Here is a 127189-nt window from a genome sequence, read left to right on the forward strand (position 1 = left end):
CCTGGATCAGCAGTCTAGCTTAGTGTGTGAATTCTCTGGAACTCAAACCCCCATTGAAGAAATGCTGTAGGTACGTGGAAAATGAACACAAGGAAAGCTAGGCCCTAGACTCTGGCCGTAGGGGACAGGTGGAGGGGGGTCAGATGATGCTACATTTGCCTGACTGCAGCAGGTTGAGAAACCTCCACTGGTAGACGGCAATTGCCAGGGCCTCCTTCTCCACCACAAACCCTTATACATTTCTTCTTTGCCATATGAGAGATACCAGTGAGCGATGGACACCAGTCACCCCCAGCCCCAAACTGGCATGCACAAAGTATGGTATGGCGAAAAACAGGTTTGTCTCAGATCTCACTGCTAGGCACAGAGCCCTGGAGTACTGCCGTTCACGTAGCAGCAAGCCTCCTGCTCAAACATCTCTCACCCAGGCGGGGTCAAGGCAGGGACCCTGGCTGCCCAGAAAGGCCTGGTCATGGCAGACAGTGTGTATGGCTCTTCTCTTATTGAAAGCAGCACTACTGCCTTCCCTGCCAAAAGTACCTCAAGCAAGCAGTAGTCAGCCAGAGGAAAATTTAGTGTGCTGTGATTTGGGGCACCATGTCTGCACTTATGCAGACTGAAGGCCCATGGGCCCTGCAGAGTCACCTCCAAATCCACAACCCCATGAAGGTTCACAACAGAAGTGATAACTGACCAAGGACTGCTCACACAGGTAGACCTCAGATGCCCCTCAAACTCCACGGGGGCCCATCTCCCCAGAGGGAGAGCACGTGTGCACACGTGTGCCTGTGGTACAGTGCGGTGCCCCAGCCTGGGCACGTGGGCCGTGGGGAAAGGGCCAGGCCTCCCCACTGCCCTTTGGCGAAACTCCCCTGACACCCAAGGAGGGTAACTCTCAGGAGACTTTAAGCCTCCACACCTGTGTAGTGCCAGGGAATTAGAGAGAGTAAGTCAGGCAAGGCAGGTATGGAACACCCCACAACCTCTGTCTCACCACCGACAACCACACTGCTTCTTGGCCACTCAAGGGAAGCAGACCTCAGCACTTCTGGCCTCTGACTGGGGACCAACAGGCACCATCACACTACATCCTCAGTCCTGCTGCGGTCCAGGGCTACCCCAAAATGCCAGTGCCCCTATGCTCTTTAACACTTAACTCTCAGCCCTCCCCGTGCCTACCCCCAGGCCTTGCAACAGAGAGTGGGGGCGAAAACAGGAAGTGGGCCCCAAGTCAGCAGAGCACAATGGGCAACAGTCAGACAGGGCCGGTCTTGAAGTTCAGGGGGTGAGGAGAAATGTAAGGGTGGCAGGATTAGAGCTGGTGACCAGAGAGCCAGTATAAGGGAGACAGCAGCAGGCAGCAGTAGCCACATGGATGGCAAAGCCCTGGGGGACTGCACCACACACCCCAAGAAGTGCTGAAGTCAACATGCTGGCGCTGCTGATTCTAAGTCACTTCAGTTGTATCTGACTCTTTGTGACCCCAGGGACTGTAGCCCACCAGGCTCCTCTGTCCATGGGATTTTCCAGGCAAGAATAATGGAGTAGGTTGCCATTTCCTCCTCCAGGGGATGTTCTCGACCCATGTATCAAACCTAGGTCTCTTAGGTCTCTTGCATTGCAAGCAGGTTCTTTACCACTAGCATCACCTAGGAAGCCCAAAGTCAACATGTGGGCAGTCAAAAATCAGGGGTGACCAGGCCAGAAACAAAGCTACAGGAGACACAGTCCCCAAACCCTCAACCCATCTCCCAGCAGGTGGGGTGACCTGGCAGAAGACATACTAAAGCCCTCATGGGCATGGTTGCCTGAACATCTAAGATGGAAATCCAAGAGGAACACTGAGGAAACCAGTAGGGAGAAGGCAAGAAGCCTCCCCCAACCAGTCCCTTCCCCACCACCCCATCTCTTCCTGCCCTTAACAACACCACCACAAAGGTGGAAGGACAGTCTCCACACAGTATTCCCTCCTTTCCATGCAACACTGGTGGAGGCGCCCCAGTGGTCCAAGATAGCACTGATACTGCTATGCTCTTCCTAATGATCCTTTCACAGGTTGACCTGTGGAAACAAGCTATGGAAACCTTGTTATTTTCACTTCTTTTAAAGTTCAACCATCACCAGCTGGCACTACACCAGGGCCATTGGCCAACCCGAGGAGCCACTTGGAGGGCCTCACCAAAACATTCTAATCAGTAGGAGTGATGGGTGGTAAGAACCAGAAAACGGACTCAACACAAGTTTAAAACCTGCACTTAAGAGAACTCCACGGAGCGGGCCTGGGAATTCCTCAATCATGAATACCTGCAATCTCCATCACAAAGAGGGTTCAGTGGGTTACCTCCACCTGATGATAGAGTGTAGGCACATGATAGAGTGTAACATGTGTGTAGCCCTAGAGATCTAAAACCATCACAGACCTGTTTTTCTTCAATTTGGGGTGGCTGAATACCACCTGTATCTCTAGGAACTTTAGAAGACACTGCGCAGGGGTAATATAATAAGTTGGCATACCAGAGTATCTTTCATTATTGGAGAATTAATAAAAGAAATCACTCAAACCAGTGGCCATGCAGCACCACCCACAAAATCGCCAAAGAGCTATCTGACAATCTTGTTCATGTCAGATTTCCTCTGTTGAGTCAAGTTAAGCCATTAACTCCAGAGCCACTCCACTCCTAGTGATGCCCTTCCACCAATTCTTTTAAGTTGCAGCTTTGCAACCATATCCCCCAAGAAACCAAAAACTTTCATTTCTCTTCAACTGTCCAGCAAGATACGGGAAGAACAACATGGCCACATTGTCAGTCACCATCATCTATGGTCAGAGTCATAATCGTGCCTGATCTTCTTTGAAACTCCATCTTTCATTCATGATTAATAAAAACATTCTTGATACATCTCTCTGGTCCATCTCGCACCAGTTCAAGAATTTCACCTACAGTGTGCAATAAGAATACTCCAGTGTCTCTTAATTGTGGCCTGTTTTGAAAATGAACAAAATAGGACCACAGTTGCATTCCATTATTCCTAGCTGTGATATCCCAGTGGCTCAGACCTGCTTCGAACATCCTAGCTTTTTCAATGCAAATGCTTCTGGACCCACAGACAATTTGGCTAACAGTTTGAGGAGTACCAAGAGGCAGGGATGGGCAAGGACTCTCTTTCATGATGGACTGGCCACCCACTCCCAAAATCATTCCAGACACGTTTTAACTGCAACATCTCTAATATGCCCTATTGTAGATAGAATTCCTGACTGCCCTTCAGTGGATTCCTGTGGAACAATTTATCTCTTTTTTTGTGGAATGCTTTAAAGCAGTCATTTATAGGACTTGGAAAATCAAAGAAGTCCTTTCATCACTACTTTTCTGGGCCAGGCATCTGTCACTTGCATACCTGCTGCCTTCCTTGAATGTGGGAGCCATTAATTAGGCTCCTGCTCCTGACTCAAACCCTGATTCCCCATCACTCATAAGTAGGAATGAGAACTACCATCAAAAGTTGATTAGGCAAACACTTGAGTGAATCACCACAGCCAATGGTACACATCCCCCAGTCATGGCCACAGGGAGAGTGTTGTTAGATCTGATAAATGCATGCATTACTCTGGTGTGAAAGTAATCATCACTCATTGGCATGTAGTCAACTCCAGCATTGCCTATTACCCAAGCAGGAGACAAGTGAGTGACCAAAAGAATCATAACTGATTTAGACAGCCATACACTGTTTTAGACCCATGCATACTTAAACATGCTTTCATCTTTGACACCAGTATACACTAACAGCAGAAACAACCAGGTCGTGTGCATTGCAAGGACCCAGAGAATCAGCTCAAAAACATGCCAGGCATATGGAACACAGACCATTGGGAATGCAGCAGTGGGTAGCAGCACTCACATCAAGGTGAAAGAGGGGAAGGGAAACATTGTGGCTTGACCAATGCCCAGGGCAAGGATGGCTAACCACCCAGAAGAAAAGAATCCCTTAGTGCCATCCCCAGGCTCAGCCCCTTTATGGCATGGCAGTGGGACTGGGGCACCAGGCCATCTCCTCAAGTCTAGCCAGCACATCACTGCTCTTGTGTGGAGAGTGGGCAGTGTGGCCAATCACAAACTGGCTGGAACCCATCATGAACTCACACACAGGAGAGCTCACCAGAGCCAGGCAAGTAAAGGGTGGGCAGTCCATCTCCCACACAATGCTTCCAGCAGTCTGGAGGCAGCAATGGACATGGAGGGGGGCCTTGGTGGGCCCAGGAAACAAGGCACCCAAGGGCATGGCACTGAAGTTAGCAGACCTGATGGATAGAGAGAGGTGATAAGGCTGGGAAAGAGGATAGGCACTGAAAAAGCAGTAGGGGAAATGGACTGAATGCTGCTACAAGGGGTGTGGGATTGTCAACAAAACATGGATCCAAGTCAGGTACCAGGGCACAACACCAGGTCTCACTGTCACATGTCTCTAGCAGAGGGATACTCCCACACATACTTGCTGCTGAACCTTCATTGGGTCCAAAAGCTCTCAATCTGAGGGACCCTCCACCCAGGACAGCTGGGGATGACACACAGGCTGAGGTTATTTCAATCCTATCAGTACTGTGAGCATCATCTGGGCAGAAGAGGGCCAGCATGCACACAGGTTGAGGGCCACTGAAGGGAAATTAAGTGGAAGCAATCTTGTTCAGTTTACAGAGACAAGAAAGCAGAGAAGGCCTCTAACCTTGCTTCTGACCTGCCTGGACACCGCCCTGACTATGTATAAGCTAGTGAGTACAAGCCAAGAGCCAAAATAGATAAGACAGGGAGTGGGTCTTGGGATTCCTGAGCCCTTGGAGGAGGTCTGGCCAGCCACCCTGGGATTTAATAAAATTCTTTGACTAGCAAGATAAACCATCAGTGTACAAAAGATTAATGTGAACTCCTGGGTTGAGTGGATGCAGCTCAAGGGCTCTAGAGTACAGGCTCAATAGTTGTGACTCATGGGCTTTTTGTTGCTCCACAGCATGTGGGGTCTTCCTGGATCATGGCTCAAACCCATCTCTTGCATTGGCAGTCAAATTCTTTTCCACGGAGACACCATAGAAGTCGCAAAGCAATTTTTACTTTTCTTTTCTTTCTTTAGCTTTTTCAATTAATTTTTTGAAGGATAATCGCTTTACAGAATTTTGCTGTTTTCTGTCAAACCTCAACATGAATCAACCATAGGTATACATATATCCCCTCCCTTTTGAAACTCCCTCCCATCTCCCTCCCTCAACCCACCCTCAAGGTTGATACAGAACCCCTGTTTGAGTTTGTTGAGCCATAGAGCAAATTCCCTTTGGCTATCTATTTTACATATGGTAATGTCAGTTTCCATGTTACTCTGTCTATATATCTCACCCTCTTCTCCCCTCTCCCCATGTCCATAAGTCTATTCTCTATGTCTGTTTCTCCATTGTTTCCCTGTAAATAAATTCTTCAGTACCATTTTTCTAGATTCCATATATATATGTTAGAATCTGGCATTTATCTTTCTCGTTCTTACTCATTTCACTCTGTATATATAGGTTCTAGATTCATCCACCTCATTAGAACTGACTCAAATGCATTCCTTTTATGCCTAAATAATATTCCATTGTGTCTATGTACCACAACTTCTTTACCATTCATCTATCAATGAACATATAGGTTGCTTCCATGTTCTAGCTATTGTAAATAGTGCTGCAATGAACAATGGGATACATGCGTCTCTCTCAATTTTGGTTTCCTCAGAGTATATGCCTAGTATTGGGATTGCTGGGTAATACAGTGGTTTTATTCCTAGTTTTTTAAGGAATCTCCATACCATCTTCCAAAGTGGCTGTATCAATTTACATTCCCACCAACAGTGCAAGAGTGTTCCCTTTTCTCCACACCCTCTCCAGCATTTATTGTTTGTAGACTTTTTGATGAGGGCCATTCTGACCTGTGTGAGGTGATATCTCATTGTAGTTTTGATTTTTAAAAAATGAGCAATGTTGAGCATCTTTTCATGTGCTTGTTAGCCATCTGTATGTCTTCTTTGGAGAAATGTCTGTTTACGTCTTTTTCCCACTTTTTGATTGGGTTGTTTGTTTTTCGGGCATTGAGTTGTATGAGCTGCTTGTATATTTTGGAAATTAATCCTTTGTCAGTTGTTTCATTTGCTATTATTTTATCCCACTCTGAGGGTTGTCTTTTCACCTTGCTTAGAGTTTTCTTTGCTGTGCAAAAGCTTTTAAGTTTAGTCAGGTCCCATTTGTCTACCTTTGTTTTTATTTCCATTACTCTAGGAGGTGGGTAATAGAGGATCTTGCTTTGATTTATGTCATCAAGTGTTCTGCCTATGTTTTCCTCTAAGAGTTTTATAGTTTCTGGCCTTACATTTAGGTCTTTAATCCATTTTGAGTTTATCTTTGTGTATGGTGTTAGGAAGTGTTCTAGTTTCATTCTTTTACATGTAGCTGTCCAGTTTTCCCAGCACCATTTACTGAAGAGGCTGTCTTTGCCCCATTGTATATTCTTGCCTACTTTTTCAAAAATAAGTTACCCATAGGTGCATGGGTTTATTTCTGGGCTTTTTATCTTGTTCCATTGGTCTATATTTCTGTTTTTGTGCCAGTACCATACTGTCTTGATGACTGTACCTTTGTAGTATAATGTGAAGTCAGGAAGCTTGATTCCTCCAGCTCCCTTCTTCTTTCTCAAGACTGCTTTGGCTATTCATGGTCTTTTGTGTTTCCATATGAATTGTGAAATTTTTTGTTCTAGTTCTGTGAAAAATGCCATTGGTAATTTGATAGGGATTGCATTAAATCTGTAGATTGCATTTGGTATTATAGTCATTTTCACAATATTGATTCTTCCTACCCAGGAACATGGAATATCTCTCCAATCGTTTATGTCATCTTTGATTTCCTTCATTAGTGTCTTATAATTTTCTGTGTACAGGTCTTTCATCTCCTTAAGTAAGTTTATTCCTAGATATTTAATTCTTTTTGTTGCAATGGTGAATGGGATTGAGTCCTTAATTTCTCTTTCTGATTTTTCATTGTTAGTATATAGGAATGCAAGTGTATTGATTTCTGTGCATTGATTTTGTATCCTGCAACTTTGCTAAATTCTCTGATTAGCTCTAGTAATTTTCTGATACTATCTTTAGGGTTCTCTATGTATAGTATCATGTAATCTGCAAACAGTGAGAGCTTTACTTCTTCTTTTCTGATGTGGATTCCTTTTATTTCTTTTTCTTCTCTGATTGCTCTAGCTAGGACTTCCAGAACTATGTTGAATAACAATGGTGAAAGTGGACACCCTTGTCTTCTTCCTGATCTTAGGGAGAATGCTTTCAGTTTTGCAGCATTGAGAATAATGTTTGCTGTGAACTTATTATATATGGCCTTTACTATGTTGAGATAGGTTCCTTCTATGCCCATTTTTTGAAGAGTTTTAATCATAAGTAGGTGAATTTTGTCAAAGGCTTTTTCTCCATCAACTTTAAATGAGATCCTCGCTGGGTAGAGTAATCTTGGTTGTAGATTTTTTCCCTTTCAGTACTTTAAATATATCCTGCCATTCCCTTCTGGCTGGCAGAGTTTCTGCTGAAAGATCAGCTGTTAAGCATATGGGGTTTCCCTTGTATGTTACTTGTTGCTTCTCCCTTGCTGCTTTTAATATTCTTTGTGTTTGGTCTTCTGATTAGTATGTGTCTTGGCATGTTTCTCCTTGGGTTTTTCCTGTAAGGGACTCTTTGCACTTGTTGGACTTGATTGGGTATTTCCTTTTCCATGTTGGGGAAATTTTCAACTATAGTCTCTTCAAAAATTTCTCATACCCTTTATTTTTCTCTTCTTCTTCTGGGAGACATGTAATTTTAATGTTGGTGCATTTGATACAGTTCCAGAGGTCTCTGAAACTATCCTCAGCTCTTTTCATTATTTTTACTTTATTCTGCTCTTCAGAAGTTATTTCCATCATTTTATCTTGCAGCTCACCGATTCGTTCTTCTGCTTTAGATATTCTGCTATTGATTCTTTCTAGAGTATTTTTAATTTCAGTAATTGTGTTGTTTGTCTCTGTATGCTTATTCTTTAATTCTTCTAGGTCTTTTTTAATTGATTCTTGCATTTCCTCCATTTTGTTTTAAAGGTTTTTGATCATCTTTACTATCATTATCCTGAATTCTTTTTCAGGTAATCTTCTTATTTCCTCTTCATCTATTTGGACTTCTGTGTTTCTAGTTTGTTCCTTCATTTTTGCAGTAATTCTCTGCCTTTTCTTTTTTTTTTTTTTTTAAGTTATTGTATTTGAGGTCACCTTTTCCCAGGCTTCAAGAAAAGTTTAATTCTTCCTTGAAGAATGTTGAATTCTTTCTTCATTTTGATTTCTGCCCTCCTAAGGTTGGTCCAGTGGTTTGTGATGAGCTTCATATAGGGTAAGATTTGTACTGAGCTTTTGTTTGTTTTTCCTCTGATGGGCAAGGCTGAGTGAGGTGGTACTCCTTTCTGCTGACGACTGGGTTTGTAATTTTGGTTTTTTTGTGTGTTTGTTTAGATGAGGCGTCCTGCACAGGGTGTTACTGGTGGTTGGGTGATGCCAGGTCTTGTATTCGAGTGGTTTCCTTTGCGTGAGTTCTCACTATCTGACACTCCCCAGGGTTAGTTCCCTGGTGTCCAGGGTCTTGGAGTCTGTGCTCCCACTCCAAAGGCTCAGGGCTTGATCCCTGGTCAGGAACCAAGATTCCACAAGCGGTTTGTTATGGCATTATGTGGGATTAAAACAAATATCCAAGAACAAGAAACCAAAGATGAACCCCAGACAAACGGCAGTTACAAAATCAGGCAAATAATAATTAAAATAATGGAATATACACTTATACATATACACCCATGAGCAAAGTAAAAACAGTCTAACAAAAATAAAGTACAGTAGATAGACCAGGCAAACAAAGGACCAAAAATTATATTTACCAGTTAAGAACAAAACTAACTTAAGCACAAACTGGAAAACAAAACTAAAGCAAGGTACCAAGTGGGGAATAAAGCAATGAAAACAAAACTAACAAATATGTTGAAAGGAAAGGAAAGAAAGAAAAGAAAGAATGAATGAATAGATATGCAAAGCTAAATAAAGGTAGTTGAAGAAGATTTATATACATTAAAGATTAACTGCAAGGGGAAAAGAACAGTAGGAAAGTCAAACAAAGGAATGAATGTAGAAAAAAAATAGCAGGTTTTAAAAAATTAAAATAATAAAAAAGGAAAAAGAGGAAAAAACAGAAGATGAAACAAAAAAGGAAAACTCCACAGAACTGCAAAAGCCCAATGTAGAGGCAGAGATTTATAATAACAATAGAAAGTGTGACTGGATATACACATATACATATACACCCAGAAGCAAAATCAAAACAGTCCAACAAAAATTAAGTACAATAGATTGACCCAGCAAACAAAGGAAACCAAAAATTATATCTACCAGAACAAAACTAATTAAAACACAAACTGGAATACAAAACTAAAGCAAGGTGCCAACTGGGGAATAAAGCAATGAAAATAAAACTACCAAATATATTGACAGGAAAGGAGATAAAGAAAAGAAAGAATAGATATGCAAAGTTAAATAGAGGTAGATAAAGAAAATTTATATACATTAAAGATTAACTGCAAGGGGAAAAGAACAGTAGGAAAAGCAAACAAAGGAATAGATGTAGAAAAAAATAATAGATTTTAAAAATTAAAATTATAAAGAGAAAAGAAAAAAGAAGAGGAAAACTCCACATAACTGCAAAAGTCCAACATAGAGGCAGAGGTTTATGACAACAATAAAAAATGTGACTGAGAAAAAAAAAGCTCAAAATCTTAACTGGATTTCTTAGTGCCAATAAGATCAACAAGGCGGGGGGGGGGGGTGGAGAAAAAGAAAAACAATCCAAGAGAATCTACAGAACAAGTCAAAAAATAATAATAATAAATGTTTTTCTTGAGTCACTGCTGTCAGAGTCCTTTCCCATGCTGGGACTCACAGTCCACCTCACCTCTCTAGGATGCCCTCCAACACTCTGCTGATCTTGGACCTGCTGTGGGGGCAGCTCAGATTCTAATCTGGTCCTACTCCTGTGTGCTCTTGCCTCCAATGTCCACAGCTATCAAAGCTAGTGCGTCGTCTTTTGTGTGAGCTCTCAATGGCCCTTTATATATTCCATAGACACAAAGTCTGCTTAGTTGATCATGTAGATTTAATCTGCAGCTTGTCAGCTGGTGGGAAGGTTTTGGGTCCTCTTCCTCAGCCACACTGCCCCTGGGATTCAATTGTGGTTTTATTTCCATCTCTACATGTGGGTCGTCCACTGTGGTTTAGCTCCTGAAGCTGCCCTGGAGGGCTTGGGTTTGCCCCTGTGAGGGCCAAGTGAGGAAGTGGTACAGCTGCTTGGGTTGCAGGGGTTCTGGCAGCACCAGGTACTCAGGAGGGTTGGTGGCTAGGGTAGTTGGAAATATAGTGTTCTAGAAGGGCATGACAACCAGTATTGGCCAATACACTCCAGTATTCTTGCCTGGAGAACCCCGTCTCTGACAGAGAGGCCTGGCAGGCCACAGTCTACAGGATCGCAAAGAGTCGAACAGGGCAGAAGCGACCCTGCACACATAAACACTTTTTTTTTTTTTTTGTCCTTTGGCAGCTCTGCCCCAGTGAGAGTTGAGCATGAAGGTGTCACAGCCGCTTGTCTTATGGGGACCCTGGTGGCGCCAAATGTGCAGGGACACAGACTGCCTCTGTGGCAGAAGTTATGGCCCTATCAGTCTTTTTTCGAGCCTCTCATAGTTGGCCATCAGAAGGCCTCTCTGGCCAGTCTTTCTCCATAGCTCTGCCTGTTCAGGCACTTGGAGGAATCCCTTCCCTGGGGTCCTGCTCTGTTGTCTGGCACATCAGGCACATAGAGGGACCCCCCCTAACTGGGGTCCTACTCTGTAGATCAGCGCATCAGGCACTTAAAGGGGCACCCTGGGTGGGGTCCTACTCTGTAGTTCAGCGCATCAGGCATTTGATGGGCCAGGCTCTCTATTGTTCAGCTGCTGATGCTGGCATGTGGAGAGAGGCGATGGTGATGGCTCTATCCTCTACGTGTGACTCAGGAGTATCACCTTGCTTCCATGGCTGCCTGGCTTTCCTCCTCAGGCATTTCCCACCACAATCACCTCCCTCCCATCCCCTCAATCTGTCTCTCTGCGGAAAACAGCGGCCCTCGACCTGGGATTACACCACAATCTCAAACTCCAGCTCCTAGCCACTGCCCCTTCCAGGAGACCTGTGTTCCTGCCATATGTATGGCTTTAGCAAGGATTGTCTGATTCTCATTCCATTTAGGCTGCCACAGATCAGCTGTCTCACTCTCAGCCTTAAACGTTTCTCCTCTGACTCAGACAACTACCCTGCTGTGGGGATCAGACCCCTGCTTCAGTTCCCCCACCCGCCAAGGGCAGGTCCAGTCCTACTAACACTCCTGTTTTTCTCCCTAGTTCCTTCATTCTACCGAGTTTTGCATGGTTCTATATATTCTTTTCCACTGGTCAGGTACTCCTGTCCACTCTCAGCTGGTATTCTGCATGTACTTCTGGGTTGAAGGTGTATTCCTGATGTATCCATGGAGAGAGATGTACCCCATGTCCACCTACTCCTCCGCCATCTTGTTCTAAATTTTACTTTTGCAACTGATGCAACACTGTTTCCAGGAACAATCTTACACATTTCCTTGTCCTCCTGTAGATGTGTGTGTGTCTGTGTGTGTATTAGTCACTCAGTCATGTCTGATTCTTTGCAACCTCATGAACTGTAGCCCTCCAGGCTACTGTGTCCATGGAATTCTCCAGGCAAGAATATGGCCTTCTCCAGCAATCTTCCTATCCAGGGATTGAACCCTGGTCTCCTGCATTGCAGGAAGGTTCTTTAACCATCTGAGCCACCAGGGAAGTCCACGGATGTGTATTCACCAGCAAAAAACCACCATAAGCAAAATGGAAAGACTAGCAACACACCAGAAGGAATTTACAATAATTACACAGAATTAGTATCCAGGGATATTAATATTAAATATATTAAATAAAGATGTATATTTACCAGCAATGGATAAGAGCTCCCATTAGTCCAATGTTCACATGTTCTGTGAAGAACTTTTGCTTATATGGTTATCTGACTTTTGCTTATAGGCTTACAGAAAGTCTTTATTTTTTTTTTTCAAAGAATATCATTTTATTTATTTTTTTTTCCATTTATTTTTATTAGTTGGAGGCTAATTACTTTACATCATTACAGTAGTTTTTGTCATACATTGAAATGAATTAGCCAAGAAAGTCTTTATTTAATGTTATTTATTTAATAGATATTTATGCAAGTACATAAAAGTGTCTATTGTGTACATATAAAATCACATGTGTATTGCCTGATCAATTTCTGTTCACATTTGAGGATTTAAAAATCAATATCCATGACAAAGACAAACTTGTAAAATTCTTTTTTTAAGGCCCATGTGTAGTATTTTTTATCATTAGACCATTTTTTACAGCAGTGTCAGTTTTATATAAAAATTGATTGTAAAGTACAAAGAGCTCCTTTATAACCCATCCCCCATCTTCAGTGTCCCCTATATTTACATTTTTATATTTTATATTACTTTTATATTATTTTTATATTATTTTACATTACTTTTATATTACTGAAATATAGGGCTTCCCTGGTGACTCAGAGGTAAGAATCTGCCTGCCAATGCAAGAGATGCGGGTTCAATCCCTGGGTAAAGAAGATCCCCTGGAGAAGGAAAGGCACCCGACTCCAGTATTCTTGCCTGGGAAATCCCATGGACAGAAAAGTCTGCCAGATTACAGTCAATGTGGTTGTTTAGAATCAGACACGCCTTAGTGACTAAACAACACACAACAACAGTCAACAATTACTGTGGTATATTTGCTACCTTTGATGCACTAACATTGATATATTTATTATTATTAAAGCCCACAGTTCCCTATTGCAAAATTCAGACTTAATTTTTTCTTTTTCTTTTTCCAGGCTTAAGTTGAAGACAGGAGGGAAAACCAGTAGGCCACTGAGGTTATGTCCTAGATCAAATCCCTTATACTTATGCAGTGGAGGTGACAAATAGATTCAATGGATTAAATCTGGTAGACATAGTACCTGGAAACCTATGGACAGAGGTTCGTAACACCGCACGGGAGGTGGTGACCAAAACTACCCCAAAGGGGGGAAAAATGCAAGAAGGTAAAGTAGTTATCTGAGGAGGCTTTACAAATAGCTGAGAAAAGAAGAGAAGCAAAAAGCAAGGGAGAAAGGGAAAGATATACCCAACTGAATGCAGAGTTCCAGACAATAGCAAGGAGAAATAAGACAGCCTTCTTAAGTGAATAATGCAAAGAAATAGAGGGAAAAAAACAGAATGGGAAAGACTAGAAATCTCTTCAAGAAAATTAGAGCTATCAAGGAAACATTTCATGTAAGAATGGGCATGATAAAGGGCAGAAACAGTAAGGACCTAACAGTAACAGAAGCAGAAGAGATTAAGAAGAGGTGGCAACAATACACAGAAAAACTATACAAAGAAAGTCTGAATGACCTGGATAACCATGATGGTGTGGTCACTCACCTAGAGCCAGACATCCAGGAGTGTGAAGTTAAGTGGGCCTCAGGAAGCATTACTATGAACAAAGCTAGTGGAGGTGATGGAATTCCAACTGAGCTATTTCAAATCCTAAAAGATGATGCTGTTAAAAGTGCTGCACTCAATATGCCAGCAAGTTTGGAAAACTTAGCAGTGGCCACAGGACTAGAAAAGGTCAGTTTTCATTCCAATCCCAAAGAAGGGCGATGCCAAACAATGTTCAAACCACCGTATAATTGCACTCATTTCACATACTAGCAAGACTATGCTCAAAATTCTCCAAGTAAGGCTTCAGCAGTAAATGAACTGAGAATTTCCAGATGTACAAGTTGGGTTCAGAAAACGCAGAGGAACCAGAGATCAAATTGTCAATATACACTGGATCACAGAGAAAGCAAGGGAATTTTAGAAAAACATCTGCTTCACTGACTACATGAAAGCCTTTGAATGTGTGGATCAAAACACACTGTGGAAAATTCTTAAAGAGACAGGAATACCAGACCACCTTACCTGTCTCCTAAGAAACCTGTACACAGGTCAAGAAGCAACAGTTAGAACTGGACATGGAACAACAGACTGGTTCAAATTTGGGAAAGGAGTATGACAATGCTGTATATTGTCACCCTGATTATTTAACTGCTACATAGAGTACACCATTCGAAATTCTGGGCCGGATGAATTACAAGCTGGAAGCAGGACTGCCTGAAGAAATATCAACAAAGATATGCAGATGATATCACTCTAATGGCAGAAGGTGAAGGGGAACTAAAGAGTCTCTTGATGAGGGTGAAAGACAAGGGTGAAAAAGCTGGCTTAAAACTCAACGTTCAAGAGCCTTCCCTGGTGGCTCAGCGGTAAAGAATCCACCTGCCAATGCAGGAGACAATGGTTCAATCCTTGATCCAGGAGGATGCCACGTGCCTCAGGGAAGCTAAGCTTATGCACCACAACTACTAAGCCTGTGCTCTAGAGCCCAGGAGCTTCAACCACTGAAGCCCATGTGCCCTAGAGCCTGTGTTCCACAACAAGAAAAGCCATCATAAAGAGAAGCCCATGCACCACAACTAGAAAGTAGTCCTCATTTGCCACAACTAAAGAAAAGCCCACACAGCAATAAAGACCCAGCACAGCCAAAAACTAAATAAATAAAAGCAGGGCCTGAAAGCAATATCTGTACAACCATGTTAACACTGACATCATTCACAACAGCTAAAATGGGTAAACAGCCCAAATGTCCATCAATGGATGAATGGATAAGCAATATGGGATGTATATATACAATTGAATATTATCCAGCCTTAAAAGAAAGGAAATTCTGACATTTGCTACAACATGGATAAACCTTGAGGACACTGTTCAGTGAAATAAGGCAGTCACATAAGGACAAATACTGTACCATTTCACTTGAATGTTACCTAATGTGGAAAGTAGAGGGGTGGTAACCAGAGGCTGGTGGAAAGGGACTTGGGACATTTAATGGGTACAGAAGTTTAGTTTTGCAAGATGATAAGAGCTATTGAGATGAATGGTGGTAATATATTCACAATATTATGAATATACTTAACACACTGGAATTATTGTTGTGGCATCACTATCCCATGGACGGAGGAGCCTGGTAGGCTACAGTCCATGGGTTTGCAAAGAGTCGGACACAACTGAGCGACTGAGCGACTTCACTTTCACTTTTCACTTTCATCACTTAAGTCATGTCCGACCCTTTGCAAATCCATGGACTGCAGCATGCAAGGCTTCCCTGTCCTCCACTATCTCCTGGAGTTTGCTCAAATTCATGTCTATTGAGTCAGAGATACTATCTAACCATCTCATCCTCTGTCACCCCTTCTCTTCCTGCCCTCAGTCTTTACCAGCATCAGCGTCTTTTCCAAGGAGTCGGCTCTTCGCATCAGATGACCAAAGTATTGGAGCTTCAGCATCAGTCTTTCCAATGAATATTCAGTATTGATTTCCTTTAGGATTGATTGATCTCCTTGCAGTACAAAAGACTCTCAAGGGTCTCCACCAGCATCACAACTTGAAAGCATCAATTCTTCCACACTCAGACTTAAAATAGTTAGGGTGGTACATTTTATATTATATGTATGTTAGCACAGTTTTTACACATAAAAAAGTAAGAGGTCTATGCACTATTTATTTTTTACCTCAGTCTTGTGAAGAATCTTGGAAATAGTGAAATGAGGTGTAGTACCTATTTTAGTCAAAACTCTCTTGATTTCAAGAGACAAAATGCAACTAAAGCAGAAAAGAAACTTAGGAAACAGAGAATTGGAGTGCAGCTACCTCAGGGAAACATGGGTCCAAACCTCAAATGACTGTAGGGACCTTCCCTCGAGTCACATCTCTGCTTCCTTCTTGTTAATAATTTTACTTGTTTATTTATTTGGCTTTGCTGGGTCTTCGTTCCTGCGTGGGCTTTTCTCTACCTGCGGTGAGTGGGGGCTACTCTCTAGTTTCAGTGTGTGGGCTTCTTACTGCAGTAGCTTCTCTTGTTGTGGCTCACAAGCTCTATGGCACAGGCTCAACAGTTGTGCCACATGGGCTTAGTTGCACCATGACAGGTGGGATCTCCCCGGATCAGGGATCTAACCCGTGTTTCCTGCACTGGCAGGCAGATTCTTTACCATTAAGACACCAGGGAAGCCCTCTGCTTCATTTTAAGTCTTAGAACTCTCCATCCTGACTGATGACTGGGATCCCCCTGCAAGGAGGGGGGATGGATAAGAGCAGCTCTGCCCTCAGAGAGAGAGGTCACTTCTCAGCACCTGTTTATATGGTTTTGGAAAATACACTTCTTGAGTCACCTGCCCAAAACCTGGGCAGTCATTGGCCACTGGGATAGAATACGGCTGCAGCCAGGCAAGCCAGAGTGCTGCCCAAAGTTAACTAGAGTGTACCAGGATTCCAGGCCCCAGAATAGGATGAATGGACTGGACACACACTGCAAGACTCCACAACCCCATTTTAATTTACAGAGAGGAAACTAAAGCTCAAAAAAGTTTAATTTGTCAAAAACTGACAAATTAACTGCAAAGAGCTGGACACGACTGAGCGACTGAACTGAACTGATGCAATAGTAAAATGGCTAATAATCCAAATGAGATATGCCTTTTGTGATCTTAATTTTTTCAGACCCTCAACCTTTCCAGCATTAGTTTGTGACAAATGCCAGTAAGGACTTTGAGGTATCTGAATAAATTAACTGACTTATACAGGGATGAAAACAGCATAATTAACAGTAGTATAACAGAGAACACTTCATGTCTAGGGAGATGGAGGAGTTCACACCCAATCCTGCCATCTGGTGGGACTGTGGTCTCAAAATAGCTTAGAGCGAGTGTGGAGCAGCATGCTAAATAGATAGACGTAGAAGACACAAGGAAGGCACCAGACACAGCTCACCTGTCACCAGCACAACACTGACTGTGCCAGAGTAGGTGGTTTCTCATTGCTTCCATCAGGAAAGCTCTCAACAAGGCAAACGAGTGACATATAACACCCATAATCAGGCATGACTCAAAGATGGGACCTAACTGATGTTCAGTTCAGTCCAGTCTCTTAGTCATGTCCTAGTCTTTGTGACCCCATGGACTGGAGCACACCAGTCTTCCCTGTCCATCGCCAACTCCTGGAGCTTGCTCAAACTCACGTCCATCGAGTCGGTGATGTCAACCAACCATCTCATCCTCTATCATCCCCTTTTCCTCCTGTCTTCAGTCTTTCCCAGTATCAGTCTCTTTTTCAATTAGTCAAGTTTTTCACATCAGGTGGCCAAAGTATTGGAGTTTCAGCTTCAGCATCAGTCCTTCCAGTGAATATTCAGGACTGATTTCCTTTAGGATGGACTGGGTTGATCTCCTTGCAGTCCAAGGGACTCTCAAGAATCTTCTCCAACACCATAGTTCAAAAGCATCAATTCTTCGGTGCTCAGCTTTCTTTATGGTCCAATTCTCACATCCATACAAGACTACTAGAAAAACAATAGCTTTGACTATATGGACCATTGTTGGCAAAGTAATGTTGCTGCTGCTGTTTTAATGTCTCTGCTGTCTAGGTTGGTCATAGCTTTTCTTCCAAGGAGCAAGCATCTTTTAATTTCATGGCTGCAGTCACCATCTGCAGTGATTTTGGAGCCCAAGAAAAGTCTGTCACTGTTTCCACTGTTTCCCCATCTATTTGCCATGAAGTGATGAGATCAGATGCCATGATGTTAGTTTTTTGAATGCTGAGTTTTAAGCCACCGAATTTTTCACTCTCCTCTTTCACTTTCATCAACAGGCTCTTTAGTTCCTCTACACTTTCTGCCATAAGGATGGTGTTATCTGCATATTTGAGTTTATTGATATTTACCCCAGCAATCTTGATTCCAGCTTGTGCTTCATCTAGCCTGGCATTTCACATGATATACTCCACATATAAGTTAAATAAGCAGGGTGACAATATACATCCTTGATGTATTCCTTTCCCAATCTGGAACCAGTCCACTGTTCCATGTCCAATTCTAACAGCTGCTTCTTGACCTGTGTACAGGTTTCACAGGAGGCAGGAAAGGTGGTCTAGTATTCCCATCTCTTTAAAATTTTCCACAGTTTGTCATGATCCACACAGTCAAAGGCTTTAGCATAGGCAATGAAGCAGATGTAGATGTTTTTCCAAAATTCTCTTGCTTTTTCTATGATCCAATGGATGTTGGCAATTTGATCTCTGGTTCCTCTGCCTTTTCTAAGTCCAGCTTGAACATCTGGAAGTTCACAGTTCATGTACTGTTGAAGCCCATCTTGGAGAATTTTGAGCATTACTTTGCTAGCATGTGAGATGAGTGCAATTGTGTGGTCGTTTGAACATTCTTTGGCATTGCTCTTCCTTGGTATTAGAATGAAAACTGACCCTTTCCAGTCCTGTGGCCACTGCTGAGTTTTCCAAATTTGCTGGCATATTGAGTGCAGCACTTTCACAGCATCATCTTTTAGGATTTGAAATAGCTCAGTTGGAATTCCATCACCTCCACTAGCTTTGTTCACAGTGATGCTTCCTAAGGCCCACTTAACTTCGCACTCCAGTATGTCTGGCTGTAGGTGAGTGATCACACCATCATGGTTCTCTGGGTCAAGGTCATTTTTTGTATAGTTCTGTGTGTTCTTGCCACCTCTTCTTAATATCTCCTGCTTTTGTTAGGTCCATACTGTTTCTGTCCTTTATTGTGCCCATCTTTGCATGAAATATTCCCTTGGTATCTCTAATTTTATTGAAGAGATCTCTAGTCATTCCCATTCTATTGTTTCCATTTCTTTGCATTGATCACTTGGGAAGGCTTTCTCATCTCTTCTTGCTATTTTTTGGAACTCTGCAATCAGATAGACACATCTTCCCTTTTCTCCTTTGCCTTTCACTTCTTTTCTCAACTATTTGTAAGGTCTCCTCAGACAACCATTTTGCCTTTTTGCATTTAGCAAGGAAATTAAGACAGGACAGCACCAGACGTGGGATGTGGGATCTGGGCCTAGCTATGACATCTCTGGCAAGACTACCCTATATTCAGTGGGGGTGTGGATTTGGCATCTGATGAGTTTCCAACCTGAATTTTCTATGGCCCTATCCAGACCGTCCTCTTCAGAAGGTGGAGGGTAGGTGTGGGTGAACCTTCTTATATATGTCTCATCTCTTTTTTTCTTGCAAGTCATGCTCTTGGAATAGCTAAGCTCTAAGCTTGTTTAAAAAATTATTTTTTATTTTTGGCTGTGCTGCATCTTTGTTGCTGCTTGGACTTTTCTCTAGTTGCAGCAAGTGGAGGCTACTCTCTAGCTGTGATGTGTGGGCTTCTCATTTCAGTGGCTTCTCTTGTGGTTCCCGGGCTCCTATAACACAGGCTCGATAGTTGTGGCACACAGGTTTTGCTCCATGGCAGGTGGAATCTTTCAGGATCAGGGATCAAACCCATGTTTCCTGCATTGGCAGGCAGATTCTTTACCACTAAGAAACCAGGGAAGCCCTATCCTTCTCTTTTAAAACTCAGGGGATTAGAGGAGTCCCCAGATTAGTTTGTAAAAGAAAGACTATTTTCCTCTGTACAGACCCCAGGTCCCAGGCAGGTGAGCTAAGCTCTGGGCAGAGTATGAACTCGTACCATCACTACCAACTGCTTTTTCTCTGTGACAAGTGTATCCGCATCATGACAGGTTTGAAAGTGGTGCAAGTGCAGACTGTTTGGAATACCTCATTGGCAAGGAAACTAGAGTTTACTGTTTCCAATGATCACACTCACACATATTAATTCATCAAACTGTTTACTCAGTATATATATGGGTACAGATGTTTTCCTTTCAAATGCAGCACAGAGGAAGTGTCAGCAGCAGGCATGATTTGACAAAGCCATGTGCCCTGATCTCTGGATGCCCCAAGTCAGGGCAGAGCCTGCTGCTCAACAAGGGGCAGCGGACTGGCTTCATCATCAACCACTGACCCCACCCTCGCACCAGAGCACACGGTCCTGACTGTAGACATCACCATCACTGGATGCACTCTGCTTTCTATTCATCTGCTATACCCAGGAGGACAAAAGTATACAGTTTGCTTTGGCACTCAGAACTGTCTGGTGATGTCATGGTTTGGGGACACATCCATACCACTTTGGATGGCTGCAGTGCCGGCATCTCTGGTTTCATTGTTCCCTTCACGTGGTCTCTAACAAGCATATGAAAGTTAATCCACTTTGCACATCTTTTTGTGAGTCTGAGCTTGATGTGTTTTTTAATGAACAATTTAAGTGACAGTAGTGCTTTAATTGGGACCTTCAATTTACAAACGTCACCTCACTTGTGTTTCTCTCTCCTTTTCATCTCACCAGTCACTGCTTCACAGTGACATTATCTTTGCCGGGCACCTTTAATGATTTGGGGACTTCCCAGGTGGCTCAGGGGTAAAGAATTCACCTGCCAATGCAGGAGATACGGGTTTTATCCCTGTGTCGGGAAGATGCCCTGGAGGAGGAAATGGTAAACCTATTCCAGTATTCTTGCCTGGATAATCCCATGAACAGAAGAGCCTGGAGAGCTACAGTCCATGGGGTCACAAAGAGTCAGACTCAACTGAGCAAGTGAGCACACATGCACAAATATCTAAATATAATGATGTAGGTATTCAGGCATTAAGTAAACTTGTTCCTAGTGTATTTAATCTTAGCATTTTAAAAGAGTCTTGATAACAAGATGTCAAGACTGCCTGGATGAATTGTGTAATAATTGTGAAAAAAGCTACAAAGAGCCCACAGAGAAAATAAAGAATAATCATATAGTATCACCAAATCTGCAGACTTGGCCCTGGAACAAATCCACTACTTACCAAGGTGACTTGATATGGAGATTGAGCTTGCAGTGTTGGGAGGAATCCATGCCATGTGGAAGAAAAGCATACTTTAACTTACATTTCATTCTTCTGAGCTACTCATGATATATCGAGGTCACACTGCCTGCTTCTAAGTTATAGACATCAGGAGACAGAATTTTCTAAGATAATCAGAGTGAGAATGGCTTTTCCCTTCACTATGTGGCCAATAAAGGGTCAGGGGAGAATCTCAATGGGGGAAACCATTTCACTATCATAAACAGATTACAGAGCACTATTACAGACAAGCCGTTTGTGAGCAGTAGGAGAGAATGACTGGGTGAAAAAGGATATCTGATAAATGACAGGGAGGGTGCTACATTGGGTCTATGCTGGCCTCTTTTAACAGTCTGCTTCAGCCTAACTTATCATGCTTCTGCTAGGGCTTACCAAGTGGCTCAGTGATAAAGAATCCATCGGCCTATGCAGTTCACTCCCTGGGTTGGTAAGATCCCCTGGAAAAGAAAATGGCAACCCACTCGTTTTCTTGCCTAGGAAATCCCATAGACAGAGGCGCCTGGGGAGGCTACAGTCCATGGGGTCACAAAGAGTCACACCTGAGCGTGCGCACACACACACATACACAGGAACACATGAATCTATACCTGAAGAACCTCTGTTTTAATCTTAGAAAAGTTGATTTTCAACTTGGCATGGTGTCTGTGATGGAATCTAGTATGGAGCCTTTGAAGAGGTTCTCTGGGGGTGATGATTCTGAATCCTGAAATGGGAAATCATGTGTATAGATGACAGACTATGTGAATTATACATAATAAAAAAAAAAGCCAAATATGGAATAAGAGTATTTTAATTGCACAGCACAAGTTTTTAAAATGAGTACAGGGAAGTATAGTACATCATTCCTTTCTTTCTTCACTCAGTAATGGGTTACCTTTTTCTTGTCCATACATATTTAACAAAAATAAAAATGCTTTCTTGTAAATTCAACCAACCCAGAGGTAGCACAAAGACCTCATGATGTTTCAGTCTATTGCTGCAAGACCACCAGCATATGGAGCAGATGGTAACAATCTCCAGAGTCATTTATGTTTGCAGCAAAACAAAACACATAAAGAATTTATAATTTTTGCTGATTTATTAAAACACAAAGAGAAAATACTGATCTTGAGTGTGAGACATCTCAACAGATGTCAGCCTATGCCCCATGGACCAGTAACTGATACTCAAAATGTGGTCAAACGTTCATCATTTGTAACAAATGTTATACTCAAAATTATTAACTCAAGAATATTTAATAAACAGACTATTTACAGAACTGTGTCCAGAATTAAGAAAATCAACCAAGGATGGTGAAGCCCCCAGAAGCAGTTAACACCCTTATGTCTGATGAGCAGGGCGAGGGTCTGTGGTGAACATGGGAGCTTCAGCCACATGGACAGACAGCCCCAGATGTGTGCCAGCAGGAGAGAGGCAGGGGTGACACAGACCTCGCCTGTCCAAACCTAAGCAGAAATCCTAGGAAGCAGTGCACTCCCTCTGGGCACACAGAGAAAGGAGGAAAATGGTGTGGACATGGAAAACACCCAGAACATGAGCACATGTACAGATCCATAATACAGACACTTTTCATCATGTAGCTGCTATAGATACAAGTCATCCCACATCTCTTGACTCAGACAACACAAGTCTCTTCAACTATCTTTATAGATTCGTACTTAAGTAATACTGTAGCACTTTACCTCTAAATAGATCTTAACCCAAAGTACGCTGTCATTACTTTGGTTTTTAAGCAGTTCATTACCTTTTTAAAGAATTTTAAAATAAAGAAAAAAATCTTTCATATTCATCCATGCATTCACCATTTCCAGAACCTTTCATTTCCAGAGTGTTCTCCTGCTGTCCCCAAACTTCCTTCAATGTTTCCTGACGGCAGGGACTCTCTCTGATTTTGCTTTTTTGAAGTCCTTTTTGTTTTCATTTTTGAAAGATATTTTTGACAAGCAATTGAACTCCAGGCTGTGGGGCAGGGGAAGTTCTTTATTTTCTTTTGTAATTTAACAGTGTCACTCTGCTGTCTATAGTTTGCATAGTTTCTGACCAGAAGTATATTGTTATTCTTTGCTCTGTGGGTGTGTCTTGTCCTTTTTTCTCCAGGCATTTTACAATTGTTCAATTTAAAAAAAAAAAATTTTTTTTTTTGACTGTGCCACACGTCACAGGGGATCTCAGTTTCCCGACAAGGGATCGAAACTTCACGCCCTGAATTGGAAGGCAGACTCCCGGCCACTGGGCCACCAGGGAATTCCCAACAATTCTTCTCTTTAACTCCAGTTTTCATCAACTGACTGTGATGTTCATTGGCATCTTTATGTTTCTTCTGTGTTGGGTTCTTTGAACTTCTTGAATATGTGCGTTTATACTTTTCATCATATGTGGGTATTTTTCAGCCATCATTTATTCAAATCCCTTTTCTGCCCCCTCTCACTTCTCTCCTCTAGACCTTCCATTACATGTATATTACACCACTTTAACTAATTTCCTGTGCTCCTTTTCCCCCCACAGTGTTATTCTCTGTGTATATCATTTGATAATTTTCATTCTTACTCTTCAAATCCATTGATTTCTTTCCTTCTTCTATGTCTAATAGGTTCTTAATTCCATTTGGGTTTTATTTATTTTTTATTTTTCAGAGTTGTTTTCAACCTGAGAAGTTCCATTTGAGCTTTTAAAAGTATATCTTACACTTCAGGTTTCATCAAATTCATGTTTTCTTCTACTTTATACTTACAATAGCTATTTGAACATACTTGTCTACTAATTCCCATCAATTCAGTCTTTCCTCTTTATATTAACTGATTTTTCTTGTAGTTACAAGTCATATGTTCCTGCCTCTTGGTGTGCCAGGGAAGTTTCTGAATGTCAGACACTGCGGGTCCAGAGTAGCTTTTAATCTAGGTTAAGTGACTCTCCACCCTCCCCAAGACAACACTGTTCTGGGAACTCCCCTTGATGACCCCGTGCAAAAAGCTGCCTGCAAGTGGCTGGTGGGAACACACACTGTCCCAGCCTATGCTAAGCCCCAGGGCTTGTTTAGCTCCCAGCTGCACAGCTGCTCTCAGAGTCTCAGTTCTCTTCCACACACAGGCTAATAAGGACTAAAGCCAAATACTCAAGAGAGACTCACTGAGGATTTATGCAGCCTCCTCTCTGGGAAGCTCCTTCTTACCCAGCACCCTTCATCTGCAAATTCTAGCTACCGAGGCTCCTCAAATGCCGACTCAGAAACCCTCTTCAGTTCAGCAAGACCATGTTCATTCAACTCCCTGACCTGCAGCCTTGACAATGCTCCCGGGGAGTAGGCTGGGCAGCCGTGGGGCTGTCCTCACTTTGTCCACCTCCTGCCAGGGATCATAAACTTGCACTTGACATACGTCTAAAAACCACTATTTCATAAATGGTAGTTTCTAGCTGTTTAAAGCAGGAGAGTTTATGTGGTTCTTATTTTACCACCCTAGCAGAAAGCAGAAGTCTTCACACTTCAAACACAGCTACCACTTTAAAATGCCTGTTTTCTTATAATAACTTATATACAGTAAACATAACCTCCTTAAAGAATTATTTCAACAGGGATCATGCTTATCAAATTCTTCAAAGTACTAGGACTACTCCTCTGCATGAGACCTCTAGCATATAATACTCAGTTATTTCCTTTGGGTATGTATTCTCTAGCATACTCTGAGCTACCATTTCCCAATGAAATTTTCACTCACTTGTTACAATTGAGTTTTTCTCCTGTTTCAGTCTTCTAAAATTTAATAGCCCAGCACTTTTGACTGAAAGGTCTATACTTATCACAATACTGATAAGAGTTTCACACTGAGGAGCCATTGATAAGTCACAAGTTGTGTTTCCTGGGAGGAGACTTTCCTATACCATCTACTTAACAAAAAAAAAGGTTCTCTTTCTAAATTCTATGTGGTGAGACAGTCACTGCAGTGACAGAGTTTCTCTCCCATACATGTCCTTGGAGTGTCAGGGGCCTGCCATCTGATGGCAGACTCCCCACACACCCCATGTCTACAGCACATGACTTCTCTGATGAATCAGGAGCTGCGCCTTTCTGTGGAAGACAGTCCCACATTCGCTGCATCCATAGTACTTATCCCCTGTATGGATCCTCTGATGCCTCATAAGGTGTGACTTCCTAGTGAAAGACTTCCCACATTCCTCACATTTATAGGGTCTCTCTCCTGTATGAATTCTCTGATGTATAATGAGCTGTGCCTTCTCAAAGAAAGCTTTTGCACAATCATTGCATCCATAGGTCTTCTCTCCTGTATGATTTCTCTGATGTTTAATGAGCTGTACTTTCTGAACAAATGCCTTTCCACATTCATTGCATTCATAGGGTTTCTCCCCTGTATGAATTCTCTGATGCCTAAGAAGCTGTGGCTTCCAGGCAAAAGCTTTCCTACATTCACCACATTCGAACGGTTTTTCTCCAGTATGGGTTCTCTGATGGTGAATGAGACTTGACTTCTCACTGAAGGTTTTCCCACATTCACTGCATTCATAAGGTTTCTCCCCTGTATGTGTCCTCTGATGGGACACCAGGCTGGACTTCTGGGTGAAGGCTTTCCCACAGGCACTACATTCGTAAGGTTTCTCTCCAGTGTGAGTTCTTTGATGTGTCAGGAGCTGTGACTTTCCAAAGAAGGTTTTGCCACATTCAACACATCCATAGGGTTTTTCTCCTAAATGAACTTTTTGATGTTTAATTAGTTCTGACTTCTTAAAGAAGGCTTCCTCACAATTACTGCACTGATAGTTCTTCTCTCCTGTATGAGTCATTTGATGTTTAACAAGTTGTGGTTTTCTGATGAAGGCTTCACCACATTCACTGCATTCATAGGGTTTCTCTCCTGTATGGATCCTCTGATGCCTAATGAGGAGTGAGTTCCTGCTGAAGGCTTTTTTACACTCACTACATGCATATGGCTTCTTCCCCGTATGAACCCTCTGATGAGTAATAAGCTGTGACTTCCAAAAGAAGGCTTTTCCACAATCACTACATCTGTAGGGCTTCTCTCCTGTGTGTGTCCTCTGATGTGTAATGAGCTTTAATTTCTGGGAGAAGACTTTCCCACACTCACTGCAGCCATAGGGTTTCTCTATCGTATGGGTTACCTGATGTCTTTTAAGCTGTGACTTCCTGCTGAAGGCTTTCCCACAGTCACCACAGCCATAGGGCTTCTCTCCTGTGTGAGTTCTCTGATGTAAAATGAGCAGTGACTTCCTACTGAAAGCTTTCTGACATTCCCCACACCCATATGGTTTTTCGCCTGAATGCGTCCTTTGATGAATAGTGAGCAATGACTTCTGGGAGAAAGCTTTCCCACAGTCCTGGCATCCATAGGGCTTCTCTCCTGTATGAGTTCTTTGATGTATAATGAGCTGTGACTTTTTATTAAAAACCTTGCCACATTCCATGCACAAACAGACTCCTGTGAGTGGTATATGGTTCATAATGACTCCTGGCTCTTTACTGATGACTGTTGTACATGTATTGCCATCAGAGTATTTTATTCCACCATAAATTCTGGGAGGTTTAATACAAAATAATAATTTCCTATTAAGCTCATCAAGTTTCTTTCTTTCACAGTTACTTTTTGGAATAAGAAAATCAAAAGGATGTTTCAAACTTTTTTCACCTGTGCCACATTTATGGGATCTCATTCCTAAATGATCAAAGTTAATGCCTAAATGAAACATTCTCTCAAAGATGTCATATTCATGGCCTCTCTCCAAACTTTTAAGCTTGTCTTGATTATCCTGGTGCCACATTTTGAGATCATTATCTAGCCAGACTTTTTCTAAAAAGGAAAAAATGAACCATACTGTGTAAATTTCCCTAATCATTAAGCTTATTGAACAAATCTTCGGAAATGGAGCCTAAGAGCCCAGTCCATTTAAAAAAAAAAAAAATTCTCCCAAATACAATATCTACTCATAAGGCATTGAACTTTTTAATAGAAATGAAAACAGATTCTGAAATTACAAATGTTTATAAACACAAACTTTAAAATAAAGGTGAAATATATTCAAGTGATCATGATGAGATAAAAAAGACAAGCAATTTCTAATCAAACACTGTACTCATTCCACAATAACCTGATTATCTTCTACATGCCCAGACATTATTAGCAGAAATCAGAAAAAGGCAAGTAGGTACTCCCATGAGAGAAGACTGAGTATCACAGGACAGAGAAAAGCAAGATTAGTACATAGTGCTGAATGTCACACAGGAAGAAACACTGAATACAATGACAGCAAACACAGGATATCAACTTTCATGTCTAAAAGGTGAGATATGTTAGTTTTCTGTACTATCAGCATGTTCAAAAAGCATCCTCATTCAAAATCATCACCCAAATCACTGATACCTGTTAATTTCACCATCATGAGAACTACTTTTTGGAATTATCTAAGAGTTCTCCAGAGCTCACCATCAACACCTTTATTAAGGTTTCTGATACTTTAAATGAATCATCATCTATATAATGAATCTGTATATGATGTAAATTACTTGAAACCACAAGTATGCTTTGCATAACATTAGGACAGTTTTCTTTTTTACCCTGTAAGTATAGTTATCTGTGATCTCCCTTAATGATCTTTTAAGCCTGTTTACTTTATGATATTCTTTACTAGGAATTGTGAGGTAATACTCTAAAGATGAAAAAAATATGGCAAGATCTCAAATATAAAGCAATCACTCCTTTTTTGTAGGATAATTTCTCTGGGGAGGGAAAAAGCCCCATCTAACAACTCTCAGATATATCAGAATTTCAGAGGAAGAGCTAACTAGAGCTGGAGGATATGGAGGAGAAAAAAAATATTCAACATTTTGAGCTTCAGTGAGTACAAGATGATAACACTGTTCATGGGCATTTTAAAGACTAGAGAGGGAAGTTAGATACCACTTGTATAAGTATCTCATATAAGTGTGAGACACTTATATGTCTCACAGACATCTAAGTGTGAGATACTCTTGAAGAGTTTATAAAAAATTGTTTCATGAAATGTAAGAGTAAAGAAAAATAAATTTTAATTCAAATCGAGAAATAAGATTAAGATATGTATCCAAATTAATAAGTTAAATGATATAAAACCATACTGAGGTTAAACTGTACCAAAAAAATATAAAAGAAATTTTTTAAAAATCTTGGCACTTTGGTAAACACATAGACATGTTTTACTAGTATCACCCTTGGTAGGGGTACAGGTCTGTTTCCCCACGTCTCTGTTTCCATTACACTCTGATCCATTCAGCCTTCATTTAATCCTGTTTTTCAGTTGATATTCCCACTTCCAGGCTCATGCCCTCCCAATTCTAGTCTCCACACAGCAATCTTTAGAAAATGTACTCTGACCTTTTGCTTAAACCTCTTGCTTAAAAACCTTTGATAAATCTGTGCTATTAACACAGCATACACACCCCTGCATGCCTGGCTCCTTCTAGCCCTCAACTTCCTCTCACAACACTGTTCCTCCCTGCCCCACTGACCCCAAAAGCCTCTCCCTGCCCAGCTTCCAGTATGCCTGTTTCATATCATTTTAAGGGCACACTAGCAAACACTCTGTTTGTTCTCTTCATAGCACTTATCAGATAGGTAATCACCTTACTTCTGCCTCTCCCACTGGAATGTAATGAAGGTAGGGAACAGGTTTGAGTTTTTCACTGATGTACTCCCACTACATAGTATATAACAAGCCCTCAATACAACCTTATTCACTTATTATTAAACTTCTAAAGCAATTCCTTTCTATATAGTTAATCCTGATAATTAACTTTGCGTTTTGACACAAATGCATCATGTTCAAACAATGAATTATTTTGTATTTTCTTCTAAATTAAAATTCCCTGGCCCTGCAATGTTATTTCATGACTTATACTTTATCTCAACTCCTCTCATTTCACAAAATAGCAGTGGTTCTAAATTAATGGAGGAACATAAAGTCTATCTTGATAGCTTTTCCAAACTGTGCATACCCAGTCCTAATCATCCATATGAATGGTACCCAGACATCTGTAATTTGAAGTATTTTCCCAAATAAGCTGAAACACTTACTTAGATGAAAACCTTTGTACTAAAGAAATTATTTGATAAATAAGTAGGATCCTGCTTTACCTGGCCTCACAACAACCAATTAATGAAATATTTAGTAATTACACAGCATAAATGTCATAGAGAACTGAGAATAATAAGTTAGTTACCATCTTTCTATGTAGGAAAAAACCTCAAGACCTAATTAGTTAAGAAATTATAGATAATGTGTGATCGGGCCCAGGTTCCTATAATACTGCTCAGTAGGTAGAGATTTCAGAAAAGGCTGGGAGTCAAGAAACACCGCGGAAGTGAAAAAAGAGAGCTTAAAGAGGGGGAGGGTGTCTAATTGAAAAAGTGCGTACAAAAGCCTACATTCAGAGAAACATATGTGAAAGACACAAGGAAGGAATTTCTTCAACTGGAGTCAACTGTGACCTCTGGGCACAGGAAAAAACTGCACAGATAAGATGCTGCCACACTGTGAGGGTCCTCAACTCAAATGGAGGCAAAATATCACACAGCAAGTCTTAAACCCCCACAGACTATTTGAAGGGATAAACAAGAAGCTTTAGAAGCTAAATACCAAAGGCACCAGAAAGACGCCCTGGACGCTGACCCTGAAGTTCTTATCTGCAAGGAGGCAAGAAGAATGCTTTTAGGCATTAGACTTCTATCCTCTGTCCATGGACTCACCGTCTACTCTATGTGGGTTTGAAACAGAAATTTGATAAATTAGGGAATGAAAAGAAAAATAATAAAGGAAATTCAAAAGTAACAGCATCACCTAAAACAGGAAAAAAATTATGAATTCTTAAATAGGAGAAAAGAAGCCTACCTCTGCAGGTGGGACTGGGGCAGGAGAGAAGAAAAAGTCAACTGGGGAAACTCAAAGAAAGGTCTGATCAAGAACGCAAGCACATTTCATGACCAGCTCCACCAAAGGGGACACATCCTGATGTGGAGACCAGGACACAGAGTCCTGAGTCAACTCCAAAGATGGAGAAGCTTTAACCTGAGAGCTCCACCAAAGGGGACACATCCTGATGTGGAGACCAGGACACAGAGTCCTGAGTCAACTCCAAAGATGGAGAAGCTTTAACCTGAGTTTTACAAATAACATTTCAAAAGTACCAATGTATCATCAAAAACCTGAGATTTAATTTTCTCTGTCAGCCACTAAGCTGATTATTTCTCACCTGAGAAGTTTTGACTTAGGATTTCTTCATCTAATAACCATGGCTTTTCTTGTTCCAGCTTGAAGATCATCTCAGGTTTGATAACTTGATAACCTGTCAATTGGAAACACAGAGAGTCCCAATCGCTTGGGCTGAGGGGACTCTTAAATATGAAGACTATTTCACCTCAGAGGCTATAAAACAAAGCAAGCAAATAAAAAACCTTTCACTTGGGTGTCAAAATCAAAGACTCTTTGACATCTGAAACTTAAATCCAAAGTCAGTAATATTTTAGAGGTATGCCCATATCCAGTTACCGGGTACACACTGTACTACATAAGAATGTTCTTACCCAATAAAACTAGATTGCTATAGTTCTCCAACATCACGTCTCTGTACAAGGTCTTCTGAGTAGGATTAAGCAGCTGCCACTCCTCCAATGTGAAATTCACAGCCACATCTTCAAACGATATCTAAAAAAGCATAATCCCTGTTAAATCTGAAGTCATCCTCTTTGCTGAATGTAGGCTTTCTTTTCTACAGCAACAGGTGGCCTGAAAGCTGGACCCATGATCTCCAGGTCCTGGAATTGTGCTTTTGTTTAATCCACACTGCCCCATGTCCTGAATACGGGCTGGATTTATCAACTCAATTCCACTGAATGGAATAGGGTGGAAGTAAGGGATCTCCCTTCCAAGAACAGGTTGTAAGAGAATGTGATTTCTACCTTGGGAACGCTCTCCTGCTCTCTTTGGGGGAAGTCCAGGGGCCACGTGGTGAGGCAGTTCTGTGGACAAGCCTACATGGCAAGGACCAGAGGTCTGCCAACACCCATGTGAGTGAGCTTGGAGGATGTTACCTTCATACCACAGCCCTTCTCAACATTTTGAAGACAGGGTCATGTGAGATTCTCCACTAGAACCAAATGGGTGAGCCACCGGCAGATTCCTAACTCACAGAAACTGAGATAAATGTTTAAACTTCAGCTACTGAGATTTGGGATAATTTTCTCTACACAGTAAAATGATATCCTAATCTTGCATTATTATACTTTGAGAGAAAACAAAAGAGTTACTAAAATATGCATCATTATGATTTCATAAACTTATCCACCCATCTACCCATAGGATAAGAAGTTGTAATAGGCTGTTTTTAAACAAGCAGTGTTTCTCAAAGAAGGTGCCACTGGGATTTGGGAACAATTCTTAGCTGAGCAAGGGCTCCCCAAAGAGCTCAGTGGGTAAAGAATTCGCCTGCAATGCAGGAGACACAGGAGATATGGGTTTGATCCCTGGGTCGAGAAGATTACCTGGAGAAGGAAATGGCAAACCACCACAGCGGACAGAGGAGCCTAGTGGGCTACAGTCCATGGGGTCACAAAGACTTGGACAAGACTGAGCAACTAAACCACTTAGCTGAGCACGTCTGCCCCATACGGTGCAAGGCCTTCACAATGTGCCAGCTCACTACCTGCTAAGTGACAGGAATGGTTCTCAGTCACTGTCAGAACCAAAATCACATCAACCTTTCTAGAACACTCTCCTCCCTTTGAGCAGTTCTGGTCTGAAGTTGGAACTAGCTATACTTTAGAATGCATGTTTTTTTCAGCAATTAAGGGGCCTGGAACTATGACAGGTGCTAGAAATATAAAGATAAGGAGAAAAACATCATATTCTCCTATACTTTTCAGTCTTTTCTGACCAGGGGCAATAAGACATTACAGAGGCCATGATACAAGTACATTCAGAGTATGGGGATAAAAGGCAAAGGAACCAGAATATCCAAAACAATTTGGAAACAGAACAGCAACATTGCAGGACTCACATTACCTGGTTTCAGGACTTCCTACAAATGCACACAATAACAAGGTGGTATCAGTGAGAGGTTACAGATGTAGGTGACCAGAAAAGAATGGAAATCCCAGAAGTGGACCCCCACAGGCAAGCTCCCTGGCTTTTGAGAGGTGCACATACAATTCCTCAGAGCAGGGAGTTTTCAGCACGTGAGCTAAAGTAAGTGGATACCCACAAGCAAAAGAACAAACCTTGATACACACTACACCTTATCAAAAAATCAACTCAAAAAGAATCACAGGGCTTCCCTAGTGGCTTAGTGATAAAGAATCTGCCTGCCAATGCAAGAGACACTGGTTCAATCCCTGATCCAGGAAGATTCCACATACCATGGGGCAGCCTAACCTGTGTGCCACAAATATAAAGCCTGTACTCTAGATCCCAGGAGCTGAAACTACTGAGCCCATGTGCTGAGGGTATAAAGCCTACAAGCCCTAGGGCTTGTGCTCAGTAATACGAGAAGCCACCGCAATGAGAGGTCCATGCACCATAACTACACAGTAGCCCCAACTCAACACAATTAGAAAAAAAGCCCACACAGCAACAAAGACCCAGCATAGCCCAAAACAAATTAATAGATTTTTTTTAAAAGGAACACAGTCCTAAAAATAAAACACAAAACAATGAAATTTCTAGGAGAAAACAACAGACAACCTGGGTGATTGGATTTGGCAATGAATTTTTAGATATAACACTGAATACACACAGTCCATTTAAGAAATAATTAATAAAACTGAACTGTTTCAAAATTAGTATTTTTTTTCTCTATGAAAGGCACCGTTAAGAAAAAGGAAAGATAAGGCGCACACTAGGTGAAAATGGTTGCAAATCACTTATCTGAAAAAGCATGTTAACGGGACTTAACAGCACTAAAACTGTAACATCATTTAAAAAATGGGCAAAAGATCTTATCACATGCTTCACCAAAAAAGATGTAAGGTGGAAAATATATGAAAAAATGTTCAATATCATCTGTCAATAGGGAAATGCAAATTAAAGTGACACTGAGTTGCTACGACATTCCTATCAGAATGGCTAAAATGAAAAAGTAACAGAACTGACAAATGACAGTGAGGACGCAGAGCTACAGCAACTCCCGCTCATGCTGTGGGAACACAGGGCAGGGACCCCGGCACTTTCACAGCTTCTCATAAAGCTGAACAAAGACCTACCACATAACCCAGCAAGACCATTCGTAGGTATTTACCCAAACTGAAAACTTACACTCACCCAAAAACTTATGTTCAAACCTATATGCAGATGAACACAGCCTATTAAGAACTGGAGGCAACCAGGACGTCGTGCACCAGTGAACAGAGCAGGAAACCAGTGTCTCCACACATGGGCCCTACTGTGTGAAGCCACTGAGCAATGAAAGGGGACAAACCAGGCTTCCCTGGTGGCTCAGTGGTAAGGAACCTGCCCGCTAATGCACGAGACACAGGTTCGATCCCTGATCCAGGAAGATCCCATATGCCAAGGAGCAATCAAATCCGTGCACCACAACTACAGAGCCTGTGCTCTAGAGCCTGGGAGCTGCCACTGCTGAAGCCTGTGCGCCTAGAGCCTGTGCTCTGAGCCACCACAGTGACAAGTCTTTGCCCTGCAACTAGAGAGTAGCCCCCACTTTCCACAACCAGAGAAAAGCCTGCAGCAACGAAGACCCAGCACAGCTAAAAGAAAAAGAAAGAACTTTTCCCTGAAATCCATCAGGGAGTTTGCATCTTTTGAAAAAGGGACAAACTACTGAAGAATGAGCAAAAAAGTCAGTATGAAAGATTATACACTCATAGTTACATCATCTAACATTCTGGCAAAGGCAAGACTATGGAGACAGAGAACAGATCAGTGATTGCCAGAGGTTAGGGATGCAGAAGGTGACACCCAGGACTCTTTCGGGAGAGAGAACTATTCTGAGTCCTGACTGTGAGGTTAATTACATGAATTTATACATGTTTTAAAACTCGTTTAAGAACTCCAGCTCAGAATTTTTCAGGCTTAACCACAAGCAATTACAAAGGCTCTACCTGACAGGTCATAGGGCGGAAGTTGCCCTCGCACCCCAAACCCAACACCCAGCCTTAAGGGTGCCACCAGCTCCAAAGACAACTATCCTGGGCCCCACTACCGAGTGTGCAACTGGCACTGATGCAGTGTCTGTGTGCCCCTGCTTGCTTCCACCCCCAGCCGTGACGGAGACTGTGGAGACTGCCACGGTCAGGGTTGGAACACAGAGGCATGCTGAGGACGCTTAGTCTCTCGCCTCATGAACTACAGTTGACCCCACAGCAAGCTTCAAACATATAAAACAAGCCCCCCGTGGGGGTGACACATTTGGACGGAACCAAGTTCTGTTCCTAATAAGACTGATGTCAGCTGTGTGGATGCTCACTAAAGAGTCTGGAACTGTCCCCATCCAAAGCAAGAGACATGCTCGACCCCTTCTGGATCCAGGACAGGATGCTGTGGAGACTGACACTATCCCAGGCTGGGCCCACATGCATGTGCTGCCATGTTGTCAGAAGGGGCTGAAATATTGAGGAAAGCTGTCCCGCTTTCCAGATGCTGGACAAGGTAGAAAACACTGCCCAGGACAGGCTCCTGTGCCAGGATGTACTCAACAGGTGGATCTCGCTGGGCTTCTCATCCCATCCAGAGGGCTTTACTGGACCCTAACACTTTCTTGGGCTCTGGTCTGGCCATCCTCATGGGTTCCCCCAATGCAAGTCACACTCTCAGGCTCCATCTTACCAAGTTTATTTCCTTTTTGGGTTTCAAATTCACTGCATCTGATGGTAGCCCCAGATTTGCTGCGGGGTTCAGTGAGTGTCTTAATAAACAGTTTAAGGAGAGACTTAAGGGGCTGATGGGAGAAGTCACGGTAACCCCAGTCTGGAGCACAGAGCTCAGAAGCGCAGCCTGGGACCCCGTGCAGCAGCTCCCATGAGGGCCCTTCTCACTGTGCCGGATGCCTGGAGAGGCCGTCTGCAATCACAGTCCTCCTTTCACAGTCACTGATACCTCAGGCTCTGTGGGAGCCACTGTGAGCGCCTTCCACTCCCTATCACGCCGTCCTGAAGACTCAACAAGTGGGAGATCATGTAACCCCATTTTATTCAAATTTTTTAAATTTATATTATTAAAAAAAATTTATGCCATGTTGTGCAGTATGGGAGATCCTAGCAGTCCCCTGACCAGGCATCAAACCTGTGCCCCCTACATTGGGAGCATGAAGTCTTAACCCCTGGACTGCCAGGTAAGTGCCCATGTAAAACCATTTTTAAATCTTTTAAAATCTCAGGAGTTTCTGCTAACCAATTCTTAAACATGATCACTCCAGTTAAATTATATAAAAATATCTGCCCCTCGGTGTAGGGACAAAGGGCCTTTCCAGACAGAGTCTAGATGAAAACAGAAGACGATTTCTTTTAAAGTTCTGATTATCAAATGGAATGCACTGATAACAGAGAAAAGAAAATAAAGCCCAGCACCAGGAGAGGCACAGGGGAGGGAGAAGGATATTAATGATCTTTGTTTTTCAGACCTGCTCCTAGAGCTTTTCCTTCCTCCTGGGGAAAAAAACAAAGAAACAACTCCTGTGTTGCTCTGTCTGGATGCAGACTGACACGTTCCTGGCCTTCCTTTCCTGATGGGGCGGCTGGCCAGCAGCACAGTGACCTTGGCCCCCGCACTTCCCAGACACCACAGCCTGGGCGCGGTTGGCACCCCAAGAGGTGGTGGGTCTGGGACAAACAGCTTGGAACTAAGCACCCCAGACAGTCCCTCACAAACCAAGGACTGAACTAAATTATTCAGACTAGGCTGATGTCCTGGGAGGCCCACAGAGAGGCCCTGTTTAACCTCACTGCCTGATGAAAATGTATCCTGCTTGGGGACTCTGGGATTGCACTCCTAGTGTGTACTCCCAGCCATGGGAAAGCCACTGTCTCAGCCCCAGCAGGCAGGCATTCCAGACAGCTTCCACCTGCTTCCCGGGCTTGTGCTAAGTGAACTGCTGTCCTGTGCCAGATCACAAAAGACTCACAAAGCAACTTGAGAAGCCTCCTGATGGACTGAGACAAGCCTTCCTGATTGAGAAACAGCTGAGACCACCCGGGAGGCAGTCCCGATCACCCTGCTCCAGGGTTTTCCTCAGGGCCCTGTCTGCTGCTGCCCCAAGTCAATTCCCTGGTTCTTGGCTCAGTCCTTCCAAATCTGACCTGTTCAGGTACATGATGGGGGAGCCTGTTTCTCACTCAGGTGGGAAAAATCAAGCAGTGGAACTGAGGAGTCTGGCTCCTGGTTAAAAACCTACATGTGAATGCTCAGGTCTCACCACAGGTCACAAGGGGTTATCCCCAGGCCTCCTGGGTGATGCTGCCCCCACCTCCACCTCCAGACCTGAAGCACAGCCTGTGCTCTCCCCACAGACTCGAGGGGTGAGGGGCGTCCTATGTCTCTACCTGGAGCCTTTGGCACAGGCCTTTCTTGGGTACCTCACTAAAATCCCCGTGTGGTGGCAGGGCAAAGTGGGATGGGGTAGGGCAGGGAACCTGAAGACACTGTCCCTACTCTGACCCAGGATCCTGTACTTTCCACTTCCACCTCCTCTTCCCCTCCTTCTAACCCCCAAGTCCATAAACCTGCCAGAAGCTTTTGTTCACGGCTCCCCGGGCAGTGAGGGCAAGACACCTCCACAACCGTGCTGAGCTGCCCACACATGGCCAAGGCACCATTCACTCCTCAGGAAAAGGTAACGGGAAGCTGGCACCTTCCTCAGCATCTGGTTCTCACCTGTGCCATCACAGTGATTAGAGGCTTTGGTACCATCACCCTGGTGCTGCGGTTATCAGCAGCTCACCCCTCTCAGCTCTGTTGAACTCCTGACTCAGAACACAGCAGGAACAGAGAAAAGCCTATAGTTGTTTAAACAACAGAATTTTTAAAAGAAAGGGAGGGAGGAAAAGAGCATGGAGGTTAGCTAGCTGGATAGGAATCGCTTTGAAGGTACACTGCAGTCCTGTTTCTTGAGTCAACAAAGTCAGGAAGAAGGGGTGGGGAGGGATGAAGTTAGAGTTTGGGATTAGCAAATGCAAGCTATTACATATATACATATATATATATATATATATATACACACACATACATACATAAGATAGATAAACCACAAGGCCCTACTGAATAGCACAGGGAACTATATTCAATATCCTGTGATAAACCATAATGGAAAAGAATATGAAAAACGTGTGTGCGTGTGTGTGCACACGTGCACTTCCCAGGAGTGCTGGTGGTAAAGTATCCACCTGCCAGTGCAGGAGATGTAAGAGACACAGTTTTGATCCCTGCACCAGGAAGATCCCCTGGAGATGGGCATGGCAACCTACTCCCATATTCTTGCCTAGAGAATCCCAGGGACAAAGGAGACTGGCAAGCCATAGTCCACAGGGTCACAGAGAGTCAGACACGACTGAAGCGACTTAGCACACATACATACACATATACACGCACACACACATATATAAATGTGTAACTGACTCACTTTGGTGTACAGAAGAACTAACACAACACTGTAAATCACATATACACAGATCAAAAAAAGCCAGGAAAAGGAGCTAAAACCAGACATCTTCCTGTCCAGCTTTTGCCAACAGAAGCCAAAAAACTCCTAGCTAAAATGTACTGAGGGCTTCCCTGGTGGCTCAGTGGTACAGAATCCGCCTGCCAATGCAAGAGACGTCGGTTCGATCCCTGATCCGGGAAAATCCCATGTGCTGCGGAGCAGCTAAGCCCATGTGCCCCAATTGTTGAGCCTGTGCTCTAGAGCCTGGGAACCACAACTCCTGAGTTCATGTGCCACAACAACTGAAGCCCGCACGCCCCAGACCTTTTTTTTGTTAACAACCAAATCTTTTCTAAAACTAAGTTTAACAACTCAAGAATGTCTTTCTTATAGACCTGGGAGGTGTCTCTGAAATCATCCAGGAAGACACATCTCTGTCTCCTGTTCTCTGGGAGAACAGCAGCCTGACTGGGGCACCCGGTTCCACGCTGGAAAATTACCTCCCATTATTAAGATATGAGAAGTGTGTTTTTTCTTTGGGTGAAGGCAAATACCTAACAGAGTAGCCACTCCACTTTTCCTCAACAAGAGAAGCTACTGCAATGAGAGACCTGTGCATCACAACTAGAGACTAGCCCCCGCTCTCCACAACTAGAGAAAAGCCTGTGTAGCAATAAAAACCCAGCACAGTCAAAAATAAATAAATAAGTAAATAATTTTTTTTCCAACCGAGAGAATATTTATGGAGGCCACTTGAAGGTTTAGTAACAACCAATTCTGCAAGATGATTCAGGTTTTCTTCCCTAAAAGCAGAACACAAGTAGGGTGTGTACCCAGGCCCGCTGCCCGCTCCCACGTCCTCCACCTACACTGAGGATCCCCACAAGGAATAGCCCTCGGAAATAAGTTCACCCATTCCAGGATGTCATTCACCACGCCATCTACATAAACAGTTATCCAAGCGTTTTCTTTACATGTAATCATCAGGAAACGTTTGCTTCTGCTAAGTCAATAATGGTCTGTTTTCTGACAGAGGAAACCACGCAGCTATTCTTGTTTCTTTCTATGGCGGCTTCTGGGGACACCTAAGGAGGCTTGCAGCTCAGTTCCAGCAGTGCAGGGTCTTACTTCTCACATGTCTGTGTCCCAGCTTCAAGACTTCTGTATGATTCTATGGTCCACCTTGTGTTTCTTTTGACCATCTTCCTTTCCAGGTTTACGTTTTCTCTGGCTGTAATTTAAATGTATTTAAACCTTTCCTGTTGGTTGCAGAAATGCCTGGAAGCCTCATCACACCCACAGATAAAACGACTGGAGGACAAACAACTTACCTGTGACTTGATCATCTTGCCCCAGTCCTGGGAAACCTGCTCTCTCTGTGACTTCTCTCTGTCCTGATGCTCTGAACCTCTGGTCAAAGATGTGAATGCACCCCAAGTCCTGAGGCCTCTTCTTTCTTATCTCACGCAAGTCTTCTTGTTCCTGAGACCCATGGCCTAGAGGTGCAATGGGAATCTTGTTTGAGATGATGTCACTCATTTGGGGACCTCAATCGTGGTTCTCTGTAACGGGGAACTCAGACGGGCTGTTTGCTGGTGCTAAGGAACAAGACGGAGAGTGAGCTACCGGCACGCGTCCGTCGAGCCAAGCACAGCCAGGCCAGGCCTGCAGCACACGTTGTGCTCTGCAACCCAGCTCCCAGCTGGGACGCCTGACGGGAGCCACCTGCTTGGTGGGTCAACCAAAGGCCCTCAAACCACTCTGCAGGGGCAGCAACAACATCTGGAAAGACAGTCCTGGCTCACTGACCCTGCAGCATTCTTTTCCTGCGGGCATTCAAATGAAATGCCTGGCACAGGTGCTACAGAACAAAATGCAACTCACTTCCAGGCAGGACAGGGGACAGGAAAGGGCTTTTAGATCAAGATGGAGAAGCAGCCTGGGATGTTGGCCCTCTACTCCAAAATCAGTCTTGGAGCCAAACGAAAGCATAGATCAGAGGAACTAAAAGAAATGGCCAAAAGAAGGGGTGAGACCTCAAGGGGAGACAGGCCTCGGGGAGGCTGACACTCGGGTGTGGGTTTGCAGCTGATCCACAGGGTTACAACGCAGGGTAGATGCCACAAGAAGAGAGACCTAAAGGAACCTTTACCATCCTTCCTTTCTCACCTCACGTTGGGGCAAACACTGCCTGCTCCTCCCTCAGAAACCAGCACAACAGCCCAGGCCACAGGCTTCCAAGGGGTGACAGGAGACAGATCAAAATCCCTGCTGAGTTTAGGCACCACAGAACTGGCAAGGATCCCAGCTGCCTTCAGGCACATTTGCATCTCCCACCTTCCCATGTACCCCAGAGAAACTGCTCCACAGCCGGCTTCTTTCTAAGGTCTCTGATCCCTGCTCAGAAGAGCTGCTTACAGAGGGGATGAGATGGGGCTATCCAGTGGTTGTGAGGTCCACACTGCTGGCCCTGGGCCCCTTCCCTCCCCTCTGCTTCCAAAGCCTGGTCCCAGCCCTTCTCTAATGCAATTACTGGAACAGGAGAGCAGACAGATAACACCTTTAGGGGGATCCAGCTCAGAGCCTATGAGGGCAAACAAAAAGAAAAAGACCCCTCAGATCACTATTTCAAGAGCATTTACTGTAGAAAATGTGTAATTACAAAATCTTTCTCTGCCCCTTTGGGATGTACGTAAATCTTTTCTAAAACTAAGTTTAACAACTCAACAATGTCTTTCTTATGGACCTGGGAGGTGTCTCTGAATTCATCCAGGAAAACACATCCCTATCTCCTGGTCTCTGGGAGGACAGCAGCCTGACTGGCCTGACTGTGGCACCCAGTTCCAAGCTGGAAAATTACCTCCCATCACAAAGACATGAGAAGTGTATTTTTCCTTTGAGTGAAGGCAAGTAGCTAATACAGTAGCCACTCCAACTACCAGGTAAGTTTAGGATGAACTCTGTGTGACAAATAATCCCTTGAGACTGTGTTGTAGGTTTGTCTAGCAGGTTGTACCTGCCTGGCTACAAACAGAACACCATCTCTTCCTGTCTCTTGAAATATTTTTAGCAGATTGTCTCAAGTGGGCATCACATTCTGGTTTAATTTTTATTCAATAATAAAACTATTCTTTCTCTTCTATTTTTGTGCAGAAGTTTTCTGGATTGGTTTGTTACACTATATCCACAAAGAGTCAAATAACCACATAAGTAAATACAACCACTACTTTAAAAACTTTTTAAAAGATCATAAACTGTATAACAGAGATAACCTTAGGCTGAATTATCGGAACAGACAGACCAACAGTTAAGATCAGCATGATCACAAATACTACTACATCTTTGTGCACACAAATACTTACACTTTCAATTTCTCCACCGCTCATGAGCCAGGTCACTGACATCAGCCAGACACTGGATCAGAGCCAAGGACACCACGGGGGCGGGGTCACACAGGGATGTGACTTCCTTCATGAGGGTACACCTGAAAGGAAGTGTCCAAAAACACAGTTCCTGGTAAACCTGGGGACACGAGGGACAAGCTCCACCTCCCAACTGAGACCTGTCCAGTGCTGTGATCCAAACCTGTGGCCTGGGAGTGAATGCTGGGCACCCCCTGAGCTGTTCGCGCTCCTGGCTTGGTCCCCACAGGATGACGGGCTGCAAGGAAGACCAGACATGATGGACAATCAATGGACACTTTTCCAGAAAGTAAACTGAGCAAGAAGAGAACGTAATTCCTAAAGGAGATCCAGAGCAGGAGCCTGTTGTTCTATTAAGAATGGCGGGGAGGGGAAGGAGGCATCCTGAGTGTCCCAGTTGAACAGAGAGAGATGTGTTGACTTGTCCTCCACAAATGAGGGCAGAAAGTTATGCCTGGGTGTCAGCACACCACCAGGTTTTGCTCCAGGGCCACTAACAAGAGTGGAGAGAACACTGGCCTCTTCGAGGCCCTTCCTGCCACTCTCAGGGTTGGGCTGAGGGCTGGAATCAGACAAAGGAAGTCTGCTTTCATCAGAGCCCCAAACCGCTCAGTTGGCAAGGGAAAGAGAAAGGAAACCCAGGAACACTGCTCAACGCCGGCCAGACCACAGACCAGCTCCCAGCATCATCGATCAAGGGCCTTGAGAGAATCAAGACACGACATAGGCCAGGGAGGGAGGGCAGGTCCCAGTGTGGACCAGGTGCAGAGAGGACCCGCAGTGAGTCAAGAACCAGCCAGGCTGGAAAGACAGACTGGATTTTGAATTTTGACTGAAACAGTGGTAGAGGACAGAGCAAGGGCATCTGGGGCAGGAAGAACTCCTACTGGTGGGAAGGGAGAGTAATGCCATGGGTTCTGCTCATGTGTGGGTGCAGCGGACACAAAAATCAACATCCCCCAATGAGACTGGACTCTCCTCAGTCCAGTATGAAAAGCCTGGTGCTTGAGAACAGGTCTCTCAAGAAAAGCATCCTGGGAGAGCAGAGAGTGACACCCAAGGGAAAAGCACCTCCTCCTGGGACATGCAGGGAGCTCCTTCGGGCTCCTGGGCGATGGCAGGTCCCAGTGGTCTAGGAGGCAGAGGGAAGAGACTCCAAAGTCAATGCTTTCCAAACCTGGGATCCTTGAGACACAGGCCCACTTGCCCTGGAAGCATCTATCTCATCTGGACCCCTTCTGGGTTGATGCACAGGAGACCTCCTGCAGCTTCTCTGGAGAAGGGGACGTGCTGACTGTACTAACACCCAAAACAGTCACTCAGTTTCTCCCCCAGGATCCAACATACTCCTGCACTCCGCTCTCACATCCACATCAGATCTCCCTCTCTCACACACTCATGCTCACACACTCACACACACACACACACACACACACACACACACGCATATACACACACTCACAGTCTGACACGTGCATATACACACACTCACAGTCTCAGTTATGGCCCAGGGAAGCAACAATTTGTTAAGGGTCTCTTACTACTGGGCCCTGCTCTGGACAGATGGGAGAGACCATCAAATAAGACAGATGATCCCTGTCCTCTCAGATGGGAAACAGACATCAAAATAATTTCTGACTGTCAGAGTGCTCAAAAGAAACTTCAAATGTGACAGACAAGTGGGTAGATAGAGGATACTCCTCGGAGATGACTCTTAGCTGAGCCCTGAGGAGGTGGAGCCCCTTTTGGAAGGCCGGAGGCCAACCACACCCGTGAAGGTGCATCAGACACAAGTGGGAGGATTCAGAGTCAATGGGGTCACTGAGAATTCTTAAACAAGGAAACATTCAAGTAAAAGGAGCCATCACTCACCAACAAGGCCACACACGTGCTGGATGAGAGGGGCTAAAGAACAAAAGATAACAGTTATCGAACAGAAGTCACAACCTGAGAGTCTTGCTGAGCCCACACATATCCATCCAAACCCCAAACCACCATGCTCACAGGCCCTGCAATCACCAACACCCACAGCCCCTCAAACACGGGTTCCAAAGACCACCTCAATCACACTAACTGACCACCTGAGAATTCCCCAGCCCCAATAACTGAACACACAACCACTGACCCCAACGTGTCCACCATCCCTCTAGGGTGTCTGGGCCATCAATTACACACACTGTGGGTCCCCAACAGTCTTCTAGCAAAGCTTCCAATCACCAAACATCAGTGACAAAACCAATCCACAGAAGTATGTGAATCAGTGAATCCCAAAGTCTCTCACCACAGCTCGATCCCCAATCAGACAGTACAGAACCCTCTGTTCCTGGTCACCGCAGGCTCTCCCTCACTCAGCCCTGCGCATAGGTATCCCAACAGACCCCTTAGTTGACTACAACCCCAGAGCCACTTACCTCTGATTCCCACAGGTTTCTCAATGCCACCAAGAAACCCCATCACTGGCTCCTCCAAACCCCACTCAACAATCTCCAGTCTACTCGTTGACTAGAAACTGTCACTGGAATCTCACATGCTGAGTCCCAAAGGACACCTGCAGACCTCCCATCACTCCCTTCTATGGGGACCCACCCACTCACCTTCACAGGTGCCCCATCAGTGCTTGCACAGAGTCCCCTGCAGGCTCACTATCTCCCATCACCACCTACCACCTAAACTAGCCCCCATCACTAAACTCCCAGTGGTCCTCAGCCCCTCATCACATAGGACTGCCAGCCACTCACTTCCTTGATATCCACTCTCTAGTCCACCCTGTGCTCACCCACCACTTGCTGACACCCCCACAGCTCATCACTCTGCAAGGGCCTCCAGCGCCACACGAATACCAACGCCCCCAGCCCCTCCAACAATGCCAAATACCACCCCCGTTTTCCACTCACTCATAACCCTCAACAGGCCACCCATCAACTTAAGCACAGACCCCCAACACTGATACACAGCCTCCAACCTGATGTCTCAGTCACCAGATCCCCAAACACGGACCCAGACCACTCACCAGCCCAGGCCACCCTAGTCACTCCCCTCCACTGAAAAAGCTACCACTAAACTGTCAGGTCAAAACAAATGCAGGGCTTCCCTGGGGGTCCAGTGGTTAAGAGTTTGCCTTGCAATTCAGGGGACACCAGCTCAATCCCTGATGGGGAAAGATCCCACATGCCTCAGGGCAACTAAGCCCACACACCACAACTAATGAAGCATGTGCTCTGGAGCCCAGGCTCCACAACAAGACAAGCCACCACAAGGAAAAACCTGAGCACAACTGAAGAGCAGTTCCCACTCGCCACAGCTAGAGAAAGCCTGCATGCAGCAACGAAGACCCAGCACAGCCAAAATAAATAAGTGAATCTTTTAAAAAATGCAGACTTGGCAAAGAAATATTTCACTCCAAGAATTTATTAGCTTGGGTGGTGCGGGGTGCTGAAGTAGGGAGAATGCTGTGGCCCTAAGAGGTAGAAGCATCTCGGCAAGGTGTTAGGATGCTGGATCAAAGGGCAGGGTGACCAGATGGCAGATAACAGGACATTTCACCAGAGGCTGACCATTTCTGGGGGGGGGCGGGCGGCTGGGCAGTGAGTCAGGGCTGTAAGGCTGCTCAAGCTGCAGCGCACCAAAGTTCAGGAAACTGCAGGAGGAAGAGAAGCTGAACCAAAGTTTGGTTAATAAGTGCTTTGATGGGTGAGGACAAACAATTCAGCTAATCATTGATGAGGTAAAGGCTGAGAAGGAGTTGGTATCATATTTATCTATGGCCTTGTCACAGGTAAACAAGGCAGTCCTGTGGAGGGAACAGGGTTCTTTGCAAGAACCAGGTTTCCTTGAAACCTGGAGAGGGGGACACTTCTTAAGCTTCCTGTTTTCCAGGAGCACACGGAACAAAGTCTAACACTGCAGCAACCAACAGGCCTGTCAACGAAATCCTCAGTTCAACCACTCAGAGCCCTCTAAACGCTGCCCAAACAGACTCCCCTGAAGGGCCTTATCATTCATCCCTTTGGGTCCAGTCCCCAATCCAAGGCACCCATATCATGAATCACTAGAGCCTTATCTATTCCTACAAACCCTCAATCCACTTCCCCAGAGCACAATGACCCCATGCTGCCCTTCATTCACTCCGGAGGGTGACCTCTGGGCTCGCTCTCTCCCAGCTCCTAATGTCACCACCCCCCAAGGCTAAACAGATCCCCCTCAAAAAAAATCCTTCCTTCCACTGGTTTCACAACAATTCACGCCTCCCTAAACCCAATTACTGATTTCCACAGACATTCCAATATCTCAACCCTCAAGTGACCCCCAAATTAATCAGCTTCACGGTCTCCTTCACAGTCCCTTCATCGCCCACCACCACCGGAGGCCTCGCCCGGGCCCCGAAATCTCCCTCCAGACTCCCACACCACCGCCACCTACACCCAGCCCTACAGATCCCAGTCCTCCAAACGCTGCCCCTCATCCCGCTCCCTCCCGCCTCCGCGCTGTTCTGCCACCTCTAGCCCTTACCCCGCGCCCCACTCCGTGCCGCCCTATGCCCCTCCCCCACAGCCTCACCCCCCAACGTACCCCCGCACCTGGACCGGAATCGACGCCTGCGCAGCAGGACAGTCCTTCCGAGCCTCCCCCCCACTCCGCCCCCGCCGCCCCCCGTACCCGGCTCCGGAGCTGGTTCGTACACACGGCGGCGTCGCCCCAAGCCGGTCCGCGCCGGGGTCACTACACGGCCCCAGTCGGACGCAGAGGCCTCCACCAGCCCGCAGTCCCGCCCCTCACACCCTTACCCCTCTGGTCCACAGTGCCCAGGCGGACGCGGCCGGGCCTCGGAAGTGTCCACGCAGAACTACAGTTCCCAGAGTCCCACTCGCTTTAGAACTACATTTCCCAGAGGGGCTTGCGGCGTGCTTCCTGAGGGACAGGTGTGAGGTTTCCTGTTGCAAAATGCTCTGTGGCTCGGCTGTGGGGTACAGGGGGCGCTTCCCTCTTATAATCTGCGCACCATCCTTTTCATTTTTGATCATGCATGAGTGTTAAGACGCTTCAATCATGTCTGACTCTTTGTGACCCCATGGTCTTTAGCCTACCAGGCTCCTCCGTCCATGGAATTCTCCAGGCAAGAACACTGGACTGGGTTGCCATTTCTTTTCTCCAGTGCATGAACGTGAAAAGGGAAAGTGAAGTCGCTCAGTCGTGTCTGACTCTTAGCGACCCCATGGACAGCAGCCTACCAGGCTTTTCTGTCCCTGGGATTTTTCCAGGCAAGAGTACTGGAGTGGGTTGCCATTGCCTTCTCCATTGGTTGTTTTAGGTACAGTTAATCTTCAGTTTCAGGGTACATTTGTCCCCATTTCTTTGAGGCCAGTTCTCAGAACTGTGGCAACAGGACCCATTATGTTGTGGGTACAATCTGGTCATCATGTAGTTAACCTCTTCACCCTGGTGTTTTTGGTATCTGTAAGACTGCTCCCAGGATGTGACTCAGAATATTATCTACAGCCCTTGGGAAAGAACTGAAGGTCCTTGACTATCTTGATGACTATACTATTATTATTTGATCTCCTTTGACTGTTTTCCTTTATTTCTGTATTTCTCATTTCTCCAATTAAACTTATTCTTTGACTAAAGTTGTCCACAGACAAAAGGCAGGCAGAAGACATGGTGGGTAAGGACCATGGGGTCCTGTTCCATTTCAAAAGCCACAGAAAGAGAATGGAGGATCAGGGAAACTGAGACTGAGAAGAAATTGTTATGAAAAAGACAATTTTTAAAATGGAGAAATGATTTTTCTCAGTATATTCCATATAAATCAACCAACCAATTCAATATCTAAAAGAATCTGTTTCTAAGATTGGGAATAAAATAAATAGGAGCACTTTTTTACCCAAAGCTTACAACTTAAGTAGAAAAAAAATAATAATAATAAAGGTATGCAAGGAGGAAACAAAGAATGACATGTGCTATAAAGGCCATAAGAATATATGGTTCAGATTACAAGTCCTACCACAGTTCATAAATATGGTGAGATCAAAATTCACTGGGGTAGGCAAAAATGAATTTGGAGGCTTTGCAATATGACTTGAGCATTGAAAATGTGACACAGTGTTTCCTCATGCTGTGACTGTCCCAGAGTGAATTCATGTATCAGGGGAGTCAGTAATTCTAGAAATAGAGGACCTAAGAAATTTTATTTTTGCCTTCCTTATATCCATTCCCTTTCTTCTGATAATTTATCTCAATTTCTCTTTAGGAAACAAACTTTCTCCTATGCTTGATCTATGTGGTCTCAGTGGAGGTCCAGACAATGAAGTACTGGTTTTATACAATCAGCCAAGGGCTAGATCATTGGTCACTGTGACTCATGTTCAGGGAAAGAAGACTGACTCTGTGAAAGTCAGTCCCCACATATTTTCCAGAACTATTATGAAAAAAATGTCAGTTTCCTCTGCTACTTCATGATGAAAGCTGACTGAAAATGAGGCCAACTGGAAAGAATGGAGAAAGGGAGAAAGTAGTGCAATGCTGATTGAAGTTTTGAGTCAAGTCATTCCTGAAGCCTACTGCCTGTTCCTTTCAGTTATTATATTAGAACTATACATTTATTTTATAATTTACACATTTATACTTTATATAATACATATGTTATATATATCTATGATATCTTCCCAGGTGGTGAGGGGGAAAGAAAGTGCATTTATATACATTACATATACATTTATTTATATATACATTTATATATGAGAGCTAATACATTTTCTCTATTAATTTAAGCTAATCTGAGATATATTTCTGGCATTTGCATTCAAATGAATCTTAAATTAAAATTTTAATGCATTAATTAAGCATGATTTTTCTGATCTCCGGGAGACAGCAGTGAGTGGTGACTTGAACCAGAATCTTAGTTCCCTGCCCAAGAAATGAACCTGGGGTAGCTGGGGTGAAAACCAGGAATTGTAACTACCAGAGGCTAAAAGCTAGATTTGAAGCTTCTCTGGCTCTTGTCCCTGTTGAAAACAAGTGTTTCAGGGAGACAAAACTTGAAAACAGGCACAAAGTTTATTATTAGGGACACAGCATAACATGTGAGAGAGCACACAGAGCAGCATTTTATTTATTTAACACAAAAATAGGGCAGAAATATGCACCCAGAGAAGAGGGCGGGCATCCTCCTTAATGAGGAGTGTGCCAGACAGGTGATTGCTTATCCAAGAGTAGTTCTTCTGGGTCTTTGTTTTCTCTGGCCAATTATCTCGCTTCCTTCTCCCCATCTGACCTGAACCAGGGCTCTCCCCAATATGCATGTTCATCTTTTAGCCTATTATGGGATAGCACCCCCTTCCTTTTTTACCCCAGAGGAGTCTTTCTATGCATTCACTGTCAGGGCAGTTCTCCTTGATCTCAAATGTGATAGATGTGGTCATCTTATCTATTTACTCCAGCATAGTTAGGCTCCTGCCTCTAACTGTTTCCTTTTGAGTGTCAAGGAAAACAAAACTCCAATTTACTCAGCTTGACTACCTTCTACTTCATTTTCAGCATCAATTCCCATGCCAACTAAAACAAACAACAAAAACTTAAGCTAAATCACTGAAAAATATAGAAACAAATAGGTATGCATGTATTCATTGTTGTAGCTTTACTTCCTTTTTGCGTGCAGTTGCCCCGATCACTGTCCCTAATCTTCTATGAACAGAATGGTTATCTCTGTGTTGTATTCTATCATACCTTACACACTCTAATGTCCTCCCTAGTTTCCTCTTTGCTATACACTGTCATTAATTATTCTTACAGCTGTCTATTTCTGCCACACACTTTCCCAAGACTTCCTGCCATTTCACTGTAAACCAATATCAATCCTAGACCCTCTTCCCTAAAAATAGTTCTGCACTGTTTTAAGGCAGTAGCAGTTTTAGATCATAATAAAAATTTCAGAATTATGAATAAGGGGAATTAATCCAATGCCCCTTAGAATTAGACTAAGGTACAATATGGTAAGATCTCAAAAGACAGTACAGTAGGATTAGGGATTATTCATTTAAATTTACTTAAATGGCAATTCAGATGGGAGACCAGCCTAAGAAAGATCTTAAGTGCTGAGTTTCCTTCCATCAGAGAACAGGGCATAGAGCATGTTAGGGATTTGTTAAGAATACAATTTGCTTGGGAATTTTATGAGATCATAATAGGAACTGAGCAGTTCTGGATTCAGCTAGAAAGGGAAGATTAAATTGGCGGTAAGTGGAATAAAAGAGCGAGCTCAGGATTTGGATTTCTAGTGATGTAGACATTTATAATTCGTTGCATTTTCACTTCAATTCAGTTCAAAGTGTTTTCTACTTTTCCTGTGGTTTCTTGAGTTAGCAATTACTTGAAACCGTGTTTATTAATGTCCAAAAACCTGGGGACTTTCTACATTTTTCTAGGGTTTATTTCTAATTTACTTCTACCATTGTCAGAAAATACACTTTTTATGGGTGCAGTCCTTTCAGATTTATTGAGATTTATTTTGTGGTCCAACATAGGACCTATCTTGGAGAATGCTCCATGCACATGTAAAAGTTACGTATATTTAATATCTTTAGTTACAGTGTTCTATATATGTCAGTTACTTTGAGTGGATTCACAGTATTATTACACTTTTTTTTCCTGTCCTTGCAAATTTTGAATAATTTTTTTCTTTAATCTTTAGTATTTCCTCTGCTTTGCCTTTTTTATGTTTACCTTGTTTGGGGTTTTTAAATATATATATTTATTTATCTATTTATTTATTTTGGCTGCTCTGGGTTTTCACTGTTGTGTGGGGCTTTCTCCCAGTTGTGGTTTACAGTTTTCTCATTACAGTAGCTTCTCTTGTTGCAGAGCACAGGCTGTAGTTACCTGGGCTTCAGTAGTTTCCCCAAGTGGTGGCAGGAGTTGCTGCTCGCCTCCTTTGGAGTGCAGGCTCAATAGTTCTGGCACCTGGGCTTCGTTGCCCCGAGGCATGTGGGATCTTCCTGAAACCAGGGATCTAACCCATGTCCCCTGCATTGCAAGGCAGATTCTTAACCACTGGACCACTAGGGAAGCCCTAGTTTTACTTTGTTCTTTAGCTTTTTGAGAATTCAACTCATTGTTTTGTTTTTACTGTTATAACTACTATAATTACTTATGCTATGCTATGCTTAGTCACTCAGTCGTGTCCAACTCTTTGCGATCCCATGGACCATAATCCACCAGACTCCTCTGGCCATGGGATTCTCTAGGCAAGAATACTGGAGTGGGTTGCCATTTCCTACTCCATACAATTACTTAACGATTAGGAAATTTCCTGTCATCATTGCTCTTAGTTTCTCCCACACGTTAATGCGTAGTGTTGTCTACAGTTTTGTCTGAATTTCCCTATTTCATTTGCTGTCAGTTGAAGATAAGACTTTTTAAAAACAATTTTTTTTCAGACAGAAAGAGCTTTTTAAATTATGCTTTTAATTTATAGCTAAATATTGCCTACCATATCAGAAAACAAAGGATGTTGCAGCCTTCAAGCCATCAGATTACAACCACCTGACTGTGAGCCTTGAGGGGGTCTCAGGGTGAGAAAACACAGAATACTGGCCCCAGATAGCTGAGATGCATATCAAAGGAATGATTTCAGTAAGCTTAGACTCTTGTATCTTCCCATAGATGGAAAAGCAGTAAATCCCTTAACTTGAGCTATCTAGTTTTCTTTAATCAATAATCTTTTGATGTTCCAACTACTATATCTTTGTTGCAAAAACTCCTACCTATCCTGACTTCCCCCTTGCCTCTTCAGAGCAGTCTCCTCTCAGAGTTATCTGAGCTGCTGTGTCCCAGGCTTAAATCCTCCGTTTTGCCCACAGAATAAAACAGAACTCTCAACTTTCAGGTTGTGCTTTTTTTTTTTAACAGTTGACTACTGTCTGCTCTGTGTTGGACAACCACGCGTCTGCGTGTCCCAATATTGATGTCCTTCTACTTCTCACCTACTATACTTTCTCCTCTGTAAAGATGGTAACTTATTTGGTGCACTGATATTCAGTACTGTTTTATAACCCTGTGCACTGCACCTCATAGTTTCACACGGTGTCGTTCTCTGCTGGGCCTTCCTCTACGAACTCTACCTGGTTTGGCCTCAAGACCCAACCACCGGCCACTGCCCAGACACTAACGCTGCCCTGAGCAGCGGAGGAATTGATACCAACTCTAGTAGAGCCCGCCCGCCTTTCCCATCAGGCCTTGCACGTCTATCCAAGCCCTCTTCCTCCACAGAGGATTCTGGGAGATGTAGTGTTCTGCCAGCCGCTGTTCGTCACGTGACGTACTTCCGTCTGCGCCGCCCTGCGGCCGTAGAGGAATACGCGCCTAACGGGCTGTATCCGGCAGGGCTTCTGTGCTCAGGGGCGGGGCGGGGGCGTTCCGTTTCAGAGACTGCGGAGCTAGCTGAGACGCGAAGTTACCCTGGCCCAGAACATCCTGTGCGAACCAGGATCTTGACCAGCTGAGCCCCCACGCTCGATCCCGGCGTAGAGGCAGCCAGCCCGGCCTCGGTCCCTCCCGCATCAGGGTTGCGGAGCGGTACAAACTCATTGTCCAAGTTCCCTCTGCCCGGGCCCGGAGGCCCCTTCCCTACGAGGGAGGGACTCAGCCCCGGACGGGCAGGTGCCTGGTGCCCGCGGACCCTCTCCGTCGGGCTCGAACCCCCTCTTGGTGGGCTGGGTGGGACCAGCAGGGGTATCCTCAGAGTTCGGTTCTCTCCTCCGCAGCCTGCACGAAACAGCCCGGGATGGCCACCAGGTTCCCGACAGCTTCGTGTTCGGTAAGTAGGGACTTTCTCACTTAAGAAAACTGACTTGGCCGTGAGGGTGGACCTCTTCATCCCTTCACGGTCACACCAGGGCCTGAACTCACATATTCCCCGCCATCCCCCTGAGTCTCCAGAAACGTCCCTTGTCTTCTGGCACTTGGTGTCCGGTGCCCTGTCCGTGGGCAGTTACTCTGCTTTGTTGTCTACAGCGGACCCTGAATTCCTAGGGCAGTGAGGGCCCTTGTGAAGGAAATGATCCTCTGTCGTTTCAGATTTTACACGCACAAGTTCTGAGTTGTCTTCGCGTCCAGATTTTCAGGGCATCAGCAGGGAAATTTACCTCCTTTTTGTTCATTAGCTTGTTCAGATGCTTGTATACTGAGTACCCTCGTGAGCTGGATCCAGCCATTGATACTGGCAGTGCAAAGAAATCACGTACGTTTCTTGTTTTAGAGGAGCTGTGGTCTGGCGCACAGAGTCGTTGGGCAGGATGGCGGGGAAGGAGTTTAAGGATTCAAAGCAGGAAGGAGCAGTGTTGTGACAGGAGTGAGCCAGTGGACCCTCTGGACCGTGCAGGTGGTTGGAGGACTGAACCAGAGGGAGACTTAACAGCGAATGCTGAACTCCTGAGCTGTTGGCACACCGGTGATGTGTCCAGTCTTGAAAACACTGTTGGAAGAAGTATCCAGGGACAGAGTGTATGTAGCTTTTTTTTTTTTTTTTCTTTCCTTCTTTTAAGATTTATTTATCTTTGCCTGTGGCTGGGGGGGTGGTGGGGAGCGGGGGTAGGTCTTCCTTGCTGTTCTGGCTTTCTCTAGTTGCAGTGAGTGGGGGCTCCTCTCTAGTTGCAGTGTCTGGGCTTCTCTTGTGGTGTCCAGGCTCTGGGGCAAGCGGGCTTTAGTAGTTGCAACACGTGGGCTTAGTAGTTATGGTCCCTGGTCTCTAGAGCAGGGGCTCAGTAGTTGAGGTGCAAGGGATTAGTTGCTCCGAGGCATGTGGGATCTTCCTGGACCAGGGATCAAACCCGTGTACCCTGCAGTGGCAGGTGGATTCTTTACCACTAGACCTCAGAGTGTAGCTTTGTAGGTATTGAATATGTGGTGCCTACAGTTGAGTCTGTAGCTCAGGTAGGAGTTTTCAACTAACATGTACTGATTAAAGGCACCTATGTTGGTGCCTTTAACTACAGGAGTTATAGGTATAGGAGTAGAGCCCCCAAAAGGACCAAGTAGAAGCCTCAGGACAATGACAAGGACTGCGTTAAAGAGGAGCTGGGGTGCAGGAGAGGTGAGAGAACATTTGGAGAGTGGTTTTTCCCCTACAAAGTTGATAATAGAGAACTTCTTAGAAGCCATGATGTGAAGTGTCTTGAAAGTATTTCATAAAGCCAAAAGGTGCTTCTTGGATTTCAGAATTTATAGGTCTTAAGCAGTTTTTCCAGAGCAAACAGAATGTTGGGTGTGCTACAGATATTCACTTCCTAAGAGGTGAAGGAATTGCATTAGGTTGTGGACAGCAGGATGTAAAGAAATGATTAGTAATAGTATAGGTGGTGGTGGTTGTTCTTCAGTTACTCAGTCATGTCTGACTCTGCGACCCCATGAATTACAGCACACCAAGCTTCCCTGTCCTTCACTACCTCCCAGAGTTTGTTCAAAATTCCTGTCCATGGAGTCCGTGATACCATCCAACCACCTCATCCTCTGTCACCCCCTTCTCCTGCCCTCAGTCTTTCCCAGCATCAGGGTCTTTCCCAGTGAGTCGGCTCTTCACATCAGGTGGCCAAAGTATTGGAGCTTCAGCTTCAGCATCAGTCTTTCCAGTGAATATGCAGGGTTGATTTCCTTTAGGAGTGTAGGTGGCACTAGTGGTAAAGAACCTGACTGCCAATGCAAGAGACATAAGAGATGCAGGTTCGATCCCTAGGTCTGGAAGATCCCCTGGAAAAGGAAATGGCAGCCCTCACCAGTATTCTTGCCTGGAAAATCCCATGGAAAGAGCCTGGCGGGCCACAGTCCACAGGGTCAAAATGAGTCAGACATGACTGAAGCGACTTAGCACTTAGCACATGGATAGATGGATGTAAAGAAGCAATTAGTAATAGTATAGTAATAGTATTTTTTTAGGTGATCAAGTATGACAGGAAGGGTTTTGCTGACAGGGGGAAAGGATTTCATTGAGGTGGCCTGAGGGATACAATTAACCTCAAAAATCAGTGAATTTTTTGTCTTTAAACAATAATTATACAGAAAGTACAATAAGAGAATGTATTTGTGATAGCAATTAAGGAATATAAAATAAATGAACATTATAAGTCTACAGAACCTATTAATAAAGAAGAGTTTACAACTATTGAATAACATTAATAGACACCACTCTTGGCCTAGGCACTTTGTGTGTGTGACATCATTAAAGTCTCAGGGCCCTGTGAGACAAGTATGTCCCCATTGTACAGCTGAGGAAACTGGGGAGGCTGCCCACAGTCCCAAACTAGTAAGGGAAACGAGACAAGGGTGGCAGAGCTAAGATTCAGACCCACACAGAGTGTCTTCAGAGTCTGTGCTCTTATTGCCCTTAGGACGTAAGAGACTTTAACAAATGTAAACAGTATTTCCTTATTCTTGAGTACATGTATTTAGCAAACATTGACTATTATGCCAGGTAATTTTTTAGGGTGTGCAAAGGTGAACAAGACTGACGGGACCCATACCCCATGGAAGATACGGGAGATGGAGATGATAAGACATATCAGAGGAACATCATGAACAAAACTGTGAATGTTTGTGCATGTGACAGTGGCTGGGTGGCTACTTGTCTTGGGGCAGCATTTAAGCAGAATCTGAATGACAACTTGATGATCATGGGCAGATGAAGGCACAGTACATGAAGCATTCCAGGCTTTGGAGGCAACTAAGTTGGTGGCCTTGCAGTGAGAACCAGCAGATGCCTTGTGTAGTGGAAAGAAGGCATATGGCCAGAACAGGGAGCATGTGAGAGCAGGGCTAGCTTGTGAAGGGCCCTTTAAGTATGCTAATGATCATCTGGAAAGCCCAAGGAGTTTATTGTATGTTTTATTTTGAAATAATTTCAAAACTAAAGAAGTGGCAAAAGTAGAATAAAATAACCTTCCATATTGTATTAAAAAAAAAAAAAAAACCCTTCACCCAGATTCCCCCATTGTTATTTTGCCAAGTTAGCTCTGTTATTCTTTCTTTACTTAATGTATGTGTGTGTTTGTGAACTGGTACAAAAGGAACCACAGAGACTGAAGTTCAATGTTACTTTCTACCGGAGCCTGTTTCCCCTTTGCTTTGTTGTGCAGATGGGGAGTGACTGATCATTTCATCTAAACAGGCATCACGCTGGTTTGGGACTGGATTGCTGCTTTAGTTGAACTTGGATCACCTTGTTTTCAAGGGGTGTACTGATAGCAGGCTCCTTCCTTGCGTACTCTGTATCCTTGGTGCCTTGAAACCATGGGAGAATCAGTCTGCCTTTCCTGCCCAGTTTCTGCACTGACCACACACAGCAAACACGGGGTGGGGAGAGCCTGCCGTCCAGGGTGGGCACCAAAGCCTCCATTGGTTTCTCTTTCTTTTGATGTCATCCTCTATCTCAGCTGAGCCTGCCCTGCCTGTTCTCAGGCTGGACAAATGCCCTCAGCCAAGTAAACAGCCAGAAGCACTCTTAGCTCATCTGGGAAGAGCTCTCCCCTCTCTGGAATTTGGCTCATTTAGTTCTCCTTTCATCCGTGGGTCTCTGATATTCATGGATTGTAATTTACCATTAATTTTCTAGTTGTAGCAGCTGTAGTCCAAATGTATGATTTTATTGTGAATGAGTATTAGAAAATACTTACCATTAGATGAAATAAAATATAACATCTTTGTATTTTGATAATTCTTTGAAATTAAAAATTAATTTGTTGAGAATATATTTATACCATATTGAATCTATATATCATAAATGTTACTGAATTACTCAGGTCCTTTGGTTTCTTTTTTCTTTTTTTAAAAAATATGAATATATTTGAAATATAGTTGCTACACAATATTATGGTATTTTCAGATGTACTACATAGTGATTTGACATTTGCATACATTATGAAATGATATCTGCCCCAAGTTTAGTAATCTGTCCCCAGACAATATTATTGACCTTATTTGTTATGCTGAATCCCCATGGCTAATTTGTTCTGTAACTAGAGGTTTGTACCTCTTAATCCCCTTCATCTGTTTCACCATCCTTCCACTTCCGGCAACTACCTTTTTGGTATCTGTATTTATGTGTCTGTTTTTGTTCTGTTTATTTGTTCATTTAATTTTTTAGATTCCACATGTAAGAGAGGTCCTATGGTATTTGTATTTGTGTCTGATTTATTTCACGTGGCGTAGTACTCTCTAGTTCTATCCATGTTGTCATGCTGACAAGACTTTGGGTTTTCTTTTAATGGATGAGTAATATTCGTGTGTGTGTGTGTGTGTGTGTGTGTGTGTGTTGTACGTTTATCCATTCACCTGTCAGTAGACAACGTTGCTTCCTGCATCTGGGCTATTGTGTTTTCTTTTTTTATTTCTTAATTGAAGGATAATTGCTTTACAGAATTTTGTTGTTTTCTGTCAAACCTCTACATGAATCAGCCCCCTCCCTCTTGAATCGCCCTCCCATCTCCCTCCCCATCCCACCTCTCTAGATTGATACAGAGCCCCTGTTTGAGTTTCCTGAGACATATAGCAAATTCCCATTGGCTGTCTATTTTATATATGGTAATGTAAGTTTCCATGTTACTCGCTCCATACACCTCACCCTCTCCTCCCCTCTCCGTATGTCCATAAGTCTGTTCTCTATGTCTGTTTCTCCATTGCTGCCCTGCAAATAAATTCTTCGGTACCATCTTTCTAGATTCCATATATATGCGTTAGTATAGGATATTTTGGAGGAGGAAATGGCAACCCACTCCAGTATTCTTGCCTGGAGAATCCTGTGGACAGAGGAGCCTGGTGGGCTGCTGTCCATGGGGTTGCACAGAGTCGGACATGACTGAAGCGACTTAGCATGCACGCATGCTTTGGAGAAGGAAATGGCAATCCATTCCAGTACTCTTGCCTGGAGAATCCCAGGGACAGAGGAGCTTGGTAGGCTGCCATATATGGGGTTACACAGAGTTGGACATGACTGAAGCAACTTAGCAGCAGCAGCATACGATATTTATCTTTCTCTTTCTGACTTACTTCACTCTGCATAACAGGCTCTAGGTTCATCCACCTCGTTAGAACTGACTTAAACACATTCCTTTTTATGGCTGAGTAATATTCCATTGTGTATATGTACCCCAACTTCTTTATCCATTCATCTGTCGATGGGCATCTAAGTTGCTTCCGTGTTCTAGCTATTAATAAATAGTGCTGCAATGAACAATGGGATACAAGTGTCTTTTTCAATTTTTATTTCCTCGGGGTATATGCCTAAGAGTGGAATTGCTGGGTCACATGGTGGTTTTATTCCTAGTTTTCGGAGAAATCTCCATACTGTCTTCCATGGTGGCTGTATCAATTTACATTCCTACCAGCAGTGCAAGAGTGTTCCCTTTGCTCCATACCCTCTCCAGCATTTGTTGTTTGTAGACTTTTTGATGAGGGCCATTCTGACCTGTGTGAGGTGATATCTCATTGTAGTTTTGATTTGCATTTCTCTAATAATGAGTGATGTTGAACATCTTCTCATGTGTTTGTTAACCATCTGTATATCTTCTTTGGAGAAATGTCTGTTTAGGTCTTTTTCCCACTTTTTGATTGGGTTGTTTGTTTTTCGGGCATTGAGTTGTATGAGCTGCTTGTATATTTTGGAAATTAATCCTTTGTCAGTTGTTTCATTTGCTATTATTGTCTCCCATTCTGAGGGTTGTCTTTTCACCTTGCTTAGAGTTTTCTTTGCTGTGCAAAAGCTTTGAAGTTTAATCAGGTCCCACTTGTATACTTTTGTTTTTATTTCCATTACTCTAAGAGGTGGGCCATAGAGGATCTTGCTTTCATTTATGTCAAGTGTTCTGCCTGTGTTTTCCTGTAAGAGTTATATAGTTTCTGGTCTTACATTTAGGTCTTTAATCTGTTTTGAGTTTATCTTTGTGTATAGTGTTATGAAGTGTTCTAATTTCATTCTTTTACATGTTGCTATCCAGTTTTCCCAGCACCACTTATTGAAGAGGCTGTCTTTGCCCCATTGTATAGTCTTGCCTCCTTTGTCAAAAATAAGGTACCTGTAGGTGCATGGGTTTATTTCTGGGCTTCCTATCTTGTTCCATTGGTCTATATTTCTGTTTTTGTGCCAGTAGCACACTGTCTTGATGACTGTAGCTTTGTAGTATAATCTGAAGCCAGGAAGCTTGATTCCTCCAGATCCATTCTTCTTTCTCAAGACTGCTTTGGCTATTCAGGATCTTCTGTGTTTCCATATGAATTGTGAAACTTTTTGCTCTAGTTCTGTGAAAAATGCCATTGGTAATTTGATAGGGATTGCATTAAATCTGTAGATTGATAGTCATTTTCACAATATTGATTCTTCCTACCCAGAATATATTTTCATTTGTTTTCTGTTTATGTCGTCTTTGATTTCTTTCATCATTGTCTTATAATTTTCTGTGTATAGTTCTTTTGTCTCCTTAGGTAAGTTTATTCTTGGATATTTAATTCTTTATGTTGCAATGGTGAATGGGATTGATTTCTTAATTTCTTTTATTTTTCATTTTTAATATATAGAAATGCAAGTGATTTCTGTGTATTGATTTTGTATCCTCAAAGTTTGCTAAATTCACTGATTAGCTCTAGTAATTTTCTGATAGTCTCTTTTGGGTTTTCTATGTACAGTATCATGTCATCTGCATGAGAGCTTTACTTCTTCTTTTCCAATCTGGATTCCTTTTATTTCTTTTTATTCTCTGATTGCTGTAGCTAGGGCTTCCAGAACTATGTTGAATAATAGTGGTGAAAATGAACACCCTTGTCTTGCTCCTGATCTTAGGAGGAATGCTTTTCAGTTTTTCACCATTGAGAGTAATGTTTGCTGTGAGCTTATCATATATGGACTTTACTATGTTGAGGTGGTTTCCTTCTATGCCCATTTTTTGAAGAGTTTTAATCATAAATAGGTGAATTTCGTCAAAGACTTTTTTTGCATCTGTTGAGATTGTCGTATGGTTTTTATCCTTCAATTTGTTAATATGGTGTGTCACATTGATTGATTTGCATACGTTGAACAATCCTTGCATCCCTGGAACAAACCCAATTTGATCATGGTGTGCGAGCTTTTAAATGTGTTGTTGAATTCTGTTTGCTTAAATTTTGTAGAAGATTTTTGCATCTGTGTTCATCAGTGATATTGGCCTGCAGTTTTCTTTTTTTGTGTTGTCTTTGTCTGGCTTTGGTATCAGGGTGATGGCCTCATAGAATGAGTTTGGAAGTGTTCCTTCCTCTGCAATTTTTTGAAAGAGTTTTAGAAGGATGGGCATTAGCTTTTCTCTAAATGTTGGATAGAATTCTGTGAAGCTGTCTGGTCTTGGGCTTTTGTTTCTGGGGAGATTTTTTTATCACAGCTTCAATTTCAGTGCTTGTAATTGGGTTGTTCCTAATTTCTGTTTCTTCCTGGTTCAGTCTTAGAAGATTGGACTTTTCTAAGAATCTGTCCATTTCTTCCAAGTTATCTATTTTATTTCCATATAGTTGTTCAAAATAGTCTCTTATAATCCTTTGTGTTTCTGCATTGTCTGTTGTAATCCCTCCTTTTTCACTTCTAGTTTTGTTGATTTGATTCTTCTCTCTTTTTTCCTTGATGACTCTGGCTAATGGTTTGTCGATTTTGTTTATCTTCTCAAAGAACCAGCTTTTTGTTTTATTAATATTTACTATTGTTTCTTTCATTTCCTTTTTATTTATTTTTGCTCGGATATTTATGATTTCTTTCCTTCTACTAATTTTAGGAGGGTTTTTGTTCTTCTTTTTCCAGTTGTTTTAGGAATAAAGTTAGGTTTCCTATTTGATGTTTTTCTTGTTTCTTGAGGTAACGTTGTATTGCTATAAACTTCCCTCTTAGAATTGCTTTTGCTGCATCCCATAGGTTTTGAGTTGTCATGTTTTTATTGTTATTTGTTTCTAGGAACTTTCTGATTTCCCCTTTGGTTTCTTCAGTATCCTGTTTGTTACTTAGAAACATATTGTTTAATCTCCATGTCCTTGTGTTTGTTAGTTTTTTTCTTGTAATTGATATCTATTCTCATAACATTGTGGTCAAAAAAGATGCATGATACGATTTCAGTTTTCTTAAATTTACTGAGGTTTGATTTGTGACCCAAGATGTGGTCTATCCTGGAGAATGTTCCATGTGCACTTGAGAAGAAGGTGTATTCTTCTGCATTTGGATGGAATGTCCTGAAGATATCAATGAGATCCATCTCATCTAATAGATCATTTAAGACTTTTGTTTCCTTATTAATTTTCTGTTTTGATAATATGTCTATTGGTGTGAGTGGGGTGTTAAAGTCTCCTACTATTATTGTGTTACTGTCAGTTTCTCCTTTTATGTCTGTTAGTTTTTGTCTTATGTATTGAGGTGCTCCTATGTTGGGTGCATAGATACTTACAATTGTTATGTCTTCCTCTTGAATTGATCCCTTGGTTATTGTATAGTGACCTTTCTTATTTCCTGTAATCTTCTTTATTTTAAGGTCTATTTTGTCTGATATGAGGATTGCTACTCCAACTTTATTTTGCTTTCCATTTGCATGGAGTATATTTTTCCATCCTCTTACTTTCAGTCTGTATGTGTCTTTAGGTCTGAAGTGGGTTTCTTGTAGACAGCATATATATGGGGTCTTGTTTTTGTATCCATTCAGCCAGTCTGTGTCTTTTGGTTGGAGCATTTAATCCATTTATATTTAAAGTAATTATTGATATGTGTGTTCCTACTGCCATTTTATAATTGTTTGGGGTTGACTTTTGTAGGTCTTTTTTCTTCTGTTGTATTTCTTGACTGTATAAGTCCATTTAACACTTGTTGTAAAGCTGGTTTGGTAACTGAATTCTCTTAACTTTTGCTTGTCTGAAAAGCTTTTGATTTCTCCATCAACTTTGAATGAGATACTTGCCAGGTTGAGTAGTCTTGGTTGTAGGTATTTCCCTTTCAGTACTTTAAATAAATCCTGCCATTTCCTTCTGGCCTGCAGAATTTCTGCTGAAAGATTAGCTGTTAAAACGTATGGGGTTTCCCTTGTATGTTACTTGTTGCTTTTCTCTTGCTGCTTTTAATATTCTTTCTTTATGTTTAATCTTTGCTAGTTTGATTAGTATGTGTCTTGGCATGTTTCTCCTTGGGTTTATCCTGTAAGGAACTCTTTGCACCTCTTGGACTTGATTGACTATTTCCTTTTCCATGTTGGAGAAATTTTTAGCTATAATTTCTTCAAAAATTTTCTCATACCCTTTCTTTTTCTCTTTTTCTTCTGGGAGCCCTATAATTCAAATGTTAGTGCATTTGATATTGTCCCAGAGGTCTCTGAGACTACCCTCAGCTCTTTTCCTTTTTTTTAATTACTTTATTCTGTTCTTCAGAAGTTATTTCCACCATTTTATCTTGCAGCTCACTGATTTGTTCTTCTGCTTCAGATATTCTGCTATTGATTCCTTCTGAAGTATTTTTAATTTCAGTAATTGTGTTGTTTGTCTCTGTATGTTTATTTTTTAATTCTTCTAGGTCTTTGTTAATTGATTCTTGCATTTTCTCAATTCTGTTTTCAAGAGTTTGGATAATCTTTACGATCATTTTTCTGAATTCTTTTTCAGGTAGTTTTCCTCTTTCCTCTTTATTTATTTGGACTTCTATGTTTCTAGTTTATTCCTTTATTTGTGTAGCATTTCTCTGCCTTTTCATTATTTTTTTTTAATTTACTGTGCTTGAGTTCTCCTTTTTCCAGGCTTCAAGGTTGAATTTTTTTTTCCTTTTGGTTTCTGCCCTCCTAAGTTTGGTCCAGTGGTATGTGTAAGCTTCGTATAGGGTGACATTTGTGCAGTTTTTGTTTTTTCTTCCTCTGCTGGGCAGGGCTGAGTGAGGTGGTAATCCTATCTGCTGATGACTTGGTTTGTATTTTTGTCTTGTTTGTTTGGATGAGGCGTCCTGTACAGGATGCTACTGGTTGTTGGGTGATGCTGGGTCTTGTATTCAAGTGGTTTCCTTTGTGTGAGTCCTCACTATTTGATACTCCCTAGGATTAGGAGTTCTCTGGTAGTCTAGTGTCTTAGAGTCAGTGCTCCACTCCAAAGGCTCAGGGTTTGATCTCTGGCCAGGAATGAAGATTCCACAGGTGGTTTGTTATGGCATTGAAGTGAAGTGAAGTCGCTCAGTCGTGTCTGACTCTTCATGACCCCGTGGACTGTAGCCCACCAGGCTCCTCTGTCCATGGGATTCTCCAGGCAAGAGCACTGGAGTGGATTGCCATTTCCTTCTCCAGGGGATCTTCCCAACCCAGGGATCGAACCCAGGTCCTCCCGCATTGCGGGCAGATGCTTTAACCTCTGAGCCACCAGGGAAGCCCTGTTATGGCATTAAGTGAGATTAAAACAAATACCCCAAAACAAGAAACCAAAGATGAACCCCAGACAAATGGCAGTTACAAAATCAGGCAAATGATAATTAAAATAATGGAATATACACACATACCTATACACCCATAAGCACAATCAAAACAATCCAACAAAAATTAAGTACAATAGATTGACCCAGTGAACAAAGAAAACCAAAAATGATATCTACCAGTTAAGAGCAAAACTAACTAAAGCACAGACTTGAAAACGAAACTAAAGCAAGGTGCCAAGTAGGAAATAAAGCAATGAAACCAAAACTTACAAATATGAAAAGAGAAAAGGAGAGAAAGGAAAGAATAGATATGTAAAGTTAAATAGGGGTAGATAAAGAAGATTTATATACATTATAGATTAACTGCGAGGGGAGAAGAACGGGGAAAGCAAACAGTGAATAAACATAGAAAAAATAATAATAGGCTTAAAAATCTTTTTAAATTAAAATGAGAAAAAAGAAGAAGAAAAGAATAAAAGGAAAGCACTGCAGAACTACAGAAAGCCAACGTAAAGGCAGGGTTTTACAACAATAAAAAGTGTGTTTAAAAAAAAGCTTAATTAGATTTCATAGTGCTAATAAAATTGACAGCTACAACAGAAGGAAAAAAAGAAATCCAAAAGAAACTACAGAACAAGTCAAAACATAAGAATAGTAAATATTTTTCTTGAGTCAGTGCTGCCAGCATTCTTTCCCTTGCTGGGAGTAACAGTCCACCTCACCCCACTAGGGTGCCTTCCAACACTGCACTGGTTTCTGTACCTGATGTGGGGGCAGCTCAGACTCTAATCTGGTCCTACTCCAGTGTACTGTTGTCTCCAATGTCCACAGCTATCAGAACTAGTGTGTTTTCTTTGTGGGAACTCTCAGTGTCCTTTTATATATTCTATAGACACAATGTCTGCCTAGCTGATTATGTGGATTTAATCTGCAGCTTGTATAGCTGATGGGAGGGGTTTGGGTCCTCTTCCTTAGCTACACTGCTCCTGGGTTTCAGTTGTGGTTTTATTTCCACCTCTGCATGTGGGTTGTCCACTGGGATTTGCTCCTGAAGCTGCCCTGGGGGACTTGGGTCTGCCCCAGTGAGGGCCAGGTGTGGAGGTGGTGCAGGTGCTTGGGGCACAGGGGTTCTGGAAGCACTAGGTACTCAGAGGAGTTGGCGGCTAGAGCAACAGGAAATATAGTGCTCTAGAAGGGTATGGCAACCAGTATTGGCCAATACACTCCAATATTCTTGCCTGGAGAAACCCCTCTGACAGAGAAGCCTGGCAGGCCACAGTCCACAGGATCATAAAGAGTTGGACATGGCCGAAGCGATCTCGCATGCATAGATGCAAGACTTTTTTTGCTTGTGGCAGCTCTGCCCCAGTGAGGGTTGAACGTGAAGGTGACGCAGCTGCTTGGGTCGTGGGGACCCTGGTGGTGCCAAGTGTGCAGGGACACGGACTGCCTCAGCAGCAGAGCAGCAGTTGGCCCTACAGAATCTTTTTTCGAGCCTCTAATAGCTGGTGATCAGGCGGCCTCTTTGGCCAGTCTTTCTCCGTAGCTCTGCCTGTTCAGGCACTTACAGGACTCCCGTGCCTGGGATCCTTCTCTGTTGTTGGGCATGTCAGGCACATAGAGGGGCCCCCCTGCCTGGGGTCATACTCTGTAGTTTGGTGCATCAGTCCCTTATAGGAGCACCCTGGGTGGGGTCCTACTCTGTAGTTCAGGGCGTCAGGCACTTGATGGGCCAGGCTCTCTATTGTTCAGCTGCCAATGCTGGCGTGTGGGGAGAGAGGCTATGGCGATGACTCCACCCCCTACACATGATTCAGCAGTATCGCCTTGCTTCCATGGCTGCCTGGCTTTCTTCCACAGATATTTCCCACTGCAATCTCCTCGCTCACGTCCCCGCAGTCTGTCTCTCTGCAGTCAAAAGCAGCCCTCGCCCTGAGATTGCTCCACAATCCTATGCACCAGCTCCCAGCCACTGTGCCTTCTAGGGGACCTGTTTCCCTGTCCAGGGTATGTATGGCTGTGGCAAGGACTGTCTGATTCTCATTACATTTAAGCTGCCACAGATCAGCTGTTTCACTTTCGGCTTTAAATGTTTCTCCTCTGACTCAGACAGTTGCCCAGATGTGGGGATTGGATCCCTGTTTCAGTTCCCCCACCCACAGAGGGCAGGTCCCATCCTACTAATACACCTGTTTCTCCCCCTAGTTCATTTGTCCTACCAAGTTTTGTGTGGTTCTCTATATTCTTTTCTGGTGGTCAGGTACTCCTGTCCACTTTCAGCTGGTGTTCTGCAAGCACTTCTGTGTCTGAAGGTGTATTCCTGATGCATCTGTGGAGAGAGATGTACTCCACATCCACCTACTCCTCTGCCATCTTGTTCCCTATTGTGTTTTCTTTTCCTTTACATTTATGTATTTTATCACATATATTTTTGGCTAGGTTTTTCTCTATTTTTAACCTTTATTCCTGAGTACTTCATGTCAATTTGTGTTGTGGTTTTTCTTATTACATTTTCAAGTTGGTTACTGTTGATGTATCAAAGAGCTATTGCATATTGATTTTGTTAAAAAAAAATTGCTGCCTTGTAGATGTATCTTTTTGATTCTTATGTCATGCCAGCTGTTTCTCTTAGGATTTTTAGTCCGAAAATCAGATGTTTTTAGATAACGAGAGTAGTTTTTCCTCCTTGCTTAGTGTTTACCACTGATATTTTGCTTTGTTCCCACTGTCCCAGGCCTTCTGGGACAGTGCTGACTAGTAGAGTTGATACGAAGATTTCAACTTGTTTCTGAAGAACAATTTTAAATTGTTCCTGATTTTAGAGGGAACACTTCTAATGTTTCACATAAAGTATGATATTTTTTTATAGGCTTAGGGAAATTACCTTTACCTGTAACAAACTGAATTCTGATTTTTGAAAGTGTTAAATTTCATCATAGTACTTTGTTTCATCTATAGAGATGATTGTTCTCCATTAATGTACTAATGTTATTTATTTCTTTGTTACAGTTTTGTTTTTTAAAAGTTTGAACTGTCCTTTAATTGTTTTAGATCCATTTCCTTCATAGATTATTGTTTATGCACGTATAGGATTCATTTTAATGTTTTTATCTAAATATTCATTAGTATTTTTATCTAGGTTTTTAAAAAATATTCATTTTACTTATTTGACTGCACTGGCACTCAGGCAGTGTTATGTGTGGTAACTGTTCTCTGAAGCCCTGCACCACTGGGATCTAGTTCCCTGAACAGGAGTCGAACCAAGGCCCCTTGCATTGGGAGTGCAGTCATAACCACTAGATCACCAGGGAGATCCCTGCTAGGTTTTGGATTTTTTTTAGGATTTATTTTTTCATTTATTTTTGGCTGTGCTAGGTCTTCATGGCTGCTCTTGGGCTTTCTCTAGTTGCAGCAATTGGAGGCTATTCTCTAATTGCAGTGCTTGGGCTTCTCACTGAGGTGGCTTCTCTTGTTGCAGAACACAGGCTCTAGGGTATGGGTTGGTAGTTGTTGCCCTGTAGCATGTCAGTCTTCCCAGACCAGGGATCAAACTTGTGTCCCCTACTTTGGCAGGCAGAGTCTTAACCAGTGGTCGCCTAGAGTAGCCCTAGGTATTTTTAACAAATGAAATTGTGCAAGTTGTGCTGTCTTGCCTTCTCTGTGAGATTATACAAGTTTGTATGATGAGTTTCCCATCATTTCCTGGCTCTACATCTAATTGAAGAAATTTTCCGTTTCTCGGATATTGATAAAACTTACTTTCATAGATAGTGTGGGGCTGTTTACTTTATGGAGAGGGTATACCTCTCATTACTATTTTATGATCGTGGACTAATCAATTTTGTCTTCCTAATCCTTTCTGGGAAAATTTTGGCTACTTTCATTTTCCTAGGAAAGTTTCTATTTCTTCTAAGTTTTCATGTTTATTGGAACAAATGTATAAATACAATTCTGCTGTCATGTTTGCTTTAAAAATGTAAATTTGTTTCAATATGTTAGGGAATGCTGTGAGCTTTCTGATTTCAGGCAAGCCTCTTTTCACCATTTTATAATAAACTAGAGTGCTTCTGACACAAACATTGGGTCTTTTATAAGGTACAGTGACATATTTATGGTGATATTTGTATATTTCTTAACCATTAAGCATGTATAAAACTCTACTGTTTTTATTAAGATTTTTTATTTTCCTTTTTTCATGCGTGGTGATAAAGGTGTTACATTCCAACCCTGTTCTTCCTATAAGCCTGAGACTTTTCCTAGTGGTGATTTTTTTTTTTTTTGTAAATCCATATCACATTACATCAGAACTGCCTGTGTATAGTGATCACTTACAGATTTTAAGATTGCTTTTCTATCGTAGAGTTATGCACCCTGTCTTGGTCGTAATAGTTTTCTTTTCCTCATTTCTTGATTATGCTTGTCCAATTAAAAAACTTTAATAGTTCTTTTTTATTTTATTTTTATTCTTATCAAGCTTAAAAATAGTAAAAGGCTTAAAATAGGGCTCCTGGTTGACTGCCCACCCCCCACAGCCCTAACATAGATGTTTGTTTCCCTCTACAAAACTAAAACCTCCTTGAGGCCAGAATGGGTTTCACTCATCCTGAAATCTTCAGAACCCAAAACAATGTGTGGCACATGGAGGCTCAATTATTAGTAATGTTTTTAATTCTCTCTCAAAAGAAGTGGTGGCCTGGGCACAGGAGGCAGACTGTGGAGGATATTCTCCTTTCCTGGGTCCGCTACATCTTCTCCATGTCTCCAACTGTAATTGCAGCCTATTGAGTAATGTGTGTGTTGTTACAGGGGTTGTTGTCATTCACGGATATATCTATGCAGTTCAGCTGGGAAGAGTGGCAGCTGCTGGATTCTGTGCAGAAACACCTGTATCGGGATGTGACTCTGGAAAACTATAGTAACCTGGTGGCTATAGGTAAGTACAGCTTAGTGAGCCTGTATGAGCCCAGATCCTGAGTCATAAGTCACCATTGCCTTTTCTTTTGTTTATCTACCCTGAAGCCTCTGGAGATCACATGTTCTTAGCCCCTGCTTAATCCTCAGCTCCTCACTGTCATCTTCCCCAAGTGCAAACAAGCTGCTTCCTTTCCTCCCTCCTGACCCCTTCCTTAGTCTCCAGCAGTCTGACTACATCCTCTGTGACTTTCCCTTAACAGGGTATCATGGTAACAAACCTGATTTAATCTTCAAGTTGGAGCAAGGAGAAGAGCCATGGATCATAAACTCTAAAGTTTCCCATCAGAGCTGCCCAGGTGGGTGAGCAGATACCATGAAGCTGGGAGGTGGGGAGTAAACTGGGTTGACATTCAGGCAGTTTCTTGTGTGGGAACTGTTCTCTAACCCCTTGCACCATTGGAGCAGCTTGGGATGAGCCTAAGAGTCCTCAAGTGAGGGCTATCACTTTCCTCCCATGACTGCAAGAGGCTGGTGGGCCATTCTCTGCACACTGCTCAAAGGTTGCTTTCTGGGTTAGTTTCCTTCCCTTGAACACATTCCTTACTGTGGTCACGGGCCTTATTTTCCCTTTTGCCTCTGCAGTTAATTCCCTCAACTTTACCTACAGTCTTTTCCTTCTCTCCTCTTGACTGTCTTAGGAAGTTTCATTGCTTCCTTCACTCTTCTCAACTAGTCATTTGGAAACTACAACTGCTACCTTCTTGGGCACTTTTCTTTCTTTTTTTTTTTTTTTTTTTTGCCACACTTCATGGCTTGCAGGATTTTAGTTCCTCAACCAGGGATAGAACCCATGCCCCCTGCAGTGGAAACATGGAGTGTTAAGCCCCAGGCACTGAGAAAGTCCCTTGGGCACTTTTCTGAAAAGAATTCTGCAACCTAGCATAAGTGGTTTTTATCACCTTACATTTGTTTCCCTGACTCCTCTTTCCCTTCCCTATTAAGTTGTCCAAGTTTGGGCTTCTCGTCTATATTGTAACTCTGAAAGACCTCTTCCATCCTGAAAATTGAAACTTTTTCCTCCCAGTGTTGTAACAGCAGAGCTACCAATCTCCCCCTGCCCCCTTCTTCCTGCACTCTGGTCCCAGCTTTATATGCTTCAGGACAGAGGTCTTGGTCTCCCACTCTGCTTTCTTAGTGGCAGAAATTGGAAGACCCTTCCGAAATTGCTCTTCCTCTTCAGTTTTCCCACCACTTTCTTCTTTGGGGAAGAAAATGTTTTTAGCAAGCAGTTCTGAGGAAGCAGGACAGCAGCTGAGGTCCCCAGTACAGCAGTCATGTCCTAGGGTGACTGAGGCTTGTGTCTGATGCGTGCTGTCGAGACCTTGCCCTGCTGTTGCTGCTTTCCTTTAACCTTGCCTTTCTATCACTCTCATCATCACAGTGTTCAGGCCTCACAGATGGACTTTCCCTTTCTCTCTACATCTCTTGTCCGACCTGAAATGTGGCCTTCTCCAGGGCTGTTTTGGCATCCCTTTTAATTTGCACGTGTGCCTTAGAAGACCTCATCCCTCATGTCATTCAATACCTTGTATGTGCTGTTGATTCCTGCTTTTTACTGAGCACTGAATTTAGGTGTAACTGTTTACCTGTTTCTCTGTTTGAATATTTAATGAAGATCTCCAGTATAATAAGATCCAAAACAAAGTCCTCTGTCTTTCTCCAAACATGTCTCTCTCCCAGTGTTTTCAGTCTCAAAGAGCAGTACCTCCTGCTTCTCAAGTCTCAAATCTAGGAGTTTCTCTTGCTTCTGTCTAAAATGTTTTTGCCTTAATTTTCTTATGGCTCAATCCCTGTTTTAATATCTCATTGTACCATCCTAAACGTTGTACGTTTTTACGTGCCTGTTAATTCACCTTTTTAGTAAACTCCTGAAATTATAAAATTGGCATAAATAGTTGACAATGGCTTCTATTAGTAAGTGCAGGCTAAATTTTTTAAACTTCTATTTAAAAAATACTTCTGATTACTGCTAACCAGCTACCCATTTCTGTAGAGGGATTTATTTTGGTTTGATTCACTTCCCTTTGCCCCTTCACTTGGTTATGTGGTGTGTGTGCACTTGGCCAGTATTTCTTTTGAACCAGTGTCAGAGGCCTGGACCAGAAGAAAAAGACTCATTACATAGCAGTTCTAAAGCACTTTAATTCTATATCAGGTTTATTTATGATTTTTAAATTACAGTGTGTTTTTTTTTTCTTAGATGATTGGGAAGAATGGTACCAGAAAAATCATGATGAACTTGAAAGTGTTGAGAAAAGCTATGCTTGTAATGCATTTGGAAAACTTCATCTGAGCAAAAGCCACATTTCTTCAAGACAAAGATTCCTTAAATATAACACACATGGAAGAAGTTTGACACAAAATTTAACTTCAGCCACAAGCTGCCTAAGAAAGAATGCTGATCAGTTTCATGGGTATGAAGTATCATATTTTATTAATCATCAAAGAACTCATAGTATAGAAAAAAACTGTATATGTAATGAATGTGGGAAAGCTTTTCGTTGTAAATCACAGCTCATTGTACATCTCAGAATTCATACAGGAGAGAGACCATACGAGTGTACTAAATGTGAAAGAGCCTTCAGTGCCAAGTCAAACCTCAATGCTCATCAGAGAGTCCATACAGGAGAAAAGCCCTACTCCTGTATCGAGTGTGGGAAAGTCTTTTCTTTCAGGTCACAACTCATTGTCCACCAGGAAATTCACACAGGAGGGAAACCTTATGGTTGCAGTGAATGTGGGAAAGCCTACAGCTGGAAATCACAACTGATTTTACACCAGAGAAGCCATACAGGAGTGAAACCATATGAATGCAGTGAATGTGGGAAAGCCTTTAGTTTGAAGTCACCATTCATTGTGCACCAGAGAACTCATACAGGAGTGAAACCCCATAAATGCAGTGAATGTGGGAAAGCCTTTAGGAGTAAGTCATACCTCCTTGTTCACATTAGGATGCACACAGGAGAAAAACCCTATCAATGCAGTGACTGTGGCAAAGCCTTCAATATGAAGACACAACTTGTTGTGCATCAGGGAATTCATACAGGAAATAATCCTTATCAATGCAGTGAATGTGGGAAAGCCTTTGGTAGGAAGGAACAGCTCACTGCACATCTGAGAGCGCATGCGGGAGAGAAACCTTATGGATGCAGTGAGTGCGGGAAGGCTTTCAGCAGCAAGTCATACCTCGTTATACACAGGAGAACACACACAGGAGAAAGACCCTATGAATGTAGTTTTTGTGAAAGAGCCTTTTGTGGGAAGTCACAGCTAATTATACATCAAAGAACTCACTCAACAGAGAAGCCCTATGAATGCAGTGAATGTGAAAAAGCCTATCCCAGGAAGGCATCACTTCAGATACACCAGAAAACTCATTCAGGAGAAAAGCCGTTTAAATGCAGTGAGTGTGGGAAAGCATTCACTCAGAAGTCATCTCTCAGTGAACATCAAAGAGTTCATACAGGAGAGAAACCATGGAAATGCTCTGAGTGTGGGAAATCCTTCTGTTGGAATTCAGGGCTTCGTATACATCGAAAAACTCACAAGTGAGAAGTCAGAACAGAGTAGATGTTGGAGGATGCATTCTCACAGAAGTTGATCCTCAGGAGACTTCAGATGATAATGGAAGCAGGATATATAAGCAGGAATACCTAAAAATACATTCTAATCAAATTAGATATGTGGGAGGGGAACTAATTATATTTGGAATGAATATGCAAAAACTTTCAGAAGTAAGTCATGCAGATCTTTATATGCAAGAGAATGGTTGAAGGAGTAAAGAGCAGTAATGGTATAAACAGTAGCATAATTAGGAAGATTTAATTTGGGGAATGCATATTAAGTCCATATGAATTTAATAAATCAGGAAAGCAGTTTCCCATAGAAAATGTGTTACATGGGGAGTCATGTTCCAAATTTGATGCAGTTTTGGGGTGAGGAAAGTCCTTCTTGGTGGAGGATAAAGTAGTTGGGTTTTGTTTGTTTGTTTTTAATATGTAACTAATGGGAAAATAGCAAAGAACATATTCTGAAGGTTCAAGGGCATGGAGTGTGACTTTCCTGAGCAACACTGCATAGCAGTTTTTAAAATTTTGGTATTTTATTTTTAAATGTAACTTGTTATATTTGATAATTTGTGGAATAACATCCTCCAATATTCTCCATATTAAATGCTAAGTATCAGTATTGTCTCTTTATTTCTTAGCAATATAACTAAAATAATGTGACTTTCAATAAATGAAAGGATTTGTTCTTACTCCAAATGAGTTTACTTATTCAGTAAATGGGTCTGTCAGGCATTACAGCACTCCTTTCCAAGAGTGCTCGTGGTAATGAAGATTGATTGTATTTAGTAATTCAGTGTCTGCTCCCCATTGATTGATAAGAGTGGCTTAGAATTCTCTGGAGAAATACCCCTCCTATGTTGTGCATATCCTTGTGGTGTGTCTCTCAGGGTGTCCTTCCCACAAGCCATAGGTGAGCATTCTGTCATGGTTGAGTCATGGTAACCTCTTTGCCAGGAGTTTGAGTCTCTAATTCAGTCTCACATGAACCAGAAGGGAAATAATCAGAATTCATTCTTGTCCCACAGTTTTACTAAGACCATCAATTAGTTCCTGCTATTTCAATTTCTCAGAATAACTTTGGATATTCTGAACCTGGTTTTTTGGTGTTCTCTGTGCTGCCTCATTTTCAATAAAAATATTATTTTCTGCTAATGTTAAGAAGAATGAGTTCTATTTCTTGTAACTGAAGGGCTTTAATTGGTAAGTTGTTTTGCTGGAGTAAACTGTTAGTAAACTGTTGGATAGAAAACTGTTAAAGAAAAGTGGGGTGTATGGTTTAGGTTTATTCCTAAGACAAGAAGAAAATCTTTCAGATTCCTGCTTATATTCCAAAGTGGATACTTTTTAGCTGATAGTATGAAATAGTGTTCTTACTTATGTACATCAAGAACCTTGTGGACTCTATTGGTAAGACTCTGGCAAAACTCAGGAGCTATTGTCCTAGAAAGTTTTAAACTTAAGAGGAAATCTGGGACATCAGATGAAATGGCTAGTTCTGGTTCCGTCAGCTCTTAAACACAAGGCCAGACTTGAAGGCCTGAATCTCATCTCCGGGAAGTGTTGTCAGCAGCTCTCTGACATTGTGGAAATAATTGCTTACTCAAGAGTTGTAGGGTTGAGATGGTGGAAATCAAAGACACAGTTGCTGAAGTACAGATCATCTACCTTAAGTGTGCACCAATCCCTTATATAAACATGTTAGAAAAAGTGTCTCTTGATCATTTGAGTAGAGAGATTTGTAAAGAATCTGAGGACTCAACCTAGCAAACTCATGATACACTTTATATGCTTGTCACTCAGGGATACAGCCTAGATGTTTACAAACTGCAGACCACAGGCCAAATACAGATTGTTGATACTTTTATGGATGGCAAGCTAAGAAGCTTTAACATTTTTAAATGGTTTTAAAAAGCTCCAAACTACTTTATGAAGTGAAAAAATTATTTGAAATTAAAATTTCAGTGTCCATCAGTCGAGTTTCATTGGAACACAGCCAGCCATAATCTGGCTGTGCGTTGCTTATACACTACAGTGGCAGAGTTGAGTGGTTGTGGCAAATGCAGTATTGCCCCCAGAACCTGCTAACTCCTGATGTAGACGCCCTTCCTTCCCAGAAAAAGTGGACCATGCCTTGTAGGAGGAAGCTTATTCTTCCAGTACCCCATGCCTCAGTTACCAGCTATGTCCAAATGTACTCTTTTTTATGAAGACATTGATCATATTGACTTAGGTCTCATTCTGTTGATCTAATTTTAATTTAATTATCTCTGTAGAGGCCCTGTCTCTAATGCACATTCTGAGATACTGGGGTTTAGGAATTCAACGTATTTTTGACAGGATGCAATTCAATCCATAACAGTCTGCCCTCCTTCCCCCCAACCCCACCAAATTCATGTCCTTCTCACGTGCAAAGTGCATTCATCCCTGCCCAACATTCCCCCTGACCCAAATCTTAATCTACTCCAGCATCAACTCTAAATCCAGAATCTCATCTAAATCAGATATGGGTGAAATCTCGGATATGATTCATCCTGGGGCAATATTCCTCTCCATTTGTGAACCTATGAAACCAAAAAAAGTTATCTGCTACGAAAATACAATAATCAGATAGGCATGGGATAGACATTCCCATTCCAAAAGGAAGAAAGGATAAGGGGTATTATGAGTCCCAATCAAGTACCAAAACTAGCAGGGTAAATTCCATTAGACATTAAGGTTTGAGAATAATCCTCTGTGGCTAAATGCTCTGTCCTCTAAGTCCAGTAGGATGGTGGCCCTGCCTCTTCAATCCTGAATAGTGGGGCAGCTCTCTAGAATTGAAAAGGAGGCTTCACCCTCTGGAACCAAGAAAGCGGCCCCACCCTCAGTCCATGTCCACAGCTAGATAGCTCTATCAACCTGTTTCGTGCCTGTAGAATCTCAGGAGTTTGGCAAAGTTCCTTCATTTTAACCTTTCTCTGTTCCCTTGAGTCCAAGTTGGTAGCATTTCAGCCGAAATGATTGATTGGATTCATAAGTCATATACCCATAATCTCTTGAGCAAAGACTGTCTGGCCAGATGCTTGGTGTTCTCTCCGGAGCTAGCTTTCTTGCTTTTGCAATATGAGTAAATGGAGAGTCTTCCAAACCTTTGCAATCTAGTTCCTTTATGCTTAACAATACAGTGTCAGTTTATTTTTGTCCTCATATTTTAGTATCAGCATCAAGAAAAAATTAAGTCATGTCTTCAACACCTAGATTAGAAATCTCTATGGCTAAATATCCCAATTTATCACTCACAAGTTCTGTCCTCTGGTAAACGCTGGAACACATGTCAGTCAAGTTATCTGCCACTTTTCTCCGATTTCCAATAACATGTCCTTCATTTTTATCTGACACCTCACCAGTAGTACCTTAACATTCTCATATTACTACCAGTAATGCCTTCAAAGCAATCTGGGCTTTTTCTATGAAGTACCTCAAAACTTCCATCAGTTACCAATTCCAAAGCCACTTCCAAATTTTTACATATTTGTTAAAGCAGCACCCTATTCTCCAGCCAAAATCTTTATACATTTGCTAGACTGCTATAACAAGGTACTGCAAAACAAGTGGTTTAAGCAACAAAAATTTATTTTTCATATATTTCATAGTTCTGGGGGCCAGAAATCTGAAATCAAGGTGCCAACAGAGTTGGCATATTCTGAGGGAAGAATCTGTTCCAGGCCTCTCTTTGACTTCTAGATATTGATCTTCTCCCTTTGTCTCTCCACACCATTTTCTCCTATGTGTGTCTAATTTGTGTTCAAATTTTTTCTCTTTATAAGGATACCAGTCATATTAGAGAAGGAAATGTCAACCCACTCCAGATGCCGCCTGGAAAATTCCATGAACAGAGGAGCCTGGTGGGCTACAGCCCATGGGGTTGCAGAGTCGGACACAACTGAACAAAAACACACACACACACGCACCAGTCTTGTTGGTTTAGAGCCCACCCTAATGACCATTTGAACTTGATTATCTCTATAAAGACCCTATCTCTAAAGTCACATTCTGAGGTGGGGGGTGAGGACTCCAACATAACTCTTTTGTGGGGAAATAACTGAACCTGTAACACTTGACAAGGAAACGGGCAACTTGAACAATACTCTAAATCAGCTGGACCTAACAGACATGTGAGCCACTCTGCTCCACTGCAGCAGAATGCATACTCTCCAAGCATTGTGGAATATTGTGCAGCACAGATTACACATTAGGCCACAGAACAAGCCCCAAAGGACACCACAAACAGCTCTAAGGCTTTAGTCAAAACTGGGACCAAATAATGATAACAGGTTACAACTCAAAGAATAAAGTAAGAATTCATATATCTGTTCCAGTTCAGTCACTCAGTCATGTCCAACTCTTTGCGATCCCATGAACCACAGCATGCCAGGCCTCCCTGTCCATCACCAACTCCCAGAGTCTACCCTGACCCATGTCCATTGAGTCGGTGATGCCATCCAACCATCTCATCCTCTGTCATCCCCTTCTCCTCCTGCCCTCAGTCTTTCCCAGCATCAAGGTCTTTTCAAATGAGTCAGCTCTTTGCATCAGGTGGCCAAAATAATGGAGTTTCGGCTTCAACATCAGTCCTTCCAATGAACACTCAGGACTGATCTCCTTTAGGATGGACTGGTTGGATCTCCTTGCAGTCCAAGGGGCTCTCAAGAGTCTTCTTCAACACCACAGTTCAAAAGCATCAATTCTTCGGTGTTCAGCTTTCTTTATAGTCCAACTCTCACATCCATACATGACCACTGGAAAAACTTTAGCCTTGACTAGATGGGCCTTTGTTGACAAAGTATGTTTCTGTTTCTTAATATGCTATCTAGGTGGGTCATAACTTTCCCTCCAAGGAGTAAGTGTCTTTTAATTTCATGGCTGCAATCACCATCTGCAGTGATTTTGGAGCCCAAGAAAATAAAGTCAGCCACTGTTTCCCCATCTATATGCCATGAAGTGATGGGACCAGATGCCATGATATTAGTTTTCTGAATGTTGAGCTTTAAGCCAACTTTTTCACTCTCCTCTTTCACTTACATCAAGAGGCTCTCTAGTTCTTCTTCACTTTCTATCATAAGGGTGGTGTTATCTGTATATCTATCATAAGGGTGGTGTTATTGATATTTCTCCTGGCAATCCAGCTTGTGCTTCCTCCAGCCCAGCGTTTCTCATGATGTACTTTGCATCTGTATTGATATATAATTGTATATGTATAAACAACTAGGAAAGAAGGGAAAACTTTTTTTTAAAGTTGAGTATCAATACATACAAAAGGAAATGACATGTTAGAAACTCACAGCTTGGTAGCCAGCACAGTGATTCTTTAAGGCAAGAGTCATCCATGAATGCTAAAACTAGGTGACAGACAGTTTCATTAGTTTCAGAACATCTTTACACAAAATGCTTACTGCTTATATTTGGAAAACAAGAAATCTGGCATTTACCACCTTAATTAAACAAAGCTAATATTGCAACTTTTGGTACAATCAAATATCAGGGAACTGGTTGCTGTGATTCTCAGAGGAGGGCACAACAGCATTTATACAGTATTCCAGCCCAAAATACATAACCTCAATCTAAATTATGAGGAAATATCTAGCAAACACTAAGTTTTGGCCACTTACCATGACAATGACATGCAATTTTTTTAATATTGAGGATGTAAAAGACAGAGACTGAAAGGCTTCTCCAGTTTAAACAGTCAAAGGTGCTGCACACTGAACCCACATTGTTTCTTGGACAACTGATGGAATCTGGATAAGTTTTGTATGTTAGATAATAGTACTGTTTGCATTAATTTCCTCAATTTTATAATTTTCCTGTCATTAGATAATAGAACGACCTTGTTGAAGACACTCACTGAAGCTTTGGGAAGTGTAGAGGACTCACACCTGCAACTCATGCTAGTACCATTCAAGAAAAATATGTTCTTTTATAGAGAAAGCTGGAGAAGGACATGGCGACCCACTCCAGTATTCTTGCCTGGAGAGTCCTATGGCCAGAGGAACCTGATGGGCTGCTCTCCATGGGGTCGCACAGAGTTGGTCACGACTGAAGCAACTTATCATGCATGCGTGCATAGAGAAAGCAGATGCGGCCAGATGTAAATACTGGGTAAATATAGATAAAAGGTATTTAGGAATTCTTTACAATTTTTTAAATTCTGTGTTTCTGTAGCATTTATTCAACTTTTTAATAGCATGAGATTATTTGTAAGTGATATAGTTAGAATGAATTTAGCAAGGTCTTTGGATGTCACATCAGATTATCCAAGTCAATTCTGTTAATACTTCTACACACCACAAAACTTTTATAAAATAGGATTTAATAAAATGAATTCATTTTCAAAAGTATCAGAATACAAAATAAGTTTTGCAGTGTTGGAGCTGCTCTGTATCTTGACTGTAGTCATTAATACATAAACATTTCCTACTTCAGGGGATTTTCCCAACTCAGAGATCAAACCTGCATCTCCTGTGTCTTGCAGGTGGGTTCTTTATCACTCATGCCCCCTGTGAAGCCCTACATAAACACACAGGTGATAAAATAGAACTTAATACACACACAAATGAGTGTTAAGTAAAACTGGGGAAAACAGTTAAGTCTTGTGGATTGTATCACTGTCAACACTCTGGCTGTGATGTTATACTATAGTTTTGCAAAATGTTAACATTGGAGTAAACTGGGAAATTATATCAGAGCTCTCTTTGTCTTTTTTACAAAGCAGGTGAATTTGCAATTATCTCAAAATTTTCAATTAAAACAAAATAAAGATGTAAAAGAATGAATAAATTATGATGTACAGTCAGTGGAATAGTCAATGAGATATTATATAACTATGAAATAAACTACAATTGAGTAAACAATATGTTTATGTCCTAGATATACAGTATTGAGAAAAGTAATTCTCAGATGGCTGTGTATAACATAACACCATAGTTAAAGGCCAATATAGTGAAGTGGAATTATATATTACTTAGACACATATATGTAAGTGATAAGATGATGAAATAAAAAGCAAGATAATGATAACCAAAATATTTAGGATAGTGTCTGCCTCTGTGAGGAAGAGGTGAGTTGGAAAGGAGGAACAGCAAACAAAGATTCCAAATATTAGTAATTTTTAATTTTCTGTTCCTCAGATAGATTCATGAACATTCATGAGAAGGTACTTTTAACTAATATTAGATAAAAAGGGACATAAATACAGGTAATTTAGACTTTGAAAAATAATAGGGAAATACTAAGGATAACCACAGGCCACTAAACATGAAAATTTAGATTAAATTTTTCATCAAGCCTAGATTATTGAGCAGTAAACTGTTACCAAACATTGAAAGACTTGATCACCATTATGTTATACAAACAGTACTAGAAATTTTTTAAAGGATAGATTACTCTCAAATTCATCTTACAATCCTCTATAACCTTCATACCAAAAGACAGACAAATAGAAAATTGTGTCTCTTGGATAGACATAATAGAAAAAAATTAGAGGACAACCTAATAGATGAAAAACTTCTGAATAAAATGGAATCTGGGTTTCTTTCCCCACATGTTTGTACATGTCTATATTAGGTTGAACTATATGAAATTACCAAAAATGAACTGTTTTTGACATATGTGGCAAATTTTATTTTCCAAAGTTGACTGTAACAATATGTCCCATCTTGCATCTTCTTCTACAGTGTGATTGTGCCAGTCCTCCCACTGAGAGTCTTGCTGGCTGGTGATTAGTCTGTAACTAAAAGAATGTGGAGAAAGTCCTTCTGCTTTCCTCACTGGAACACGTGTTCTTGAAGCTTCTGTGGCCCTGTGAGCAGCTGATCAGGAGAAACCTCAGAGAATCCCGGGAGAGAGACTGGGCTCAGGCTCCATGGAGAGGAAAAGATGTTCGTTCAGCCCGCACATCCTCCAGCACCACACATTCCAGCTCCAGCCACGTAAGGACAGCAAATGCATGAGGAAGCCTGACCCACAGAAACCACAAGAGATGTAACACCTTTGTTCTTATCTATGCTACAGTTTGGGGTGATACTTTAGGCAGCAGTACTGACTGGAATAGAAATTTGGTCTTTGAAGTGGGATACTACTGAAACAAAATCTTAAAACATCTGCCACTGACTTTGGCTCTGGGTGGTGAGAAGAATGTGGCAGACTTCTGAGGCAAATATTAGTGAAAGACTGAAGGGCCCTTTGGAACTGTGTTAGAAGAGCCTGAAGATCCTCAAGGAGGTTGTCGGTGGAGGCTTAAAGGGATATGAGGTAGAGAAGGAAATGGCAACCCACTCCAGTATTCTTGCCTGGAAAAGTCCATGGAGAGAGGAGCCTGGTGGGCTGCAGTCCATGGGGTTACATGACTGAGTATGCATGCATGAAGGTGGAGGGAGATGGGTTGGTAGCAATAAACTGGTAGAACTAAAAAAAAAAAAAGGGATATGAGGAAAGTATAATGGGAACATGGGGAAAAGGGTGTTTTGTTACAAGCGGCAGAAAGTTTCTCAGCACTGTCACCTAATGGACACAGAAAATAGAAACGCATCTAATTGGAACGAAGCAAGACCCTATGGGGCCTTCCCAAAACAGACCACCACTCCCACCCATGTCCTTTGCCTGCCTCTTATCTGTACAAAAGCTTTAGCCTCTTAGTGTATGTGTGTGTGTTAGTTGCTCAGTAGTGTCTAACTCCTTGCAGCCCCATGGACTGTAGCCTTACAGGCTCCTCTGTCCATGGGATTCTCCAGGCAAGAATACTGGAGTGGGTTGCCATTTCCTTCTCCAAGGGATCTTCCCAACCCAGGGACTGAACCTGGCTCTCTTACATTGCAGATCGATTCTTTACCGTGTGAGCCACAGGTAAGCCCCTTAGCCTCCTAAGGCCTTCCCCAAGTTCCAAGGAACAAATTTAGTCATAGAAGTAAGAAAATGCAGAAATAAAGGAAAACAGTCAAGCAAGACAAAATAATAATATTTTAGCTGCTAAATTCAAAGATCTTTAGTTCCTCTTCACGGGCTTCCCTTGTAGCACAGACAGTAAAGAATCTGCCTGTGATGCTGGAGACCCAGGTTCAATCCCTGGGTCAGGAAGATCCCTTGGAGAAGGAAATGCCAATCCACTCCAATACTCTTGCCTAGAGAATTCCGTGGACAGAGGAGCCCAGCAGGCTACAGCCCATGGGGTCACCAAGAGTCAGAAGCAACTGAGCAACTACACTTCTTTCTTTCAGGGGCTATAGATAATGTTCTGAGCTATATCCTTTGAAATGTTTTGCAGATACTGAAACCTGCAGCAGATGGAAAAGTTAAGTATATGCTGAACACCAGCATGCAGGCCCCAGACAGATTGCAACCAGAAGATTGATGATGTTGACCTCCAGTTACCTCACCACCAACCAATCAGAAGAATGTCCACAGGCTGATCACACACCCTATAGCCCCCTTCCTTCACCCTGTCTTTAAAAACTTTCCCTGAAAGCCATCAAGCATTAGCAACCATGCACCTTGCCTGGTCCCACACTGGGCACCTGCACTTCCCTTCACCACAACCTGGTGTCAGTAGATTGGTTTTGCTGGGTGGGGGCAAGTGGACCCAAGTTTGGTTCAATAACATAGTTACCTCTAATGGCAGAGCTGAGTTTTCTAGGTACAGGGTTACTGTGCTACCTGCCTTATTCTCATGCTATTTCCCTGGTGGCTCAGACAGTAAAGAATGCTGTCTGCAATGCAGGTAGACCTGGCTTCGATCCCTGGGTCAGGAAGATCCCCTGGAGAAGGTCCAGTATTCTTGCCTGAAGAATTCCACAGAGGTGCTTGGCAGGCTACAGCCCACGGGGTCACAAAGAGTCAGACACGACTGAATGACTAAATACTTTCACTTCTTATAATAATATGAGAGAGGAGAAAGGAACTGAACGATGAACCACTCCATGAGGAATTATCAGTGGCCCAGTACAGTCTTTCCATCCAGGAAAGCATTCTCAAAGCAAGAAAGGTCTCCAGGGGCCAAAAGATCCTTAGGGGAGATTTCAGGAAAATCTCAGAGATTTCAGGAAAACCTCATGTAACCCTCAAAAGGGAAAAGAAGGGTCTTACAAGAAAGCCTTTGTGAAACCGCTCATAAAACAGACCTTCCATGACAAAGAAAAGGATAACAAAGACTTATCCCTAAGACAAAGTCTTATCCCTAAAAAATATTTGAGGATATGTGCATGCCTTCTCACTCAGTCATATCTGACTCTTTTGTGACCCAGTGGACTGTAGCCCACAAGTTTCCTCTGGAATTTCCTAGGCAAGAATACTGGAATGGGTGGCCATTTCCTTGTCCAGGGGATCTTCTCAGCAGAGGCATCCAACCTGTGTCTCCTGCATTGGCAGATGGATTCTTTTCCGGTGAGCCACCTGGGAAGCCCTACAAATATCCACACTTCTATAATTTTGTCCTGTGTTTTTCTTTCCACTCAAACAAAGTTCCAATTTTACCATTTTTCTTTATTAGAACTCATTTTATCCCTTTAGTTAGCATACCTCCAACCTCAAGTAATGGAACCCCGATGGGCAGAGGAATCTGGTGGGCTACAGTCCATGGGGTCACAAAGAGTCAGATACGACTTAGCAACTAATCAACAGTGGCTAATTGTAGGGTTCCCAGCAACAAGAGGAACAAGTGAAAGCTAATTGTAAACAGAAAGATACTATAAATACATACATACACACCACAAAGTTTTTAAAAAACAGCCATATTGGGGCTTCCCTGATGACTCAGTGGTTAAAAATCAGCCTGCCAATGCAGGACACACATGTTCTATCCCTGGTCTGGGAAGATTTCACATGCTGTGGAGGAACTAAGCCCTAGTGACACAAATATTGAGCCTGTGTCCTAGAGCCCAGGAGCCTCAATTAATGAAGCCCCCCTACCCTAGAGCCCATGTTCTGCAGCAAGAGAAGCCACTGCAATGAGAAGCCTGTGCACCACAACTAGAGTAGTCCCCACTCACCACAACTAAAGAAAAGCCCATGCAACAACAAAGACCCAGCACAGCCAAAACAATAACTAACTAAATAAAAAAAAATTAAATGAAATGTAAATAAAAACAGCCATATTAACTTTAATTGAAAAAGTTAATATGGACAAAACAAAAAGAGATCTTTGCGTTCCCAATCATTTTTGGACAGGAAGGAGGCTGAAAAAGATACTCAATAGCAAAGATGGATCATGTTTTATGAATAAGGAAGGATGACTCAGCAGAACCAAGATCTAAGGTGCTGCTAAGGGGTATGGAGAACTCCACGTGAGCAGTGAACTGGTAACATGTACCTGGCATGATTTGGAATTTCTATGGATCAGTGGCTGCTCTATCCCCAGTAACTGCTGTATGAGGACTCCTGTTGTCCTCAGTTGTGTCTTACTATTGTATTTCAGGTGTGTAAGATGAAGAGAACAGGTAAATTGATTGAGAGAAACAGCATGTAAGAGTTGTATCCAAGGGAGAAGTCCTGAAGAGCCTCACCCCAAGCAGGTCCTGATTTCTATAATGAGATTGATCAATCTGATGCCACAATGAAATGAGACATTTGAGGTCTTGGAGCAGAAGATAATTATAGCCTGCAGATATCAACGGTCAAAGCCAGAGGACTGTGGTAAGTTGTGTGTTCCTAAGATGACTACAAAAGCACCTCTTACACAGCACCTTCTTCCAGTGCCACAATGTGATTTTGTCACTTTTCCCATGGGGAGGAGAGGTCTGTGCCCCCTGCCTCTTGAATCCAGATGGGCTAATGATTTGTTCACAGACAGCAGATTGCAGCAGAAAAGACGCTGTGAGACTTACAAGCCCAGGTCATAAAAGGAGATGCAGTTTCCACCTTGTTCACAGAAGCTCTTCCTGGTGAAGAATTTCAGCTGCCAGGTAAGCAGCCCAACTGCCCTGAGGCTGCTGTGCTGTTAAGAGGTTCAGGCAGCTCACACGAAGAGATGAACTAAAAAGGCCTGAGACTACTGGAAGAGTGAGAGATGCCTACAGCACCCCCGGTGTTACAGCACCTGCTGTTCCAGCTCCAGCTATCAACTGATGGCAACCACACAAGAGACCCCAAGACAAAATTGCCTGGCTGAGGTTATCTTGAATTTCTGACCCAGGAAACTGTGAGACATAATAAGCCACTAAATTGTGACATGATCTTTTATGTAGAAGAGTAACTGGACCAGTTAGAATCAGACATGGAAAAACTGATGCCAGTTTGGGAAAGGAATGTGACAAGGCTGTATATTATCACTGTGATTATTTAACATAGAGGCAGAGTACTCACTGGAGAAGGAAATGGCAACACAATCCAGTATTCTTGCCTGGAAAATCCCATGGACAGAGGAGTCTGGTAGGCTACAGTTCATGGGATCACAAAGAGTTGGACACAACTGAGTACACATACATGCAGAGTACATCATGCAAAATGCTGGGCTGGATGAATCACAAGCTGGAATCAAGATTGCTGGAAGAAATATAGACAACCTCAGACGTGCAGATGATACCACTCTAATGTCAGAAAGTGAAGAGAAACTAAAGAGCCTCTTGATGAGGGTGAAAGAGGAGAGTAAAAAAGGTGACTTGAAACTCAACATTCAAAAAATTAAGATCATGGCATCTGGTCCCATCACTTCGTAGCAAATAGATGGAGAAAAAGTGGAAGCAGTATCAGATTTTATTTTCTTGGGCTGCAAAATCACTGTGGACTGTGACAGGAGCCATGAAATTAAAAGACAGAGGAAAGCTATGACAAACCTAGACAGCGTGTTAAAAAGCAAAGATACCACCTTGCTGACAAAGGTTCATTAGTTAAAGCTATGGTTTTCCCAGATGTCATGTATGAATGTGAGAGTTGGACTGTAAAGAAGGCTGACCACCGAAGAATTGATGCTTTCGAATTGTGGAACTGGAGAAGACTCCTGAGAGTCCCTTGGACTTCAGTGAGATCAAACCAGTCAATCCTAAAGGAAATTAGTCCTGAATACTCATTGGAAGGACTGATGCTGAGTCTGAAGCTCCAATACTTTGGCCACCTGATGTGAAGAGCCAACACTCACTGGGGAAAAAAAGCTCTAATGCTGGGAAAGATAGAAGTAAAAAAGAGAAGAGGGTGGCAGAGGATGACATTGTTGGATGGCATCACCGACTCAATGGACATGAATTTGAGCAAATCCCAAGAGATACTGGAGGACAGAGGAGCCTGGTGTGCTTCAATCCATGGGGTCACAAAGAGTTGGGCATTATTTAGTGACTGAACAACAACTGGACCAACACACTAAAAGACAGTTACATATTGTTCAACTTTATAAGTAAATAATATGTTCAAGATAATTTAATATTGAAGTTTATTAATGTATTCATCTTATTAATTTTAATGCAGAAATAGGTTATATAAAATACATATTTATTTACCTATATAGCTAAAGAAAAATATTCAGTATATTCTAGCCATTCTTCAGGATGAAGTCCTTAACAAACTCAAAATGGAAAGTAACTTCCTTTTAAGATAATAAAGGATATCTACAATCTTGTACTACAATTATACTGAATTCATTTATTTGTTCAAATAGTTTTCTCTTCAGAACAGCATGGTAGGGGGTACTTCCCTTGCTGTCCAGTGATTAAGACTCTGTTGCTCCCAATGCAAAGGGCACAGGTAAGATCCCGCATGCTGCATAGTATTGCCAAAATAAACAGACAGAAAAAACAGCATGGGAGAGTGGGAGGATAGAAATAGGTGAGGGTAATTAAGAGGTACAAACTTCAAGTTACAAGATAAATCAGTCATGGGTATGAAATATACAGTGTGTAATATATTATCAAAAATTATGTAATATCTGGCACCAGGGACTGGTTTCATGGAAGAACAATTTTTCTTCAGCCCGAGATGCGTGGGTGGAGAATGGTTTTGGGATGATTCAAGTGTATAACATTTATTGTGCTAATGATAATCTGTATTTGCAGTTGCTTCCCAGCACTAACATCACTGCCTCAGCTTCACCTCAGATCATCTTTTGCAAGTGCAGTTCATAGTAGGGTTTGAGCTCCTACGAGAATCTAATGCTGCCATTGATTTGATAGGAGATGGACCTCAGGCAGTAATTCAAACAATGGGGAGCAGCTGTAAATAAAGATGAAGTTTTGCTTGTTTGCTGATGCTCACTACCTGTTGTGTAGCCCAGTTCCTAACAGACCACAGGCTGACACTGGTTTGTGGTCCGGTGGGTGGGGACCCCTGTTGTAAGGTAACAACAGACGGCAATACTTAACATGGTGATCATTTTGAAATGTATAAAAATATTGAATTGAGATAGGCTGGCACGTGGGAGCATTTGCAAATGGAAAAACATCTCCCTGAACAATGGAAAACAAAGAAACTATAAAGGACTAAAAATAACTGTACACATGTGCAATTGGGAAAAATTATGAATAATAAGACATATAAAGGCCAAAAATAACTGCTAGTTCTGAGGTGCAGTGAGCAAAAGAAGGATACTGTGCATGATCCCTGAACAAAGTGGGTGGGTGGACCACCCTAAGCCACCCCTTTGGCCCAACCCAGTGATCCACCCCTACCTTCACCCCATTTAAAGGACCAGTTTACCCTAATTCAGAAAGCAAGCAAGGGCATTTGTTTCTTGTTCTGCAGTGTGAGTCCCAATAAAGCCTTGTCTGAATTCCTTATCTGGCCACTTACCAATTTCTAGCCATTAAAGAGTCCAAGGACCCAAGTTGGTAACAGAATCATTATGTTGTGTAACAGGAAGTAACTTGCAATTATAAGACAAACAAGTACTAGGGATGCAATGTACAACATGATAAATATAATCAACACTGCTGTTATGTTATATATAAAAGTTTTTAAGAGAGTAAACCTAAGAATTCTCATCACAATGAAAAATATTTTTTATTTTATTAAATTTGTATCTATATGAGGTGATGGATGTTCACTAACTTATTGTCATAATCATTCTATGATGTATTTTAGTCAAATCATTATGCTATACACCATAACTATGTATTGTGAAAAAGTGAAAGTGTTAGTTGCTCAGTTGTGTCTGACTCTTTGTGATCCTATGGACTTTAGCCCACCAGTCTCCTCTGTCCATGGAATTCTCCAGACAAGAATACTGGAGTGGGTTATCATTTCCTTCTCCAGGAGACCTTTCTGACCCAGGGATGGGATCAAACCCTCATTTCCTGCATTGCAGGCAGATTCTTTACCCTCTGAGGCACCATGAAAGCCCAAATGTATACTGTGCTGTATGTCAATTATATCTCAATAAAACTGGAGAAAACAAGGAGACTAAGACAGGATATGCACAGATGGAGGACTATGTGAGGACATGGGAAGAAGACAGCCAGCTGCAAGCCAAGCAGAGACCTTAGAAGAAACCAAACCTACAAAATTATGATATCCTGTCTCCAGAATTTCGACAAAATTAATTTCTGATGTTTATCCCACCCATCTGTGATATTTCGTTATGGTAGCTCTAGCAACTGAACAAACTTGAGGAAACTGGCTTCCCATGTGGAAACAAAATGAAATTGGAACAGTATCTCATACTATGTGCACACATACAACTCCAGACAGAATACAATTTAAATGTGAAAGCAAAACACTGAAACTATTAAAAGATAATACATGGAAATCCTTTATGATATCAGAATGGAGAAATATTTCTTAACAAAACACTTAAGTAAACCACAAATGAAACTATAAAGGAAACACTAGATAAATTTTATGTCAAAAATAAAGCCTATGGGATCAACGATTTTATAAACAAAGTAAAGCATATATTGACAGAAAAAAATTAAAACATATATTGCATGTTGAGGATTAGTAAACAATATACATTCAGCTCCATGATCAGATAACACAACTGAAAAATGGCAAATATAATTGACAATTTATGGAATAAAAGCCCCAAGTGGTGTAAAAATGTGTATGCTTCAGCAGTGATTGTTGACACACATCCTTGTAAAATAGGGAAGAACAAATCTGACTCCATATTTGATCTGTTTCTTTTACTTTAATCTTTGTATTCTATTGCTTTTGCTAAAATAGTGTTGCCTATAGTCTAAAATTTACAGGATAACCCATTCTCAAGTCTCTGATCTTTAAAGGTATAACAGTTTTCTATTCATACAGAGATTAAAAGTTGCAGAAGAAAAACATTTCTCTTATTGGAGGTTTAAATGAACATTTGACCAGACCTACATGAACAGCTCTGAGAACAAAGGATTCCAACACTAAGAAGTTTGCAAAAACCAACCACTCCGCCTCTCCTTTCATTATAAAAGAAGCCTGAATTCTAACTCAGGTAAGATGGTTCTTATAAAACTCAATATTCAAAAAACTAAGATCATGGAATCTGGTCCCATCACTTCATGGCAAATAGAAGGGGGGAAAGTAGGACCAGTAACAGACTTTATTTTCTTGGACTCCAAATTCACTGTGGATGGTGACTTCAGCCATGAAATTAAAAGATACTTCCTCCTTCGAAGGAACGCTATAACAAACCTAGACAGCATATTAAAAAGCAAAGACATCACTTTGCTGCCAAAGGTCTGTTAGTCAAAGCTAGGGTTTTCCCAGTAGTCATGTACAGATGTGAGAGTTGGACCATGACTCTTTGGTTGAGCACTGAAGAATTGATGCTTTTGAATTGTGCTGCCGGAGAAGACTCTTGAGAGTCCCTTGAACTGCAAGGAGATCAAACCAGTCAACCCTAAAGGAAATCAACCCTGAATATTCATTGGAAGAACTGATGCTGAATCTGAAGCTTCAATAATTTGGTTACCTGATAAGAAGAGCTGACTCACTGGAAAAAAAAAGAAAAAAAGAAAAAAAAAAAACCCTGATGCTGGGAAAGACTGAAGGCAAAAGGAGAAGAGGGTGGCACAGGATGAGATGGTTAGATAGCATCACCGACTCAATGGACATGAGTTTGAGCAAACTCCAGGAGATAGTGAAGGATAGGGAAGCCTGGTGTGCTTTACAGTCCATGGGGGTCACAGAGTCAGACATTATTTAGCCACTAAACAACAACAGGATGGTTCTTTGGGACACTAGTCGACCATCTTCTCTGTCTGCTGACCTTCCAAATGAAGTCTCTACTCATTGCCCCAGCAACTCACCTCTGGATTTATTGCCTTGTCATGCAGCCGCCAGCATGAACTTGGACTCGCTTGTGTTCTGCATTTTAAGTATTAGTTTAGTCTTTATTTTTCCAGGAAGTGGGTGCTTTGTTTTGGCCATGCCACTCAGGCTTGTGGGATCTTGGTTAGTTCCCCCACCAGGGATCAAACCCCAGCTCCTTGCAGTGGAAGCAAGGAGTTCTAATCACTGGAGCACTGGGAAATTACCAGTATTAGCCTGGTTTAAAAAAAATCTGAATCCTGAGTATGGATCCCATGTTCCTAACTCCTACTGATACCTTTAAGCAGCATAGTAGTTTAATAGTTGAAATGGATATCTTTTCAATCAGGCTAAATTAGGAAACAACTTTTTCTAACTTATATTTTAAAACCTAGAATGTATTTTTTCAGGTAAACATTTTTTCATCTCATCGAGGTAATATCAGTTTTTATCTTTATTTACTTATGTTAATATATACTCTGATCACCCTTATATTTCTAGAATAGAATCCACTTGGTTTCTAGTCTACGAAAATATTCCTATTTCTACAAAATATTAACAAAATATCCTACAAAAAATTATCTATTGATTAACTTAGTATTTTTGCATGGGCAGCAATAATCAAGTTCTGTCTGTGCTACCTTTTAAATCATAATTTGTCCATTTTGGTACCTTTATGTCATTTAGTAAATAGAAACTTTTCCTTCTTCTAATTCCTCTGAAACAATTTAAATATAAGAGTTCTCTGATCACTGGAAACGCAATGATGGATACTTTTTGGCACAGATTCCCTGATATTGTCTTCATTTTTATTCACGTCCAGGTTTTCTCGTTTCTCGGATCAAATCTGACACATCTACTCCTTGAGAACCATAAAGAATTTAGAATTTATTAATACAGAGTGGATTCTCAATCTCTTAAGTGTCTGTGGCTCTGCATTTTCTTTTTTCATCCTACCTGTCACTCTCTTTAAATATATATATATATAGTGACTTAATTATAACCTACCTCACTGCACTTGAGTTATAGATTAACTGCGATTTTTTTGTGCTTTACTATCCGTTTTCCATAAATGCGTTAAAATTATTTTTCTGTTTTCTCCAACACCAACCCGCGTTCCAACGACGCCTGACGCTGCGTGTCCCAGGGCCTCCTGGGAAGTGTAGTTCGGCAGGCCTTTCCCCGCGCGCACGCGCAACCCTCTGCAGCCGGCTTGGCCCCTCTCTTTGTCCTTCGCCACTACGCGAGAGGCCACTGTGCGAGTGTCCGCGTACTCGTGCGCGCGCTGTTCCCCGGCTAGGCTCCAGGCCGTCGGGATCTCGCGGATCCGCCCGGGTCGCGCAAAGCCCGGGGGCGGGGCGGTCACTTGGGTCCCGGTCCCCATTCGGCGCGTCCGTGGTCCGAGGCGTTTTTTGCAGGTTCCGGGGCTGGATCCCTGTGGGGCGGGCGGCGGGGAATGAGAGGGTTCGCGGGGGCCGGACTGGGGGTCGTGCCAGGGCTGCAGGCGGCGTCCGCGCTTCGGCCTGGGTCTCAGCGGCTGGGTTGCGGTGGGCACCGGTGGGCTCCAGGGGTGGGGGGCGGCCCTTCCTCCGCCGCGGCCAGTGCTCAGAGCGCCTTGACGTTTCCGTCCAGACCGGCTCGTACAGGTGGTGTCTCCCACGCGCGTGCCCGGCCGCCCGCGACCTTCGGGACACATGGCCAGTCGTGGGGGCGCCCTGGGAGTGTAACCGGGGCGACCCGATTGTTCGCCTCCATCCAGGCTCCACCCAGCTTGCCTCTGCTTTTATCAGTAGGATTTTTAACGAGGCGTCTCTACTAACAAAAAACCCAAGCAACTTTGACAGTTGCTAATGCGGTGAGGACAGCGTTGGCCTCAAGCCTTGTCTCTGACTTTGACCCACAACTGCCAGTTGAAACAGTCAACTCACAATTTCTGGGTCTCAGGCTTTTCATCTGAAAACGAGGGAGTGGCGAGAAATTACCTTTTCTTCTCTAGCTTGGAAGCTTTTTGCAATCATTAAAACACATTATTTTATTGATTACTTAGTGATTCCTTACTGTTTCAACCACATGGTGCTGGACTGAAACTGCTTTGCTTGCTTGTTTTCTTGGGTTAAGGATTTTAAAATATGTTCACTGTCGTCAGTTTAGAGTGTACAGATAAACAGATTCAAATGAAAATCATTCATGATCCCATCAACAGGAAATAGTCACTGCTAACGTTTTGTACATCCTTTAGTCAATAAATGTGTGTATATTGTTAATAACCTTATTTGTTCCCAACAACAAAATTGGGAATATGCTGCATATCCTGCCTAAAGCCCTTACAATCTATCACAGATATGTTAAGTTGAAATATTTTGTCCCAAGTGGGGAGTTTGACCTTTCTGGGGGAGTTCTTTCAACTTGCCCCTGAGATCTTTTCTTTCTCTTCTTTTTCTCCTTAGTCTGCCCGGTTGCCACCATCTCTGGACAGGGGACTGTATCGTGCATGTACTGGGAATATAAACAGGGATTCCCAAGACATTTGCCCATCCCTCTTTCTACTGCTGTTGTGGGTCTTGGTCACAGGCCCTGGGTAGACTGCATGGAACCAGTGGCCCAAATCTACCATTTGTGCATATTTCATCTATTTGGGGCACATGAACTTTTGTGCAGTATTAGAATTTGAGTAGACTCCGGGAGTTGGTGATGGACAGGGAGGCCTGGCGTGCTGTGATTCATGGGGTCGCAAAGAATCGGACACAACTGAGCGACTGAACTGATTGACTGACTGACTTCCTTAATGAATGCTGACTGCATCAAAAAAGACAGCATGGTGTATAGAACATCTGGCACATAGTTATTGTTTAGTTGCTACATTGTGTCCAACTGTTTTGGGACCACATGGACTGCAGGTCAGCAAGGCTTCTCTGTCCTCAAGATTTCCTAGGCTAGATTACTGGAGTGGGTTGCCATTTCCTTCTCCAGGGGATCTTCCCAGCCCAGGGATCCCACCTGTGTCTCCTGTGTTGGCAGGCAAGTTCTTCACTACTGAGCCACCAGGGAAGCCTGGCACATGTTAGGTGTGAGTAAATGTCACTTTTCGTTGTTCTTTTTCCCTTGTAATTCCACAGGACTTGATGCTGAGGGGGAACTATGGGATGATGATGAAGGTGCCCCTTCCTCCTGCAGGTGAACGTGAGCGTGTCATGGGGAGAACTGCGGTGCTCTGCAGGAAACTGCTGAGGTAAAGTCAAACCCCTGAAGTTAAAAGGGGTGAAACTGTATAGCGGAGGGGTAGGCTTCCATCTGCCGAAGGAACACATGAAGTCTAGTGGAAGAGCACTCAGGGAAAGCTCTCTCAAGAGCCAACCTGCAAAAACATTTGTTTAAATTAAATGAAAATAAGGTCGGATCTATTGTGCTGAGCAATTAACATCAGAAGTTTTTAAAAACTACCACACTGATGGCTTATCACACTTTTTCCACCTCAGATTCTTATGCCTCATTTCAACATCTCTCTCTACTCTTGATAAATTTTCACTGAAACCCAACTAAACTTTGCCAAGTAGTTTCTGACAAAGGAAATTTAAAGATCACATTGTGAATTTGGCTGTCTGCTTAATTTTTATTTCATGAAATAAAGTGAAAGTGTAACACAAAGGAAATGACCTATTTATTTACTAGAGGTGTATCTTCCTTGTCTGGGGCATGTGTGTATATTTGTATTATGATTGACTTTTCTTGAACCACACAGAGGTTATTACATTTTTTAATCATTAAATTTATTGGCTTTTAAGTAAAATTTTTTGACTTTTGCCTTTGTAGCATGTGTAGGGACATTTTGCCCAGAATTACACAAATATTCATTTGTGTTTTCTTTAGGCACTATCATGGTTTTCATTATTTTAAGTTCTGATCCATCTGAAAGTACAGTTGACCCTTGAATAATAGGGGTGTGAACTGCATGGGTCCACTTATATGCAGATTTTTTTCAATAAATACCACAGTACTGTATGATCAGAGGTTGGTTGAATCTGCAGATATGAACCTTGGATATAGAGGGCTGACTATAAAATTAATTATGTGAGGATTTTCAAATGCATGGGTGGTGAGGTGGATTAGTGTCCCTAACCCTCAGATTGTTCAAGGGTCAACTGTAGTTTGTTGTAATATATGAGATAGATATCTGGCTTTATTTTCTTTCAAGTGTTAATCACTTCTCCTATTCATTAAGTAATCAGGTTTTACTTGGGATGAGAAGTGCCACATTTATTGCATGAGAGATTTACATATTTGGGTCGTTATGCTTTATTTAGCTGTAAATCTTTTCTGGAGACAGTATGAAATACTTTTTTTAATAAAATTGTACAATATATGTTAATATTACATGGACCTATGTACACTCATTATCTTGTGTTTCCCAACGTGTCCAAAGCTGTTCCTGTACCTTTTTTTCTTCCAGATGAACTTTAGAATTGCTTGTTAAAAAAAATTTTTTTGAGATTGTGACTGGAATTGACTAAAAATATAAATAATTCAGGGCTGAATTATGAAGTCTTTCTGTCCTAGAAAGACCTCACAAGTGTGTGAGGAAGTCTATTTTTATAGTCCCCATTGGTGGTTTTAGTTTGCTTTAGACTATGAACCGTACACATTTCTTGTCAGGTATATTTCTATGTTTTATGTATTTTTTTCTGATATGCATAGATTTTTTATCCTACCTTTTTATTTGTTTAAATAAGAAGGCCGTTGATATTACAGTACTATGTCTGTTGGTCTGGATAGATGGTTTGCATAATGGGAAGAAAGCAAAAACAGTTTTTAAATGTGACCTTATATTTTTGTTAAAAGTATCCAGATTGTTTATACTACCTCTTAAGTGTGGTTATGTTTGGTCACAAGTAAGAATTTTTTTTATTTAGTTTATATACATTTCTAAGTTTTGTCACTATATTTTACTTTTGTAATAGTAATTATGTCTCTTTGTTTAGTTCTTATGTGTGCCAGTTCCAGTTCTAAAATGAATATATTTTCACAATTTAGGGTATATAAAGGAATCATTTCTTGTGTAACTGGAAAGAACCTCAATATATATCTCTGAGTTGATACCAAGGGCTGAATCACAGGAAGACATGAAAGGGAAGAGTTTGGTGTCTGAAGCGCTGCTTTAGTGTGTCATAGGGATGAGCAAGCTGTGTTTCTGTGGAACTAAGGTGACGGAATGTGTGCGTGGAAAAATAAGAGCTAATTCCAGGATGTATGGTGAGTGTGTGAACATATGTGTACATGAATACAAACAAATAACTTTATGATTTTGGAAGTAAATATCTTGAATGTAGGGCTTCCCAGGTGGCTCAGTCATAAAAGAATCCACCTGCCAATTGAGGAGATGCAGGTTTGGCCCCTGGGTCAGGAAGATCCCTGGAGAAGGAAATGGCAACCTACTCTAATACTCTCACCTGGGAAATCCAATGGACAGAGGAGCCTGGTGGGCTATAGTCCATGGAGTTTGAAAGAGTCAGACACGACTAAGCAACTAAACGACAGCAACCCTAAACGTAGCAAAAAAGAGAAATAGCATTCATTTCTGGTACTTAATAGTCGTGCAGTCATTGGCACACTCTAGTTTCATTTTTCATTCTATAAAATGGAGATGTGAAATGCTTTTTTGTCAAATGCCTTTTGGGTTGTCTGTGAGGGTTGTTATAAAGTGCTTAGTATTTTGTCCTATATATTGAAAGCACTCAGATGTGAGAGCTATTGTTATTACCAGGAACTAGTCACTTTCCTTTTAATATCTCATTTGTTCCTCAGAATCCCCGTGGCATTACATAGTGACTAAAGAGTAATTCCAGAAATATATAATGTCTATGCATCAAACAACATAACTTTAAGCATATAATCCAAACATCAAAAGAAGTACAAGGGAAAACTGGCCAATCTATAATATTGGGAGAATTTAACATACTTCGTTTAGAAATTGATATGATTGGCAGACATAAATTAGGAAGGTTATAGATTTTAAACCTTAGTTTCCTGTTTGTTCTTACCCAAAGTCACAAAGCCAGGAAAAGGAAAAAGTTGATTAAAACTTAGATCTGTTTTAATACAAATCACATAAGCTTTCCAAAAGTCTGTCAAACACAGAGCTGCCTTGTCCTTCCTAGCACCTGTTCCTCAGTGGACACTAACTGGATCTCAGGATTGCTTCTGCTGAGTAATCTTTATCTGTGTACAGAGACATAGACTTCTGCCATTCTTTTATATCACATTCTATTTCTGTCCCTGGCAGTCCTGTGTTAGCTATACAGAAAACACACTCTGGCCTTAAATGATTATGAATTCCTATTTCCTAGCAAGAAAGGAGGGGATTTTAGGTGCACTGTGAATATACCAATTGAAGTGCATTGGTCCCCAGGTTCACAGATCCTGGTTCCCCACAAATAAGCCTGCTCCTGTGAGACAAGAAAGGCATTCCCAGCAGAGAAATTCATTCCTGTTATTGAACACTTCACTCCCGAGCTTCGGGGTAAAAGCAGAGGCCACAGGACTGAACAAACCTCAGACTTGCTGATCATCTCACACAGGCTGCAGAAATGACCATGATACAGGTGAGTTTGTATTTTATTCCTCATTATTTTTCCAGGGGATTATAAGAGGTATGTAAGACTTGAGTGAAAAAGGAAAGATTACATTGTTAAGAAGTCAGGGGAAGATACCCTCAGAATGGAAGATCCAAACTGGGACAAAGTCAAAGCAGTGATGCAATAACTATAGGGCCTTGAGAAGTTCTTAAAGTTTCAATTTTTATAAGCCATACTGTCCTACATAATTATTGAATGAGCTATAAACTTGGTTCTCAAATTTTCGACAAGTATAATAAATATATTTGTATGAATTGTATTATCCAAAGGAAAAAACAAAGTTCTTCATGGAAAGTAAGTATTTACTGGTCATTCCTTGGGAAGCCTTTAAGTAAATGATATAGTGATAACCTCCTCAGGAGAAACATTGTATTAAATACAAGACTATTGTAGCCATTTTTCATGGTTTTCCACAGAATGTGACCCAAGGGTAGTATGCCAAAGCCAAACTTAATCACCATAATTATTTATTTATTTACCTCTTTAGTTGTGAAGCAGAATTCACATGGAGAAAAGTTCATAAAATGCAGCTTAATGTGTTATCAAATGAATACCCATGAAACCACCATTTCATTTCAAGAAATTGAACATCCCCTCTCAATCACAGCTTCTGCCTGACAGAGGAAACCAGGACTCTAGCTTCTGTAACCATTTCCTTGCTTGTCTGTTTAGTTTTACTTCTAAGTGTTTATAGGGAAACACTACAGTTAGTTTGTCTGCTGTTGTGCATGCTTATTTGTGTTTTGCTACTTTCACTTTCACTTGTTTCTGAGATTCATTGCATTTGCAACCTTCTCTTCAATGAAGGCAGCTTCTTCTTTTTTAAGAAATATACATTCCATTTCCTCAGTTTATTTTTTTCAAAGCTTTTAAAAAAAATTTATTTATCTGGCTGTGTCAGGTTTTAGTTGTGGCGTGCAGGGTCTTCCTGCATCTTTCAGGATCTTTCATTGCAGTGCACAGAGGTCTCTGGTTGTAGCACATGGACTCAGTAGTTGCGATATATGGGCTTAGTTACTCCACAGCATGTAGGGTCTTAATTCCCAAACCAGGACTCAAACCTGTGTCCCCTGCATTGCAAGGCAGATTCTTAACCACTGGACCATCAGGGAAGTCCCTGAAGGCAGCTTCTTAATATCATCAAATCCAGCCATTTTCAAGTTTCCATTAATCTCATAAATTCATAAACTGTCATTTGTTTGCATCAGACTCTTAAGTAAAGTTCATACAGTGCAGCTGATCTGTCTCTTAATCTTGGCACTGTGTATTTTTTTCTATCCAAACCATTTGTTGAAGAGGCCAGGCCGTTGATCTGTAGTTTCTCACTATCTGAAGGCTCTGAATAAGTGATGTGGTGGGTAATGCATCCCCATGGTGTTACTGGTGTATTGTCACCTGTGTTTCCTGTAAATTGGTAGATTCAAGATGTGCTGTCCAGTACTGAAGCCACCAGCCACATACGACTGAACTTAAGTTAATTCAGTTAAATCCCTTTGTCATGGCTGTCCCCTCTCAAGTGCTTAGTAGCCACAGATTGGACAGCCACGAACTGGGTAGCACAGGTAAAGAATGTTTCCATCATCACAGACAGTTCCATACTGAGGTTTGATCAGGTTCCAGTGTGACTTCTTGGCAAGAATGCTTCAGAAGTTGTACACGATGCCCACAGGTCTCTCTGTCTTGCTGTGGCTTTAAATGATCACTACATAATATGGATCATTTCATTAGGAGCTGCAAAATGATAACACCCTCCTTGTAACATTTTTATTTATTAAGTAACTAGAACGCTGCTCTCTAGTACCACAAGATACATCAAGGCTCAGTTTGTACATCTTCTGCCCTAAACCTACAATTAGTAGTTTAAAATTTAGTTATCATAAAATTTTGTTATAATTTTAAAAGTATGGCCAAAACATGGACATAGACTCGGTTTTTGCATATTGGCTTGCTATTCGGGAACTTCATAAACTTCATAACTAATAATTTTTCTTTAGATTTGGTTAGATTTCCATGTTTATAAAAATATCAGCAATACTTTTTTTTAACAAAAAGAAATTCAACTGACTTCCTAGTTTGCTAAGACATTCTATAACAAATAAATGTTGACTATTTTTCAATTTTTGGTGTGTTGTTTCATCTGTTTGTTCTTTTTCATACTTTTATATTCTCCCTTATAAAATCTAGTCCTTCTTTTTGAAAAACATAAATGTGCTTTTTTTTAAAGCTGTTAGACTTTTCTGTTATCTGTAGTTCTTGTGATGTACATTCTTCCACTTACAGATATATTTTATCTGTATCTACTGAGGTGAAAATATATTTTTTCTTAATATATTAATATAGTAAATATCAATGATTCTTTTAAGTATTAAATCAACCTTGAGTTTTGCTTATTCTTAATATATTTTCTTCTTTATATTTTGTTCAGTACAGTAGCTTGGTGATGTTGTTGAGGATTTTCACATCAGTATTCATGTGTATCTTGGCCTTTGCTTTTCCCTTCTTCCAGTATCCCTATTGAGTTTTGTTATCAAGATCATGCGAGTGTCAAAAAATTTATCAAAAGTTGCTTCCACATTATGTAAGAGTTTAGTAAAATTGGAATTATTTCAGCATTAAATGTTTACAAAATTAACTGGTAAAGCCTTTTTTTGTGTGAGATTTAAACTCAGGAAACCAGTTTTCCACATGGCCAATGCATGATTTGTAAAATCATTAATGAGTAAATGATCCATTTAAAAAGCAAGATAAAACAATAGATTTTATTGTGACTGTGTGAGAAGTTCATTGATATGAATGAAGATTCTACATTGCAGCTCATTTTTGTGAGACCAGTTGATTAGTTTTGATGTGATGTCAAAGAAGAATGTCCACAGTTAACTAATTCTAATTGTTGTAGGGTCTTTTGGATTTTCTTTATGCAATCATGCCATCTATGACAGCTTTACATGTTGTTTTCAATATTTATACTTGTTCCTCACATTGTATTGTTCTGACCTCCTGCAGTACTTTGTGGACTAGAGGTGACTTTAGGAACACCCTTGTCTCATTAGGAACACCCAGGCCTGCACTGTCCACTACATAGCACATCACATGTGCTCACCTCTGACACCAGCCCCCTGGAGTTAACACAGACTCTGCAGGGTGAAAGCACCATCCCCAACAAGAGTACCTTCACGTTAGTCGATAGCTGTAAGTTTGAGAGTCCTCAGGCCACACACAACACTTCTGTCCAACTGGCTTCAGATTTGGGGTGTTCCTATGACCCCCTCAGGTTCGATGGAACAGTTCACAAAACTAAGGAAAGTGCCATACCTAAAACTAGTTTTATTACAAAGGACACAAATTAGGACCAGCCAAATGAAGAGACACAGGGTGATGTCTGGCAGGGTCCCAAACAGAGCTGCTGTGCCCTCTCCCCGTGGAATCAGGATACATCATCCTCCTGGCCTATGTCTGCTTACTAGCCAGAAAGCTAACCTGAGGCAGAAATATCCAGAGTTTTTATTGGGTAGTCACTGTGTAGGTATAATTGATTAAATCCCTGGCCATTTGATGGAACTCAGCCTCCAGACCTGTCTGCTCCGTGGAGGTTGGACTGATAGCATCTCTCTGAAAGCCCCAACTCTCCAATCCAGTGGTTGGTTCTTCTAACATGGCCAGTGCCCACCTGGAAACTCCAACAGCCCACTGTGAGTTACCTTGTTCCATAAACTCAGGAGGGACCCACCACTATTAGCACAGAGACCTGCCATCCCCCCCAAAAAACTGGCACGAAACCCAGTTATATAACCTGTAGCCAGGTTTTCTATTAAGTAAAATAGAAAAGTCAGTTTCTAGTCACCTTTGATGTATTCAGTAGACACTGGTGGCTGCCATTGACTATATTGGATGGTACAGATATGAGCATTTCAGTCGTCACAAGAAATTCTGTTGGACAGTGCTGTTCTAGTCCTCAGAGACCAATCACTCAGTGTTATACCATTAAGTATGATGCTATATTTTATAGATTATGATTATCAGATTAAATTTCCTCCTATTTCTAGTTTGTTGATAGTATTTTACAGTGAACAGGTTTTCACAATATGCCTTTTCTGCATTTTGAAATGATAATGGCTTTACTCATTTATTCTGTTAATATAATAGTGATTTCAGAATCAATATCTTACATAACTGAAAGAAACTTCATTTGGTCAGGCCACATTATACTTTTTATGAATGTGTGTGTGTTAGTCGCTCAGTTGTGTCCAACTCTTTGCAACCCCATGGATGGTAGCCCTCCAGGCTCATCTGTCCATGGGATTCTCCTGGCAAGAATACTGGAGTGGATAGCCATTCCCTTCTCCAGGAGGTCTTCCCAACCCAAGGATCAAACCCTGGTCTCTTGCGTTGCAGGCAGATTTTTTACCATCTGAGCCACCAGGGAAGCCCCTTTTCTGCATGGCTAGATTCAATTTGCTAACACTTTGTTAGGAATTTTGATTCTCTAAGAGCTTGTATTGTTCTTTTGTTGGGTTCTTGTCTGATTTAGGATTAGAGGTCTGCTGGCCTTATAAAATGAGTTGAGAAGTTTGCATTCTTTATTCTCTGAAAGAATTTATATGATATCATCTTATTTATTCCTTGAATGTTGGGAAGAATTCACCTCTGAAACCATCTAAAACTTGAGGTTTTTTTGAAGGAAGGTTTTAAATTGTGAGTGTTAATTCCTCTAATAGTTAAAGGACTAATTCAGACCTTCTTTCTTCTGTCACTTTTAAGTACATTGTTTTTCAAGAAATATATCTATTTCATCTAAGTTGTCATATATGTTGGCATAAATTGATTAATATTGTTATCTTTTTAACGCTTTTATTGAACTATGATGTCAGTAGGATCCACTGACATCACTGACAAGTGTATAATTCAGTAATTTTTTTAGTAACTTTATGTCGTATAACCATCATCACAATCCAGTTTTAGAAGGGTTCTGTCATTCCAAGAGAATCTTTGTGACATTTACAGTCAGTTCCTCCTCCCATTCCCAGCCTGAAGCAGTCACTAATTTGCTTGCTGTCTATATAGGTTTTCCTTTTGGAAATATCATATAAATGGATTTTTATAAATGTGTAATCTTTTGTTTCTAGCTTCTTTCAATTAGCATAGTATTTTTGAGGTCCATCTATGTTTTAGTATATGTCAGAAATACATTCTTATTGTTGATTAGTATTCCATTGTGTTGGATATATCACTTTTTATATATCCATTCACCACTTGATGGACACTTGGAATATTTATACTTTTTGGTATATTTGTTATATAAATGTAGTTTTTATAAGTAATACTAATATGAACAATCACTTATAAGTGTTTTATTAATCAAAGTATAGGTGATTTACAATGTGTTACTTTCAGGTTATAGCATTTATATATATATGCATATATATATATTCTTTTTCAGATTCTTTTTCATTATAGGTTATTATAGATATTGAATATAGTTCCCTGTGCAGGTCCTTGTTGGTTATCAATGGGGTTTTATATATAGTAGTGTGTATGTGTTAATCCCAAACTTCTAATTTATCCCTTCACATTTCCCTCCTTTCCCTTTTGGTAGCCATAAGTTTGATTTCTATATTTGTGACTTTGTTTCTGTTTTATAAATAAGTTCATTTGTATTACTTTTTTAGATTCCACATATGAGTGATATCATAATATTTGTCGTTCTCTGTCTGACTTACTTCTCAGCATGATAATCTCTAGGTCCATCCATGTTGCTGCAAATGGCATGATTTCATTCTTTTTTTGTGACTGGTATTCCACTGTGTATATATGTACCACATCTTTATCCATTCACTTTTCCATAGATATTGAGGTCACGTCCTTGTCTTAGCTATTGTAAACAGTGCTGCTGTGAACTTAAGAGGTGCATGTATCTTTGCAAATAAGAGTTTTCATCTTTTCTGGATATATGCCCAGGAGTCGGATTGCCAAGTCTGTGGTAACTCTATTTTTAGTTTCTCAAGGAGCCTCCATACTGTTTTCCATAGTGGCTACACAAACTTACATTCCAACCAACAGTGTAGGAGGGTTCCGTTTGCTCCATGCCCTCTCCAGCATTTATTATTTGTAGACTTTTTGATGATGGCCATTCTGTCTGCTGTGAGGTGATACCTTATTGTAGTTTTGATTTGCACTTTTTTAATAATTAGTGATGGTACATACCTTTTCATGTGCTTTTGGACCATCTATATGTCTTCTTTGGAAAACTGTCTATTAATGTCTTCTGCCCCATTTTTTGATTGGATTGTTGTGGTTTTTTTGATATTGAGCTTTATGAGCTGTTGTATATCTTGGAAATTAAGACCTTGTCAGTCATATCACTTGCAAATATTTTCTTCTATCCTGTAGGTTGTCTTTAAATGTTGTTTCTGGTTTCCTTTGCTGTGCAAAAACTTTTATGTTTAATTAAGTCCAATTTGTTTATTTTTGCTTTATTTCCATTACTCTAGGAGACAGATCCAAAAAACTATTTTTGAGATTTATATCAAAAAGTGTTCTCCCTGTGTTTTCCTCAAGGAGTTTTATAGCATCCAGTCTCACATTTAGGTCTTTAATCCATTTTGAGTGTATTTTTGTATGTGGTGTTAGAGAAGGTTCTACTTTCATTCATTTACGTGTAACTGCCCGGTTTTCTTAGCACTGCGTAGTGACAAGATTATCTTTTCTTTGTTGTATGTTTTTCCCTACTGTGTTGTAGGTTAATTGACCCTAGTGTGTGGGTAATGTTTCTGGGCTTTCTATCTAGTTCCATTGATGTATATGTCTGCTTTTGTGCCAGTACCACAATGTTTTGATTACTGTACCTTGTAGTATAGTCTGGTCAGGGGGTGTGATTCATCCAGCTCTATTAAAGATTCTTTCCTGCTTATTTGGGGTCTCTTATGTTTCTATACATATTTTAATACTATTTGTTCTATTAATAGTTTTGTGGAAAATGCCCTAATTTCATAGGCATTGCATTGAATCTGTAGATTATCTTAGGTATTATGGTCATTTTAACAGTATTGATTCTTCCAATGCGAGAACATAGTGTATCTTTCCATCTGTTTGTATTACCTTTAATTTCCTTCATCAGCATCTTGTAGTTTTCAGAGCACAGGTCTTTTGCCTCCTTAGATAAGTTTATTTCTAGGTATTTTATTCTTTTTGATGCAGTAGTAAATGGGGTTGTTTCCTTAATTTCTCTTTCTGATATTTCACTATTAGTGTATAGAAATGCAATGAATTTTGGTGTATTTCTTTTGTATCCTGAAACTTTACCAAATTTATTGATGAGTTCTAGTAGTCTTCTGGTGGCATCTTTAGGACTTTCTGTTTATAGTATCAGGGACTTTCCCAGTGGCTCAGCAGTGAAGAATCTTCCTGCACTGCAGGAGACTTGGTAGTTGATAAGGGTTCAATACCTGGGTTGGGAAGATACCCTGGAGAAGGAAATGGCAACCCACTCCAGTATTCTTGCCTGGGAAATCCCATTCAAGATTGTCCAAACAGAAATCCCAGAAAGAGGAGCCTAGCAGGCTGTAGTCCATGGGGTTGCAAAAGAGTCAGATATGACTGAGCAACTAAACAACAATGTATAGTATCATATCTTCTGCAAGCTGACAATTTTACTTCTTCTTTTCAGATTTGGACTCCTTTTATTTCTTTTTCTTCTCTGATTGCCATGGCTAGGACTTCCAAAACTGTTGAATAAAAGTGGCAAGAGTGGGCATCTTTGTCTTGTTCCTGATCTTAGAAGGGATACTTTCAGCTTCTCACCATGGAATATGATGTAGCTGTGGGTTTGTCATATATGGCCTTTATTATGTTGAGGTATGTTCCTCCTATGCTTACTTTGTGGAGTTTTTATCATAAATGGGTGTTAAATTTTGTCAAAAGCCTTTTTTGCATCTATTCAGATGATTATATGGTTTTAATTCTATTGTTTGTTAATGTGGTATATCATGTTGATTGATTTGCAGATACTGAAAAATCCTTCTCTCCCTGGGATAAACTCATTTTGATCAGGGTGTATGATCCATCCTTTTGCTATATTGTTGGATTCACATTGCTAGTCCTTTGTTGAGGATTTTTGCATCTATGTTTATCAGTGATATCAGCCTGTAATTCTCTTTATTTGTGTGTGATACCTTTGTCTGGTTTAGGTTTCAGGGTGATGATGGCCTGATAGAATGAGATTGGAAGTGTTCCTCTGCAAGTTTTGGAATAGTTTCAGGTAGTTTCAGTTTGGATAGGTATTAACTCTTTAAATGTTTGGTAGAATTCGCCTGTGAAGTCATCTAGTCCTGGACTTTTATTGTTGATAGTTTTTAAATTACTAATTCAATTTCATTACTGGTAATTGGTCTGTTCATATTTTCTATTTCTTTCTGGTTCAGTCTTAAGAGATTATACTTTTCTAAGAATTTGTCCATTTCCTCCAGTTCAGTTCAGTCGCTTGGTCGTGTCTGACTCTTTGCAACCTCATGGACTACAACATGCCAGGTTTCCCTGTCCATTACCAATTCCTGCAACTTGCTCAAACTCAAGTCCATCAAGTTGGTAATGCCATCTAACCATCACATCCTCTGTTGTCCCCTTTTCCTCCTGCCTTCAATCTTTCCAGCATCAAGCTCTTTTCCAGTGTCAGTCCTTTGCATCAGGTGGCCAAAGTATTAGAACTTCAGCTTCAGCATCAGTCCTTCCAATGAATATTCAGGACTGATTTCCTTTAGGATGGACTGGTTGGATCTCCTTACAGTCCAAGGGACTCTCAAGAGTCTTCTCCAACACCACAGTAAAAAAGCATCAATCTTCAGTGCTCAGCTTTCTTTATAGTTCAACTCTCACATCCATAGATGACTACTGGAAAAGCCATAGCTTTGACTAAACGGACCTTTGTTGGCAAAGTAATGTCTCTGCTTTTTAATATGCTGTCTAGGATGGTCATAGCATATCTTGAAAAGATGCTTTTCAAGGAGCAAGCATCTTTTAATTTCATGGCTGCAGTCACCATCTGCAGTGATTTTGGAGCCCCCCCCCCCCAAAATAAAGTCTGTCACTGTTTCCATTGTTTCCCCATCTATTTCCCATGAAGTGATGGGACCAGATGCCATGATCTTAGTTTTCTGAATGTTGAGTTTTAAGCCAACCTTTTCACTCTCCTCATTCACTTTCATCAAGAGGTTCTTTAGTTCCTCTTCACTTTCTGCCATTAGGGTGGTATCATCTGCGTATCTGAGGTTATTGATATTTCTCCCAACAATCTTGATTCCAGCTTGTGCTTCATGCAGCCCAGCATTTCACATGATGTACTCTGCATATAAGTTAAATAAGCAGGATGACAGTATACAGCCTTGACGTACTCCTTTCCCGATTTGGAACCAGTCTATTGTTCCATGTCTGGTTCTAACTGTTGCTTCTTGACCTGCATACAGATTTCGCAGGAGGCAGATAAGGTGATCTGGTATTCCCTTCTCTTGAAGAATTTCCCACAGTTTGTTGTGATCTACACAGTCAAAGGCTTTGGCGTAGTCAATAAAGCAAAAGTAGATTTTTTTCTGGAACTCTCTTGCTTTTTCGATGATCCAGTGGATGTTGGCAATTTGATCTCTGGTTTCTCTGCCTTTTTTAAATCCAGCTTGAACATCTGGAAGTTCACAGTTCATGTACTGTTGAAGCCTAGCTTGGAGAATTTTGAGCATTACTTTGCCAGCGTGTGAGATGAGTGCAATTGTGCAGTAGTTTGAACATTCTTTGGCATTGCCTTTCTTTGGGATTGGAATGAAAGCTGACCTTTTCCAGTCCTGTGGCCACTGCTGAGTTTTCCAAATTTGCTGGCATATTGAGTGCAGCTCTCACAGCATCATCTTTTAGAATTTGAAATAGCTCAACTGGAATTCCATCACCTCCACTAGCTTTGTTCATAGTGATGCTTCCTGAAGCCCACTTGACTTCGCAGTCCAGGATGTCTGGCTCTATGTGAGTGATTACACCATCATGGTTATCTGGGTCAGGAAGATGTTTTTTGTATAGTTCTTCTGTATATTTTTGCCACTTCTTCTTAATATCTTCTGCTTCTATTAGATCCATACCATTTCTGTCCTTTATTGAGGCCATCTTTGCATGAAATTTTCCCTTGGTATCTCTAATTTTCTTGAAAAGATCTCTAGTCTTTCCCATTCCATTGTTTTCCTCTATTTCTTTGCACTGATCATTTAGGTAGGCTTTCTTATCTCTCCTTGCTATTCTTTGGAACTCTTCATTCAGATGGGTATATCTTTCCTTTTCTCCTTTGCCTTTAGCTTCTCTTCTTTTCTCAGTTATTTTTAAGGCCTTTGCAGACAACCATTTTGCCTTTTTGTGTGTCTTTTTCTTGCATTTCTTCCAAGTTGACCATTTTATTGGCATATAGTTACTTGTGGTCTCTTATGAGCCTTTCTATTTCTGTAGTGTTGGTTGTAACTTCATTTCTGAGTTTATTGATTTGGACCCTCTTCCTTTTTTTCCTGATGAGTCTGGCTAAAGGTTTGTCAGTTTTGTCTTTTCAAAAAACCAATTTTTAGTTTCGTTGATCTTTTCCTTTTTTTTTTTTTTTTTTCTTATCTCTATTTCAGGTATTTCTGTTCTGATCTGTATGATTTCTTTATACTCTTTGGATTTCGTTTTTCTTTCTTTAGTTGCTTCACATGTAAGGTTGGCTTGTTTATTTGAGATTTTTCTTGTTTTCTGAAGTAAGCTTGTATCACTATAAACTTCTCTCTTAGAACTTCTTTTGCTGCATCCCATAGGTTTTGGGTCATCATGTTTTTATTTTCATTTGTCTCTAGGTATTTTTTTTTATTTCCTCCTTGATTTGTTCAGTGGTCCATTGAATTACTGGCATATTACAGCCTCCATGTGCTTGTGTTTTTTGCAGTTTTTTTTTTTCTTGCAGTTGATTTCTAACCTCAACCATGTGTGGTTGCAAAAGATGCTTGATATGATTTCAGTTTTCTTAAAATTATGCAAGCTTGTTTTGCAGTGATCTAGAGAATGTTCCACATGCTTTTGAAAAGATTGTGTATTCTGCTGGTTTTGAGTGGATTGTTCTCTATGTTTATATTAACCAATTTAGTCTAATATGTTCTTTAAGGCCAGTGTTTCCTTACTGATTCTTTGGTCTACATGATCTGTCCATTGATGTAAGTGGGGTGTTAAAGTCCCCTAATTTATGTGTGTGTGTGTGTGTGTGTGTAATATATAAAACCAGTGGCTCAGTGGTAAAGGATCTCCCTGCAATGCAGGAGACACAGGAGATGCAAGTTCAAACCCTGGATCAGGAAGATCCTCTGGAGAACGAAATGGAAACCCACTCCAGTATTCTTATCTAAAGAATCCAGTGAACAGAGGAGCATGGTGGGCTACAGTTCATAGGGTTGCAAAGAGTGGGGTATGGCTGAAGTGACTGAGCACAGCAGCACAGTACATGATTGTGTTACTGTCAATTTCTCCCTTTATGTCTGTTAACATTTGCATTATACATCGAGGTGCTATGTTAGGTGCATATGTATTTACAATTATTATAGCTTCTTCTTGGATTGATCCCTTAATCATTATATAGTGTCCTCTTTTGTCTTGTAACAGAGAAGTTCTGGATTTGCTTCTGTAAGTCTCCTTTTTCCTGTCTTTTGTTCTGTTCTCTTGTGATTTGATGTGACTTTCTTTAGTGTTAGACTTGTATCTCTTTTTCTCTTTTGGTGTGTATATCTATTACAGATTTTTTGATTTGTGGTTACCATGAGATCTTTGTATAGCAATATGTATATGTAAGTGATTACTTTAAGTTGCTCATCTTATAATTTCAAATGCATTTTTAAAAGCCTGCATTTGTATTCTCCTCCCTACTATTATCATATTTTACACCTATTTTATGATCCCTTAACTGCTTATTGATAAATGATTTTACTAGCTTTGTCTCTTAACCTTCTTACCAGCTTTGTGTGTGGATTACCAGCTTTACTGTGTGTTTTTGCCTTTACTGGTGGACTTTCTCATTTCTTAATTTTCTTTTTCACCTTGAGACATTCCTTTGTCATTTGTTGTAAAGCTGGTTTGGTGGTGTTGAATTCTTTTAGGTTTCTTTAGTCTGTAAAGTTTTTGATTTCTGTAAAATCTGAACAAGATCCTTGGTAGGCAGAGTATCCTTGATTGTAGGTTTTTCCCTTTCAGTGTGTGATGTGCTGTTTTGGTCAGGTTTCTTATTTTCCAGTGGTATTTTGAATTTTTAAAAGCATTTGTTTGTGCTTTCTTGTCATCTTAGGAGACTTTGGGACAGAAATCCATCTTGATCTAAAATCCAGATACCGTGACTTCCCTAGTGGTCCATTGGTTAAGAATCTGCCTGGTAATGTAGGAGACAGGGATTCTATTCCTGGTCTGGGAAGATTCCTCATGCCATGGGGCAACTGAGCCCATGCACCACAACTTCAGAGCCTACACTCCAGAGCCTGTGAGCCACAACTACTTAAGCCTCCTTGCTCTAGAGCCTGCATGCCACAACTACTGAGTCTGCATGCCACAACTACCAAAAGCCCATGTGCCCTAGAGCCTGTGCTTTGCAACAGGAGAAGCCACTGCACTGAGCAGCCTGTGCACTGTAGCTAGAGAAAGGCCACACACAGCAACAAAGATCTAGAGCAGTCAAAAATAAAAACAAATAAATAAAATTAATTTTTAAAATGTCTGGATATCTTTCTGCAACCTAAATTAGGTTATATCACTTCCATGCTGTAAAAGCTCTAATGGCTAATTGTCAGCAGTGAGAAGGTGTGATAACCACATCTGCCTTGCTCCCACTGTGACCTGCAGTCCAGTCACTACAATGTACCCTGTGACCTTGTCTGACTGAACTGTTTATACTGTGTTACCCCTAGCAGTTTGGGTCCCCATTTTGGACCTGCTGTCACTCAGAATGCTTTTGCACCCCCTTTTCTATGGAAACCACTACTAATTTCCTAAAACTTATTTCACATATCACCTCTTCAATGGAGACTGATATGACCATAGATGGAGTGCTGGGCTCCCTCTCTGACCCATGTCATGCCCCTCACTGGCCTTTCTGCCTCAACTCTTAAAGCAGCTTGCTTTGTTTATAAATGTACACATTTGTATATGTCTACAACCTAAGAAGTAATTTGAGGATATTGTTTTATTATCTTTCTTTTGTCACCACCTCTTCTGGTGCCAAATTTGACATTCAGTGAAAACTGTTGGTGGTTTGGAAATTTTAAAGTCATGTATTTCAGTTCTCATGTAAATGAGGGGATGAAAGAATGCATAATTGCCTTTTATCCCACAAAATAGAGTGCAAAAGTTGGGACCCAATAGACATTCTATAACTTACCATGATAAGAATGATGTGTTCAAGCTCTGGTACTTGTTTCCTACATCATCTAGTGATTCCTGCTTCTGATTCACTAGGCTTGTGCTCTTACAGGGGTCATTCTCATTTGAAGATTTATCTGTGGACTTCACCCAGAAGGAATGGCAGCTACTGGACCCCTATCAGAAGGACTTATACAAGGATGTCATGTTGGAGAATTATAGCAGTCTCGTGTCACTAGGTAAGAAAAGCTACCCAGGACTTCCCTGGCAGTCCAGCAGTTAGAACTCTGTGCTTCCACTTCAGGGGGCCTGGGTTCAATCCCTGGTCAGGGAACTAAGATCCTGAGAGCTTTGTGGCATGGCCAAAAAAAGGAAAAACTGCCCAGAAGACCTTGTATTGTGTCTAGTACCATGCTTGTTTTTTAGTTTCTGAGAGCTCTGGGACTTGCAAAATTTTAATGATTTTTGGACCTAAATTTTAGAGATCAAAGTACTTGGACTATGAAAGTCCCAGGGAAAGTATTTAAACCTCACCTTCCAATAATGAAGTCTTAATTTCATTGTGCTGCCTCTGAAGCTAATAGTAATAGTGGTAGTGAGGCTCCTGAGGCTTTGCCAACAAAAGTCTGTATAGTCAAAGCTATGGTTTTTCTAGTTGTCATATATGGATGTGAGTGAGAGTTGGACCATAAAGAAGGCTGAGTGTTGAAGAATTGATGCTTTTGAACTGTGGTGTTAGAAACAACTCTTGAGTGTCCCTTGGACTGCAAGAGGATCAAACTAGCCAATCCTAAAGGAAATCTATCCTGAATATTCATTGGAAGGACTGATGCTAAAACTGAAGCTCCAATACTTTGGCCACCTAATGTGAAGAACCAACTCATTCGAAAAGACCCTGATGCTGGGAAAGATTGAAGATAGTTGGATGGCGTCACTGACTCAGTAGACATGAGTTTGAGCAAGCTCCAGGAGATGGTGAAGGACAGGGAAGCCTGGCATACTGCAGTCCATGGGGTCGCAAAGAGTTGGACATGACTGAGTGACCGAACAGCAACAAAGCTCCTGAGGCATGTAATTTACGAATTTCACATATTGTTCTTATATTGACTCAATCGTAAGAGCAATCCTGTCTGGCAGGTGTGTTGCTTTTTGTTTTTTCTCATGAGGAAATTGAGACAAAGAAAAAAGTTAAGTATTTTTCCCAAGGCATGATAGCTCAGAAATGAAAGAGCCTGAATTTGAACCAGGGCAGACCAACTACAGAGCCTCTGTAGGGTTTATGGTTTTGGACTTGAGTTATAGAAGTCAAAGATTCTTAGACCTTATTATCCACTGGGGAGACTGTTGCTATTCCTCTGAGGACTGTTTACTTTGTTGTTATTCATGAGGGTGGCTTCATTGGGTCAGCTCATTCTAAACCTTGCTCATTCTTCAGAGGCCTCAAAGGCCATGCAGTAGGGGCCAAGGTCTTTGTCATTTTCCCTGAACAGGGTATGAAGTTATGAAACCTGGTGTCATCCTTAAGTTGGAGCAAGGAGAAGAGCCATGGACAGGAGATGGAGAAATTCCAAGTTCAGACTCACTAGGTGAGTGTATGAAGACCAGGCAGAGGAGAGAAGGTGGAAGTCAGTCTCAGCTGGGTGGGGGTTGGCATCCTTGAAATGTGCCTCAGAGGGCTCTTTTCAAAATCTCAAAGTTTTAATGGTGATTCAGAACAGTTAACATGAGCTACTGAAGTGAATCACATTACATGTGGCTTCTTTGCTTGTAGCTTGAAGTGAAATGTTTCCAGCTGGTCTGGCCCATGATGTTACTCCCAGTCTTTCACATCTGGGACTTTGACTTCTTATTAGGTATTCTGTCCCCTGATATGGTTAATCTCCTTCTGTCCTTCCTCCTCTCTGTGGTCAAAGACACCTGTGCTTGACCATCAGGGCTTTATTTTTCCTCGCTTTGGGTATCTCTGATGTGAAACCCTCTCTGTTCAGCCTTATTATGTCAGAAAATGGATTATCATTCCTCCCAAACTGTTGGTCCACTTTTCCCCTTGGTTGGTCAAGTTCTGTTGTGCTTTTTCTGTAGCTTAGACAAGGAGTATATGGAATTACCTCTTTCTACCATTTTTTTTTACTAAGTTTTTTACCTTTGGAAAACATCTTTTGAAAGACTTCTCTATTCTCACTTAAAACTAAGTCTAGTCTGAACTTCCCAAATTGCTAGCTAATGCAGATCCTGGTTCTCACCTTTTGTGAGTTATGTGGCACCACCAAGCATCCAGCACTGCTCTGATCAGCTGGGCCCTCCTCCTCATTACCTGTTCTGTGACACTGACTTAATTCAAGGACCCTCAAAAGCAGACCCTGAGATACTTATTGGGACTGTGATCTCCACAGTGTTAGTGGGAGAAGGGGAAGCGAGATGGTGTGAGAGAGGAATGCATGAACAGTGTGCTTCTGGGAACCTTCTGAGGGACCAGAAAGCTAGTACCACCCTCTGCCTCCTGTCTCTCAGTGACATGAGTATTGCCCCAGGGAACATTAGGGCTCCAGAGTATCTGGCATACTTGCACATGGCCCAAGAAGGCACTTGCAGCCCATCTCCATCTCTTGGTGGAGAGACGTGGGCACCCTGGTTAGGCGCCACAATTGACCTGAGCTGCAGTGTCCTCTGAGTGTGGCTGAAGGGAGGCAGGTGACACTGAGGACCTGTGGAGTAAGCCCATGTAGCCTGTTCAGCGATTACGCCCTTTGCCCCAAGTTGGTGGTCAGTTTCATTCAAACTTAATCTACTGTCTGCTTTCTGTTCTTGTTTACAGTGTTTAAAGTGTTTTTCAAACCTGAAGGTTAGACATTGCAATCATATTAGGAAACTGAACATTAAAAAGCATTGAGCCCCTCAAATAGCATTTCTAGGTTTTTATTCAGTAAACACAACTATGGAAGAACTTACAGGATTTTTTTTTCTTCATAGGTCAAGTCTTTCAAGTAAATGGTCACATGACTTGGCAAAAGGATAACAAGAAGTTTAAAACTATGAAACAAGATCATGAATGTGATGCACTTGGAAAAAAGTTTAATCTGAGCACGAACTTTATTCCTTTAAGGAAATCAAACAAAGAAGGTGACATAGATGGATTAATTTTAAAACATCATTTAGATTTTCTTATTCCGAAAGCAAACTGTGGAAGAATGGAACCAGCTGACTTAAACATATTTGATAAATTATTTATCCATACCAAGACTGAGGAAACTGATACTTGGTTAAAATACTATGCATGTGATAAAGTTAGCTATAAGAAGTCACAGATTATCATATATCACAGAAGTCGTTCAGGGGAGAAACTCTATGAATGCAGTGAATGTAGGAAACGCTTCAGTAAGAAATCAAGTCTCATTAAACATCAGAGCAGACATATAAGAGAAATAGCCTATGGCTGTGGTAAATGTGGCAAGACTTTTCCCCAGAAGTCACAGTTTATTACACATCATAGAACTCATACAGGAGAGAAACCTTACAATTGTAGCCAGTGTGGGAAAGCCTTCTCCCAAAAGTCACAGCTAACATCCCATCAGAGGACACATACAGGAGAGAAACCATATGAATGTGGTGAGTGTGGGAAAGCCTTCTCCCGGAAGTCACATCTCATATCACATTGGAGGACACACACAGGAGAGAAACCCTATGGATGCACTGAGTGTGGGAGGGCCTTTAGTGAAAAGTCAAATCTTATCAATCATCAAAGGATTCATACAGGAGAGAAACCTTTTGAATGCAGAGAATGTGGGAAAGCCTTCAGCAGGAAGTCACAGCTTGTCACACATCAGAGGACCCACACAGGAACAAAACCCTATGGATGTAGTGATTGTAGAAAAGCCTTCTTTGAGAAATCAGAGTTAATTAGACATCAAACAATTCATACTGGAGAGAAACCCTATGAATGCAGTGAATGTGGGAAAGCCTTCAGAGAGAGGTCTAGTCTTATTAACCATCAGAGAACCCATACAGGAGAGAAACCTCATGGGTGCATCCAGTGTGGGAAAGCCTTTTCTCAGAAATCTCACCTCTTATCACATCAGATGACACACACAGGAGAAAAACCCTTTGTATGCACTAAGTGTGGGAAGGCCTTCAGCAGGAAATCCCAGCTTGTCAGACATCAAAGAACTCATACAGGTGAAAAACCCTATGAGTGCAGTGAATGTGGGAAAGCTTTCAGTGAAAAATTAAGCCTTACTAATCACCAGAGAATTCATACAGGAGAAAAACCGTATGTGTGCAGTGAGTGTGGGAAAGCCTTTTGTCAGAAGTCACATCTCATATCACATCAGAGGACACACACAGGAGAGAAACCCTATGAATGCAGTGAATGTGGGAAAGCCTTTGGTGAAAAGTCAAGTCTTGCAACACATCAAAGAACCCATACAGGAGAAAAACCTTATGCATGCAGGGATTGTGAAAAGGCCTTCTCCCAGAAGTCACAGCTCAATACTCACCAGAGAATTCACACAGGAGAGAAACCGTATGGATGCAGTCTTTGTCAAAAAGCTTTCTTTGAAAAATCAGAATTAATTAGACATCAGAGAACTCATACAGGAGAAAAACCTTATGAATGCAGTGAATGTAGGAAAGCCTTCAGGGAGAGATCAAGTCTCATAAATCATCAGAGGACACATACAGGAGAGAAACCCTTTGAATGCAGCGACTGTGGCAAAGCCTTCTCTCGAAAGTCACACCTCATACCACATCAGAGGACACACACAGGAGAGAGACCCTACAGTTGCAGTGAATGTAGAAAGGCCTTCTCTCAGAAGTCACAGCTTGTTAATCATCAGAGAATTCATACAGGAGAGAAACCTTTTCAATGCAGTGAGTGTGGGAAAGCCTTCTCCCAAAAGTCACAGCTTATTAATCATCGGAGAACTCATACAGTAAAGAAATCCTGAGAATGGTGTTAATGTTAGTCTTTGACAGAGATCTTACCTCATCAGTTATGGTAAATCTTTCAGATAATAGTTACATCACATTATATGTCTAAATACACTTTTAAGTTAGGAACTCCAAATAGGTTATGTTGGGGAAGCTTTCAGCAGATTAATGTGTTTATTATATTAGAATTCAGAGGGAGAATGACCCTATGAATTGCAGTGAATTTCAAAAACCTTTCAAACCTTTTACAGTAGAAAATTAACAGTACAGAAGAATACTGTGACTATCAGAAAACTTTCCAGAGATCAAATTTCATTTGCCATTGGAAAAAATTCCCACTGAAAGTGAATCCTATTCCAGTGAGTTAAGGAAAACTTCATGAATACAGCAAGTGAGGTGATATTTTCATCAAGAAATAACAGCTCATTGTACATAAGAAGATGCCCTCAGGAATGAATTCTTTGAAAACACTAAATATAGGACAGTCTTCGGCAAGTAACCCCACCATATTGTATCCTGTGGGTATACCTAACAGTTTAAAGACACTAGAAATACATGCCCCTAGAAATAATGCTATAATGGAAAGCCACACACTGTTTATAGACATGGGTACCAAAAATAACTGGTTCTAAATTATATTAAGGCTCAAGTATGAAGTTTCTAAAAATGTGAATAAATTGAGTCATTGGAATACAAAATTTCTCCGTGGTATATAATTATGACTTATTTTCCTGTGTCACAGGCTGTGTTTTATATTTTGGAATTACATATGGTAATGTAATTGGGAGCATGAGATGTACATGCCTTGTAGTGCCTCTGATGTCTATCAAGACATACCATGTGCCACTGGTTTTTCTATTTTAATAATACTATAAAAATGATGACTCGTAGGACATGTCTTACTGCTCAATAAGTAGCATGAGTAATATCAACACATTTCCTCATGATTTGTTAGTTTATAAAAGGCTCTATTATTGTCACTGACCTTTCTCTTTAGTAGCAAAAGCCAACATTATATAAAGTCTTTTGGATCCTAGACTCTGAGAAACAGTTTATAGAAAACCTGATTAATAAGTATTCTAGTGTAGAACTGCAGAATGGCACAAGTAAACTGTGAGGAGTATGAACTGTGGCTCTGCACTCCTGCTTAGTGGCATTAACTTGGAGCAGAATGCCCTCCTTGTGTAATGAGGTGCCTCCATGCATCCAGTGTGTGTATCTTAAGTGCTATGTCACCCAAATACAACTTGTATTTTAATTTACTGTGATGAATTGTCATGAATATTGTGTGCTGCTATTATGTTTTTGGTGTTTTGTAAAGTATCCCCTAAAAATTAGATGAAGAAACTAGTTATTTGAGAGTTGCTATCCAGAGAATATAAAATATAGAGGATTTTGTGGTGAGAACCATATTTTTGATGTATCCCAGGAAGCCTATTTTGCCTTCCTGCAGATTTCTGTGATTACCAGACAGGTATCAGAAATCAAGCTTTTTATTATTTCATCATTGGAAATGTTTGTGTTTCACTTGCCTTTCACCTGTTGTATCATGCACATGAGAAAGTTCCCATGTGTGCTTACCATTTTATAAAGGTGGTTCCTTCTGAAAATGCATGAACCATGCCTAGGTTTATTTAGAATTTTGTAGCAATCTCTTTATAATGTTCGATAAAATCAACTATGTTTTTTGTATGATGGTGAAATTCAGAAAAGTCTAGCATTGACCTTGTTTCCATGCTTGAAAAATTCAAGCCTTCTCTCATGCACAAGTCGTTTTACCAGTGTGGTGTTTGGTACCTTTGATTCTAGCAGTATTTTTTTCTTTACCTACAATTTTACATCATTGTTGGGAAATTGTAATACTAAATAAATGAGGGTAATTTTATGAACTATTATACCAGAATTTCAACAAAGTCCTATTTCCCAAATTTTTATTCATACATAAATTTATGGACTTCCTACTTTTCTCCCTAATACCTTAAGGTCATTTTACCAGGTTGGTGAAACAGACCTTTGTAAAGGAACAAGTAGTTACAGTGTGATGTTTTACTTTGTGGGTTGTTGGTCCCCCCCCACCCCCATTTTTTTCTTTTCCATCTATCCTGGGTCTCTTTCCTCAGCCCAGTGATTGACTTGTTGGGTCTTGGATTGGGCTGAGGAGTCTGTTGTCTAAAAACTTCCTAGTTTTGCTCACTCCTGTTCTAGATTATTTTTGAACTACTAAGCAGTTAATCTTAGAACTTCCTTTATGAGATGATGAAACTTCACTGGCCTTTTGATTGAATCCCAAGGGCAAATATGTTTCCTAAGGATCTGATGTCAATCATCCTGTGTCAGGGCTGATGCTGGCAGCAGGGGTTTTGTTTATCAAAATACCTGATGTTCCACATCCCAGGTGTGTGGTGTAGAACTCACCTGGCATTCCGTCTTCTGAAGGGTCACAGGAGACCTCTGATTCTGAAATTAGAGATTCTTAGTGTCACATTTTTAAGTCACCTTGGTAAACCACAAAAATATATTTCCCCTCACTGATTCCTACTACAAATGCTGCATCAAGAAGAAAGCCAATTTTAAAGTTAGGCTGGATTTATAGTTTTGTGAAGCTCAATAAATGACATTTAGATGGAATACTTGAGGAGGAGCATCTCCTTTCCCTTCCTCTTTCACCACCCAGGTTCCTCCATTGGTGTGGAAGCAATCCTGCAGAGCACACTTTCTATTCTATTCCTTACACTAAGTACTGGATCTTCTGGAGGTCCTGTCTATAAATTCTGAGACCTGTACCAGGATTGCCTTGTGTTCAGCTTTGTGGGCTTTGATATTTTCAGACACCATTATCTGTATGGTTCTATATGTTCCTGATATTTTGATTGCATGTGACATTTTGATCACATGTTGAACCCTGAGATGAAATGAACCCAAAGAATACCAGACATATCTACCAATATCTGTATTACATAGCGAAGTATACATCCATAGACATTTGGACCCTACACCTGAGATCTCAGTCATTTGGTCATTTACTCCAGTATGTACCCAGATTGTCAATTTCATTGAGTTTGTCAGTCTACAAACATGATACCAACAAGCTTTCAGATGCTGAGCACCTAGTGCTGGCCTGCATGCCAGTTAACTAACTCAGTCATTACTTTTGCAGCTGTATGCATATTTTTTGCCCTTTTCATCCTTTCAGTCCATTTTTTGCACTTATATATACTAGTTATTTTAAGATGCAATTCTGATTATACACTCTTGTATTGAAATATCGTGTGGCTAATTGTAGATTTGGCAATACAGGAGACACAGGAGACATGGCTTTGGTCCCTGGATCAGGAAGATCCACCTGGAGAAGGAATGGCAACCCATTCCAGTATTCTTACCTGGCAAGTCCCATGGACAGAGGAGCCTGGTGGGCTACAGTCCATGAGGTTGCAAAGAGTTGGAAATGACTGAGCACACACACATGCACGCACGCACGCACACACACACACACATTGTGGACTTAAGGTGTAATATCCTCGTGGTATATCAGGACTTTTATACAAAACCATACTTGTTCATAATTTCTGAATACTTTATCTTTCCTCTTACAGTTTTGGTTTTGTTTTGTTTTTGCTTCCTTAAACTACTTGAGAGTTCCACAGTCTCTCATTTTATGCTTTTATGTATGTGTGCTTTTTTGTTGATCTACTGCCACTGAAATGCCCTTGTTCCTTGTTAATACCTATTCAACCTATGTGAACTTGTACGTGTATTTGTCAGTGGTGATAAAATCATTGCATGTTTTATCTTTCCCATTAGGAAGCTTCTGGAAAGCTAGGAGTCTCTTGTTTGTCTATATAATTTTAACAACCAAAGCTTTGGTTCATAAGTGTGAGTGGTGTCAGTGGCTGTGTTTTCTACCACATGAGGAGGCATAGCTGCAATAAGAGAAGTGTGAAGCCACCACAGAAGCCAAGTCATGAGCATCCCGGCTGGGTTCCAGGATCTGATTCTTGTCTTGAAGTCTGGGTTCATCTCTGCCATTTTCTTGCCTTGATTATTGGACTTTTCTGTGAGATATCCCACATATCCTTATAATAAATCCCCATGTTTGTTTCAGCTGGTTCAAGTTGTGTTCATTATTGCAACCCAAGTGCTGCTCCTCACTGACAGCAAGGTCAGGCTGTGTCATAAGTTGGGGCCTCTGGAAGCAGATACTGAGATGAAGTTTGGTGTGTAATATGTTTATTGAGAATCAACATGAAGTAATGGAGAAGAGAAAGGAATGGATTGGTCAAAGGAAAAATCATAACTGCACTGTAGGTTGTGGAGACCTTGGCCAAACCAGCAGGGGCTCTGAAGAGAATCACTTGTAAAAGTGTCTCATATTTGGCCATGACATCCAGGCCCTTACAACCCTGGGTTGTCAGTCAGCAGAGGCAGGCTGCCCTGGAGAGAGCATGAGCTCAGGTGAAGCAGCCCTTTTCCCCTGAGACCAACTCTGGACAAGCTGGTGAGTGGAGGAAGTCCCAGCCACTGGGCAGCAGGTTCCTGGAAGAGGGATCTGGGTGGTTCAGCTCCACGACTGCACAGAGCATTCCTTCCAAGGTTGGGTTTGTCTACAGAGAGACGAAGAAGAGGAAAATCAGGATGAACTACAGACCTCCTGTTGCAACTGTTTGCTCTCACCTGTTATGCATTCCAGATTCTCACAGCTACCACCCTTACTGACATGAACATGAGCCAGATCCTCATTCCTAAGGGCTCTGGGCCCTGGCCACCAATATCTTCTCACACCCAAGCTGTGATGTTTCTCCAGTTACCATCACAAGTGGGAAAGAAAACTCCAAGAAGAATCTCGGTGGGTTACCGCATCAACTCAGATTCCCTGCCCCATGTATGATGGCAGCCCATTCTCCCCATGGTGTATCAGACACCCTGCAGAAACAACAGCTCCTCTTTCCTGCTGGTCCCTGGTTACAAGGAGCACAATCCTCAAGTCAAGTCTATCTTTATTAATTAAGTGGAAAACACTCTGTCCCTGGTGAAATGTATGTCTCCTGTGGAGTTCAAGACCTCTTAACGCTGCAGCCTGGAGTGGAGTGTCCAGGAAGCACAGTGCCCCTGGAGGGTCTTTGGTAGTGGTGGTTGGTGAGGCCCACCCTCATTGCTGGGTTCTTCTACTTTGAGAACACAGCACTGGCTTTTGTCCATTTCATAGACTGCACTCTGAAGGGCAGCACCCTGTCCTGGCAGAATATTGCTTCCAAGCTGGGGCTTCAACTGTGCTTTCACTAGGCTGTTCCAAAGCTCTGTTGCAGAAGCAGCTACTGGTACATGCAGTGGGTCCTTTTGTGCTGGGCATAGTCTTGCACATCCTTTAATGCAAAGTGGGTCCTCTGGTCTGATGCAGTGTATGTGGGATAGCATACTGGCTGACCAGACATTTTGTAAGCCTTTGGATAGTGGTGCTAGCTGAGGCCCTGGGGGCAGGAAAGAAAATACATGCCTGGAATATGAGATTTTCCTGTGAGGACAAACACTGGCCTTTTGAGGGCCCAAATAGTCAAGTGCTAGTTGGTCTCTCCTAGTAATGATGCTATATTGGGGACTCAGTCTTCGTCTCTTATTTTAGACGTTCAGTAGTGGCCAAATCAGCCCTGGTGGGAGAGACTGCTGTTGGAAAGGATTGACATTCTTGGCCATTAGAGTAACCCCTGCATTGGTTCCCTGGTCTTTTGTTAAGGGCCACCATGGTGAGGAGGCCAGATGGATGGCTCTGAAACTTACTCCCCAGATAAGATAGTGAATGAAAAAATATATATATATATATTGCATTCCAGGTAGGGGCTCAGCAGGGAGGGTGGCAGAGATTAGTGTGTTCTTAAAGACTGGCAAGGTGACTATTCCTATCATAATCCTGTTTAATTAGGTAGCATAGATGGTGTAGAAGCCGAAGGTAGCCTAGAGAATGACTATAGACTAGACACAAGCCCAGTCAAGTAGTGATCCAACTTGCACAAATGGCATTGTTTCTAAAGCGGATTTTCATGCCCTTAGATACACAATATTCAGCCTTTTATTTCACAAATGCATTTTTTGTATCCTTCTCAGGAAAAAGAAAATTTTTTCATCATCATGGAACAGAAAAAAATTCAGCTTTACTCCAGGATTGTCCTAATATAGCCTGAAGAGATCCAGACTATCTGAACATGCACAGAACATCAGCATGCCCCACCACAGCAGTGAAATCATGCCAGTCAAGCAGGTTGTACAGGAAGTAGCCAGTATCTTGAAGATCCAATGCACCACATGCTTTCCAGAAACTAGGCGACACCCTGTGAAGGATTAGCAACTCACTACAGAAGATACCATAGGACTCACATTTCCACACACTGCTTTATAGGATTAAAAAATTTTTTTTAATAATTTCATTTGCTTTATTTTTAGCTGTGCCAGGTCTTCAATGCTGCGTGGGCTTTCTCTAGTTGTGGCAAGCAGGGGCTACTCTAGTTATGGTGTGTAGGCTTCTTATTAAAGTGGCCTCTCGTGTGGTGAATGGGCTCTAGGCATGTGGGCTTCAGTAGCCTCAGCTCATAGGCTCAGAGTTATTTTTCTTAAGCATGGGTTCAGTAGTTGTGGTGCATGGGCTTAGTTGCTCCACAGCATGTGAGATCAGGGTTCAAACCTCATTCATTGGCAGGTGGAGTCTTTACCACTGAACCACAAGGGAAGCCCCTGCTTCATAGATTACCCAAGAAGTTTGGGTAGGCTGGCTTTCCAGTACTTTATGTAATGTTCAGTTCAGTTCAGTTCAGTTGCTCATTCGTGTCCGACTCATTGCAAACCCATGAATCACAGCATGCCAGGCCTCCCCTGTCCATGACCAACTCCCGGAGTTCACTCAAAGTCATGTCCATCGAGTCGGTGAGGCCATCCAGCCATCTCATCCTCCGTGGTCTCCTTCTCCTCCTGCCCCCAATCCTTCACAGCATCAGGGTCTTTTCCAATGAGTCAACTCTTCGCATCAGGTGGCCAAAGTATTGGAGTTTCAGCTTCAGCATCAGTCCTTCCAATGAACACCCAGGACTGATCTCCTTTAGGATGGACTGGTTGGATATCCTTGCAGGCCAAGTGACTCTCAAGAGTCTTCTCCAACACCACAGTTCAAAAGCATCAATTTTTCAGCGCTCAGCTTTCTTCACAGTCCAACTCTCACATCCATACATGACCACTGGAAAAACCATAGCCTTGACCAGATGCACCTTTGTTGGCAAAGTAATGTCTCTGCTTCTCAATATGCTGTTTAGGTTGGTCATAACTTTCATTCCAAGGAGTAAGTGTCTTTTAATTTCATGGCTGCAATCACCATCTGCAGTGATTTTGGAGCCCCCCCAAATAAAGTCTGACACTGTTTCTACTGTTTCCCCATCTATTTCCCATGAAGTGATGGGACCAGATGCCATGATCTTAGTTTTCTGAATGTTGAGTTTTAAGCCAACTTTTTCACTCTACTCTTTCATTTCCATTAAGAGGCTTTTTAGTTCCTCTTCACTTTCTGCCAGAAGGATGGTGTCATCTGCATATCTGAGGTTATTGATATTTCAATATCAATATTGATATTTCAATATTTCAATCTTGATTGCAGCTTGTGCTTCTTCCAGCCCAGCGTTTCTCATGATGTACTCTGCATATGAGTTAAATAAGCAGGATGACAATACACAGCCTTGATGTACTCCTTTTCCTATTTGGAACCAGTCTGTTGTTCCATGTCCAGTTCTAACTGTTGCTTCCTGACCTGCATACAGGTTTCTCAAGAGGCAGGTCAGGTGGTCTGGTATGCCCATCTCTTTCAGAATTTTCCACAGTTTATTGTGATCCACACAGTCAAAGGCTTTGGCATAGTCAATAAAGCAGAAATAGATGTTTTTCTGGAACTCTCTTGCTTTTTTAATGATCCAGCAGATGTTGGCAATTTGATCTCTGGTTCCTCTGCCTTTTCTAAAACCAGCTTGAACATCTGGAAGTTCACGGTTCACATATTGCTAAAGCTTGACTTAGAGAATTTTGAGCATTACTTTAATAGCGTGGGAGATGAGTGCAATTGAGCAATAGTTTCAGCATTATTTGGCCCAATTTTCTTGCTTTTCTGTGGGTTACTTGAACATCCTTTAGAATTCTATTCTTAATTATTGAAAGTATTTTTGAGTGTCTCTCTACAGCTTTTTTTTTAAAGTGCTTTCATTAGATATTACACACCCTATTTAACATTGTCTACTATTTTTTTACATTTTCCCATTTGAGTGAAGTGCAAAAAACCGTACTTCCCTCCCCACTCACTAATATAACTGCCTTAAGGGTTTCCTCAACATACATTGGATTTCCACATCAGTTGGTGGTGTAACCTTTTGTTTCAACCATCAAATGTGATTTTAAAAACTCATGAGAATCGTCCATTACGTTTACCCTTACTTCTACCCATTTCACTGTTGTTTTTTCTTTTGAGGCTCTAACACTCTTCTTGTTACCAGTTCCTTTATAATCATATAACTTCTTCTAGCTGGTCTTTATAGTTAGGCCTTCTGGTGACAAATTCTTCATTTTCTTCCTCTGGAGGTCTTCATTATCTAGAGGTCTTTATTTCCCCTTCATTTCTAAAGAGAATTTTTGCTAGATGCAGAATTAGGAGTTTACAGTTTGGGGGGTTTTTTTGTTTGTTTGTTTATATTTTCAGCACTTGAAAATTACTGTGCCATCTCCTTCTGGTCTCTGTGGTTTCAGAGGAGAAATCCATGTTTCAGATGAGAAATCCATGTTATTTAATTGTTCCCCTACAAGGAATACACTTTTTTCTCTCTTCAAATTGAATAGTCACAACTGAGTTCCTAGTGAATTTGTATAGAGAATTAGGCCAGATTATTCTAAAGTTTATCCAGAGATACAAACTCATAAAACTAACCTAGAAAAATCAGGAATTCACTCATTATCAGAGAAATGCAAATCAAAACCACAATGAGGTACCATTACACGCCAATCAGGATGGCTGCTATCTAAAAGTCTACAAGCAATAAATGCTGAAGAGGGTGTGGAGAAAAGGAAACCCTCTTACACTGTTGGTGGGAATGCAAACTAGTACAACCACTATGGAGATTTCTTAAAAACTGGAAATAGAACTGCCATATAACCCTAGCAATCCCACTTCTGGGCATACACACCGAGGAAACCAGATCTGAAAGAGACACGTGCACCCCAATGTTCATCACAGCACAGTTATAATAGCCAAGACATGGAAGCAACCTAGATGTCCATCCACAGACGAATGGATAAGGAAGCTGTGGTACATATACACCATGGAATATTACTCAGCCATTAAGAATTCATCTGAATCAGTTCTAATGAGATGGATGAAACTGGAGCCCATTATACAGAGTGAAGTAAGCCAGAAAGATAAAGACCATTACAGTATACTAACGCATATATATGGAATTTAGAAAGATGGTAACATAACCCTATATGCAAAACAGAAAAAGAGTCACAGATGTACAGAACAGACTTTTGGACTCTGTGGGAGAAGGCGAGGGTGGGATGTTTCTAGAGAACAGCATCGAAACATGTATATTATCAAGGGTGAAATGGATCACCAGCCCAGGTTGGATGCATGAGACAAGTGCTTGGGCCTGGTGCACTGGGAAGACCCAGAGGGATCGGGTGGAGAGGGAGGTGGGAGGGGGGATCGGGATGGGGAATACATGTAAATCCATGGCTGAATCATGTCAATGTATGACAAAAACCACTGCAATGATGTAAATTAATTAGCCTCCAACTATTAAAAATAAATGGGGGAAAAAAAGAAAAAAGAAAAATCAGGAAAGAGAGTAAGAGGGGACATGCACTCCCAAAAAGCTATAGTAATTAAAACAGTATGATATGTATAAGAATAGATGAATATATCAGTAGGACAAAACAGAGGAAAGAGACTCAGATATAAGGGGATTTAGTATTAGAAGAATGTAGGGTATATTTTAAAATTTGGTGTGCGAAACACTTTCTAAATGAGAGGAATTCAAAGGGAATTCAGAAGAGGAAAGACTGATAAATCTGAATACACAAAGATTTCAAAGTACAGCATGCATGTGTGTACACACACACACACACACACACACACGAAACCCCAAAGGGAAAATACAAGTAGTGATTTGTGCGAATATGCTGTATCTGAAACATACATATGAAAGTTACAAAATCCAACCACCTAAGAACTCCTATGTGTGTGCTCAGTCATGTCTGCCTCTTTTTGGATCCATGGACTGTAGCCCACCAGGCTCCTCTGCTATGGAATAGCAGAACATTGGAGTGGGTTGCCACTTCCTGTTCCAAGAGATCTGCTGGACCCAGGGATTGAACCTGCATCTTTGTGTCTCCTGCATTGGCAAGTGGATCATTTACCCCTAGCACTGCCTGGGGGAACCCCAAGAACCGCTGCAAATCAATAATAAAAACACAGGGATACTAATGGAAAAATAGGCAATGTACATGAACAGGTATTTCAAAGAAGATAAATAAGAACTAGTCAATAAACAGTTGTTTATTCTCACAAAAAAGTAAATTAAAGCAAGATATTTTAACTCATCATATGAGTATTAAGTTTTGATGATATCGTTTTGCCACTCACTGAGCCCTCACTCTGTGCCAAGCAATATGCTATTAATAGTTATGGGTATAACTCATAGTGCTTATAGTCTAGTGAGGAAGATAATTACTAACAAAATAATCACAAATACACACAAGTAATTACAAAAATAATTGCAAATTATTGTAAATGATAAAGAGAATACATAAAGGATCCAAGGAGAGTTTACAATCAAAGGAACCTTATTCAGAGGTCACATTGGGATCAGGGAACACTTCTCTGAGGAAGTTTCTTGGGCTGCAATATGAAGCATAAACTTATGAAAGGATAGATAACCTTTTCAGGGATAGAGAAAATTAACGTGCTCAAAGGTCCTGCAATGCGTGTCACATAGGAAAAGAGGGTTAGCACATTCAGAGAGGAGGGGACTAAGAAGAGCTGGAAAAGACAGAGGTAAGATCATGCAGACAACTGGACTATGCTAAGGACTATTGTCTTTAGAGCAAGCAAAAGCCATCACATTAGGTGAAACGGAGGAATATATTTTTTAAGTTTGTATTTATTTGGCTGCGTCGGGTCTTAGTTGCAGCATGTGGGAACCTTCGCTGTGGCACAGGGACTCTGGATGTGGTGCATGGTTTCAGTAGTTGTGATGCACGGGCTGAGTTGTCCCACAGCATGCGGGATCTTAGTTCCTTGACAAGAGATCAAACCGGCATCCCTTACATTGCAAGGTGGATTTTTAACTACTGAACCAGCAAGAAAGTCCCCAGAGGAATATATTTGGAATTCCTTTTATAAACATCAGGCTGACTTCTATATGAAGAAAACATTTGGAGGAATGGATGTGAAGATATAGCAAGGTGGTGGGTGAGAAATAATAGTTTGAACAAGACTAGTAGTTGAGATTAAACATAGACATGTCAATCTCAACATGTCCCCAAACAAATCCATTTCTTCTCTCCTAAATTTGTCTTTTCATGTGTTTATCACCTTTGTAAAATATGATGATTTATTAAAAGATCTGAGCAAGTTGTATAAGTGGAAATTGAAGTCATACGAGTGGAATAACAGTGGTAGCAGAGGTTTTAAAGAATGAGCTTCTGGAAACATTTCACCCAAGTAAGAAAACTACTTCCTCCATCTCCCCAGACTGCCATGTCCAATTTTTTACCAAGTCCTTTAAGTTCTTCTTTTAAATATTTTCTTGACCCTGCTTACCTTAGTCCCCATCTTCTGGTCTCCAGGATACAGAATCATTGCCTTCATTGGTATTCCTGGATCAAGACATTTTTCTGTGGATACTCAGCACCACACTGTACATGGGATGTAACAGCCTCTTCAGAACTCTTCATTGTCTTCTCATTCACAGCACGCATGTTCCTTCACATGTCCTTGTGAAGGATTAACTTTTTCAGTCTCTTCTTTTTTCATACCATCTCTCCTTTGCCCTCTTTTAAATAAGCCAGTGGATTTCTTTGTTCCTTTTCTCTCTTCCAGTTTTTATACTGGACTGTAACCAAGTAGACCTTATGGGACCTCCCTGGATAGTCCCACTACCATGTTCTTCACCTGCCTCTTGTTTGCAGAAAAAATTTAGTCTCAGGCCTTCCCAGAAAAGTAAGACAATTTAATCAGAAAAGTAAGACAATGCAGAAAGGAAAACAAACAAGAAAAAATAATGGTTTATCCACTAGACAAAGTAAAGGACTTTTAGGTCCTTCTCAGTGCAAAGGTAGGAAGTCAAGAGATACCTGGAGTTACAAGCAAATTTGGCCTTGGAGTATAAAATTAAGCAGGGCAAAGGTTAACAGAGTTTTGCCAAGAGAATGCATTCATCATAGCAAACACCCTCTTCCAACAACACAAGAGAAGACTCTACATATGGACATCACTAGATGGTCAATACTGAAATCAGACTGATTATATTCTTTGCAGCCAAAGATGGAGAAGCTCTATACAGTCAGCACAAACAAGACTGGGAGCTGACTGTGGCTCAGATCCTGAACTCCCTTTTGCCAAATTGAGACTTAAATTGAGGAAAGTAGGGAAAACCACTAGACCATTCAGGTATAACCTAAGTAAAATCCCTTACTATTATGCAGTGGAAGTGACAAATAGATTCAAGGGATTAGACCTGATAGAGTACCTGAAGAACTATGGGTGGAGGTTCGTGACATTGTACAGGAGGCAGTGATTAAGACCATCCCCATGGAAAGGAAATACAAAAAGACAAAATGGGTATGTGAGGAGGCCTTACAAATAGCTGAGAAAAGAAGAGATGTGAAAGGTAACGGAGAAAAGGAAAGATGTACCCATTTGAATGCAGAGTTCCAAAAACTAGCAAGGAGACATAAGAAAGCCTACCTAAGTGATCAGTGTAAAGAAATAGAGGAAAACAATAGAATGGGAAAGACTAGAGATCTCTCCAGGAAAATTAGAGATACCAAGGGAACATTTCATGCAAAGATGGGCACAATAAAAGACAGAAACAGTATGGACCTAACAAAAGCAGAAGATATTAAGAAGCGATGGTAAGAATACACAGAAGAACTATACAAAAAATATCTTGATAACCCAGATAACCATGATGGTGTGATCACTCACATAGAGCCAGTACATCCTGGAATGCAAAGTCAAGTGGGCCTTAGGCAGCATCGCTACAAACAAAGCTAATGAAGGTGATGGAATTCCAGTGGAGCTATGTCAAATCCTAAAAGATGATGCTGTGAAAGTGTGGCACTCAATATGCCAGCAAGTTTGGAAAACTCATTGGTGACCACAGGACTGGAAAAGGCCAGTTTTCATCTCAATCCCAAAGAAAGGCAATGCCAAAGAATGTTTAAACTACTTAAAGAAAAATGTAAAACAACTCCATTTTAGATAGCATTACAATTCTGAGCGAGAACCCCTCCCGAGAAGAAGAGAAAAAAAAACTTCGTCAAACCAACCAATCAGAAGGAGACGAGTTACCCTCCACCCCTAGGCATTCTAGAAGGGTGGGAGAAGTCCCTCACCCCACCCCCATCCCACCAAGACTTCCCGCTTCCCCGGCTGTACGGTAAAAACTAGCCAATCCCCCAGTTTCCCTTCCTGCCGTCCCTGCTAGACAGTATAAAAAAGACTCGCCGCTTTCACTCGGGGCTCCTTCACCATTGTGTAAAGAGAGTCCCTGCTCGAACTTGTAATAAAGTTCCTCACTGCTTTTGCATTGATCCGCGGCTCCTGTCGTGTTTGGGGGAATTCCGCAATCCGGGTACAACACTACCACACAATTGCACTCATCTCACATACTAGTAAAGTAATGCTCAAAATTCTCCAAGCCAGGCTTCAGCAATATGTGAACCGT

General features: G+C 41.6%; 2 protein-coding genes and 1 long non-coding RNA gene across 26 annotated transcripts; 2 read left to right on the forward strand and 1 right to left on the reverse strand.

Moving 5' to 3' along the window:
• Nucleotides 1-21852: 21852 nt before the first annotated feature.
• ZNF605 (zinc finger protein 605) lies at nt 21853-46002 on the reverse strand. 15 transcript variants are annotated; one of them, XM_070474977.1, is made up of 9 exons: nt 45799-45919; nt 43015-43047; nt 41306-41380; nt 41083-41204; nt 39052-39216; nt 38849-38951; nt 30660-30780; nt 30329-30421; nt 21853-26894 (listed from the first exon to the last, which is right to left on the reverse strand). In XM_070474977.1, exons 7-9 carry the CDS (start codon nt 30691-30693, stop codon nt 25099-25101), a joined length of 1923 nt encoding a protein of 640 aa, XP_070331078.1. In that variant the 5' UTR covers nt 30694-30780; nt 38849-38951; nt 39052-39216; nt 41083-41204; nt 41306-41380; nt 43015-43047; nt 45799-45919; the 3' UTR covers nt 21853-25098. The 15 variants fall into 15 exon arrangements, with proteins under 15 accessions (XP_070331078.1, XP_070331079.1, XP_070331073.1 ...); XM_070474978.1 differs by having other exon boundaries at nt 38849-38974; XM_070474972.1 differs by lacking the exon at nt 38849-38951.
• Nucleotides 46003-51481: 5479 nt separating this feature from the next.
• LOC110145427 (zinc finger protein 26) lies at nt 51482-114496 on the forward strand. Of its 10 annotated transcripts, none has more exons than XM_070474956.1 (9): nt 89487-89708; nt 91407-91519; nt 93319-93537; nt 94694-94886; nt 102583-102770; nt 107239-107427; nt 108415-108541; nt 109793-109888; nt 111273-114496. In XM_070474956.1, the coding sequence occupies exons 6-9, from the start codon at nt 107392-107394 to the stop codon at nt 113243-113245; spliced, it is 2232 nt and encodes a 743-aa protein (XP_070331057.1). In that variant the 5' UTR covers nt 89487-89708; nt 91407-91519; nt 93319-93537; nt 94694-94886; nt 102583-102770; nt 107239-107391; the 3' UTR covers nt 113246-114496. The 10 variants fall into 10 exon arrangements, with proteins under 10 accessions (XP_020761372.2, XP_020761378.2, XP_020761375.2 ...); XM_070474957.1 differs by lacking the exon at nt 89487-89708 and adding an exon at nt 89785-91357 and having other exon boundaries at nt 91465-91519; XM_070474958.1 differs by lacking the exons at nt 89487-89708; nt 93319-93537 and adding an exon at nt 89785-91357 and having other exon boundaries at nt 91465-91519.
• LOC139037754 (uncharacterized) lies at nt 78981-84687 on the forward strand. The gene is made up of 2 exons (XR_011490643.1): nt 78981-79070; nt 80402-84687. It is a non-coding gene; the product is annotated as an uncharacterized lncRNA (long non-coding RNA).
• Nucleotides 114497-127189: the final 12693 nt, after the last annotated feature.

The sequence above is a fragment of the Odocoileus virginianus genome, chromosome 12 (assembly GCF_023699985.2).
Source record: "Odocoileus virginianus isolate 20LAN1187 ecotype Illinois chromosome 12, Ovbor_1.2, whole genome shotgun sequence".
Classification (NCBI taxonomy): domain Eukaryota; kingdom Metazoa; phylum Chordata; class Mammalia; order Artiodactyla; family Cervidae; genus Odocoileus; species Odocoileus virginianus.

What these genes read in the sequence shown, in the direction of transcription:
- ZNF605 (XM_070474964.1), bottom strand. Translation starts at nt 41,124, where the DNA reads ATGTCAGTGACCTGGCTCATGAGCGGTGGAGAAATTGAAAGT. An exon ending in TAGCAATCTAGTTTTATTGG is followed by an intron (nt 30,422 to 30,659) that starts GTAAGAACATTC and finishes TCCAATTGACAG; the next exon opens with GTTATCAAGTTATCAAACCT. An exon ending in CCTAAGTCAAAACTTCTCAG is followed by an intron (nt 26,895 to 30,328) that starts GTGAGAAATAAT and finishes TTTCCTTTTTAG; the next exon opens with AAAAAGTCTGGCTAGATAAT.
- LOC110145427 (XM_070474962.1), top strand. Translation starts at nt 64,514, where the DNA reads ATGCACCAGCTCCCAGCCACTGTGCCTTCTAGGGGACCTGTTTCCCTG. An exon ending in GACCTGTTTCCCTGTCCAGG is followed by an intron (nt 64,568 to 67,366) that starts GTATGTATGGCT and finishes GTGTTGTTACAG; the next exon opens with GGGTTGTTGTCATTCACGGA. An exon ending in TTCCCATCAGAGCTGCCCAG is followed by an intron (nt 67,831 to 69,734) that starts GTGGGTGAGCAG and finishes TTTTTTTCTTAG; the next exon opens with ATGATTGGGAAGAATGGTAC.